This window comes from Pholcus phalangioides, unplaced genomic scaffold (assembly GCF_987345545.1).
Source record: "Pholcus phalangioides strain wild (caught in Gottingen) unplaced genomic scaffold, Ppha-v1.0 ptg000004l_1, whole genome shotgun sequence".
Lineage (NCBI taxonomy): Eukaryota > Metazoa > Arthropoda > Arachnida > Araneae > Pholcidae > Pholcus > Pholcus phalangioides.
The window spans coordinates 2,834,289-2,951,111 of NW_028301597.1; the positions used below are offsets into that span (position 1 = coordinate 2,834,289).

The following is a 116,823-nucleotide window of genomic DNA, read 5'->3' on the forward strand; positions in this document are numbered from 1 at the left end:
CTCATCATAAATGAAAATAAAATATTCTTTATGAGTTCAAAAGATTAAGTGAATAAACACTTAGTTTTTTTATTCTCACTGAAAAATCACTGGTGAGTTTTGTTTGCGTGGAATTGGTAGTTGAAGCGATCTTTTTTTTCCAAAGAAGAAGAAATTGGTAGACGTGTGCTTTCCAGTCCCGATACAAATTTTCTTAATAGGTCGATCTTTCATATTCCTCCTCTATAACGCCGCCTTGTCTTTAAAGGTGAACGCACTTTTTTTAAATTCGAAGGACATTCTGGCAGTAGGGTGAACACAGGGTTGCAGCTGTCCTGCTACGTTACAATCGTCCAGCTAAGATTTTTTAATCTTTTTACGGCTAATGTTCCCAATTGGAAACATCAGTTTTATTAATTAGAAAAATAATTTTCTTACATGAAAACACTTGATTCCTTTTTCTTGAACGCGTGATTCCAAACTTAATTTACAAAACAAAAATTTCATTCATTTCAACGCTTATGCCATAAATTTGATTTTTTTAAATAGCTTATTTTCAAGGAAAAATAAAATTTAATTTTTTTTGTTTTTAATTTTGATGCTGCTTTTATGGGCATGGACACACAAATCCAGACAACATACAGGAAAGTTTTTTTATGAGTTTTATAACTGATATCTCTCTAAACTAAAGTATCAGAAGGGGAAATAAGTGAAAAAAATTAATTCGAATCTTATTTCGGCCTTTAAAATTTTGAAACATCAAAAAGCCGATAAAAATACTGAGGGACAAAAACCAGGTTTTTTTTTGTCTAAAAAAAAAACAAAAAAAAAAACAACAACAACACGACGAATTTCTGCCATGGACTTCATCTCAGCTTAAAGCTGACCAAACTGATTGAACCGCAACTCGCTGAAAAAAAAAATCCAGCTTAATTATTTCCAAGTAAGAAATAGCTTAATGTTGACATTTCAACAAGCCTGCAGTGACAGAGGGTGGGGGAGGGGGAGGAATGGAGGCTTCAGTGGCGTCTGCTTGAAGTGCTAGGTAGATCTTTGATGTCATAAGAGTGAACGTTGGATTCATCGTGTATATTGTACGAAGAGTTTCCGATTTGTATGGTAATTTTCCCACGAGTACTTTCAAAAAGTTTAAGCGGAGTGGGGTGACACATTATTAGGAGTTTACTAACATGAGAATCCCATAAAGGATGATTGGGATGTCCAAAAAGTGACCCGGTAAGCGAAGTAACGCATAACCCGGGTGACGCACTAACAAGGTTTGACTGTATATCGTCCTCCTCATGCCAGAAGCACGAATGTGTAAATTTCCCCCCTTTTTTTTATCAGCTGGTTGGATACCTTATTTTAATATCTAAGTTTTTCCTGAAACGCGAATGTGTACCGCAATTGAAATACATGTTGCAAAACATTTTAGGAAAATAACTTCCATAAAGTAACACGGGTCTAGTAAACATTCAAACGTCATTTACTACGTTCTTTTTTTTTCTTTCCAAGGACATTGCTTATTCGTGATTCTGGCATGGAGGGGGCGATATGAGAGAGAGGAAAAAGCAAGAGTCAGATGGGGTGCATGCATGGAACAATCTTTCCCTCGAAAGAGTTGCAATATCGTGCCAGTGTGGCACCTAGAAGAAACACTTTTACTATTACAGCTGGAATTCGCCAACATAAGAAATGTTAATTTACGTAAAAAACCGAATCAAATTTTGAATAACAAATTAAATTAAATACTGATGTAATAAAAAAAAATCAGAATTGATAAAAATCTTCAATGGTTCTCGAGGGAACCTATTCGATTAGGTTCTCTTAACTCTGATTGGTTCTCTTTTGACAAGTCGTCTTTCGTCCTGCCCGTTATCCCATTTGTTGAGACGTTACTGCATTCAAGGCCAGGTTCATACTGGACCGATACAACCCGCAACTCAACACGGGTTAGTTAAAAACCTGGATTTCAAGTTTTTTTAATCAGTCCGTGTTGAGTTTCGGGTTGTACCGCTTATCGTATCGGTCCAGTGTGAACCTGGCCTATGAACAATGATCGGGAACAGATGTATACTTTTTCTCGATCCATATCATGTCTTTCGGATGCAACGATTGTAGTTTCGCACGCAACATTCACGTGTATTGTTTTATTGGAATTCATTTATTATTTTCTAAAGAATAATCTTTACACACAATGCAACTTGTAATACATAAAGATAAGGTACTATTCAAATTCGGAATGAAAATTAATAATCTGTTCCATAAAAAAAAGTTACAGGAAATTTCACTTCACTTTATAAAAATATAAAAATTTCCTTAATTCGGAAATAGAAATCCTGGACTTTTTTTCTCTTTTAAACCGGATTTCGGAATTTTACAAAACTTGCAATCATGACTATCGAATTGAGGATTAATGGTATAAAGGTTTTGTTCCTTATATATATTATCCATATTCTATTTCCTCCGGTCTTAAAATTGTTCTGATTCATCGAATTCTTCACATCAATTGATATCAAAATTCACCGTATCGGATCTCATTATGTAAGTACATGATGTATTCCAATGCATTCGTTAAGAAAGTGGAGAAGAAGATTCTCGAGACTCCGCATGCTAACAGGGCGTAACATGCCCTGGAAATGATATATAACCTGAAACAGAGTAAAGAAATTCAAGTTTAAATTGTATTTTCAAAATCTAATATGCATTAAAGTATCGATCAACTTTTTTTTTGGATAATTTATCTTTCATATTTACTTACTACTATCCACAACACCCGGCGCTGCCCGGGCTTTCTTCAATTACTCAGAAAATTGAAAAAGTGACAAACCATTATAAAGGCATATAAGCTATCATACATGTATACATAATACTGCCATCATTACCATTGTAAAGGCATGTAAAGGTATACATGTCTGAAACGCATTGCTATTGAACCACGGTAACCAAAGTAAACATTCCGAAAGTGATTGTTGAGGCCTAAAAATCATTGTGGCCCATTTCGGGCATTTGAGGTAGCACACTTTCAAAGTAGCCTATCGTTCAAGTCGGGCCTCGTTTGGTATATATGCAAAATTTGGTGACGATCGATTCAAAGTTGTAGATTTGTATGGAGAACACACGCACACAGCGCACCGAGCCGTTACTGTATGTATGGCTCCTGTAGGAGATGATATTTTGAAAACGAACCTTCTCAGTTTTTTCTTTCCATCCGGAATAGTTTCGGGGCCTTCGTTCATAAGGTATTTGCGGCAACCGTACACGTGGTCTTTCAAATAGTCATTCCAATTAAGGTCACGGATATCACAATAGAAAATCTGAAAGACATACATTACACACAAATTTCAGGCTCATATACATATTTGCATATTGTGTGAATAATTATGTTCGTTGAAACATTCACAGGAACAAAATGCGACAGAGCATTTTCTTTTGTTAGCAACAATTTTAGTTTTGCTCATGATATACCATGTATAGTATATACCAGGTATGTATCATATTTGTAACGCGTGGAACATTGAGTTCATCGTTATTTTCGCTGAATGTGTTTTGCCTTTGTTTTGCTGAAAGGTGCCTAAAGTGGAATCAGTGAAGTTCATTGTTAAAGTTTGTAATACTCACGGCAGAGAAAAAAAAAAAAAAAAAAAAAAACGCACGCACACACACCAAAAAAGAAACAGATGAATATACCAGTAAACGTGAGGGAAAAGAAGAATTTCTCGTCATCCGTAGTAGGTTTGTTATGATCATTCCGATTCGCAGTGTTGAGATTAATGCAAATAAATACTTTAAGCCTTTATTCTACTGACGGTAATTTATATTACCGGGTAAGATAATTTTTTATGCAGGCCCGTCATTTTCATTTGGAAGGGGGAGTCAGGGAGGCATTCCCCCCGGCTTTAAAAAATACACTAGAAATGGTGTATACAGAGGTGCCAAGAAAAAAATTTCATGTTTCTAAGTGATATTCAACACACGCGCGCGCACACACACACACACACACACACACACACACACACACACACACACACACACACACACACACACACACACACACACACACACACAGAGTTAACACCGTATTTCCACTCTCAAAACTGGTACAGGGTAATTTTTGAGCGCCTGTTGAGCATTTTTAAATTGGAATCATACCTCTACCACACGCGGTTGATGAGATAAAGGCTGTGCTAGTACTTACAGGTTACATTTGCATGCATGGTGTTCTCTTTCTCCCGAATAAATTTCAAAATTTCAACAAGAATGCCGTTTTAACGTTTTGTATGTATATATATATGCATATACATTGAGTAACATGTGCTTGCCCTCCTCCCGTCCAGGAAGAAGTCTAAATGACGGATTTGTTATGTAACAACTAACTGTTTGAAAACTCCGTATTTGTTTCATTTTAGTGTTTTTAATTAGAACTAAAATTGCCTTGCAATTACCATGATTGTTCTGGGTCATCATGTTTTTTTTCCAAATTTGTAAATACTATTCTTGAAAACCCGAGAAATCAGTCTAAATTGCGTCGCCTTTGAGGTGAGTGAACTGAATTGGTAAAAGTATTTTTACACAAACAAATTCCAAAAACAAAATTAAAAATGAACTATCTTCATAACCTTTTTATCCTCTTTTGATAATCGATTGCTCAGGTCTAGCACATTTCTCGTCTCGTAATTCCAATCATTGGTCGTGAAGAACTCGTAACCATGTGACATTTTGTGGATTTTGTGATATAGATTGACCATTCTGAAATAATAGGGGAAAGCAAGATGACAGTTTTGAAAAGCTCTAATCAGGGTTTTTCGAAATAAGTTTTTTAATGCTCGGAAAAACTTGTTCATCAAATAATTTCTATGCAAAAAAAAAAAGGGGATCGAGACAGCCTTACCCAGGTTTGCTGAAGGTTACGTAAGCCAATAAATCAATAAACAACGCCGGTAAATAATGGAAGAGAACCTCGTAGATTCTGCTCACGGTACGACTCCGCTGGAAGTTATTGACAGGATACCAGTATAATTCCGAACTTGGAATTTCCATATATGTAGGGTAAGTGATACTGATTATTTCACCCCAGGACAGTGCTTCTGCATTAGTGTTAGTGCTGTTGTACACCATAACCTCTTTCGATCTGAAAATTATTAGAATCTGAGTGAAATTTCAGAAGTACAGAGTAAGTATTGGCATTTTAAAGAGAGATAGAGATAGAGACTGAGAGAGAGAGAGATAAAAGAGTGGAATTATATCTCGTGAAATAATTTGAATTTTTATAGCGAATAAAAATCTACAATTGATTCTCACATTTCAGAGAAAGTGTGACGGTAATTTCTCCCCGTCCGATTCCATCTATTAAATATTTTACTTGAACTATTATTAGACGTTGAAAATTTCAAAATATTGATCAGTTGGTAATCAAACAGCAGGATGTCCCATAAATTCGCAAATAGCTTAAAAAATCATAAAAATTGAAGGAATCCGTATATCTGAATGTGGTTTGCGAAAATGTTATTTTCACGGGAGGAGCGGGATTTTTTTTTGATTTAGAAAACAAAAATTATTTAAAATTTTTGTAAATAGAAGATGGATGCTGTACGAAAGCAAATCACTGGAAACATGCAAATCAGAGTCTTATAAAATGCCGGGTGTACGATTAGCGGCTCGTTTCTGAATTTTGCTGTCATTGGTACTTACATAAGGTTTTCATTGTGCTGTTCACATTGATGGATAGAAGTACTATTAGTGAAGGTTATTTCATTTACCTCAGCCGGGTGAAGCTCACGAACGTTTCGGACATAAAAGAGATTCAAGAAAGGTTCAGGTTCAATCACTCCTACCGGACTGGTTATAGCGCTCTCTATCGACAAAGGTTGGAACTAACCACAAACCGCATTCAAATATAACAGTTCCTTCAATTTTTAGGAATTTTTTTTTAACTATTTAGGAATTTATGGGACACCCTGTACTTCAGAAGTTCTTCTTGCAATCAAACTTTTTTAGTTTATGTTTTAGCGCTTCGAAACTTTTTATCGGAGGAAAAAAAGAAAACATCTTTGAAGAAGTCAGTTTTTCCAAATTGTACTAAACTTAATAGATTGATGATTATAGCGTTCCAGATTGAGGAATGAAATCAAGTGAAGAAAGAAGCCAAATACTTGTTCTGAGCCGTGGACCAACCAGCGGCAATCATCGTATTCGTAACCACATCTACTGGCACGAGATCGGGATATTTGTCGTCGTGAACGACCATAGTACGCAGAACACCTTTACCACCCTGTAATAAACCAAAAAGTAGTGATTGATTTTTGTTGAATAACAAGAAATAATACGAACTAATAAATAATACTTTTTTCCAAGACCTTACCACAACACCGATGCCTGCAGGTCCATTCATGCTATCAACCCAACCCTGGAAAAGAATAAGTATGATGAAGAATTCACGTTGAAAAAACGATAAAAAATTTGTCGAGCTAATTTACGAGGGCCGTTTGGCTGAAAGAAACGGTAAATTTGAGTTACGCATGCACATTGAATTTAACAGGTTCTCTGGGAAAATGAATGTGAATTCGTCAGTTATATATCACCATCATTCACTCTCATGTGACAGAGAATAATGCCGAAATAAATATGCCCTCAGTTGAAAGAAGTCCTTTCACGCATAAATCAGGTCTTTAATGTACAAATAAAAAAATTATTATACGTGGGAATTCTCAGATATTTTTCATTAAGATTCCTCATTCTACTAGGTTTACTGCACATATTTCTCATTAATATTTTTTTCATCTCTAAGAGTGGTTTGACACCATGATTTTTTTCTTTCGTTTTCATTTCTTCCTCATATTAATTTCTTTCTGTTTACTTATCATTGTATATTGTATTTTTCTGCAATTCCTCTATTTTCCGGTTTTTATTTTTATTTTGGATAGGCATAGCTTTATTTTCCTTGTGTTGAATTATCAATTTGCATTTCTATTACGTATATATGTTTTTATATTATGTGTCTGAGGATTTAATCCTTAACGTGTAAATTCGATGAATTATTATCGTTATTTTATTTTACTTTTCTTTTATATTTTAATTACTTTATTGTATTTGTGGTAGTTTTTTATGTCCGAGGTGGTTTTCCATCTCTGTAATTGAGCTCAGCCTGTTGAGATGTGCAAATAAATAAATACATAAATAAACAAAATTCAAGAAAATCAGTCTTATCTCAAATATTATTAAAAAATATATTTTTTTCGGGCTGATAGTGCGTGTGCTTCAAAGAGCTTGCAACAAACCCCCCCCCCCCTACTAATAACAACTAAACGAACATGCACCTCAGACTCATTTCTCTGCGAGATTTAACATTGACTGACGTATTCCACTACAAAACACTTTCAAGCTACGGCCGTGCAATTCAGAATGTTGTTGAATTGGAAGTAAAACTTTATGTAGAGTGTTTGATAAAAGCTCGTTTTATTTTAAATACAAAAATATCTTTTATGAACAATCAGCCTCTATTTTTGAAACAGCTCTCATAGATGACGCAGAATTTAGTTACTCACGGCATAGGGTTCTTTCCACGCAACATTTACAGTTGATGGCCTTATTATAGATACGGGAATCGAACCGTGTTCATCAATTATAACGTTTTCTGCCAGAGCTTTTGTGAAGATGTAAGTGTTTGGCCGATCTTCTAGGAGCTTCGGGGTTATATCCTCTAGAAGATCGCTTGGCATCCACCTACAGATAGAAAAAAAGCCAAACGTGTGAATTCGAAGTTACATCGCTACTGTGAACAAATTATTTCCTCGAAATAGTGATTTATGGTGTTGAAAACAAAAGAAAAATAATATAATTTTAAGTAAGAAAAAAATCAATGATTCTGGATGGTTATCGTATTTTACTTACTCCATCATGTCAATGATGCTTTGAGGGGAAAACTTGGAAGGCAAAACTTTCTCTTCTATGTTTTTCAGATGACAATTGGCGAATGCAGTGGAAACATGCACCAAAGACTATTTCAATGCAAAAGACTTGGATTTATTTAATAAAAAATAAGTTACATCATATTATTTACCTTTAAACGTATTAGAGAAGAAAAACAAAACAACTTACATAATGAAATCAAAAATGAGGACACAGAACGGAGGCTAAAACTAGCCTTAAACCAATTCATATTTTTTGTAACACTCGTGTTCCATTAATTTCATGAATTTTGAAACTATTGTGTGTTAATTTGATGAACTATGACAGATGTGAAATCGGTAAAGCATCGAAGCCAGCAGTTGAATGAATAATTTAATTTAATTTCTAATGATGAAGAAAGAGTAACTAGAAACACCAGAAATATAAATTTAAAACATTAAATCACTTTAAATAAGGAATAGGTTCGGAATTTATTGCAACTGCTAAGTAACATAATAATTTCGAAACAGACACCAAATAGGAAAAATGACCACATCTTCACAAAATCGCAATTCTTCGATATCAGGGCCACCCTTACCAGTCTCAGGGCCTCAGTGTGAGAATAAATTGGGGGGGGGGGGACAGGGACGTCTTAACAGTTTCGTGGGGGGGGGGGGAATCGAGACACCTAAAAATTCACCCATTATTACAAAATATACAGGAATGCTGAAAAATATCCATTCAGAAATAAATATATACACATACAAAATAACTATCAGTAAACTAATATGAAAATTAATGAAAACCTTGAATTCATGAATATTCAGAACGGGAAAAAATTTTAAACTAATAAAACAAACAGGTTCACAACTAATGAAAATTATGACTTAATGAAAGAAATAAATTGAAACTAATGGAAGTTTAGGATTGATGAAAATAAGAAAAATAATTGAAAAATATTTATCAACCCTTATGAAAATTCAGAATTAGTGAAAGAATTCTAGAATTGATGAAAATTCTGAAGTAATGAAAGAAATAATTTCAGAATTGATGAAAACATTCAATAATTTGCTTCCCCCTCCCCGTTTGAATCGGAGTTCTGGGTTCCTTTGAATCGCAAAGAGAAACAAAATGCATTTATTGACCCCCTGTTCGAGACTAAAAAAATTAATTGATATATATATATATATACTGTATATATTTCGCTTCTATCACCGTGAGTGCGCCCCTTCCAAAGCGCGAGGTCTGGTGTGACCACACTTGTCGTACACCCTTAAGGGCGGCTCTGCTCGATGCATACTAGAACCACTCCCTCGGAAATGAAAAAGTACTTACTTGCAAATTTTTCATTTTGTTACAAATCTGTAAAACAGTCCTCACTGCTACGACATTCATTTCCATAGCTTTTCTGAAACGGAAGAGAGAGAATATGAAAAGACCTTAAAAAACTGTTTGAAATATGGTTAATTTCTTTTCGTACTTGTTCGTTGGTTAAACATTAATGACGTGTTTTTGTTGGGCAAATTTGTCCATCGTACTGTGTATCGTAATATTCTACTGAATTTCAGAAATGAAGCTTGACACTATTTTTCTAGAGTATAGAATCGAAATTTTTTTTTCACCTGAGAAAAAAGTTTAACCCTCTACCTATGTCGGAAACAATGTTTGTGATTAGCTGATTCTTTTCACTTCACCTTGAAGCCTAAATTGAGTTTTTTTAAATGTTTTTTGTTGATATAATGTACGAAACCAAACAGGGGAAAAAAATTCCATATTTTGATTCATTTTTCCTACATATATTCTACAGTTAACGGGGTTAATTCTAAAAATGTGAAGGTACATAGGAAAGAATGAAGATATCATATCACCTTCAAAATCGAAAGATGAATGTGCTCAAAGTTTCAAAGTTAATGTAAAAAAGGCCAATTACCAGATCGTAAAATGTCGGTCTCATTTAGAGTTTCTTTTGTTTTTTATATTATTCTTTAAAATTCATCAGTTCAATTAAATTTTATCTCTGCACATGAAAAAAAAAATTTACAGAATATTTCAAGAGCTGAATAATTATAGACAAAATAAGCATTAAACAATGGAATGCATGGATATACACGAACAGTCGAACCACGGAGAAAAGGACAGAGGAATGACCTGACGAGGTCCGTGGTAAATGAGAAGAGTTGGCAAAAAATAATAGGGAAAGTTACAAAGTCGAAAAGAAAACGACATAAATTTTTACTATATTGATGAGAAAAACATGATTTATATTACAAAGAAAACTACATACAACTATCTTTTACAATCAAAATAATGAAAAAAATGATTTTTTTCATTATTTGAAACAGGAAAAAATGATTGACAACATGAATCATAACAGAAAATTGTTCAACAAAATAATTTACTTAAAAGTGTTGCGATTCATTCTGAGATGAGTCTTAAACATTCTCGTACCCTATTAATTTCTCTTACAAAGCAGCACGTTCTAGCAGCGTGGACCTGTTGAATTAATACGGGGGGGGGGGGGGTTATGAACAAACTGACACTACTCAGACGTATGTAGCGCTCATTCTGACGGAGGTATTTTGGTGAAACTTAGTACAGTATATAGGATATATGGACTAATTCAAATTCAATAAAAAAACAGTTCAATTTTTGACCACCGAGTGAAAAAAATAGGTGAATATCAATTGCATAATGTCCGAGAACATGTGTTATTTTATTGCCTCATGTAAACGTAAAAATTAAATTCATTTTCCAAATCCAATGAACAAAAGATGAAAAGAATGTTTTTCCCTTCTTTCTGTTCAAAAAGAAAAAAAAACCACCAAAAACACGACCCGTTAGACAATGGCAATGGGGGTTGGGGAGGAAGAAGATCAATGTTCGAGGCAATAATCTGCTAAATTTTATGTTGTCTGTCATTTTTTCCTCGTTTGCACTGCCTCTGTGCAATATCACTTAGAAAAATGACTGACGAGATGATATCCTATTGCTGTTGATCACAGGTTAAGACACGACGATTGAAATCTTCGGACTTTTTTTCCCTTTCGCCCTCTTTTTCCCAACTGTAATTTATGACGTTTATTTCACTGACGGTTTCAAGTTTTAGCAACAATAGTGGTGTATTGTTCAATCAAGAAATTTTCAATCGAATATTTGATTTGTTTCGACGCACTTGATGAGATACGTATAAAAGACATAGTACACAGTTCTTCAACCACTGCGCTCGTTCGCAGATCGGTCCGTGAGATTTTGCTGCTGGTCACATTTCGATCAATTCATATAACCGCTACATAATTTCAGTCTTATTGAATACTATATGTCTCTATATGTGGTTTTATTTCTGTCGTAGCCATCAGCAAATCTGCCAATTATTTCTTCCACTTTTTGAACCCGCAAATTATTTATTCTATTCATTAATTTTTTCGCCGATCTTCAGATTATTTCTCCTACTTATTTTTCTTTTTACTGTTTGCTAATTATTTCCCTTTTTATTTATTTTTTTGCCGGTCCACAAACTATTTCTCCCATTTATAGTACTTTCAAGAAACTAAAGCAATCTTCAATAATCGTTGAGCCAGAGCCGCAACTAAGCAACTAAAAACAAAAATGCACTCTGTTGCCTGGAGCAAATATAAATTTTGATCTTCCCATGATTTTCAAATGGTGGTTTCGGCACTAGCAGCACCAGACCCACTTACTCTTTCTCCTCAGTTGTGGGTCCCCACGTTGAAAATTTACTTTCCCGAAAAATCGTAAACAGTTTGTTCATTTTAGAGATCGTGACTCAATATTTGCCACTGTAAATTCAGATACTCCTCAGGGAGCGGTCCTCCCCTATTTATTGTTTTTAATATATTTTATTGCCAAATACCGAAGTTGGCCACTTCGTGAACCAGATGGCCCAGTTGATCCCCGACAAACCAGTCACGATATCAATATTCAGATTCCTTTGATCGTTAGGGTTGCCATAGCTAAATATAATAATTATGGCTATTATAATTGTCACAAAAAAAAAAAAAAACGCTAGCGGGGCGATGACTCTCCTAATCGTAGGGATCGATATAGGGATATATAGGGATTGATATATATATAGGAACTGGCCAAAGCCCGAATTTCGGACATTGGCCGGGTCAACTGGGCTGGCTCGTTCACTAAGTGGCCAACTTCAGGCTTTGGAAGTAACATACATATAAACGATCTCCATGAAACTCCCAACTACACCATTAGATTTTTTGCTGATGACTGTAATTTACCGTGTAATTAATTACAAATCAAATCAAGAAATTCTACAACGTAATCTTGTTTCCAACTCAGGCTGGTGCTCATTTTGGCATATGCCTATCACAACCTCTTAAAACAGTTTTCACGAGAGCTTCTCTCTTCCTCGAATTCTCATACTTGATCAAGAACGTAGCTATATCCCAAGTTCCTCAATTTAAATATCTGAGTGTCACATAATCTCGGCTGACTTCTACGTTGGAATAATCATATCGATTATATCTACCAGAAATGCCTCAGCAAACTTTTCTTCCTACGCCGCAACCTCAAACATTCTACTCGTGACGTCCGACTTCTCTGCTACCCAGAACTTAAATTTCTCCCGTTCTCTCTTATGCAGCTGAGATCTGGGACCCCAACACCTCTACTGACATCGACAAACTTGAATCTATCCAAAATAAATCCACCCGCTTTATTCATGACTGCTTGTCCTCTTTCAGTTCCGTTTCCGATCTTAAACTCGAAATCAATCTCCACCCACTCGCTACTCACCGACTAATCTCTCGCTTAGCCATGCTTTATAATATTACTTATGCTCATCTATCCGTCCGGTATTCTGACTATGACTTTAATAGATTTGACCACCCCAAAAAATTAAAACCTATATTTTGGCCTCTAAGTATTAAGTATTTATTCTTTGTATAACATAGTCACTTTTAAACATTGCATGCAATCAATGTGAGTATTTTTTACAGAAATTTTTTATATTGAAAAGCGTATTTGAGGTTTGTGAAAGTTTTTGACAGAGGTTTTTGACGTGACCGTTTAAACCACGGTTTACACCATAGTTTCCCAAACTTTTTTCTCCCATCGCCCCCCCCCCCCCCAACACAATCTACCCCATAGAATCTTGGGTTATGCCCGTAGCTTTTATTACCCCCTGGAACATTCCATCGCCCTTCCAGGGGCGTTAACGCCGACGTTGGGAACCACTGGTTTAAACCGCTAAAAACTGTCATGCGTCATAAACCTGCGAACCCTGACTACACCCAGCAAAATACTCCCCAAATATATAAAACAAATTATGTTTGATTTGTGGAAAAATGGAATAAATACCCAAGCAAATGTATTCAGTACCTCATTCAATACATTTGAATTGGGTTCAGCGTATAGTTGTGACAGTATTTTAAAAAGTACCACATAAACTAATTCGTTATGTACTAATTAAAAAAAAAATTGTTTAGGTTATGATTAGAACTAAAATGATGTACACATAAAAATTCACTTGATAATTATTAATTTTTTTTCCTAATGCGGTAGATAAAGGGTTAAAGAAGGTTTTAAAAGTTCGCGAAACACATTCAACTATCTGCAATCATATCTTCCCGAGAATTAATATAATTTCGCGTATGGTAAATATAGCAGGAAACTGAGATTTATTCTCACTATGATCTACTGTTTGTTGATTGGTGAATTCTTATGAGATTATTGGAGCAAGTACGGATTTCAGCATCAGTTCGGCTGCTTACTTTATCGGCTCGTCATATTTTACACTTGCAGCCACGTGAAATACGACCGAAACATTGTCCATCAACTCCTTCATCTGATCATCTGAGATTCCGAAGCCTGGAAGACAAATGTCGCCGGTGACGCAGACAAGCTTCTTGAAAACACTTGGCCTCTCTTTTTTCAAGACATCGAAGACCTGGGGGTCGGGTGGGGGGAACGAAAAGAAGAAATTAAAACAAATATTCGATTATTTTAGATATTTTGTCTAATAGATATTTTGTGTCTTAGATATTTTGTGTTTAATTGGTTTTATGTTGAAGAATGTTTGGCATATCTGACACGACATGTGCATGGCCCCCACATCATGAAACAGGGCCCCTAGGCTGGGATCTTTTACGGGCCCCCCGACCAGACTTTAACGGGGCCCCCTTTATGATGAATTTATATAGTGTGAAAAAACAAAAAAATGATTAAAATCCCCCCCGGGGCCCAGGGCTGGAGCCATGTCAGAAACCCTTTGTGGGGGCCCATCGGCATATGTCTGTTGGTATGAATCCACCTTAAGAGTTAAAATCATGTAATGTTTTAAAATCAGCTTGAAAATCATCCACTTTCTGGCTTCAAATAACACTACTAGATGGCAGCATCAACGTGACATCACTGAGTAGCGGCTTGCTGGTAATCCAGGGTTACCATCCGTCCTCCTTTTTGGAATCAATTCAAGAATCCTCCTACAAAATGCATCCTTTTGTCCTCCTTTCCTGGTTTCCGGAATCATTAACTTTTTTTTCTACTCTGAAACATATATCTCTTCATTGCAAGGCCTTAGCGGGGGGGGGGGGGACGGCTCGAAATTCTCAGGCAAATCCAAGTTGTCTCCAAGCGAGGCAGATGCTATTCTGATCATGTCCCAGCTTGCCCCAGGATAATGACAATCGGAAAAACATCTCTGGAAGAAGAAAATCGCAATATAAATTTTGAGAATACTAATGTTTGTTCACCAACAGCACATGTCTTGTACTGAAGTGGGAAGGGAGGGGAATTACCTATTCCGTTAAGAAATAAAGAAATATAGAAAGCAAACCACCTTCTTGCTGTTAGGTTGTGTAAGGGTTAACCGTCAGCTGTTAGCTGTGTTAATTCAAAACAATGCAAAATTAGCATGTACAAGAATTAAGTGGAAATTAAACAAATAAAAATCGTATCTAACTATAATAACTGAACATGGAAAAGGAAAGAAAGAAATCTAACAAGTGGGAAAAATGCTATAAACTGCGGTAATTGAAAATGACAAGACAGGTAAATATTTTATGAAGAGTAACTCACAGAAGTTACGTTGATATGAGTTTCTCAATTGTAATGAAGCCAAGGACGAAAATGAAACGCGAGGAGAAGAAACTGGATTGCATTCTTTTGATGTTTTATGCTGGAGGAAAATTCTATTCATTCAATGATTAGACAACATCGTCAATAAATTTGAAGATTATGCAAGAGAACCTACTGTTTGTTTTTAAAGAGTTCATCAGAAAGAAAAGCAGGTTTGAAATGATCTTCAGGTGGCTTTCGAGAATCTTCAAGTAAGAGAGAATTCATCGCAAAGACTGTACAAGACCAAAGACCAACTCAAACTTTGGTGTAAGAACGTTGCAACAAATTTGGTAACGGTGGGTAACCTTTAGGGGAGTGCTACTCCACTGATTTGTAAACATGCCGAAGACCACTTAATTAAGTGATCAGACCAAGTTTCCAGACCACTTAATTAAGTGATTTGGAAAAACATCGCAGGTTACTTGAGGGGTTACAGGTTACTGATCTGTGAAGGTACGGGGGCCGCTTGGGTGGTCTGTGAATGTACTGCGGCCACTTGAGTTATCTGGAACTGTGCCGCGGGTTACTTAAGTGATCTGTAAATATGCCATCGGTCACTTGAGTGATCTGGTAAGTGCAGCGGGACACCTAACTGATCTGAAAATGTGCCGCGGGACACGTAACTAATCTGAATATATGCTGTGGACCACTGAAGTTCTCTGGAACTTTGCAGAATACTCAAGTGATTAGTAAATGTGTAAAATAACTTAAGTGATGTGAAGCTGTACCATGGGGTAAGTCTTAAGTAAACTGAAAATATTTATAGTGAATTTATAGTGTAAAAACAACAAAAGTAGACATTTGTCCCAGGCCCTTTGTCGTGTTAGCCGTGCCCTTGTGGGGGGAGGGGAGCGGGTCATGTGGAAATCCATTAAACATTACTCAAACGTATGCGATATAAAAGGGAAAAAAATATGCGGTGATACAAACCTGTGAGCTGAGAAGATCTCTGAGTCTCATCTCGGGACTTTTACTTCTTTTCACTCTCATGAGCAAATAGATTTTTTCCAACCCTGGACATGATCGCAGGAGTTTTTCGAGGAGCACCTAAATTACATATTATAGTTAAACAGGCACAATTATAAACACGGAAAAAAGGCAAACGAAGTTTTTTTGCATATAGTCGAAATTATGTGTCCGAACCTCCGCCAAAAAACACAATATAATAAGAAATAAACAAAAATGTAAACGATAAGTTTTTGGCCAGAAACTTCATTTGCTCCAATAAAAACGCACGAAAACCTCAAATAAACAATTAACTAGTCACAATTAATAAAATAATCAAATGCAGAAACGTACAAAGAAAAACATTTTTTTTTTTCATAGACTTCATCCCATGGAACACAGAGAAAATTCTAGTATCAACCTAGATGGAAATGCTTGTATGTTTTTAGTGGCATGTAAATTATTATTACCGCTATGATCCAGGCTTGGTTTGGTGATTTCATGTTGCATCCATTAAAGTCATTTTTACAAAAAATTTTTTATACCACTTAGAAATTGTTTAACCATTTTTGACTGACGTTGCGTTTGCGCAATGCTTTGTTTAAAAAATGTTTCAGGTACTTTTCCTGTACAAATTTTTGTAAGAAACGATAATTTTTTAAAATTAAAAGGGCTAACGATTGTTATAGTATTTTTTAAAATTTAATTTGTTTATAAAGAGATAAAGTTTTTTAATCATTTTTCAAAAACTAAATTTTCAGAAACTTTATCTTGATTTTCGATAAAAAAAATATTTTTTGGCCCTGACTATAGAGAAATAATTTTTTTTTTAATTGAAAATATTTTTTAATTTTTTTTGTCGCATGGGATAAATGAAGTTTTCCGTGTAAACGCAACTAATAATTATTCTAATTGAATAAAGCTAATTAATTTGTTTAAGTTAAGAAGTTATACCGGGTCGGGCATGGATGTCTACTAACACTAACAAATTCCCTGGACAGATCGTAACGATCTCTTGGGAATACGTTATTATTATTATTATTACTTAACTGAACGAAGGCGATTAAAGTCAGAGTGGTGTAAATCAATTAATCCTCATTTTGAGAAAAAAAGGTTTTACTATAAATAGATAGAAAGATTTATAGACTAAAATATATGATATTATGTAATATAATTATATATTTTATGGGCATCTTTTTCTCAGCCACTTCGTTGGGCATTTTGCCTGTTGTGGCGTTGTATTTGTATTGTTTTCATAGAGTCTCATGTTAAAAATTTTGTGATCTCACAATGCAGTGGCTAACTATTGAAGCTGAGAATTAGTTCATTTTTTTTCCAATAGCACAACTCTTCTAGATTGGACTTCTGGACTTGAGTCAGAATGGTTGAAAATGTGACTTGCATAAGTCTGACTTTAACCTCTCAAATACAGTGAAGTCTCGATAATTCGAGCTGGATGGGTCCGAGGTCACCTCGGATTATCGAAAAATTCGAATTATCCGAAAAACAATAAAAAAATGCTTTAAATGGTAGTTTTACTAAAAAAAAACAAACAAAAAAGCACAGTACTTGTGGTGATCGGGTCGTCATAGTAACTGACTCGCGTCGCGAGGTCCCAAGCTCGAACCCCACCGTCGCCACAGTGGTGGTCGGCTGAAGTTGGTTTTCTGTGATTCCCAACTTCAAGGAGTGAATGCGAGCTTATCTCCCCTTTAAAAAGTCTCGCCACAGAGAGCAACAGTCCTACAAACAGTACAAATGTAATTTAATCATGAAACATCACTCACTTCATTTCTGAAATATAGATGGTAGCACTGAAAAATCAAACACAACGCTACATACGCACTCAGACTGTTAGGTACACCCACAGTTACACTTCCGGCACAACTCACTTGGCAGTAAATCACCCATAGATGGTGATAGACCTGAGTTGTGCTCGGTTTGAAAAGAAAGTACTTGTATACTTACTATATTTTTAATTCTCGAATAAGATACAGATTCTCCATACAATGTGTTTCAAAAAATGAAGATTGTTAAAAGGGCACGAAGATGAGGGGTTGAGAAAAGTTGGGGATGGGATTGAGGGTGAGCGACACTGAGACACTGATATTTACAAAACTTCCTTGCCAATGATTCCACGTAAGCTATTAGGATATAGTGCCATTGCCCACCAATACGAAGAAAACGGTCAAACTTTCTCTTCTTTCTTAACGAGCCCCGAGAGTCAAAATCGTCTTCGCGCTACGTTAATTCAAGGGTGCTTAATATTTTGTTACATCAGCTATCCATTATAGGGCTGCCTAGTCCCATTCAAACTTTAATTACTGCACAATACGTATGTACTATGTACTACGTAGTGTTCCTGGGGGGAGAAATAAAGAAGTTGGATTCTTGGAGGAAGAAAAGGAAGAGAGAGAAAAAGAGGATCTTATGAAGGAACTTCAAAAACTTTCATTTTTCGGATTATAAAGAAACTCGAACTTTCGGGACTCTACTGTAATATCCAGTTTTTTGAAACCTAAGAAATATGTTATTTAAGTAAAGGGAAATCATATATAAAAATTGTTTGCATTTTTTGGTCATGAATCGGAAGAGTTGTCAAAAAAAATAGGTTAAAATTGTAATACAACTTGAAAAAGATGTTATACATCTTATACGGAATCAGTTCTCTTTAACGATCAAACAAAGATAGATCAAAAACAAGAAAAAATCTCACCTTTCCAATGAATCCTGTAACACCAGTTATAAACACAGAGCGACCCTCATAGAAATTCGATATTTCAGACTTTTTATTTTCCATAGCAACTTTTATTCCAGTGAGTTTGTTTGGAAAAGAAAATCGAAGGTTTACTTCTCTCGTATTTATATGCACATAAAGCTTATGGGAGCACTTTCAGAGAAACAGAACCGAGATTCCGAGTTTGTCTGGCAAGTGCTTGACTCACTTCAGCTTCGGACTAACGACATCTGAATATTGCGGACGAATTTCTCCGATTCTGAAACTTACTTTTTTTTTGTCTGTCTTCCTGAGGAAGAAGGTAAACAATATCATGATCATCCTAATTACGACAGAAGTCGGTCAAGCTGTGATGAACAAGGTGCACGGAGTGCATAGCGGGATATCTGATCTTCAAGAACAAAGGTTTTGAATCCGCTTGCTCTTTGCGTTTCATTGTTTCGCTTGGGGTTAAACATTATGTGTACATAATGTTTGTATGTGTCCGTCCAGATGTGAAATGGAGAAAACAATGATGAGCAGGATTATCAGTTTCGAATTTCGAAATGGAAGTAAGAAAGGAAATAATCGTGTTCTGATGAAGTTATAAGTTAACTTCTTTCAACTCACGTTCCGTGGAGGAACGAGCCCTCAAAGGAAGAATTTGGTTTTTCTCATGCCTTTCAATTTCCCTCTCTTCCCAGTGTGGAAAGAATGCACAGTGATAATGATTTCGTCCAACCACTCAGATCAAACTTGGGAATACAGAGTAGCTCCACTAGATTTCACAATGCTATTTCTTCCTTCGTATCTTTTGTTTACATCCACTTTTTCTGTGCAGTTTGTACAAGCTTTGAAATGGCTCATACCTTGGACTATTTAGATAACACCCATGTCCTTGCGCTGGGAACCCATCCGTTTTTAATGACAAATTCATCATGGAAAAGGTTTACATCTGAGAAATGGCGGAAGTTTCTTGTTTTGTGGGACGGTCGTTTAGCTTATCAAATTCATGAATATATTTGACGATAAGATCCCAAAAAAAAGTTCAAAGTAAAAGACATATCGGAAACAAGAGAACAATTTAAGAGAAAAATTTTAATATTTATAACTTTTAAGAAAGAATACATATCAGCGGTACTCTCGCAATTTCCGGTCAATAAGCTACGTCATTGAAATGTCTTTTTACACCAGCTTTGTATAAGTCACACATAATTTTCTTTGAAGGAGCTACTTGCGAATTTTTCGAATATACAGAGAAATTTTAATTAAAAAATTTAAAATTTTTGACTTTAGATTTTTGTTAGAAATTTGTTTTTGGAAATTCATTCGTTGAGTTAAAATGAGATTTCTAAATTAATTTTGCTTTTAAAATCCATGCTCAATTGTTTCAACTGTTTACAGATATCAGCAACGTATTACAACTGAATTAAGTTAATTGATTCTAATATTATGAATTTAATATCGATTTGAAGAGGGCCGTTTAGAATCAAAGTTTTGATGTTTGTGATGAATCGAAAGTTTTTTTATTGAATTTTTTTGATTAAAATATCATAGCACAGGGTGTCAAATAAATTTGTAGTTTAAAAATTCATACGAATGGAAATAATTGGTATATCTGAATGCGGTTTGCGGAAAAATTATTCGCAGGAAAGGAGATTTTTTTGTTACAGAAAAGAAATCGGTTCACATTTTGTCGTGAGAGGGGAAAGAAAATTCTACTCGGAAGCAAATCGCTGGAAATATGCAAATCTGAGTCCTATCAAATACAGGGTGAGTACGATTAACAGATCATTTCTGAATTTTCTTGTTACTGGCACTTAAATAAGGTTTTCATTGCGACGTTGGCATTGGCGGATAAAGTCATATTGGTGCAGTTGTTTTATTTCAGCAATGAATCGCTGGCTGAAGCTTTACGAACGTTTCGGAGAAAGAAGAAATTGAAGAAAGGTTCGGGCCGATCACTCCTGTTCTGCTTTCGTGCAGCGCCCTCTTATGGACAACAAGTTGAACTAAATTTATTTTTCTGAACTACAAAAAGAAAAAAAAAAATCCCTTTGTGAGAATAATTTTTTCTCTAAATTCATAATGAAATTGTAAATGGCTTGTGATAGTGAAAACTATGGTTTAAGGGATTTATAACTGTTTGCCACCAACATCGATGTTTTATACAGCTTGAATTGGACGTGTCGCGCTGATTCCTTAGGCACAACAGAAGTGAACTATGTATGTCGTACGTGTATGTTCGTATATACGTCGTGTTGTAATTACTTTCTGTCGCTTTATATATCGCATGTGTGTGTGTGCATGATAATAAAATTCAAATTTCAAAGTTTCAAACCGAATTTAAATATACCTGTTCCTTTGATTTTGTATGAATTTTAAACTATTTACCAATTTATGGGACACCCTGTATTTAGAGCACAAAACTCTCGTACAGGGTAGGGTATGTGATAATATAATTTTACATCGGATTTCACTTTGAATGGAATTATAAGTAATGATTTATACATATGTTTTAAAAGTAGCAACTTTAATAATAAATTTCATTAAAATTTTGCGAAATCACGATGGAAAGGTCTTTTCGTAAATCATTAAGCATATGTATATAAACATTAGTTTTCCTAGTCTCTCAACATTGTTATTAATCATTATAATAATGAGAATGTTTTTGACAATTAATTTGTTGGTGATAAAAATATTCCACGTTCTATTCTATTTTCTATGTTATATACATACTGCATACCTATTGCAGGGATCTCGAAATATTGCTTTGCGAGGTGTGTTGAATATTAAAGTCGGAAATGCAAAAGAGGTCAGAGAATAAATGACATTGTATATAAATCTTGACTTCAATAAAGCTATTAATGTATACAGGGTGACTAGTGAATCCCTTCCTGCATTTAACTGCCGAACAGCGTAGATCCTAGAGGCATACTTCCAAGTAGAAAAATTATGCAAATAACGTGTAGAACTTATATATACGCCATTTATATTACAAGGGGTTGTTTTTTAGCTATTAATATAAAAAAAATTAACTTTTTATACGGACTGTGGTGACACTCTGTCCTCAAAAACCCAATTAGAAAGTTGTTACCTTGTCACTCCTGAAGCCGAAAAAAAAATATCCATGTTTCTAAGTACAATATTTGCAGAAATCAGAGAAAAGATGGGAAAGAACAGCATAAGCTAATGGGAAATGTTTTTCGTCCTCAGTTGTTTTTTTCTCTCAACTTTTCTCAGATGTTTGAATTCAAATATATCAGCGAATATAGCACTTAGAAACGTGGAATTTTTGTGTTGTCCTCAGGGAAACTTTCTTATTGGGTTTTTGAGCGCAGGGTGTCCGTATAAAAATTTATTTTTTTTATTTTCATAACTATACAACTCCTTGCAATATGAATAGCGTATTATTTGGATACTTTTTCTAATTGGAAGTATGCCTCTAGAATCAACGGTTCACCAGTAAAATCCGGCGGGAGGATTAAGTAATCACCCTGTATATAGTATTGTATGATAAAAGATAATGTTTTTCTTCATTTTCAGGTGCATTCACACTTAAGAAGTGTTTTTTACTTGTGTGTGTGAAGAGAAAAGAATAATGGAGTGCCGAGTGTCATATTGTAACTAAGTGGGAAAGAAACATCGATCAGTTCAAGGTTTGTTTAGAAAGCTTCCAAACAGAAAACATCAGATTCAGACCTTGCTCAAACGAACCTTGAAAATTAATTAATTCGGCAAATTTCACTAAATTGCTCAACATTTTCCATGAGTCGGTGAAAAAGGCGATGGGGAGGGGGACTTACGGGAAATCAGAATAACCATATGCATTTGTGTGTATTACCGTATTTCTTGGAATAATTCGGTGATACCCCGATTTACGATAGTGGTTCATTACAGGACTGACGACGTAAGTCGAGATAAACTTTTCCAAGGGTAATTAATGCTTTACCTTTTTTTTTATCGAAGGGAGGTAAATCTGTAGATTTTTTCTATTCTTTTGTTTGTCTGAACGGGATCTATCAGCATATCCCTTTCAGACCCTGAATAAGGGTCTGGAAGGACAAAATAAGCGGGTTACTTTTCTCACTATAGATTTTTTTTTACCTCTCAGTTAGTTAAGCCCTGGCTTATAAAGCATTGTGTAAATTTTGAGTTAGAAATATGGTGAATCTGAAGCCCTTTGGAGGCATATTCATCAGAGGTCAGTACTTAAAGTTCAACTTTCAGGGTGTTTCTAAGATGGCTTCCAGGAGAAAGTACCTGACGGAAAAATGATCACATTTAGCAATTAAAATTTAGCAATAAAATTCTGGAAAAATTCTATTTGAAGATGAATGTACCCTGCATCATCTTGGCTGAAAAAAATTAACGAAGTGAATTATTTCTTTACAAATTTGAAAATTGGAGAAAATAAAGATTTGCGGACATTTATGTTTTTAATGCATTGTTTGTGTCAAAAATGCAAAAAAATCTTGAAAATTCAAAATTCAATTACCTTAGTTTTATCCAAGGATTTCGATTTTCTTATAAGCGTAACATAGACGGGTTTGTAAGTTGTTATTTAACACTTGTTTCACAACAATTGGCTTGATGGTTCTCTTGTGGGGGAAGGAGGGGGGGGGGGAAGCAAAAATTTCTTGTAAAATCTGCAAAAAATTTACATCTTTCATCATTATCCATTGACCCCATCATATCCTTTCGTCTCACAATCGACTGACGGTTTTCAAAATGAGCTAGCAAGAAAATGGTGAGAGATATTAAAGTCATTCTTGTGGTATATACATGTGTGAAGAGAGAGAGAGAAAGAGGGAGAAGAGAGAAGGGGGGGGGCAGGAATTTCAGATACGTCACCCGTGTTGCAAGGGGGGTTGTTTGGTTATTAAAATAAAAAATTAATTTTTTTATTTTAATAACCAAAACCCTGTGCTCCAAAAACCCAATTAGAAAGTTATTACCCTGTCTCTCCTGATGATAAAAAAAATAGAAATAAAAATTCCACGTTTTTTTAAGGACAACGTTTGCAGACATTTAAATTAAAACATTGGAGAAAAATTGGGAAATAATCGTTATCCGTTAGTTCCTGCTGCTGTTTTGTTGATTCTTGCTCCCAACTCTCCTCCGACTTTTTAGTTAAATTCTGCGAATAGAATTCAATACTTAGAAAAGTGGATTTTTTTTGTTTGCATCAGAAAAGACAGGGTAAAAACTTTCTAACTGGATTTTCGGGCCATGTTAGTATATAAAAAGTTATTTTTTTTTATTTTAATAACAATACATCGACCTTGCGACATGAATGACATATCTGAAATTCCTGACTTCGCACATTCATATTTCGCAAGAACGACTTTGATATCTTTCACCGTTTTCTTGCTATCCCATTTTGAAAACCGTCAGTTGATTGTGGGACACGGTATCTGCTTCATGTGCTTCGTGTAAATTTCCGTGAAACGAATCGGAGTTATTCCACGATGCTCAGTTTCCGACCATAGTTGGCGTATCGATTCAAAGACGTACACACACGTCACACAAAATGCGATTTAATTGTCATTCAATCTGAGTATTGCGGGTAGAGTGAATTCTTCTGAAAAACGTGAGCTACGAGAACATTTTGCGAACCGGTTTCGATGCGATGGTAATTTTCTAACAAAAATTGAGAATGGCCCCCACACGTAATGACCTCCATTTTCTTTTCATTTTTTTCGATCAAGGCTGTTCTTTTTAGAAAAAAACAAACAAAAAGTTATGTACCTTATAAAGATTGCGTTTATGACTTTAAAAGTGTAACAAAGTTTGTCAACAATTCTGAAGATAGGAAAAAAAAAGCCCCTCTCAATGACCTCCAAAAAATGTTCTGGAATCCTTAACTTTCACAAGGTGCGAGTATTATACAGGGAAGAAGAGTGAGGAGAAATTCTACAAGTATAACGCTGGCAAACGAAACATGAAACATGAACGCCTGGAGGCAATGAGTCACACAGGAAGACATCCAAAAAAAAAAAAAAAAATATATATATATATATAGTGTAAAAAAAAAAAAGATTCTTAAGAGAAAAAATTGCCCCAACGAAACTAGCTATACAGATAATGATGATATCAAAGCCATCCTTTGTTGACAAACCTGAGCCATGATTGCACCTACGTTCGGGAGAAAATAATCGGTTTCGGCATCCTGTGCAGAAAGACTATGCCCTTCAGGAATTTTCTATGAATTGAAAATATTTTTATGTTCCGTGAATTTCATGAAATAGATTTAGTCGTTTTATGATTTATATGAGAAGCTTGAAAAAGAAGATGATTTTTATGATTTATATAAGAAGCCATCTGAAAAAGCATTTTCCGAATTTTTAAAATCACAATTTCTACTAATTTCTCGTTTGTTTGCATTGAAAATTTACTAAAACTTCTTAACTCATTATCTAATATTAAAATCTATATAATTGAATGAATGATGGAACATCGCCAAATCATGAAACTTATTCGGCTTATTTTACATTTTTTTAAAAACTAAAATAAAACTAAACAACCTTCAACGATTCTTTGCATGATACTTGGTGTGTATTGTGAATAAGATTCGAATTTGCTTCCCAACTCTCTGAAATATGGCAATGACTCGTTAGTTGCAATGACGCAATAAACTTGTATTTGACATGGTGAATTCACGAGATGATATTTAAATATATTCATAGCAAGCATTTGTGTTTGCAAAAAAGCTGTCTCATTATAAGAAAGTTTGTAATGAGACTTCCTCAAAGCTGTTATCAGGGTTTATCTGAAGGTGCATCGGAATTATTAAGAGGATATGACACAATTGCACGCTACTGATTCAGGAAAATTGTCTGGCATTCAAAATAGGAGTTTGGTAACTATTTCTTCTTTTCAATTAAGGTTAAAGAAGAACTATTTGGCGACACACAAATCTCCGTACCTTCGAGACAAAGGAATGTAACTTGTATTCTTTTGTTTGAGTATTTAAAATTACAATTAAATTGTCAAGTTTTAAGTGTTTTATCAATGCCATGAAGGAGAAATCCAGATAAAGCGAGACATTAATATTTCTTGCAAAAGAAATGATTGGAATGTAAGGAGTCATAATAAATACTAATAATAAATACTAATAATAAATACTAATAATAAATACTAATAATAAATACTAATAATAAATACTAATAATAAATAATAATAATAAATAATAGTTTTATGCATTTCCGTCTCAACATCGAGGGTTCCCGGGAAAAGTGATGTTTTGGGGCCCAATAAGTATTTAACTGGAAGTAACAGCTCACATATCTACATATTTACATTTGAAAATCACCATACCAGATCTCAGCGTGTAGGCTCCCTCCTTCCCCATAGATATGAGCCGCTCCGGGTCATGTCCACATGGGCTCATAGGTTAAGATATCCCTGGATCTATGGCAGCTCTGCTGGATTTTGAAAATGGTCATATTTTTTTACCCACCACTTGAGAGTTTTATTTATTCACAGCTCCATGGGCCCTTCGATACTTTTCGTGCCCCCTCCCCCATCTGATTTTCACTCGTGGTCCCCCTAGAATATCCAATTACCGCGAGAGAGCCATATCGCCGCAGCTTGAAAACCATTTGTCTGGGATAATGAATTTAAACGGTTAAATGAAAGTGATATATTTTTAAATCATTTATCAAACTTACCAATTTCATTGCGAAATTATGAAAAATCGCCGTGATGAATGTAATGAAATACATCAGACTTACCGAGATGATTGGTGATTATGCATAATCACAAATATTGTTATGATGATAAATATAACTTTTTTCTTTTAAAATAGAAACTTTTTTGTCCTTTTGAATTCAAAAATATTTTTTCTAAATGTTTGGAATTAAATATTGAAAAAAAATGTTGTATGCGTGTGTCGATTTGCAGCAGTAAAATGAGTTTTTATACATTTCGAGTTTTTTAAAATAATTTTTTTCATCTGATTATCATAAAATAATACAGCAGAACCTCTCGATAACGCACACCCATGGGACTAAAACTTTTGTCCGCTATTGAGGAGGTATCATATACATTGAGCATTGAAAAGTGTCCGTTAAGGGAGGTTCCACTGTATAGTATATATATACTTGATAAAACACATACGACTTTTTTTTTTATTTCAAATACATTCTTCCGGTCACAAAACATCCAAAAATAAAACAAATTCATAAAAATATATTTGTGATTAAAATTTACCTTGAACTTAATCCAAGTTTCTCTCCAAATATGTTTCAATGAAAATTAAAAAAATCGTCTTATCAATAAAAATTTATTAAATTCAGCTATACAAATATCATGAATGTGTAGAGTTGTGAAAAATTTCTTGAATAAAGTAGTTATGTGCATACCTAGTGTTTGAAAATATTTCTGATAATTTCAAATATATATAAAGAAAAAATTTTGATATAAATTTTTTTTATAAATTTTTAAATACCGATTGAAAAGAAATGGATCAAACGAGGAAATTCTTATTTGAAAATCAATGTTTATCAATATCTTCATGCTGCGTGTACGTTTCACGTTACGATACAGGAGTAAAGGATTTGTGGAGATATCGATAATTGAAAATTTTGATTTTTGTACAACGTAGAGTTACAATAACCTAAAATTTAAGCATATATACCTCGACGAATTTTTGATCAAATGCCAAGGGTTATTTTTTTTTCGGAATATTAGACGAAGACGGATGTGTGAACATTGAGACTTTAATTGGACTGGATTTTCATTTTAGTGGCGCAAGGACCAGGTCATGCTGCGCAAAACCAATGGCCAGTCAAAAACAATAAAAAGACTTGCATGAATCGTACTATATAAAAATAAAAAATAGCTGCATAATGTAAAATTAACGATGTGTAAAACGTATGATGTAAAGTGTGAAAATTATAATGTATGATTCAAACCAATGGGTTTGATGAATTTAAAAATTCGAGATACATCACAATGACCAAATAAAGTGCCATGAAGTGAAGGATGTCTTGGACAAAAAGCGGTCGTAAAATGATGACGATGACGTAAACAAATAAAAACATGAGCAATGGTCAATGGCCTATGTGATTGAGATTTTTATTTATTTTTCTCGAATTATCATTTTGCAGGAATGACACTAAAGCAATTGAAGGGCTAGGGTAAAAGTTATGGTCATTGGCGTACGCAAGAGGGGGGGGGGGGTTGGGGTTCTGACCCTATATATATAGCCGAGATTATAGTGTTATTTTATAGGAAAGAATGTAACCCCCCTTCACAGAAGAAAAAAAAAAATGAACCCCCCCTGAGAAAATCCTGCGTACGCCTATGGTTATGGTAGTTATAGGACAGTGTGTGTGTGTGGGGGGGGGGGGGGAATGCTTTCAGTCCATAAAACAAGATTTTTCAGGAAACTAAAAAGAAGCTGTGACTATATAGGTACATTATTCCCCTTTTGTGGCCTATCTTTTATCCTTTTATTACAGCGGACTGAAAGCATTTTTGCCTCTGGTGTTTTCGTGGTTGAAAGAGGTGGTACTGAGCTACACAAAACTCCAAAAACATGAATTTCAATTTTTTTGGACTGAAAGTGTTTTTCTCCCCCTGTCCCTTCAATCCAAAACTCAATTTCCCCCTTAGTTCATATTTATATATCTATTTTACTTTAGTTTTAGAATCCATAGTTTTCCATTTTTTCCAAAAATTTTTCATTAATTACCCGACAGAAAAAAAAAAATCAAAATAACGTTATGAATATTCACATGACACGAGCTTGTAAAATTTATTGAATGCTTGATCGATCGATTTCTCGAGTAATAGCCCTTTGATGTACAGAGGTTTCTTCGGCACTTCGTTGTTACTTTATAGCGACCCCGCAATAACGATTGCAGGAATGCCCCTAGATATTAGCTTTTCTAGTTTAAAAGCTAGGGTTAGTTATAGGCCAGGGGTCTTCAACCTTTCAAATATTGCGGGCCAAATTAAGCTTCCCACGAAGCCCGCTGTCCTACACCAAACACGGTTCTTCATCGGCCCCTTTGAAGAACCGTGTTTTCATTCTGTCGATTCCATTGAATTGCAAAGGTGTTGATGTTTAAAATTGCCGGAATGATTAGACCAACATCTTATTAATGTTGACTTCACTTACCGACATCTAAATTCTGCTTGCGATTCTGACGGGATCCATCTTATCTATGAATTTTTTGAAGAATCAGCTGCAGGGGGAAACATTCATTTCTTTTTAATTGGAAGTTTCACCTTACCGAGCAAGTTATCGAAGGAAATTCCCAACGAAAAAAAAAAATTATTGGGGAAGAAGATCGTGGAAGTTTTAAATCGCCAGCTATATACGCTGACGAATAAGGAACAGTGGAAAGTAGAAGATGGAAGAATAGGCAAGAGGAAGAACGGAACAGGGTCAACGTGGTTGGTGCGTCGAAGGACCGCCCAGAGAAGACGATAACCTTTAAATGCCAACCCTGTGTTTTTTTATCCTTTTTTTTCAGTGTCTAGGTTTGATACTTTGATTATTATTTTTGCTGGACTTTCTCTCATTTTGGTTCACAACTCACTGACTGCTCACCGCCTCTCGGAAATGTCACTTTCCGCCGATAGCCGCCATATGCCTGATTCCATTGTTTCTACTGGCTCAGCGATCAGTGACGAAGACATTTCAGGAATCGAAAAGTTTCTCGACGGCCGATTCATCTTCATAACTGGCGCTTCCGGATACTTGGGATCGGTAATGTATATTTCTTTTCTTTTGCTCTGACGGTAGTATTGAGTAGAGTTGTAAAACAGTACAATTGATATGCTTCAGATCGATTAAAATGTTTAATATCGAGCGATTAATCCTTCAATCTGAAACTTCGGTTTATTTAATTTTAATCTAATTTGTGATAAACCAAGAATAATATGATGATGATCATCAATGATAATAATAATGCCATCCCAGAATGGCATGCGATGAGATCATATAGAGAACGAGAACTACATATATCATCTTCAGTATCCGATTAAGCTGGAGTGATAAATTATTACATTGATGTGCAAATATTTGTGTGCTACCTATAGGCATACTTCCAATGATGAAAAAGTATCCAAATAACGTGTAGTACTTAGATACATCATTCCTGTTGCAAGGAGTTGTATAGTTATTAAAATTAAAAAAAAAAATACTTTTTATATGGAGACATGCATGACCCCTACAAGGGGTGGGCTGACAAGGCTCCAGCCCTGGGGTCCGGGGTGATTTTAATAATTTTTTGTTTTGTTTTTCACGCTATAAATTCATCATAAAGGGGCCCCGTGAAAGTCTGGTCAGGGGGCCCGTAAAAGATCCCAGCCTAGGGGCCCTGCTTCAGGATGTGAGGGCCATGAACACGTGTGCTCAAAAACCGAATGAGAAAGTTGTTGCCCTGTCCCAGTTGTTGTCGCTGACACAGCTGTTGAACATGGGCTAGGAATTTTTTTTTCAAACTGTGCAATCACACACAAAAGGGCTCCACTGCAAGAAATTTAGCAGAACAAATTCTTATCATAAATAGAGTGGGGCAGAAACCCCCCACTGTGCAAAAAAAGAAGAAAAAATCGCATGTATTAATTCATATTTCTAAAAAAAAAGTCAATAATTATTTGCCCCATTTCTTTGGGAATTAATAAATTTATGAACACCCTCCAAGTTTACTTGTACCTGTGAAAAATGAGAAATAAAAATTGCTTCTGCTCTTACGCATATGTGAGCTTTTACAATGTTATATAAATAATAAGTGGTTTATACCATAAATGAAATTGAATTCCAGTACAATTTTGAGGCAAATTTTTATTTCCCTTAATGTAAATACAAATTTGAGTGTAAGTATTATGTCATGGTTAATGTGATTCCTCGATTATTATGCATAGTCACCAATTATCCATGAAAGTTTGATAAATTTTCTTACATTTATCACTTTTACCGGTGATGTTTTACATGATTCTTGAATGAAATTGGTAAGCAATATGGAAGAAATGCGTAAATACCACTTAATTTCAACTACTTAGTAGTTTCTCACGTACGTGATGGGTGCACTATACACACATTTCTATAAAAATTAAATTCAATGAAAATACGTAACTGTTATAAGGATAAAATCGTATGAATTAGAATGTCTCTTGTAATGATATACGGGGTGATTATAAAAAAACTATCCCGACATACGGGCCCCTAACTATCATACCATTCGCAGAAACTGAATGAAATTTTGGCATAAGGTATTTTGAGGTATGCGCTCAAGAATGATATGGAAAACAACAGTGTCACTCTAATAGTTACGGTTACAGTGAGAAAATTTCGAAAATATCAAATGGCAACACCAAGTTTTTTGTATTGGAATGCGATCTCCATACTGAAAAGCACTAAATAGCGTTGGAATGGCACCTGTAGCACGAAAATCCCCGGAGCTAGGCAAGGAAAAAGTAAAAAAGACTTTGCCGTGCACCAGAGCATTAATGTTCGCTTCATTCGTCACACCGTTTGTTCGGCTGAGATCCCAGCCTGATTAGTCCTCGCTCCACAAGGTCATGTGGAAAATTTGTGAAACACAATAAAATGCTTTATTTTATGCTGCTTCTCTGTCCTTATTGGTTGTCCTCACTTTTAGCCTATCTACCGCCGGTGATTTTCATGCTACAGTTGCCGTTCGAACACTATTTAGGGTTTTTCACAATGGAGATCACATTCCAATACAAAAAACTTGGTGTTGCCATTTGATATTTTCGAAATTTTCTCACTGTAACCGTAACTGTTAGAGTGACACTGTTGTTTTCCATATCATTCTTGAGCGCGTACATCAAAATACCTTATGCCAAAATTTCATTCAGTTTCTGCGAATGGTATGATAGTTAGGGGCCCGTATGTCGGGATAGTTTTTTTATAATCACCCTGTATATATATATACATCAAATTCATCATTCTATACTGAAGTTTGAGGAAAATGTACGGTAAATTAAAGTAATTAAATTAATTATTGGTGATTTTTATCATATTTACCAATGGGAGGTGGGGGCTATACATAATTTATCTGGTTTACCAAAATGATCAGTGATTATGTATAATAACAGGCGACTATGCACACTCACCGGATTTATCACATTTACCGACATTTACCGTAACGTATACAAAACGTGATGCAATTTCAGTTCTTGCGAAATACAAAAATTGTGCTTAGAAAAATCACCCACAGTGAATTGCTCTTCGCGTTGAATGTACTCTTTTATTGTTATCGAATAAGTGGATATCAAAAATAACCTATTCCATCCACTAAAACTCATCTCCTTAATACAGTCAAACCTCACTTCAACGATAACTCAAAGTCAGTAGTTTTTTTTTTCTTTTTCTCGCTTACTAAATGTTTATTAAAAGAAAATAAATTTCATCCATTCAAAACGAACTTGACAGTATGAAGCAGGTAAAGAAAATATTTTTTCCCTGATCCTGTCATTCTCAATTACAAGAGAGATATATTCAGCGCATTATTGACCTAATGATATTATTTATTTGATGGTCGAATTCAATGCTCCCGATTCTAGGTGAAGGTCATCATATCGTAGCATGTTTCTCAACAGCAGCAGAAGAAAAAGAAAAAAAACTATTTTCCCTTGAAGTTCGCATACTAATTATAGATGCCTCTAGGAAGAAGATTGATGATTAACGAAAGCGAAAATCGTAACTGATATGCAAACTAGATACCCGTTTGAATATCCCCGTAAATAAAATACAATCATAAGGATTTCATGAATTTTCGTGATCAACCTATACTTGTGAGCAACCTAGAAAGCATCAAATCGCCGGTTAATCTAAATAATTGCATGTGCGTAGGAAGTTTTTCATGGAAATGTGATTGCCATGAGACAGAGAAGTCATTTATTTCCTCATGAAGAAAATGGTTAATAAATCCATTAAAATTTTTTTTTTTTCTAACTTAAGGAAAGAATATATCGACGACGTGAAGGAGTTATTTCGCGTGAAGCGCCATCGGTGGTCACTATACCTGAAATTAAAGTGATTAACATAACCCTGAGCTATTTATGCGGTTTTGACCAAACCACAGAAAGAAGTGAACTGGTACAGTTGAACCCCGATTTAACGCCAACATTTATCTCGCAGAATTCCAGCGATATGACGAGTTTAGCGTAACATCGAATCTCAGTTTAACACGTGTCAGGTCTAGAAATGAGATATTTGTTCAACGAAAATTTTCTTTGGGACGACATAGTGGGAGGTCGCTATAACAGGATTCGACTGTAATCGGAAAAAAGAGTGAAACCTCTCGACAGCGATGCTCAATATATAACGCTAAATACACACACAACGACATTTTCTCTAATCTTGTTTCGAATTGCTTGTGTAGTCTAATGTTCTATCGATGTTTAAAAATATCCTTTACTACGATAAATCAATTTGTAACGGCATTTCCTTGAGAGATTTTGAAATTGCTACAAAAATTTTTATATCTCGCTGAAAATCATCTCCAATACATTTTGTATACTCGTCACCTGTTTTTGCTCTTTCGAGGGCATTTAATAACATCAGCATTTCGCCTCGCAACACCTGATCACCGAAAGTGTTAATGATATTGTTAGTACTGCCGCTTTCTGTGCAGTATACCAAAATGCAGTGAAGTAACCCCCCTCTCCTTTACACGGGCAAAACATTCAACTGAATTTTATTGAGATTTTTTTTTTATTACAATTATTTGTGATGAATAAATCATGCTAATAAGTGCATTTTCTGGTGGTGCTAACAACGCCGATTTAGAAAAAGGTGCCAAAAACAGCATAAATTTGGGGGAGCCAGTTGATGCTGCCTTTCGATACAATAATAATCCCTCTACAACGTTATTTTTTGTTGGTTCGCAGAGTATCGTGATATCGAGATTTCACTGCATTTGCATTGCTATAAAATTAAACGAAAGATTAATGTACTGTGGGTTTCGAAGATATATTGCATTGCACTTGTCGCAGGTCAGAGCGATTAAATGGTATTTCTCTGGCTACATACAGGATGCATAGCTAACACCGGACACCGTAAATTACAGGCGAACTGTTGATTACAGAGGCATACTTCCAATTATTAGTGAAAATATCCAAATAACGCGTGGACCTCAGGTATGTCATTTATATTGCAAAAGGGTTGTATAGTTATCAAAATAAAAAGATTAACTTTTTATACAGGCACCCTATCTTAAGAAAACTTAATTAGAAAGTTGTTGGCCTGTCTCTGCTGAGGCCAACAAAAACCAATTGCAATATTCGATGAGATATTTGAATTCAAAACTCTGAGAAAAGTAGCTTGGAAAAAAACGGCACAAAGTAACGGACAATGCTTCTTCACCTCATTCATGCTGTTGTTTTCCAATTTTTCTCCGATATTTTTTGAATTCAAATACCTCAGCGAATATTGCGCTTAGAAAGGTGTAAGTTTTTTCTGTTTGCGTCAGGAGACACAGGGAAAACAACTTTTTAATTGGGGTTTTCAGGGCAGGGCGCCTGTATAAAATTTCATTCATTTTTAAATAACCCTTGCAGTATGAATGACGTATCTGAGATCCACACGCTGCTAGGATACTTTTTCTAACTGGAAACATGCCGATAGTATCAACGGTTCGCCAGTAAAATGTTGTTGTTGTTGCGAACTGTTACCTATGCACCCTGTGTATATTTTATCACTATGGATGCTTGGGCTTTTTTTAAAAACCCGAGGGTATATCACTTGATGAGAAATAGAGGGAAGGTCAGAGAAAACACACAGTTCTATTTTTAGCAACCCACATAAAAAAAAAGCCTTCAAAAGCCGAAATGCGATATGAAGTTCAGTATATACTTGAGTATTTTATAAAACTTCCTTTCCCTCAAGGCAAAATATGGAAGAAAAAAAACTATATCTATCTATCTATATATTTTTTAAACCCGTGACCTTCAATTCCCCGATTCTGACGTAATTATTTGTTGATATGCTTGTCAGGAACATTCTAGAAGAAATTAAATTCGGTCATCCCTCATAAAAATTTTGTCATATCTACGAGTAGTAACGTATCGCCTTCGCATCACGATTATCGTGAGAAAAAGGTTTGGGAGGTTTTTTGAGACGTGACAGTGATTTTAATAGAAATTCATTCACGCCATGGGATTAGGGCATGAATGAAATACAAATCAAATAGGGATGGGATGAATATTTAGTTAGTATTCGGTCGAATATGTGTGGTTTAAAATTCACAGTTGGCAGGTCCCCATGGCAACTATAAAATTGTTATTGGCGCATACAATTTCCGATCCACGAATTGGAACCCGAGAACGCAAAAATATTCTGAATTTATGTCAGCGTGTGCACCACCATACCAAAGGTGTCAAGGAGTTTTGGAAAATGGGGAAAAATTATTTTGAACGTTTCCCTCTCCCCAGGGGTTGTACCTAAGAAATCAGGGGCGTCGGAAATGTTTCGAACCTGTGGGTGCTCGTCTTGAGCTTTATATTGGAAATTACGATTTCTCAATCAATTCTGGGGGTGCCCAGACCCGAGCCACAAATTACCGTGGGTGCTCGAGCACCCACAGCACGCCCGGCTCCGACGCCACTGTAAGAAATTTTGCTATTTTTTTCCCGATTTGTCAAGCTGCAGTATAACAGCTGAATTACTTCTTCGTAGACCAAATGTCTATGAAAAGTACTGATAATATTAGTTTAAAGTTTTATAAATTTATCTAATTGATGGATGAGGTATTTTCTGCTCAATTAGTTACCATTGCACTAAAATCCTTAACTCACTATACAATTTTAATTGCCCCAGAGTTTGTGTAACGTGGTTTAAAAGGATGAAAGAATATTGATATATTCAAATTAAGACCATGTCTTAGAAAAAGATAAAATGAATATATTTTATTTCTTAAATGCTTCTCACAGAAGTACCATTTAGAATTTGATTATTATCAGTATCATGGCATTGAAAAAACTAGTTTTTTCGAATTATTTATTAAAAAAAATAAATTGTTTAGTAAAAGATCAATTTCAATCGTTTAAAACTTATCTAAATTTTATTTTGCATTTAGAACTAAAAGTACCCATTTTAGGATGAATGAAGTGAATTCTACTTGATTGTGTTTTGGAGTTTTTTGTTTCAATTTTTAAACACGTTTTTAAATTTTTCCATGACAGGAAACTATATGCTTTGACACATTTCGATACACGTAGTATATAATAATATTCGTGTGTTGTCAACACATTTCAGCCTAGGGTATTAATTTAAGTATTCTACTTTTTTCGCACCAGTACACATTATAAGTTTGGACTCGACCACCGTCTATTCTAAAATTATCTTCTGTTTTTGAATCGATTTATGTATTTCCTATTGAATCTATTTTCCCAGGTTTTGTTGGAAACACTGCTCAGATGTTGTCCAAGTATCAAGAAAATTTACATTCTGCTTCGAGAGAAAAAAGGTGTAGGCCCGGTAGAAAGAAGAGATCATGTATACAAGAAAAAGGTATGCATTACACGTGTTTTATTAATTGATGCATTCACTAATTGATATTTCTCATGATATACGGATCATATTATCTACCTGATATCGCTTTAAAGTTAAAATGTAAAATAAAACTTAGTTTATACATTAAACGAAAATTTTCAACCTCAAAATTTTGAAGCAATTTTATCTTGGTATTAATTTTTGTTTCTTTAATGCCAGAAGTTGTCGAAAAAATAATGATTCATCATTTATCTTGGATTATCTGTACTATTTCTTAAAAATGCTATAATGAACTGATAAAAAGAAATTACCCTGGAATTTAATTTGTCTTCAAAAATAATACAATTTTACTATTATATCTCACAGATATTTAGCAAACTCCGAGAATCATGTCCAGAAATCCTCGAAAAGACGGAAGTCGTATCAGGCGATGTAACATTAGATGACATGGGGATCTCTTCCGAGATGATGGCGGAACTTCAGGAAAGGGTTTCCGTGATATTTCATTGTGCAGCTGTCGTGAATTTCAGTAAACCTCTTAAGTAAATATCTTTTGCACTTAATATATATCACACTTTCCATCTTTCACACTTAAAATCTCTCATACTTACTAATGTCATCATTGCTTAATTTTTTAAAAATATTTTATGGTACAGTGAAAAAAATACTCGATATGACGATAAATCCCTCTACAACGATTTTTTTTTTCAAATTTATTTGTCATTGCTTGTAATCTAATATGAAACTCCCTATTGACACCACGGTATTATTTACTACGATAAATCCCTCTGTAATGATATTCTCTTAAATGGTTTTGAAACAGTGTTGCAACGATAACTTTTTCATATTTCGCTCGAAATACCCTTCAATATGATTCTAAATTCCTCACCAGTTTTTGTGTCATTATCATTTTCGTAAATGATAATGAAGTGCCCACGCGAAGCTACTTCCTGCATAGTACGTACAAGTAATTGCGCAGTAAACCATTTTATAGAGTGAAACAACTCTCAATTTTATTCATTAAATAATCAGAATATTTTGGCACGAATAAGTACTTATAAATGCATTTTCTGGTGGTATTAAAAACGCCGACTCAGAAGAGATGCGCCAACAACAGCATAAATTTGGTGGCACCTGATGATATTGCTACCTTACGATACAATGATAACCCATCTACAATGATATTCTTTCTTGGTACACAGTGCGTCGTTATATCGAGGTTTCACTGTACTTCATTACTCGATTCAAGGCCGGTTGGATCTCTTGACCATGTAACACATTGTCACAAGCTGTTATATTAATTGATATGCATGATTATTCTGAAAATATGTAAAAACAATTTGTCGAGAAGTTAAAAATTAACTATTAAAAATATGAATTCATCGCTTGGAAACTTCTCCCAATTTTTAGTATTTAACGAGCGATAGGATAATCCAAACTTCATGATTTTTGACATGATGAATAATTGTATGTTCAGATTTGTTCGGTTTTGTGAATTACGAATATTTTCGTGTTCGAAAACACACAACTGTTTTTAGAACATTTTAAATTTCTTGTTCGATAGCAAAAACGTAGCTATTGATTTCAGCGAATAGCAGTGGAAAAGCGTTAGGCATCTATCGAGTTTCTTGTTGATTCTTTAACTTTTTTACTTCAAGGCTATTTTTCTCTCTCTCCAAAACATAAATAAAATAAGCCCCCCCCCCCCTTTTTTCCATCTGCTTTTTGGGCAGTTCCGCAACTAATATGTGCGTGTGGGATATTTTCCAATTTTTTCTCTCATTTTCCACGAAAAATAATTCGTTAACGGGCGTTGACTCTGTTCTGGAAGAGGTAGAGAGATGAGATAGATCATCCCCGCGGTTAAACCAGTTCCACTTGAAAAAAATTGGTGCGATCTCTAGAATTTTCTAAGACGACGGAAAAATGAAAGAGAAAATATCACGAACACGTGTGTTTGTAACGAAGTGATGCAACTGGTAAACTAGCCCGGCCTCCATAATCGGTCTCTGGTTTACGCCTACCAAGTTTGCAGAGACCGTCATGGCAAGGCCAGGCAAAGTAGTAAATTTCGTCACCTTGAAGAATATTGGAAAAAAAATAACAATAAAGGAACGTTACATATGTGGACTCCATATAAACCAAAATAATTTTTTTATTATTTTATAAATACAGAAAAATTGATATGCTATTCTTAAACCGCAAGAAAAACCGCTAGAAACCAAACTGAAATAAGTGAAAACTCGAGGTTTCTTCGATACCTCGATTTTCCATTAGAGAAATACTGCAGTACTTGTTGTTCACGGTCACTGTCGAGCATGTAGGACCACTAAACTATAAGAAAGGAAAAAAAGTCTTTTTAATTATACAGTTAAACTTGATTATAAAGGAAACTTGGAGGAAAAAAAATTCCGAGGTAAACTTTTAACCTCGGAAATAACGGCAACTCGGCTATAACGTCGATAATCGATAATTGGAGGTGGGAACTATATCACCATAAAGCAGCAGTTCTCAACCTTTTTTGATTCTCAGAGCCCTTTTTTAGTATATAATTTTTATGGTGAAGCCCGGTCGGCCATTTTATTTGTTTATCAAATTTACTGATTTGTTTTATTTTCGTCGAGCGGTTGCAAAGCCCCTCGGAAGTGGACACAGAACCGCTGCCATAGAGGATATTGTTAATGATCCTTGTTTATAAACGCAGTTGAAAACGCAACAACCTGTGACATAACGACACATTTCGTCGTTTTTGATTACATTTTTAAGACGTTTTCCCAAGAAATTCGCAGAATTAGCTCTTACCACATTAATTAAATATTTGTGCTTTTTTTACTGAAAAAAACAGAAACAAAGAAAAACCAATATTGTTAAATGCGTGACGTTCCGACTTGATCATTGACATTATCTATTTTCGGGACAATTTCCCCCGTGTAATTTTGCCTTCTCTAAGAATGTCGCGATTTTTTACAATGAAGCTTATTTTCATTTGATCATTTTTGTCGCACCACGGTCATTTTTTGCACTCGAGGACTGTAGACCTTGAAGTACAATTTATTGCCGATTCCGAACGGTAACCCCTTGATGTAGGACTCCCTGCGGTAGCAATGTTTTCTGCGGTAATGTCGCCGTTTCTATTGTATCCCAACTTCAGGAAAGTTTCTGACAAGTACAATCCGGGTATCGAAGGCGCAACACCTCTAAGCATCCTATGGTACTTTAGGCGAGCATCTTGTCGACCTGGAATAATAAACGAAACATCAAGAAAAAAAGTCTATATATATAAAATTGATTCTCTGTCTGTGTGTGTGTATGTTCTCTATACAAATCTACAATTTTAGATCGATCGTCGCCAAATTTTGCATATATACCAAATGGGACCCGACTTAAACGATAGGCTACTTTAAAATTTCGTCAGAGCAGGGCAAATGCCCCAAACGGGCAAAAAACCGTAGGGCAACAATGGTTTTTGGGCCTCAACAATCGCTTTCCGAATGTTTACTTTGGTTACCGTGGTTCCCTAGCAATGCGTTTAAGACGTGTATATGCCTTTACAATGGTTTGTCACTTCTTCAACGCTGTCAGTAAATGTACAATATTTATGCCTTTATAATGGTTTGCCACATTTTTAATTCTCCCAGTAATGAGGTTTTTTGATTGACGTCATAATCATCATCATCAGCATCGCTTTGAGGGTCAGGAAAAGAGTGATCCTCATAGAAATCAGTGTTAAAATTGCCGATTTTACTGTAGAAATGCGGAAATTTGGAGGGGTTTTCTGTCACACACACACACATTAATAATTTTAAAAATTGTATTAAATACTCGGTTTTTGAAATACTGAGTTCGCTTAGAGATATATATATATGAAGCACAGAAAATTAAATACGAAGTAATTAGCCGGACCTACTTTCAAGTTGGATATCCATGCCATAACATTGATTTCAACTTTTTATTTACATCTTCTCAAGCATGAAAATTAACGTCTTCGTATTGTCTTTTAATATTCATAATTGTTTTAATATTCATAATATTGTCTGCATAAATTCACATATGGTTTAGGATGTTTCAAAATTAATTATGGGCCCATAAAGTACATCGAAGAAATTCCACAGCTTTAACTAAGCATTTTTGGATGCAGGAATAGGCAGATGGATAACTTGAAGTTCAAAAGGGGAGGGGGAATCGAAATATTTAGCGCCCTTAAAAAAGGAAAAAAAATATATTAATTTCTACGTTTCTTTAAATCTAAATTTGTTTCTTTCATGAGTCGTGCAGGAATTCACCATATTGGTGAACTTAGACACGGTTTGCATGTCTCTCGAAGAAAGAGGGAGATATCATCGTGATCCAAAAAAGCCTCATTGAAGAAAACCCGGGCAACGCCAGGTATTATAGCTAGTATATCGATAAAAACAAAAAAGTGGGAAAAATAATAAATTTTTTTCTTTCTTTTTGCATTTATTCACAAATTTTGAATGCAACATGCTTTTCGGTGGGAAATGAATTTCATTGAATTTTAAAATTTTATCTAAAAATGATTTGAATGACTTTCCCTTCGATTTTCGTTTATTTCATTTTTTTTTTTTTTTGTGATTTTGCAGTTGTACAACGTTTTATATTGTTCCAATCCCTTAAAATTTATCATTTTGAAGCACCAATTTCCACATCCAGTTGGAATATGTATTTATTTTTTAAAGAGGTATATGAATAAAGCCGAGATTCATGGACAAGAACTCTCCTTTGAACGATTAGAGAGGAAAAAACAGTAAAAGTTAATTGAGAGATTTCTTTAATAATATCAGTGTCAATAAATAATACATATGGTCCAAGCTATTGCATTTGAATCAGTAAAACAAATAATTTTCTTTTCCTTTCAGATATATTATCACTCAGAATGTCATTGGGACTGAAAATGTCGTGAACTTCGCTCGGAAACTGCATAACCTTACGGTAATATTTATATTTAATTACCACGAATCATACCGAAGATTGCGATAAGTAAATGAATAAAATAATAATAGAAAAAAATATTTTTTTAAGTACAACATTCTAGACAAGGAGTTGGCATTAAAATTTAACTCGCTTGCGACTTGATTACTTTTTTTACTTACCAAAAATCGACTGCGATGTATGACCATTACTGCTGTACTATTTAACTGCCCAAATGCAACTCGCGTTTCTTAACATTCCTCAGCGGCATTTCTAACGAATCGGTACATGCAGGAACGTGTTTTTTATGTGGGTATGTGTGTGTGACCCTAACGTATCCATGTTGTCAGAGTTATGTTTGTTTCGTGTTCTTGCTGGTGCTGCCTTCTGTCTCCCATATTTCGAAGTGAAGATGAATAAATGCTTGAATTTTTTTTTTTAATGTTATGTAAGTATGATGTTTAGAAAGTCTGTCTGCTCTCTGCGGAGAGACTTTTCCAAATGGGAAACCGGCTAAAAGCAACTTCAGGGCGCGAATGCTAAAGCTGGAGCTCCTGCCTTTTTTGTTTTTCTTTTAATGGTGTTTCATTAAAAATGTCCGAAAGAAATAAAATCTCTACGGCTCATTTTAAAACTAGAGTATTTATACTAATAATCCATCACAGCAAAAAAAAAATATTTTTTTTTTTGCTGTGATGGATTAGATCTCTCAAATTATTATGAGGGGGAACATAAAAGGATTAAAATTTTCATATGGTTTCCAATCACCAAAAACTTGAATTAGAAAAATTTGAGCCTCTCTATTTATTAAACCGAGGGAAATTTAACCTTAATAATTGAATGCAAACTCACCAAGAGATATAGTTGATTGAAATTCTTGATTTTTGCCACTTTTTACATGCTAAAATAACTGTCTAGAAAAATTTCAAGGCTTCAAAAAAGACGCGAAAAATGCTGAAAATCAATTTCATTCATCGATTTCTCAGTGATTTCTCATCAAACTATTATCGAATAGAATTTTTTCCTTGTATGATAAAGGGATACAAATTTTACAAATTGACAGTTTGTTTTAGCTTGGTGGGCACATAAAAATTTTTCATTTTTGTATTTCCCATTAAAATTTTTTTTTTGCTGGGGGAAGGAGTCAGTAGTGGCGAAAAAAAAGGTTATAATTTAATTTAATTTATTTGATGAAAGGATTAGATGCCTTAAATTACATTCCTATACAAAACATTTCAGATATGCGACAATATAAAAAAATATTTGAATCAATATTTTGATCAAATTTTTTGACACGAGATAATACAAGTTCATTCAACGAAAGCTAGTGATGATTTCAGTTTCAAATCGAGTTTCACAAACGTTGTCGAAGACAAGACCAAAATTTATTGTCTCCCCTGGGAATAGAACTTTTCTTGTTCGTGAAGCATCATCTCACCATCATTTGAGAGCGATTTCAAGAGAAAAAAATAATCGAATGTAGCTTTGAAATCAGTGAATAACCTAAAAATGGCTATTTTTTCACTGATTTTCTAGAAATAAACGACTTGAAAAAATTCCAAGATAAGACAAAAATGTTCAGCATTACTTCAAGCATGTAGCCCTAATATAGCTTAATGTTTTGTAATATTTGTATCCATTTAGCGAATAGGGCAGTGGAATTAATAAAACATATTTTTGCGGCAATAAAATAATCAATAAAAAAAAAAGTTTGCCATAAAGTGTTAGCATTTGAGATTATTCGATTAAAATTCGATTAATCGATTAAATTTTCTTAAATTGCAAAACAACACACACAAACACATGAATAGAAATAATATACAAAATAAAGACAATAGAATAAAAAATCATACAGTCTGCATCTCAGTTCAAAAACTTGTCTTGGGCACCTATTTTATACTATCAATAAATGTTTCAAAATAATAGTTTGATTTACCAGTTAAAAGTTTTAATTGATGACCAGCCCTAATAAAATTATGTATAAATATTTACAATAACGTACAAATTATTTACAAATACCTTTGCGAATTATGCTTTCATGAAATTTTATTGAGAATCTCCAAAGAAAAATGGACCCGCTATTGATCAAAACAGTAATCGTGATCGAAGGGTTGACGCAGGTGCTGGTTAACGACCCAGCACAAGTTACCAGAGTGAAACCTGATTCAGTATAAGAGGTCTTATAAAATTTATCGGTTAATACAATAAAATCATTTCAATTTTATTAATATTGATTTCCGTTTGTTACTCTATTTTTTTTATTGGCAGGTATTCATTCACACATCTACTGCATATTCATTTTGCAATAAGTTCAAAGTTGAAGAAGCGGTAACGCAGTTGCAGGTCAACCCCAGAGAAATAATGGAAGCAGCGAGGTAATATTATTATATAGTTGATTTAATTAATTGTGATCTTTATTATGAGCGTCGGAATGTAATGCAGTAACTTTTACAGAGCTTCCTTAGATACTTTTCCTTCGGAATGTGCAGTATGGAAAATTAGTAAAAATATTTTGGTTAATAATCTGTTGAAATGTATGAGTAATGAGAGATATAGATGGCTTTTTTCTCAGCCAGAGATATCAAGGAAACAGTTATTTTCCGGATATTATGCTGAGGTGAGCTCGGAAAGAAAAGTCATCACGTCTCCGCCGGGACTCGAACCCAGGCCCTCTTGCATACCGGGCAAGCATGCTACCATCTATACCACTGGAGACACATGAATCTGCCTTCCTAAGGAAGAAATAATGGAAGCAGCCGGTATGCAAGAGGGCCTGGGTTCGAGTCCCGGCGGAGACGTGATGACTTTTCTTTCCGAGCTCACCTCAGCATAATATCCGGAAAATAACTGTTTCCTTGTATGAGTAATATTGGTAAAATTCACTATATAAGTTTTTTATGTGGCATTAGCTAATTTAAAACATATGAAAACAATAAATGTGTATTAACTATTTTATAAAGACGAGGAGATGACAAGGAATTGACTATGTTGGCTGAGCAATGTCGACCAAAGTGGCCAAATACTTACACATTCAGCAAAGCCGTTTGCGAGGATTATTTGTCCAGGGAAGTCAAAGATATTCCTTTAGCCATTGTTCGACCTTCGGTCATCATAACCACCTGGAAGGGCGTTTTGCCGGTGAGTGTATATAAAAAAAAAAACGAGGCTCCAAGAGTGAATGCTCATTTGTTGTGTTGAATTCTTCTAATATACATTCCTCTTAAAATCAGGCGAACGATTATAAAGGAATCAAATAACATTTGTATAGTATTTCGTAAACTTTATTATTGCTAAATATCAATGTGATGGAAGTAAACTACATGTAATAATATTTAAAAAATGATTTTTCTTAGGGTTACATCGAAGAGGGCGCAGGTATCACTGATGTCAGCTTAGGTGTAAGTATGGATTACTCTCTCTCTCTGTGTTATATCTATTTTATTTCGTGCATATAGTTATATGTCTATAATGCATCAGAGTCCTGGAGCATAAGCATACCAAATAGCGAATCTTCGGAAACTCTTAAATTTAAGATCAAAAATTATGGATAGCACCGTATTTTCCGCAGAAATCGGGAAATATATGTGATAAGATCATTAAAAAAGATTTTGAATATTCATAGACGAAATAAACAAAAGTAAATTGCATAGGAAGATATAAAGATTGAAAAACATGTTTACATTCGAAAATCAACTATCTATGTGGAACAAGACACGATCATAACCGAAAAAAATACATGAAAAAAAATGAAATAATAATAATAATAATAACTTATTCTTGCTTTAGGCTGAAGCCCGTGAGCAAACAGACACAAAAATTGCATTAAACGGCAGAAAAAAAGGGAAGGGGTGAGTAGAGATACATATATATATATACACGTTAAGGACATTGGTAAGAAGAAACATCAAATCATCAAATATATACAATTAGAAGAACAAAGCAAGCATAATTTACATATGAGAGTTGCCAATGTGTATTTTTACAGAAGTGATAAAATCGCAAACCCGACCTGGGGCTGGGTATTCAATAAACTGATTAAATCGGAAAGGGGGAAGGGGGTGAGAAGTATCAAAAAGGTGATCACGTAGGCAGATCAACATAGGGCAGCTGCAAAAGAAAAAATGAAATAAATGAATAAATATAAAGAGATGAAACCATAACTAGTTGCTTCTTCAGTTTTATATATATATAGGTCTTTTGAAATGAAAACAATATATGAACCTTAGAAAAGTGGTCTTGACTGGTAATCATATGTATTGCTAGATAAGGTACAACAATCCTCAGAAAATTTTCCATTCATGGCAGCGATTATATTTGGAAATGAATATATACGTTAAGCGAAAATTTTGATATTTTTTGTTCTTGCTTCCATTACAAAATAATGTAATGAAAGTTCAAAAAAAAAATTCTCCATCGGAAAAGTTCAATTATATCAGAGAAATATAATGCTGAGTTTTGGAACTTGAATACCATTTATATATTTTTATGAAAGTTTCGATATCCCAGCAATATCGTTATACACGTATTCAGTCATAACGATGGTCGTCGATATCCCTCAATTTATATCTCTTTTTTAAGCAGGAAAAAAAATTCATGCATATTTTTATGATTATCGGACACACATCACTTTTATAGCGTAAATTTATCGATAAGATAAAGTGCATTCGTATCGCAGAAACAAATATTGAATAAAAAAATGGGTTTTAACATATAATTTCAACTTCGCGTATAGTTTTTTCCTTACACGCGTATTCTTAAATTCAAAAAATATATTCTTATATGCATTAAGAATGTTATTGTTAGCACATGAAAACATGCCATTATATTACCTTTTTGATAATTTTCGATGAATATTTTTTTTGACGCCTTGAGCGGCATTGACGAGATATCTTGCCTCCTCAAAAGCCTCTTATTTTAGCATTGACTGGCCTAGATATTTTGTAAAATTTATTTCTCAGTAAAACATTTCCATCTATACCCCTTAGTTTGAACCTATTGAAAAATGGAAAAAAGTCTACTTTATTCAAAAAGTTATGGCATTTTAAAGATTTTTTTATGGTGTTTTGTGATTTCTGCTATGACGCTTAAAGGGTTATTATATTTACTTGATCATTCCCATTCCCAGATCGGTAAAGGATTTGTTCGTGTGCTGCTATGCGACCCAGATAAAGTAATAGATATTATTCCAGTCGACATCGTTGCAAATACACTCATAACGGCAGCTTGGCATGTTTTTACAAAGAAGTAAGTCCTCAAAATTCTTACATAAGTGTTGATTTAGTGATTGTTCTGGGTAACCTCCGTCATTCGATCGATTCAATTTTTTGAAATTAGACTGACAAGTCTGGCTAGTTCTGAGTAGCCAGCCTTAAGCCTTTTTAAGACGTTTATTTTAGGCAAACCTGTTTCCTGTAATGCTTTACCATACTAAAAATCTGAAGTGCCTCGGTCTTTTTAGAGACAGTAGACTCCTCTCAACTTGTCCTTATTTCGGTACGAAATTTATAAACTTCTTATCTGTGTAACCGAACCTAGTTCTAGCAACTACTACTACTACTGCTACTTAACTGCACATTCCACTGAGGAATTTCTGACGAATTGATAGAAGCTCAGAATACAAAATACTGTATTTTGTATGTATGTGTCCCTAACGTATTTCTGTTGTTAAAGCTATGCGTGTTTCGCATGTTATCGTCATCTATCTTCCGTATTTTGAGGTGAAAATGACGTATGTCTGAATTTTTATGTTAAATAAGCATCATGTTGAAGGCCTGCTCTTTGAGGAGGAGGAAGAAAGACTCTTTCTTTCAAATGAGATACTGACTCACATTCACGTCTCAAAGTGGGAAAACCTCAGAAAACCAGCTTCCGGGAAACTGGAAAGTGAAATACTTGTGATTAAACGATTTTTTTTATTAGAAAAAATAATTTTGTTTTTCCTGTGAGGGTCAAATTGATTTGTTTTATCTCTTTCTATCGAAATAATGTACAAAATTAAACATGGAAAAATATTTTCATTTTTTGATGCATCTTTCTGAAATATATGCCACAGTCAAGGATGTATAACGTTATAAACTAGGCTTAGCCAGGAAGACTTATGTACTTTGGGGGTTTCTTTCCTTCCTCCATCCTAATAATGTGGTGAGTCCATTTTAATAATCGAATTTTGAGGTACTTCATGATGTCAGGTTGTCACTTCCATGTATTCTGCGTTAGATCTTCTGCATCCTGTACCGGTAATCTAGATTATACCGAAACCGGTTCTGGATATTTTTCCATCATACACTACTACTGCTTAACAATACATGAACGTTATAAACATTCCTATAGGACTTTCTAACAAATTTTTGCATCTCTGAACGTGTTGCGTGTGTATATGCGTAACCCTAATGTATTCATGTTGTCAGAGTTACGAATGTTTCGAGTTATGCTAATGCTACCATCTGTCTTTTATATTTAAAAATCTGTCTTTTATATTGTAAAAACAACTCGTATATACGTTCTATTGCCTTTCACGAATTGATTAACATCAATATAATTTTTCATTTTCCATAGACCAGAAGACTTGCTTGTTGTGCATTGTGGATCGAGTGTCATCAGTCCAACGACGTGGGGTTACTTCATCAATACCTTATACCGGATGCAGAAAATCAATCCTCTTCCAAAAATGTACCAGAAACCATTCCTAGTTATGAGGAAACACTATCTCACATACTGGGCCAGTGCCTTGGTCAATCATTATGCACCAGCACTATGTATCGATTTCATCCTAATGCTAATGGGGAAAAAACCGAAGTCAGTTACTTTTGTAATACTACATGAAATACTACTAGACTATTTGAAATTCTCACCAGAGATAGTAAACATGCAGATGAGTGAATGATCACAGAATCAAAACGAAAAAATATGCTTTATTTATTTTTTTTTTTTACAGATACTCGTTCCATAACAAATAGACCGCAAAAACCAATATTATCTCTACTCACAGTGTTGCATGACAGGCATGGTTTTTTTTCGAATTCTGTACATGTGCTGTCAATGTATGATAATACCTAAATTTTTAACGACTTGCTCCGCGCATTTGTGGAGCTACATGAATTTTAATTTTGCGATAAAAACCAATTGAAAAAAACCAAAAAATAATTTTGGTTTTTGTCATAAAATTTTTCTTTCGTCGGTCACTTTCAATTTTTTTTAATCGATTTGTTATGGAATGAGCTTCTGTAAAACATGAAATAAATCTCTGGTGAAATTTTCAAACACATAGAAAAAAACGTTCAAAGTATTGAATTTTTAATTTTTGGTAGTGTATTTGTTTTTTTAATATTCAGTAGCTTTATTTATTTAAAATCAGTATTCAGATTAAAAATTGCTTTACAGGTAGTTCTTGAATGTTCAAGAAAATCGCTATGTAACACATAGATATTTCTTTTTTTTTGATAATGCGAATGATCCGAGCAAAAACAAATAAAAAAAATGGTTCGACTAGTGCACATGCGCAAAGAGACAGCGGCTCATTAGCTTAACATGCATTAATGACATGTAAATAATCTCACATAATGCACTACTCAGTTACTGCAGAATATATATCATCACTTTTAATTGTTTCTATTAATAAAACTTCAGAAAGTCACATATAACTAATGACAAATACGTAATCAAAAAATTATAGCATATTTATTAATACGAACTCACTGTTTAGGATGATAATATTAAGTATTATCAATACTCTGAGAAAGTTCTGTATTTCGTTGCAGGTTGACGAGACTCTACTTTTTCTACGACACCTGTATAAATTATCTTAGTCATTTCCTCACAAATGAATGGAGGTTCAAATGTGACAACTACAAAATGCTCATCGCATCTCAACTTCCAAAGGATCAAGAGGTAATTAAATTATTGCAATAAGATGCTCTTCTGCTACTACTTCATATTGTACACTTTGTAAATATTCCTCTGGGGAATTTATAACGAGATGATTTATGTCGAAAAGTTTTTTGCAATTTTTGCGCGAACCTATCGTATTTATGTTCTCACAGTCAGATGTGTTTTGTATTCCACTGGTGCTGCCATCAGACTTCCACATTTTGAAGGGGGAAAATGCTAGATGTCTGAGTTTTCGTGTTATGGTGTTCAATGTTTGCCTACTCCCTATTATATCAGATAGCAGGATATGTATTTATCCGCAACTGGAAAAATTATAATCGATAAAATTTAAGTATCTGGTTCACTAATTTAGAAGCTAGGTGGAAGCGTTTTTAACATATCACGTACTCACACATTAGACATTCATGATATATGTTGGTTGATTCAATTTACCAATTCATCAGAAAACAATCATTAAATTTATTAAAAAATTCATTAGTTTACGAATTCGTTAAAACTTCCTCAGAGGAATACTTGCGACATTCATGTACATGATTAAGTAGTTGTAGGTCTTAATCGAGTGTCTCTGAATCACGCGAGTATTTATTAATTACCGTATAAAATTATCACTGCCGAAATTGAACAAATATTTATCTACATATTTATCAATTAATTACCATACAATATACTCATTTTTGAAAGCACCGTATTCTAATTCTAAAACATATTATAAATACGGTGCGTGATAAATTTGTTTTCATCATCAATGCAGGTATTTCCGATCAACATAAAGGGTTTTACAGTAGACTCAATAGCGAAAAGTTTGAAAACGGGTGCACCATTCTACGAGTGGGAAAAAGATCGTAGGAAATATTCCGACAGGTTGCCGATAGCGCACAGGTATTTCACCAATTCTCATTCATACTCAACGAATAACGAACACTTCAATTTTACAGACTTTTAATGTAATGTCTGCAATAGGATTTCCCCCTTTTATATTTTTTAATGCAACTCCTTCTTCTATCACCAGGAGGTACATATTGACAACGTTCATCAAATGGATGGCTATAACATGGATTCTCGTTCTCATCGGCTTTGTCATCTCCAAGACAGTTCTCCCGAACGGCAGATTTTGAGAATCTACTTATTCTCATATTGAAAGGCTACCACTATATATTTCACATGTTTTAAACCGACATGAACTAATTTTTGTTCTAGACTAGATCATGTGTTTGCGTCATTTGTTTTGCTACAAAAATTGTATATATTTCTGGTGGTTTCAGAGTTTTCGAAATAAATCAAACCAACTTTTTATTACATATAACGATTGACATTATTTATTGTGGCGTCTTTTAATTCATTAAGAATTTAATCCTTCAATGCATGAATATTTTATCTTGAAATTTCAAATTTACTGCGTTTTTACTATGGTGATTTACCATCTTTATTATCATGTTTTCAGTTTGAAATTTAACATTTAAAACTTAACATTTAAAAGAATTTTCCCTTCGTCAGAACCTCAAAAATTCCACCCGTCACGTCCAACACGTCTGCTTCAAAAAACACATCCTCACAGTTCTCTCCTACGTCAACTCAATATATATAGCCGATCGTTTACCATTCATAGACTGATCTCTCTCTCCCTTTTCAAAATCCTCTATGGCTTTTTTAACATCGAGAATTCCCATATTATAATTAAACCTTCACATATATCCGTAGGACTTAACCATTCCCAAAAATTACAACCTACCTTTGCTTCATCAGACTGTCACAAATTTAGTTTCTTCCCTCGAACTCTAAGAACTATAGCCGATTGGGACAACCTCCCACACAATATTGTTGATTGTGCTACGATTTCCGATTTCATTTGTAACACCAACCGTCATTTTTGTCATATTTCACACCACCACATCCTCCTGTATAGGCCTCGGCCAAGCAATATCGATTAAATAAAAATGAATAATAAATAACATGAGCTTCTACGAACAATATAACAAAATTACTAATTTTTTTCTCAAGTGGAATACGTGATTTATTAATTGACTATGGCTCGTCAGCTCAAACAGTGATTCTTAACCCTTTTCTGCCCATAATCCCTGTTAAATTTTTTTTTTTTAAATTCTTGTGCCGACAGATTTTATCCAGGGTCCCCTCTTCATCCAGGAGTGAGGCCCGTTCTATTTACTTAATGTATTTTTTGACCATATTTAATAAGGAGCAAAAAATTTTATATATAAGAACCATAATCTAGTGCACAGGAATGATCTATGCCGAAATAGGGTTGTCACAAAATTCTCTCCCCCCCCCCCCACAGCAAATTTATATTTTGGGGTGCCATACTTAACTGGAAGTAAAAGCTAGCTCACATATTTACACATACCTACTCTCGAAAATCATAGAAACTGAACTCACATCATTATGTAGGCCCCCCTTATGGACATGAAGTCCCACCTCTTCCCCCGAGGGCCATGCCTAGATGGGCCCCATGTGTTTTGACTATCCCAAGGCAACCCTATTTTTACACGCAATTTTGTTGAATTCCGAAACAAATCACATTTTTTCCCACCATATAATCCACATATAATCCGCATTTTTAATGCACTTTAAAACTCTTCAATCCGGATTCTTCAAATCCGAATTTTTATTCATAGCTCTCTGTGCTCCTTTGTTATGGCTCCTCTTGTACTTGATACCCACCCGACACTCCTTTAGAATATACCAGTACTAAAAGGTGGACCATATGGTCATAAGCCGAGAACCACTGAGCTGCACGATACATTGATGATTTATTGCATTTTTGCTCTATTAAGCTAGCGAAGCGAAATTGAATACACCTAAAACATGTCTTCATGTTTCTAACTTTCCCGCAAATACTCTCAAACTATTAAATAAAGTAATTTATTTTAGTATGTTTTATATTTTGCAATCGGGATTTCTAGTTTGTTACCGGAAATATTATAAACATTCATCTCAGTCATGACCACTGATCACGGGAAAACCCCAGTGCAGGGGAAAATTAAGTTCATTAAAGCAATATTAAGATTTAATTATGATAAAATTAAAACTTTACCAATAGTATTTCTTTTCTCAAATAAAATCACAATAAGTCAGTGGTTCCCAAACTGTAGATTGCGTAATGAGCATGGGAGGGGGGGGGTCCGTGAAAGATTTTCCAAAATTTTTACGTCTTAAAATAAATTTATTTTATTCTTTTACAATGCAAATGAACGTGTCCAACCTAGAATCCACCTTAACTTTTAGCTGAGACACTTAGTACGCACTCACTGGGGAAAAATCACGTAACTAATAAATTAGAAACTACAGGATGTTTGGAAGAGGAAACTCCCCGATTAAAATTGAAAATCTTATAAGTAATAAATCAAAAAAGAAAAACATTCTTTTCTTCAGGCTTGCAGACATCCCTGTAAAATTTTAATAATCAGGTTTCATAAGAAATCACGTAGTTGCAGATTTTGACGATAGAAAGGCCTAAAATCATTCAACTTTCATCGGTTGTCAGACGCAGGTCGATGTATTCGCTGCATACACACACACAAGCACGAGAACTGATGTATCTTGATCAGAATGATGGTTTATTTTGAAAAATGCAGAGTTGAGATTAAGCCAGGTTTTCCTAGGAGGATGTTTCTACAGCGCGTGCAGCGTGAAAACGCTGATTGGCCGAAAAACCAGAATTTCAGGTTTTTAATCAATCGGCATTTTCACGCTGCACACAGCGCAGAAATTCTAGTCCTAGGAAAACCCGGCTTTAATTATATATGAATAGTATCGATGTCTAGTATATAGCAGCGCTATCTATCGATTATATTTCAACTGAAGTTGAAAGAGTGGGGGGGGGGGGGGAGGGGGTCAAAAATTAAAATTTTTTGTCAAAAGCGGGGGGGGGGGGTGGTCACACTTCAAAAATTTTGGGAACTACTCTGACGTAAGTAAATGAATTTATTATCCAGGAAAAGCTGCATTGATCTTTCCTTAGACGAGCTAATTGAAGCCGATCAACAAGAGTAAAAAATAACATGCGCAAAAAAGAAACAATAATTACAATTTATCAACACGCTAGTTTTTCTATCATAAGCTCTCACATACGCTTCTAATACTGCTTATAGAGGGATAATGTCTCCACATACACACAGCTACACACCCTATGCTTATTCCCAAATGAGTGGGGGTTTAATTGATTACTAATGATAAATATGAGGAAAGAAATCGTTCTTCGTAAATGTGTTTGCGAAAGAAATCACTAAATAAAAGATTATAATTGAAAAAGAGAGAAGAGCTTCACGAATAATTTTTTCATACAATAATCGCACCGGATTGCCAACACCCTTAGAAGTAACAGACACAAGTTAAGAATGAAAGAGGACTCTAAAACCGATGGAGATACATCGGGCAAATCTGGTATTGGCCTATCTTCGGTCGAAGGTGTTTCGGAAATCGCGAAGTTATTCGAGCAAAAGTCAGTCTTCATTACTGGAGCTACAGGATTCCTGGGAACGGTATTTCTTATTTCAGTATTTCTCAGTCGCATTTTTCTAATACGACCCATTTTCTTCTTTACAATATCGTGGCATGCGGACCTTGTTCTATTTCAGTACGAACCGACAAAGACGTCGCGGAGCATTACCTTGACTACGTGAAAATAGCACATAAAGCTCCGAGATTAGAGCAGGGCTTCCCAACTTTGTAAAAGTTTAAGGCAGTGTTTCTCAACCTTCATGAAGTCGCGGACCTCTTGTATTGAAGGTCAATGCTCTGAGGAGTCCTTGTAGAGAAGGAAAATTTCGAGTCACTGCCATGGAATCCAAATGTACTGGTTTTTTTATGATAAAAAAATTGAATTGAAGTACTAAATTACCATTTTTTTTTAATAACGTGATCTTCACGTATTCCCAAGTGATCAGCATGATCCGCCCAGGGTATTTGTTAGTATTAGGTTAGCCGACATCCATGCCCGAACCGGGATTCGAACCCAGACCTGCACAGTGAGAAGCTAGTTCCCTAACCACTCGACTGCCATGCGGCCATTTCAGAGCACTGAATGTGCTATTTATGCAATGGTAGTAAATGTGTGAAAATGATCCCACGAACTCCTTAAAATGCACTCTCGGACCACAGGAGGAAAAACACTTTAAGAGGTCTCATATTTTTGAGAAAATTAACACCTCGTACACGTGATGAAGTAGCATGACATCAATGCAATTGAATAAAAATGTATTTAAAATAAAGGAAACTAATATACGACAAAATATTGAAATTTAAAGAATTCGAAATTTTTTTTTTCATAAATCAAATATTTAAGAGTGTGGATCTCAAATATTTTACCTCATTTCATGAACTAAGCGGCTTACTTTGTTTTGAATCACTTTTTATTCAATAACATTGATGCCATGCGCTCGAGGTTTTAACAATACATTCTATTCCTAATGTTTGAAAATTTCCCAAAAAAATAAGTATCAGAGATATATAGATATTGTGTTTGATATAGCATAGTATAAATCGAAAATGTGTATACCAAATTTTAAATAGATCAGTGGTCAAATAATATTATCGAATGGTATTTCTATTTGAGCTATAGAAATCAGTGTTACAATTACCGATTTTACTATAGAAATGCGGGCATTTAGCGTGGGCTTCCTGCCACATCAATAATTTTAAAAATTGTATTGAATTCTCGATTTTTTTGAAGTTTCGAGTTCGCTTAGAGATACGAAGCCTAAAAAATTAAATATGAAGTAATTAGCCTAACCTACTTTCAAGTTGGATATCCATGCAATAACATTGATGTAAACTTTTTATTTACGTCTTCTCAAGCATGAAAATTAATGTCTCCATATTGTCTTTTGATGCTCAATTGCATAAATTCATATAATTTAGGTTGTTTTAAAATTAATTACGGGTCCGTAAAGTACATCGAAGAAATTCCGCAGCTTTAATTAAGCATTTTTTGAAGCAGAAATAGGCAGATGGATAACTTGAAGTTTAGGGGGGGAGGGGAATCTAAATACCTAGCGCGCGCGCGACTCTTTAAAACCACGTTTGTTTAAATCTAGATTTGTTTATTTCATGAGTTGCGGAGGACGTCGCCATATTGGTTAACTTGGACACGGGTTGTATGTCCCTCAAAGAAAGAGATTGATATCACATGATCCAAAATTCCTCATTCAAGAAAACCCGGGCAGCGCCCGGTATTATAGCTAGTTCCTTATATTGTATAAGGCAGCATGTTTTTGTCATTTTGTCATTCCGTACAGATATCAAAATTCTGTAGGCGGTGAAATAAAAGACAATGTGTTCCCTATCTGGGGAAAAAAGTTAGAGAGTACACACACATTTCATGTAAGAATAATATTTTTCTTTTTACCGTGAGCATCCCGGTTCTTATCATGCCCACTTCCCTATCCTTGAGCTAGGTCCCCCAAGACTGAGATCTTTGGTAGGGCCTCATCTATAGCGAATTTATAGTGTAAAAAAAATGAGGTTTGCATGGGCTTCCGTGCTAGAGACATGCTAGCCCTGCCCTTGGGGGGGGGGGCCATAATGCTCACTTAAACGATTGAGGATAGATGCGTGATTTCATGTTCGGGGAGAGATATTCACCGACAACTCTGATGAAAATTCTATGATCAATGATTAACATCATGATTATTTAAGTTAAAGCCATATCTCAGAGTTCTTGTACGGGTGCTTTTCGTCTGGTGGTGGTTATAATCAAAGTACTTGGTTCGTGAATGTCTCCCAATATTTTTACAGGGCTTCAAACTCGTGAGTACCAACCATGAGTTCAACCGGGCACGGCACTGAGACCCGTTACCCCCACACCCCGCAATAGAGCCCCTGAGTTGAGATCTTTGGTGGGTCCCCAGGTCAGACTCTTCACAGGCTTCTAATATGAACTTGAATACATATCTTGAATGCAAAATCTTTTCTCTGAATAACATTCTGCAGTAGGAAAATGATACAAAAATTAATGCCACCAATAAGCAATGTTTTCAATAATAATAGTGTGGGTGTTGTGGTTCACCGTATGATATCACTAACGAAGAGTAAACAACACACGCTCATAAAGTTGCTAATGATTACCGTGTTACGAAATGAGATTTCATAATCGTCATTTTATGATTTCTAAAGCGATCTTGAAATCCTTAGAGGGCTGATCGTCCTCCATTAATGTGCAACCAGGGTTGCCACTCCTGATAATGATAATAATAACGAATGAAATGAGAATTACTCTAGAAAAATATCAGAAAATAATAAATCATAAACTTTGAGAAATAATGGATCAGAATAGCTTGGAATGTATCACAACAGTGAATGCGGCGTAAATCGGTAATACTGACGTCACACTTTGCACATTAATGGCGGATATAAGTCGGTCCCAGGTTTCCAGTGTGTTTAGTGATTTTTGATATATTTCACGCAAATAGATAGTTTACGTCTTTTTTTTTATGTAATTTTTTTTCATTTTATTTAATATTTCCCTTTTAAGCTGGTATTCCCTGGTTTATTACGGCATGGCGGATTATGCAGGGGGAATACAGTCAGGAACGGGCTTCAGTATTTTGTGATCCGGTTGGAAAACAGCTTTGCGGCCCACTAAAACGGAGTTTCCCTAATGCCTAGACTGACCATAATTCCTCGAGAAAAATACGGGATATTCAGATTCCAAATACGGGACATCGCCAATTATCGCCAAAACCGAGCGAAGTTGCCCAATATTGTTAAAATTACGGAAAAATCACAATGGCGGGAAATGAAGCGTTACTGCAAATTGCAGTGGATTAAAATGAATTTTACGAAAAAAGCGTTCACCAAGGCAAATGTGGGAGATTAATATTCTCATTTATAGTTGTAATTATCATAATATAGTTTATTAGTTGAAAAATAATTTCAATCTTCGACTTCAATAAAGAATAAAAATTCAAGTAGGCTTCGTGTAAAATACGGGAAAAACCGGGACACTTTTGCCAAAAAGTCGGGACGGCCAAAAATACAAAAAATACCGGGACTGTCCCGGGAAATACGGGACGTATGGTCACCCTACTAATGCCCAGGTGCACTCCAGGTTTACATGGGCACCAGAGAATGAACATCAAAATGATATTTCATGGTCATAAAGAAAAGAAAAAGAAAAAATTATTTGACAAGAAATTTGGACGTTGCCCACTGAAAAAATGCAAGTGTGCCCCCAGGTACTTGAAGGTTGAGGTGTTTCGGGCTATGAACTGGGCCACCAACTAGATATTCTTTCAATCGGGCAAGCACGCTTATGGCTACCTCGTGTAATTTCGAATAATTTTAAAAGAATTTAGCGCCCCCTGGTCCAGCTCTGCATTGTAGCCCAGGTCAATAAGATATTCGCCTAAAGTACCAAAGGATATTTAAAGGTATCACGAGTTCGATATCCTACTCATCCTTGTCAGAAACTTGTGGAGGTTCAACAGATACGGCGAAACATGACCACAGAAATAGATTTCTACCACAGGAAGTCCCGCACCGAGGATGTTAGTAAATTAAATAATTTAAATGTGAAGGAAAAAGAAAGTGTAAACATGCTGAAATGTTATTTGAATGTATTTAAATTTTTTTTTTTCATCTGTCTTTCATTCCTAAATTATAATTTATGTCATATTAGGGATGAAAATTATCATCCCTGACATGACCGATCTGATTGATTCATGGGCGGAGATACGGGGTGGCATAGGGTGCGGGCATTGCCTCCTCCCCCTCAGTGTCAATGACGGAGTCGATTGATCTAATTGTTCATCATCTTCAACAACAACCATTTTCAATCCATTGCTGGATGAAGGTCTCCTCTAAATTTTTCCATTCTGCTCTGTCTGATGCTTTAGCCATCTAGTTGATCCAGCCATTTTCCTGATCTCGTCAATCCATCTTGCGTGGGGACGCCTTCTCGGACGTTTAACACCACGGGGGTACCACTCTAGAATACTTGTGCTCCATCTGTTGTCCTGTCTTCTTGCAATATGTCCAACCCATTTCCATTTTAGACGTTTAATTCTTTCCATGATATCATATACCTTTGTGTAGTTCCTTATCCAAGTGATTCGTTTTCTGTCTGTCCTTGTGATGCCTAGCATACATCTTTCCACGCTCCTTTGTGTTGTCTGTAGGCTTTGTATTGTCTTGCTTGTGAGTGTCGATGTTTCAGGTCAATAAGTCAGTGCTGGTAGCACACACACTGTTTAAACAATTTTCTTTACAGGCATAATGGCACGTGACTCTTCAGAATTACACAGTTTTTGACCAAAGTGCTCCATCCAATCCTTCTGTTTAATTCATTAATGATTCCGTTTCCATGGTGATTTCTTGTCCCAGGTATACATAGCTTTCTACTTATTGTATCTCTGTGTTGTTGAGCATAATTGTCTTCAACGCAAAGGTGTTCAACATAACTTTGTTCTTTTGCAGATTCATTTTCAAGCCCACCTGTATACTTGCCTGCCTTCGCCAATTCTTGTATAATTTCTTCTAGTTTGTCTGGACTACTGCTGATAACAACAATGTCGTCAGCAAAACGCAAATGTTTGAGAAATTCTCCATGTATTTTAATTTCTTTTTTTATCCCAATCCAGTTTTCTGAATACTTCTTCTAAAACAGCGATAAAGAGTTTTGGTGAGATAGTATCACCCTGTCTGACTCTTTTTCCGAGTTTAATCTTTGCTTTTCCTTTATCCAAACGAATCGCTGCAGTTGCTTTGTCATATATTTTCTTGATGATATTAATGCAAGTTTTCTCTACCCCAATTCGTATTCCTTGTGTCTCTCTATAAGTTCCTTGGATGTGATTCATTGTACTGAATCCACTTCGAAATCCTGCCTGTTCTTTTGGTTGAGCTTCGTCCAATTTGGATTCAAGCCTACATGTCAATACTTTGGTGAAGATTTTATAAATTACTGATAGGAGATTGATTGATTGGTCGATAGTCCTTGATATCCTCTTTTTCGCCCTTTTGTAAAGAAGAACCATCATGGCGTTATTCAAATCTTCTGGCACATTCGATTTTGTGAGACAATTTGTGAACAAAGCAGCTAGCATACTGGCAAATTCTTCTCCTGCTTCTTTAATAATGTCTATTGAAATCCCATCTTCACCTGGGCATTTACCTTTTTTCATACATCTTATAGTCTTGTAGACTTCCTCTTTCAGCACAGGTGCTACTTGTAGAAATTCGGCTCCATTTTTTTGTCTTCCTGCTCCCTTTCCTCTGTCCCCCAGCTTCTGTTTAATTTATAATTTTTACAATTACCATGCCATACGCATGGTTATAATATCAACAAGTTCATTTTTTGTTTTTTTCAAGCAGCTGCAATTAAATTATTATTATGATGAGAGAAGTTTTAATTTTTTTAGCCCAAAAAGGTTGCCAGAAAATTTAAACCCTTTTCCTACCTTTTTAAAATTACAGTGGAACTTCGGTTAACGAGCGGATCGGTTAATGAGCAGTTCGCATAACGAGCAAAAATTTCGCACTTTGTTCATTTATTTTCACGTTATCACAACGGAGCTGATTGTTTTTCACTTTCACCCACACACGTGTTATGGAATTGAGAATAATATTCTCCCTCAAAATCTTCGGTAAGCCTCATTCGGAAAATTAACACACGTGCGAGTGTAAATATTTACGATGAGAAACTAGATGTAGCATTGTAGCCATGCGTACGTACGCTTGAAGATTTTTTTTCAAATTCTGCTTGGAGAAAACTGTGGGCTGATTTGAATTATTGAACGGTGACTTTGAAGGGCTAGCTCATAAACAGGAGCCACTACTTGTCGAAGAGACTGCGTGATTGGGGAAGAACATGGGCAGGGGGTGCGTGTATGAGGATGACATTCAAGAATTAGTGGTGAAAAATGTCTAGGAGTTGACGATAGATAAAGTGATGGATCTCTTCATGGACGGTCTCTCATTTGAAGAAGAGAGAAGTGAGATGTCCCTCTCACATAAAATTAGATTAGAGAGATGTGTAGAATGTGGGAATGTGTGCAAAACTCTGTAGAAAAGAACCACCCAAATGAAGCTGTAGCAGTGTGCGAGCATTGAATCTGTCCAACGAACATTGCATCCTAGAAATCCTAAAAAGGAGCCAAAGGCAAGTGTCTGGATAAAACCTCTTTGAAAGTCATGCAAAAAAATAAGTTTGCAAACAACGAGACTATATCTGTCTGTCTGTCTCTAAAGTCTGTCATAAACCTTCTTTCTGTCTTCCTCTCTCGTCGTTTAGAGTAAGTTAACAGCCAATAATGTTTGTAAACATTATCGAATTGAATGTTTATTTATGAAAATTTATATCATGTATATTTCATTGTATTATATATTATTATTGTGTTTAATTATTGATTGAATGCCGTTTTTATTAGTCATTTTTATGTTAATGAATAATTGTGGAACGAATTATCCAAGTTTCTATTGTTTCCTAAGGGGAAATTTGATTCGAATAACGAGTTATTCGGATAACGACCACGTTGGCGGAAAGAATTAAGCTCGTTAAACGAAGTTCCACTGTATTTGCTTATTTTCCCCAATGTTTCCGAATCGACATAGATATAGTGAAGAGGTGATCAGCTACTAAGCGAAGCACTCGCATCACCATTCAAGAATGCAGAAGTTAAATGAAATCAGATCATGCTTGTTATTGATCGTGAGCATGAAGTTGGAACTGTGTACGATTTCCAACGGCAAAAATAACCGATTTTTCTACTCTAGGTTCTCTTGGCGACGCTTTTGCAATGTTGTCCGGGAATAGAAAAAGTGTATGTTCTTCTGAGACCGAAGAAAGGTATTTCGCCTGCAGATAGGTTAGATAAGATCTTCAAGAAAAAGGTGCGTAAAAAAAATTCGTTATAAAGTGAAAAAATATAATTTTTTTCAATGATACAAACATACAAAGGAAAATAACCGAAACTCATAAATTTTATACTGACGGTCCTGCAAGTCCGAATTCTCGGATCTTTATTTCCCCAACCGTTCGTCCAAATTTAAAAGAAATGCTCAAATCGTATTTAATCACTCAATCGAGCTCAATCACTCTGTACCAGTTTCGAGAGTGAAAATATAGTGTGTCATAAAATAAAAAAACCTACATTTTTATACTGTCCACCTGTTCTATAACTTCCAATTGAAAAGCTGTCCTGTCTCTCCTGAGGCCGACAAAAAAGAAATCCCATATTTTCAAGTGCAATATTCTCGAACATATTAAAATTCAAATATCGGCAAAAAGTTGGGAAAGAACAGCATGAACTAAAGAACAAAATGCTCTTTTCCCTCACATTTATATTGTTCTTTCCAACCTACTCTCCGATTATTGAATTGTAATATCTTTGCAAATATTGCACTTAGAAACGTGGAATTTTCTTTGTTTGCCTCAGCAGAGACAGGGCAACAACTTTCTGATTTGGTTTTTAGGACAGGGTGAAAAATCCAAGGTCAAATCAGGTCAGATATCTCAGCGAATATTGCAGACACAAAAACATAAGATTTCTTTTATTGTGCTCAGAAGACAGAGGACAACTTTTCAACTGAAAGCTAAAGGACAGGAAGACTGTATAAAAATTGACCTTTTACATTTTGTGACACACCGAGAAAAGTTTGGAAAGAACAGCATAAATCAGGAAAAGAAGCATCGTCCATTAGTTTATGCTGTTGTTTCCTAATTGTTCCTAATTCATTTTGAATTCACATATCTCAGTGAATATTGCACTTAGAAACATGGAACGTTTTTTTTTGGGCTCGGAAGAGACAGATTAACAACTTTTCAATTAGAAGTTAGAAGACAGGGTTTCCGTATTAAAATTAAGATTTTCTTATTTTATGACACGCTGTATTTCCACTCTCCAAACTGGTACAGGGTGATTTCTGAACACATTTTGAGCATTTTTTTTAGATCGGAGCCATACCTCTACGACAAACGGTTGATGAGATAAAGGCCGTATCAGAACTTATAGGACACCCTGTATATTTCTACACAATGTCTCAGCAAAGTGTTCGAAAAGAATATTAATTTTACGGCACATTTTAAAATTCAAGTAAAATATGAAATTATCAGCAGAGTAGAACCTTTTTTTTTGTAACCCCCCCCCAAAACTCGAAGAATTGTTTGAGAAAATATAAAAAGTGAAATTTTTATACCGTTCTTAATGAAAAAATGGTCCATTAGCAAATCGCCACCTTCTTCTATTTTATACCAAAACATTTACTTAGTTATGTTTCGTAATGCAATTTTCACACGGTAGGAAATTCAGTGCGGCGAAATTGGGGACTGAAATTTAGTGTTTGTCCACTTTCCAAGTGGTGCCACAACTCTGTGTAAAAAAGGTTTCAGAACTTCGAAACGCCAGAACTAAAAAATAATCAAGAATTTCAACAATTTGTGATAGATGCAGTAGACACCGCTTATTAGAATGATGGACGATGTTATCATTCGGGAGTTGTTATCAGTTTCGCTAAGCGTGGTACGGACAAACATCATAATATGGGGAAAAATTAGCTTATATTTATCAGTAGTACATCGGCTTATGTTATCAATTTCTTTTCATAGAAAGTTTTTCTTCTTGCATATTTTGAAGCTAAGATTGAAAAAATCAGAATCATTTTTTCCCCTTTAAGTTATTTTTATCAATCTGCACGTAGGAGTTAACAGACGACCTTTTTTTGTTGTCATTTCAATTGTTCTCTCTATCTCTCTCTTCTACATTTTAGGAAAATTCACCCTTTTGTACTCCTTTTCCGGTTTCCAGAATCATTTTCCTTTTTTTTTTCTTAAATTTTTTTTCCATTTTGAAATATATATCTCTTCATTGACATGAGTGGTTTTTCTCCCATTGACCAATAGCCGTCGAAATTCGAATTTTTTCTGTTTTATTTGGGAAAAATTATTGTTATGGCCGGTTTTATTGGTCAGAATAGTAGTGTCATCTGTTGTGAAAATTAGAAATAGTGACGTCACTAAGGGTGCGCATAGACATCCTCCATTCTCAGTTTTCCACAATCTGATTACCCTATTTGCAAGACTATGGGCCCGTTTACACGCGGTAAGTGATTAAGTTGGTAACTAAATTTTAAGTTTGATATAAATATTTTGTATATAAATATTTAATTGAAAACTAGAGTGTATTTAGACGTTGAACTTTATAGTGGTTTTTGGAATTTACAGATATTTTCGCATCCGACGAAATTCAGTCCCGAGATACTCTCAAAAACCAAAGTTGTACCAGGAGATATCGGCGAAGAAAATCTCGGGATTTCTGATCCAATGCTAATTGAGCTGGAAGATGAAGTGTCATTCGTTTTTCATTGCGCAGCTGTCGTAAGCTTTCTGAAACCGTTAGGGTATAACCATTTATAATTCATTCAGTTTTGAATAAAAATCCTGATGGTTATTGATAGATGTTAATGATGAATTAGGGATTATTTGCGATTTCTGCATTTAAGTTATAACTTGCTTATTGTTATGAAAAAAAAAATATTTATTTTCATTCTCCTTAGATATATGATTAAGCACAATGTAATTGGAACTGAGAACGTTGTGAAATTTTGTCGAAGACTGAAAAATTTTAAAGTAAGTACTGCAGCATATACTTTTATATATATACAATCGATCACAAAAAGAATCAACGGAAAAGGCAATGAAATGGGAAAAACCCTCGAATATCTATCTTGACACACACACTATGGGTGACGTCTTGTGGTTTAGGTTCATTACCACAGTAGGAATTTTAAAGAAATTCGAATGGTCTAATCAAATAGCTCCATTTTTCGCAAGTAATCAACCAGGACATTACTTTTGATTTACAGGTAGGCATTCAGCTTCATTCTGACTTCACAACGTTTGACTTTGAAGGACATACTCTTCCCCGCTGAGCAACAGAAAGTTCAGATTTTATAACGAACCTACGTGGGATCCCCGATCGGTTGATAGTATCGGATATGCATAGGATTTGCTCTAAAACTGCACCCATTGTTTTTTTGTTTTTTTTGCGTCGAAACTCGTGGCTTTTCCTTTTAGTTTGCCTTTTTCGTTGATTGCCTGTGCTGTTATATCAGTCAAAAGACCATATTGATCCTCCATACGTAACCGACTAAGGAAAACTTTGAACATATAATTCGACTATCTCCAGGATTACTTTTTTTATTATTATCTTTATACACTGTGAACGTTTATATCTTTAACAAAGTTTGAAAAATAAAATTAATAAGCGTATCGGTTACATTCGAGCGAAAAAAAACCAATATATTTATTGGTTGTTTTTCAAGTTTTATAAAATATCTTTTATGAAATTTTTATGGTGTAATCCCGGCGTAAGACCGGGATTATATATACGCTACAAAAATTTGATAAAAGATTTTTTTTAAAACGACCAATAAGTCTATTGGTTACATTTGCTCGAATCACCCGAAACGCTTATTGGTGGCATTTTTACAATTTTACAAAAAACTTTTTTAAAACTTTTATAGTGTAATCTCGGCCTAATACTGGTGCTTTGAAAGCTTTATGGGTTAATATGGTTAATAATGCTTTATGGGTTAATATGGTTAATAATGCTTTATGGGTTAATATGGTTAATAATGCTTTATGGGTTAATATGGTTAATAATGCTTTATGGGTTAATATGGTTAATAATGCTTTATGGTTTAAACAAAGAGTGCGTGAATTTTATTTATTCGATTCACCTCCATTTCTCATATGCATTAAGCCTTTTTCAAATTTTACCTAGCTGTTGATTCATACGTCTACATCAATGTCGTTTTGCAACAGATTTGAGATCGATGAAGACGTACCGATAATCCAAGTGCCACCAACAGCCTTAATGGAGGCAGCAAGGCAAGTGTTTCTTTTTAAATAGGAAAGCCGACTGTAATTGTCTCTAGAGAACAGTTTTTCTCAACCTTTCTGAACCCAAGGACGAGTAAAGTGTCTGAAACAATTCGATGGATCACTTGTACCCCTTATTACGGCACATTTTTGTACATTTAGTTTTTCTAAATTGTTTTATATTTTTTGACCCGTTTTTCTCAACGACGCTTAACTGAATGTTTATACGCTGTAATGTTTATACCAAAATATCAAGAATATAAACGGTGTTTTCATAACTTATTATCATAATTATAGCTGTAAATACAAATATTCATCTTACGTATTTTTCAGGTTCAACGTTTTTCCCCCCCTCAATTTTTTTAGCGATTTTAACTACAATAGGGTATTTTGTGGACTTGGCGGCGTTTTTGATGGCAATTTGGCGACGTCTTGCATTTTAACGAGTTTAAGATTCCAGTTCCCCTTATTTTTCTCAGTGAAATATGGTCATGTCGTCATTTGAATTTATTTTTTTTCGTGAATTATAATTTTTTCTTTACTACAATTTTTGTAGCAGCCCTTTATTTTTCTACAATTCACTCATTTTTGCGAATTGCCATAAATTGCATCTTTTGACTAGTGATATCCCGTATTTAGGATGGAAATTTCCAGCATTTTCTTTGATGATGTATGGTGAACCTAAATATGAACGTACAATTTTTATTCGAACCCATATGTGAGTATTATAAATGTCAATTACAACAAATGAATAATTTTTCATTCAGTTAGAATCGAATTACGTACATCGTATCAAGTCTGCCTGCGGACCACCAATGACATCGTCACGTACCATAGGTTGAGAAGAGAGAAACGCTATTCCGGAACAGATCATATTTTCTTCTCGTGGCTACCCTGTCTCATCATTGGGTCCTCCAACCTAATCCAGTAATGAAATTCTTTATAACTTAAATTGTTGGGCTAGATTTTAATGAGCTTCCCTTTTGCGAGGGGTTTTATGCATTGCCGTCACAACATCAACGAGGCCCACAGGGCGAAGTGAGGTTCTGAGGCCCCACATATTTACATACTCTTCTTGTGCCAGATATCATAATGTAGGCGCAAAATAAACATGACGCCTGGGCCATACCTTGATGAGCTCAGGCGTAAAAATGACCTTATGACCTTGGCTTCTGTTGGATCAGGAAAGTTGACACATTTTTTTCCATCACATTTCATTTAAAACAAGGGCCCTTAATCAGGGTTTCATTGACCCCCCTTGGAGACATGCAGAGATTTCAGGGGTTTATGAGCTTAGATAAGAAAACAATTTACTCAATGCTTTTGGCTTTTATATCCTGTGTGCGAACAGCATTTTGTAAAGGGGTCCTTCGTGGTGTTCGTTTTACTGACACTGGGGCTCCGTGAGACTTCACCTTAGGGCCCTTTCACACGGAGCGGATGCGGACGCGGATGCGGGTCCGGAAGAAGTTTTAACAATTGGGATATACTGCGCCTTTCAGACGAGCCGAAAAATCTCCGCACCTAGGAAATGTTCATGCGGGTCCGGACGTCGTCCGCATGTGTCAAAACCTAAGTGCGGGCTCCGCATCCGCACATAGAAGTTTTGACAATAGGTTTATTCGGGGCTATTCAGACGATGCGGATGCGGAGCGAATTCGTCCGTATCTTTGGGTACTTTTTGAAGGTGATTTTTCACGGAATTTTTTTTAATTATTTGCCATAATGATAAAATGACCATCATAAAACACCATATGATGGTCCCTGCTCATTAATATAATGTACCTACATACGTCTATCCCTTTGTTTCGTTCTGAGATTGAGATATAGCAACTTTAACTGCCTTTTGTCCATACTTTACAATTTTATACAATAAAACCTGCCAACAACGGCCACTGACGGAACAAAAATGATAAGCCGTTCTGTGCATTATTACGAATATTTAACTGACTACATACTTTAATAACTTTTAAATTAAATTTAAAAATTTTAATTTTTTTCTTTTTAAATTTTTTAAATTATTTAAAAATATAAATATCTGAAATATTATTTTAAATATTTGTTATTTTTTTAAATTTTTAATCTGTTAATTTTTTTAAACTTTAAAAAAAATACTTTTATAAACAACGTTATCCCCGTACGACGTTCACTCAGGGCCGGATTAAGTCGTTTGAAGACCCTAGCACTTGAATATTTTTGGTGGTTCCCCCGATACCTACAAGTTTATTTTACACGATATTCAGTCTATAAACTTGAAAAAATGAAATTTTATATTTCAGAAATGACTAATCTAAGGATGGGATTTCACTATAAAAGGTTTATGAAAGTTATTTTATAAAACTTGAAAAAAGCAACTAATAAATTTATCGGTTGCATTTGCTCTACTGCAACCGATAAATTTATTAGTTGCTTTTTTTTAAATAATTGTTATAAAATTTTTATAGTGTAATCCGGCCGGGATTATACTATAAAGTTTTATAAAAGAACTTTTATGAAAGTTGAAAAATTCAACCAATAGGCGCATCGGTTGCATTCCAGAAAATGCAACCGGTGCACACACACAAACACACATTTTGCATTCAAAAAATTCAACCAATAAGATAATATTGGTTGAATTTTTCACGTTTTATCAAAGAGCTTTTACAAAACTTTTATAGTGTAATCCCGGCCTAAGGCTGGTATTACACTATAAAACTTGAAAAATGTAATCAATAAACACATCTGTTACATTCGAGCGAACTTAACTGATCGGCCTATCGGTTGCATTTTTCAAGTTTTATAAACTAACTTTTATAAAACTTTTATACTGTAATCCGGCCTAAGACAGAATTGTGATGTGAATATTTCTAAGCACAGACATTTTGAACGTCCCCACCCCTCCCCTTTTTTTCTACTTGCAAATTCTTTGATATCTCCCGAATTTTTTTTTTAGGAACATATTAGTTTCGGATGTTTTTGGATTGGATTTTTCGAACATTGGATGTTTTTGGAATTTTTCTTTCATATTTTTCCGGAAAGACAGATTTGTTTTCAAAATCTTTTGAAAATATTTTAAGATATTTTCTCCCATCGACTACTTGTGAGGATCGGAATGAAGATATCTTTATTCCCATATTCTATGTGGCTCTAGACTAAACCACCAAAGAATACCTCTAGGCTGCATATGGGCACTGAATCAGGGGTGAAGGAGAAAAACAGTTATAAAAATTGCGAAAAAATAGTTTTTATGCACGAATTTCAACCTAAAGATGCGGGCGAAACACCCGCATCTTCAGTGCTCGTGTGAAAGGGTATGCGGACCCGCTTCCGCATCCGCTCCGTGTGAAAGGGGCCTTAAGAGCCCTTTCACACGGAGCGGATGCTGACGCGGGTCCGGAAGAAGTTTTAACAATTTTAACAAACCGCGGATGCGGGTCGAATTCGTCCGCATCTTTGGCTACTTTTTAAAGATGATTTTGCACGGAACGTTTTTAATTATTTGCCATAAATACCCTTAAAAACAACATATGAAGGTCCCTGTTCATCAAAAGGATGTACCCACATACGTCTATCCCTCAGTTTCCTTCTGAGATAAAGGAGAAACTTCTGAGAAAATAGCAACTTTAACTGCGCCTTTTGTCCATACTTTACTATTTTATACAATAAAACATGTCAACAACAGCGGCTACTGACGGGACCAAAATTATAAGCCGTTCTGTAATTCATTACGAATATTTTATTGACAAAATACTTTTACATTTTTATTGACAAATACTTACAAAAAATTTTAATTTTTTTCTTTTAAATATTTAGAATTATTTTGAATATTTATTTTTTTATTTTTTAAATTTTTAATTTTTTTAATATAAAAAAAATACTTTAATATAAAAAAATAATACTTTAATATAAAAATAATACTTATTAGTATAATACTTACTATAATACTTAGTATAATTTAAAAATAATACTTAAAAAAAATACTTTTATTAAACAACGTTATCCACGTACGGAGTTCACTCAGGGCCGGATTAAGATGTTTGAAGGCCCTAAGCACTTGAATAGTTTTGTTGCCCCCGATACCTACAAGTATATTTTACTCGATATTGAGTCTGTAAACTAAAAAAAAATGAAATTTTATATTTCAGAAGTGCCTAATCTAAGGATGAGATTTCACTATAAAAGGTTTATGAAAGTTATTTTATAAAACGTGAAAAACGATAAATGCAACTGCAACTGATAAATTTATCGGTTGCTTTCGAGCAAATGCAACCGATCAGCTTATTGGTTGCATTTGTGAAAGAATTATCATAAAATTTTTATAGTGTAATCCGGGCTTAAGACAGAATTGTGATGTGAATATTTCTAAGTACAGACATTTTGAAAGTCTCCAGCCCTTCCCGTTTTTCTACTTCCAAAGTCTTTGATATCTTCTGATTTTTTTTTGGAACATCATTGGATGTTTTGGAATTTTTCTTTCATATTTTCCAAAAAGACAGATCTTAGATTTTTTTTCTAAATCTTTTGTGTGTGCGTGTGAAAATATTTTAAGATATTTTCTCCCATCGACTACTTGTGAGGACCGAACTGAAGCCATCTTTATACCCATATTCTATATGAGGCTCTAGATTAAACCACCAAAGAATGGCTCTAGGCTGCCTATGGGCACTGAATCAGGGGTGAATTATTTTTCTCCTTCCAAAGGGATAAACATGGTGTAAAATTTAGGCATCTTTTTAGGCCTGATAAGGAATGAAGATTGATTATAGACGTAAAAAAAAACTTTCGTGGTAAATCTCTTTATTGCTCGTTGACAGACATAATACATTTTTTTGCTCTTTTCAATTCTTAGGTCTGGCGACGAAGAGAAATTATTAAAGCTGTCACAGAAATGTCTTCCTCCTTGGCCTAATACGTACACTTTCAGCAAGGCCGTGTGTGAAAATTTCCTGTACCAAGAAGTGAAGGATATCCCCTTAGCGATTGTGAGGCCATCAATCATATCAAGTACATGGAAAGGTTGGCTACCGGTTAGTTAATTAATTATTAGGGTTAAAGATATATATATAAGTATATTAACCGTTTAAAAGTCGAACTATGAAGAAAGTCACTTATTGCTTTGAAATTTGGAATTCGAGGTCCTTTTGCATGCCTATACATACATCAACTTTGAAATTTGAAGAAAAATTTTTTTCTTCGTTTTTCACTGATGTTTCATAAATGTTCCGGGGTAGTGACACTATTCAACTCGTAAGAGAAACGTGGTAACTCGTATTTTCAAACTGAAAAGTTCTAGTTGCTGCCATACAAACAGTGGTCATCGGATGAAGTTGGTTGTCTGTGATTTTCCAACTTCGCGATACAAATGTGCGTCAAGTTGACGAGGGGGGGGGGGGGGTGACGATTTGAACAAGATGCAGTCCTTCTTTCAAAAAGTCTCCTCACAGCACACCTGCAACATTAAATTACTGGAAAAAGAACAATCACACAATTTACTAGTTTCTCAACTTGAATTTTGAAAACAGATGACTATCTGGTGAGTAGGGCTAACATGATTTATCTCGGGTTTGTGGATGGTAGTTGTGCCAAACCTGACCACCAAATAACGTTCTATCGTTCCCAGGCCCTATTCAATCATGGTTGATTGGTGAACGAGTTTGATGTGGGCCTAACAAGATGGTAATAGTTGCGTCAGTAGCTCCCTACACGACAACGTCAGACAGTAGCACTTGTGAGGGCTACTTTACTGCATTGAATATTGAAGAAATATTAATGTGTGTCCACGATTACCAAGGTCTCACCCTATTTTTAATTTAGAGCTGATCCTCTTTGAATCAGAGCCTTCTTGACGGATGAAAAAACGATGATCCATCCACAGCATGAAATTATTTTCCGTATTATTATTCGTATTCTTATTTGAAAGCGAGAAAGTTGTAAACTCTATAAAACAGGAATGAATCTTCACGTTACGAGTGGTAAACACATTACTTGTTATTTCAGCAATTTCGAAATCAAGCAACGCAGTAATTTTAATTTTCAAATTTTTTTCCAGGGCTACGTTGAAGAAGGATTCGGGATAACAGATGTCAGTATTGCTGTATGTATCATTAATCTCATTGCTTTGATATGTTTGATGTACATCTTGGTTTAATATCTATCATCTGTAGTGCATGCCAAGTGGAAAATGGCGTATTTCGTTTCAAAACCGGAAAACCTTCGGAATCTTCTTGTACTTCAACATTAGTTAATGCGTTGCGGTATGCAGTGATACCTTGGATAACGGATTCACGTTCGTAAGCCCAAACGAGATTTCTCATGGGTTTCTATGGAAAGTCATTTAATTCGTTCCAGGTACCTCCCAAAATTTAGAGATAACTTTTTTAAAGCACCAAAGAGTGTTATAAAAAAAGAGAAAAACTGGTTGAAGGCTAAAATGAACAGCTTCAAAATTAAATAAATTAGAAGATGAGAAATACTAGATCTTTTTATTTTACACTATATATACACAACCATCACCAGCTTCAGTATGCTAAAGCTGGTGTTGACGCAACTCAGTCGAATTTATAGGTATCATCATCCATTTGTGATTTCGTCAGCTCATTTCTGTGTCATATGCATACGAAAAGATAAAAGATAAGCACCTAGAATATCCAGACTGTTCAGTTTGACTCTAAGGCCGGTCGTTCACTGGCAGCGACTTGAAGCGTAAGCAAGTCGCACGTAGTTGTCTGTATTCGCAAGACAGCTCCTATTGCATAGAAAGTACGAAAAGTTCAATCATTAGAAACAACTTTAAGCTAGTGACTTCCGGCTACAACAACAAACGAGAAAAATTTCTGATTCAAATGGTATCTTGAGCCTCTTGCCGTATCTGCACAATCGCACTACGGTTGTTTATTGTTTTTCGTCATTCGCTCCGTGTGTGTGCTTTTTTCCTCTCTCTCCGCCTTCCTTACTTTCTAGCGTATATATAAGCCATGGATGCTAAAAATTTCAAAATTGCCAGTTTATGGGTTGTGATGGTAAGTAGTAATTTTAGTTACTTGATTATTAAGTCTTTGATTATTCCGTGACATAAAATAATACGCGCAAGTTAACAAATAATTAACATTTATTCAATTAACTTGAGAGCGAAATCGCACTCGACCGACGGTTACAACAACAAGAAGACTCTGGAATATTATGCAGGTACATGAGAATATCGTACAGAAACGTGAGCCCGTAAGACGACTGTAGAGACGGAGAGAGCGTGCGCGTCACAACAGCAATATTCACGAATATTGCGTCACCACAATACTCCCCCCTGCAGATTAAACGAACGCCTGGAAACGGACCACGGGCTTAATTTTGCGGCCAGATTTTGCATTACATGAGTTAGGTATGGGCACATTAACAACACTGGGAAAGGAAGACGTGTTGGATTCTTGCTGGATGTATAGGGTTTTATCCGATCTATAGAAACAAAAAAAATTTTATTGTTAGTTAGTAAGCAAACATTTTTAGCGTCTCCAGATACGACAAGATATGGTCCTTGATATGGCAGAACCAATGGACGTCTCACAGCATCAGTCCATAGAAAAACGTGAGAACAGTCCTTCAGTACTTTGACATTAACACTGCTTGTTCGGCGTGGTTAGAAGCTGGTGTTGGTCTCAGTTTGAACATGTGTTGACGAAACCTCTGGACGAATATAGGTGCTGGAACGGGCTACTGGTAAGAACTTTGGATGAGTTCCCCGGGAAGTCTGAGGACAGTTCCGAAAACCAATTCAGATGGTGATGATTGCAGATCTTCACGAACTGTTTATCGAAGAGATAGCAACACCATGGGTAGAGATTCGCTCCAATGAACTGGGTCTACTACCATCAAAGCGCTTTTCATTGTTCAATGAAATCTCTCTCTACCATCCTTTTTACTTGAATAGGGTAAGAGGTAGTCCGAAATCGCTGAACACCGAGTAGTCTGGAAAAGTGCTGGAAAAGATGAGTTTAGAAATTCCTGGCCCGGTCAGCTGTGATGACATCGGGAACGCCATAATGGAACACCCAGCAACTGATGAACGCTGAATGTGCAGTCTCGGCTGTTTGATCCGGAAAAGGAATGGATTCAGGCCAGCGTGTGTATCTATCGATGCAGGTTAGCAAGTAGGAATTCCCATTGGATGGCAGAAGTGGGCCGACAATGTCAAGATGGTCATGTCTAAATCTATCAGATGGAAGCGCATACTCTGCAAGATACCTTGCGTGCTTGTGGGACTTCACCTTTTGGCATGAAATGCACTGTCGACACCACGTAGAGCAGTCTTTTCTCATAGGTTGCCAAACGAAACACTGCTGCAGGAGCTTGAAAGTGCCCTTGGCACCAGGATGTGATACATTATGGATCTTATCGAAGACAATCTTGCACCAGTTACTTGGAACGTAAGGTCTAACACGTGTATTAGAAACATCACAATAGATGGGTGGGCCAGTAGGAAAAGTCCCACGACGCAACTGAAGATTCGTGTTTGATGTTAGCAGATTTTGTAAGTCCTGATCATTTTGTTGATCAGCAGCCATGGGATCTGAGTCTAAAGAATCAGATAACTTTATTTCGTTGATTTTTGATAATGTATCAGCAATTACGTTTTATTCACCTGATATGTGCCGAATATCAGTGATGCACTGACCAATGAGCTCTAGATACCATATTTGACGAGCAGATGATTTCTCTAGCTTTTGATTGAACACAAATGTGAGAGGCTTGTGATCGCTGAAAATAACGACCTGTCTGCCTTCTAACGTATGTTGGAAGTGTCACTGCCAAATAAATTGCCAAAAGTTCACGATCAAATGTGCTTGTTTGAGTGGGAGAAAGTTTTTGGAGAAGAAACCAAGAAGTTCAAGTCCTTTCTCAACCTTCTGTTGCAGTACAGCGCCTGTTGCAAAGTCAGATGCATCAACCATCAGAACCAATTGAGCATGGAGCTCTGGGAATGCTAAAGCAGTGGTATCAACAATTAATTGTTTGCATGATTCAAAAGCTTCTTTAATAGCGTCAGTCCAATCGATAGGGGTTTTGTCATTCTTACGTTTATTGCTTACAAAAGCATATAACAAGATTGTTTTTTGCTGCAGCACCCTTTAAAAATCGATGGTAGAAATTTGGAACGACAAGAAAATCTAAGTTCTTTAACTGTCTTAGGCAAGTGGTACTCGACTAAGGTACGAACTTTGTCAGACAAGGGAGAAACTCCTTTTTCTGATACCAAGAATATTAAAAAAGAAATTTCGGTGACTCCAAAAACGCATTAGTGCAGGTTGCTTACCAGTTCAAGGTCCTGGAGTCTCTGGAAGAGCGTCTCTAAATACTGCTTATGGGATGTGTCACCCTCAGAAAAGATGAATATATTGCCCAAGTAAGCGAAGCAAAAATCGAGATCAAGAAGAATGTTATCCACAAAACGTTGAAATGTGCTGCCAGCGTTTCGGAGACCATCCGGAATCTTCAGAAATTCGACCAAGCCGATGGGGGGGGGGGGGTACTTCAGCGGTTTTTTGAATGTCCTTGGGCTCGATGGATCGCTAAGGCTGCTGATAAGATCTTACGAGGTTAACTTTTGAAAAGATCTTCTTTCCTCGCGATCCTAGAATGAAGTCATGGATATGGGGGAGCGGGTACTTATAAGCTACAGTAACTTTATTAAGCGCTCTGAAATACCCACATACGCACCAACTACTGTCTTTATTTTGCACAAAATGAATGGGACTAGCCCATGGGCTTTTTGATGACTTCAAAATATCTCGATTCATGAGCATTTGAAATTCGGCTTTCAAAGCAGCGAGTTTTTCGGGATCGAGTCTCCGCGGTTTCGCAAATACGGGAAGTCCTATTGTTTCTATGCAGTAACTCAACATTGTCATCGGCGCCCAAAATTCGGGTAGAAATATCGGCAATAATGAAATTCCATGCAAATATACGACTCAACCCAAAATCCGAATTTCAGACCCGTTCACTGCATACAGCGAATTCCGTTGGAAGACGTTTCGAGAATGTTAGCCGTTTGGAAATTGTGCCCGAGTTGCCGAGTTTTACGTTGGAAGACGAAAAGTCGGCTTGTTGCATCGCAGCCCAAGTTGTCACCTGACGTCAATAAAACGTTTTTTTAAGTCATAAAATGTATCAAACATGATGTGATAAAATGGTCATTATGTCCATTTTGGAAACTGTTTGCCAATAAAACGACCACTTGCAAATAGTTGGACTTTCGAAAGATAGATGGCGCCATTCGAAGAGATGGAAGGGGAAAAAATGCGTGAAGCTGCGGCATAGTTCGGATTCGAACCCAGACCGCGTTCGAAGATTGTCCCAAACTATTTTAAGCCGTGCTTTTCTACCGATCGCGCAATCGCAGCAGCACACATTGCGCGTTATTTTATAAAGACTCCACAAGTATTGATTAGTTGTATTACAATTTTCGTTAAGTAATCTCTTGAGTTTAGCCGATGACAGTTATTTTTTCGTTTTACTCTTTTTATTATTCGTCAAAAATATAATGATAATAATAAATATAATTATTTGCGTTAATTATAATTATCGAAAAGAAAAAGATTTTAAAAAATGCATTTTTTTAGTTCAATGTACACGTCAAAGAATCCATTGCATCTTTTTCAATTGTTGACAGATTTCACGGATCCGCTGATCTTCCGTAAAAAACGTGATATGGATGCAATTATAATTTATATAACGTGTTGATAAATTTATATGAACATCTCATTGAAAAGTTTTACATTTCCATTCAAACAAAATTGCAATTAAAAGTACTTTATTTACCTTATGACAACCAGTAACGAATAGGCCTAGGGTAATTTTGAAACACCCTCTGAAGGTTTATTAACAAACATTTTGGATAATTTTATATTTTCATCCGGAACAGAATTTTTCAGTTCGAAAGAAATTCGGGATTTTTATGACGCAAAATCATTTACGCCATTTAATATCACGTCATTTCATGACCTTCATGGTTAATGAATGTCATGAAATAACCTGATATTTCATTAAGGTCATCAAGTATCACGTTATTTCCTGATTTTTATTGTTCGTGGCCAATAAATGACTTTGAAATGAGGTGATTTTTTTTGACTGACGTCATTCAGAGAAAGTGACTAAATTTTCACGTCATATTTGACGTTAGGCGACTACTTGGGATGCAAGCATACGTTTTTTGAGCGCATCATTGGCATCAGTAGTGGGTGGCTGAACGATAATGTCACGGACACATTTCAAAACATTTGAATCTAATGACGCGACAACAGAATGGAATTTTGTTAAGCCATTAGAGATGCCAGATATTAAAAAAGTTGTGACTCCACTTGAGTAAACCACACGGTAGGATACGTTTCCCAGAATGAAGGTGCCTGGAATGCGACACTGCATAAATCGAAACCACGTGCGTTGACATCAGCTTAAGATGATTGATCCTGTTATGGATTCGGGGGAATTTCCCATGATGAACTAAGATAAGTCCGTTAGCGATTTCGAAATCAAATGTCGAAACGTGAAATAAAAAGTTTGGCCTACGTTAAAAATATCAACGGCAAAAATCCGTACTATTTGGGAAGACCACGTGATGCTGATAAACGAAAGGAAAGCATGTACGATAATATCGATATTGAAACGCCGGTTGTTATCAGTTTAGTTACTTGTGGTCTTAGATTATTCCGTGACAAAATAGTACTCGGAAGTAAAACAAATAATTAGCATTTATTCAATTAACTTGAGAGTAAAATTGTACAGGACCGCAGGTTACAACAACAACAAGAAGACTTTGGAATATTATACAGGTACATGAGAATATCGGACAGAAACGTGAACGCGTAAGACGACTGTAGAGCCGGAGAAGGTGATCATCACAACAGCGATCTCGAGGAATATTGCGTCGCCGCATAATCGATTAAATAGTCATGAATTAAAAACAAGAATACTTCCTTCGAGTTTGTATCATTTGTCTCAATAAGTATGGACGTAATACATTTTCTCAAGAATTTTAGTTTTTCAATACTTCCTCACGATTATTTAACGAAAACATTCGTCTGCATGGAGCGCAGTCGCGAGCTGAGTAGCGTGTTAAGGGTCGCTTTCAGTGGACAACGTCAGACGTCCTTTGTCGTCGGACTCAATGCCGGCAGTTGCCGCTCACCTAACTTGCGATATGTTGTCGCTTCCAGTGGTCGGCCGGCCTAAGAGTCTAATCAAACTGAAAGAACGTGTGCTCTGAAAACATAGGCTTCATTTCAACTGGATCTTTCATTTTACATGAAATGGTTGAAAACTTTACATTTTACTTTAAATAGTTCAAAACTACATCTGAAAAAAAGATTCGTAGGTAGACATTAGTTAATCAGGCTCGAGTGACAGTAATCCCCCCTGATGGTGATTGGCGCTAAAATTCAGCTCACGACGCATCCATTTATCAATGAAAATTTTCTTTAGCCGAGGTATCACTGTATATATCGTGTGTCTTAAAAAGTACTCACAGGCCAAGATGTGACGTGTAAAACCAACTTTTGTGGTACCAGAGCTACTATCACTTCTGTATAAGGCAGCAACTAAAGAAAAAAAGTCCATATTTTGGGTTTCCGTTCATTGAAACACAGAATTAGTATGTTAAAAGCGGATACCTTGTGAATTTTGACAGGCTTCAATAGATGTCACTCATTTAAGTACATCGATAAATATGAATGCCACATTCTAGCGAGTGACGCAGAGAGTGATTCAAATACATCAGATTTTTTTAAATGAGATTCATACAAGCAAAATAATGTGCATCTTAAATGACTATTTATCATGAAAATGAGATGTTTTTGGATATGATTTTTCGTCATGCGCTTGAAACTGATTAAAGTGGATGTTCATTCTTAAACATTTTTACAATATTTTGTGTTAGATATGTAAAGGAGGAAAAAAAAAAAAGAGTTCAAAGAAAATTTCATATTCAAATATATCAAACATAGAATATGTTTCCGATTGAAATCGATTCTATATCGTATAGATTGGAAAAGGTTTCATTCGATTACTGAATTGTAATCCAGAAAAGATTGTCGATATCATCCCTGTGGACGTGGTGGCCAATACACTACTCACAGCTGCGTGGTACGTCCATGAAAAGAAGTAAGTTTGTTATCAAGTTTCCTTACGTTCTTTATTTATTGAATTTAGGTATACGACTAGCTTCTTTTGCACTTCTCTACGAAACTGTACTGGAGTGAACTTTGATGACATTTTTTGATAGAGAGTGTTTCAAAATGGTGAAAAAATAATAAATTTTAGACTACATGTTGCTACGATCATTTTCTAAGAAAGTCATTTTTATGTCAAATTTTAAACAAAATCCATGTAATATTCGGGACAAGAATGCTTTCACAGTATATTCAGCTAGTGCTGTTGCAGGTTATGAGCCAATAATTGAAGGATTGTATGGTATGCTCATAACTAACCCCGAAGTCTATTGATATGCGGGCGAATATTTCGAAATTTAATTTAACTTATCGTGTATAAAACACTGTAATTAGAAAAATATATGTATAATAGACCTTAGATTTTGGTGCAAAACCTTAACAATATACCACAAAATATTATACTAAGATTATGTAATGATAAAATGAACAGATTTTCAGAAATTATGCTTCAAACCCAAGTAAAATGTCGAAAATAGCATTGTCCCTAAAACACGTTTGAAGTTTTTATTCACAGATTATTTGTATATAAAAACGTAACCCTAAAGTAGACGTATATTCGTTTCTATACGTCATGTAAACAACACAAGGCCTGTTTAGAAATCACAAGTAACGAGGCCTTCATAAAAAACCAAATAAATAAATAAATAAAATTGATATTTTCTTCTCCAAAATGACGTTTTAAACGTATTCAAATATCTTAAAAAGAGAAACACTCCATTATTTCAGTTTTTAAACTCAATTTCCATTCTAAATGCAGACCTGAAAAAACTCTGGTCGTGAATTGCGTGTCGAGCAGTTCAAGTCCAACCACTTGGGGAGAATTCGTGAATTCGCTGTACAGTATGCAAGATAAGTATCCACTTCCGAATATGTATCAGAAGCCAAGCTTGACGATAATCAAAAGTGAGATCTGGTACCGGATCAACTCGGTCGTCAATCACTACGCTCCAGCTGTTGTGATAGATTTTGCGCTGATTCTCATGGGAAAGAAACCGAAGTAAGTGTTTTTTTGACTCAGTGACGTATCAAACATCGTTCTAAATCGAAAGGATATGATAATTTATAATTTACTGGCATTTTGGTTGATAGAGGGAATTAGAGGGTTCGTCAACATAGTTAATCAACCAATACAGACACTAATGAACGTAATGGACATTTTATAATCTTTTTAATTTATATACGGGGTAAATTTCCCCTAAAGCCGGGTTTTCCCAGGAGCAGGTTTCTACAGTGCGCGCAGCGTAAAAATGCTGTGATTGGTAAGAGAGAGAAAAACCTGAATTTCAGGTTTTTAACCAATGAGCGTTTTTACGCTGCACACAGCGCAAAAGTTTTAATCCTAGGAAAACCCGACTTAATCTGCTAAATGAAAGGGAGTGATAGCAAGTAATAGAAGAGCCCACGTGGATAAAACACCATAGCAACTCAGCTATAACGCGGATTTCAGTGTGATGTACTTCAAATAAAAGTCTAAATTTTTCCTGAATACCGATATGATTTATTGTAGGCTCTTACGAAAGCTGGTACAATGGACAAGTTTTTGTTAAATTTCACCGATTGTAGATACAAGGGGGTTCGCAGAACTGGTGGTTACACTTTATGGGGATCATTCGATTTCGTAATTCGTCAATTTTCATCGGTTCGCCATTAAATCCAGATATTCTGATGGTAATGGGGTCACCTAATAGGAGTTCTTTTTCCTTCTGATTTTTCCAAATATCTGCACTTTGTTTACGTGAAGGTTTTCAGGAAGTTCACAAATTTTGGTTTTTCAAATTTGAGGCATTTTCTTTCATTCACCATGACTCGAAAACGGTAAGAGATAGGACAGAAATGCTATGATGTGTTTTATGTTCCACTCCAGGTCGTCTATCACCTCCTCGCGTTTGGCAGATTAGGCGAAATTCACCCTGTATACTGCTCATTCCAGATTGACGAAGCTTTACATATTCTTCGACACTTGTATGAATACACTCCGACACTTCTTGATGAACGAGTGGCATTTTAAATGTGGCAACTACGAAATGCTGATAGCGGCACAAACGGAAAAAGACAAAGAGGTGATGCCATCTCATGTGTGAAAAATCAATTAACACGTTAATGACTTTTTCTTAACGGAAAAAATTTTCATCGAAATGCTATCATAATTCTGATTATTACATGTTTTTCCCTTATAAGAAATGGTTATACAACACCATTTGAATACGCATTTCATTCAATGCAACTCTAATACCATATAAGCAAATAAAATAAATTAATTTACATATTCTAGTCATAAAAAAGAAACCGAATCATAATTTTCATAAGTTCTCTGACTAGAACGAACTGTAAATAGTTTTATTTTAAATGCATATTTACATATTCATTTTTCGATGTCTTTTGTTTGAACGTTGTAGGTTTTTCCAATTGACTTGCGGGGTTTTTCTATCGACGAATGTGCCTATGATTTGAGACATGGTTCACCATTTTACGATTGGAGTATTGATAAGAGAGGATACAAACAGAGGATGGATATTGTTCAAAAGTAATATAAAAAAAAAAGCTCTTGAAATCCATGATGTTTTTTTGTTATTGAACACATGATAATTCACATGCAAAACACAGAAGTATTGAACTATAAACAGCTATTCCCTACTTACGACTTCGGTGGTTCTGGTGTATTGTTAGATTGAATGATATCCTAATTTGATTGATTCGGTAATAGCATTCAGCTCGAACTGTTCATATTTGATAATTTGATGAAACGTGATAAAACGCTTAAAGATACGATAAAACTGTCTGAAAAGTACAACTTGTTAGTTATTGAAAATAACACATCAGGCGCAAAAACATATGAAAAAACCATTATAAACTGTGTTGTGTTTAATTTTAAAAGCGTTAATAAATTTAGCAACGCTAAGACGAAACTTGGATCTGCGAAAAATAACGGACTAAAAATTGATTCAGATTTCCTCTTGCTAGAGTAGTTAGCGTGCCAGTCTTCCGCTATACACGTCGGGGTTCGAATCTCGATTTCGGGCATGAATATCTACTGACATTAGCAAATCTCCCAGATAGATTACACAGACCTCTAGGGAGAACGTGACAGATTACGTTATTTATTTATGATCATGAATTGAGCGAAGTACAACTCAAGAAGTTCTACGTTACGATGCCATACTAACGGCGATTGCAAAAATATGTAGAAGCCAATGAATAAAATGTAAAATTTATTCGTGTATCGTGTATTCAATGAACTTTCTGTCGTATAATACGGCTTTTTGTTTTTGTTGTCTATTGACAAATTTGTCCGGTATCGAGGCACCAGCGGCATCCTAACGTAAACACATACACAGACTAGCAGAGGCGTAGGGGATTCTGGTTTCGGTACCACAGGACCGAGAGCCTTGTTGCTGCTGTGCAGGGGAGGCCTTTTTATCAGTTATCATGGCGAAGGCCCATTTTACCTCTCTATTAACTTCACCTTGTCTAAATATCGTAGGGAAACGGAATTTAATTCCCCATTAGCAATAGTAGTTTTTAGAAATTGAAGCAGAGGCGTACGCAGGACCGACCTGTCCAGAGAGGGGCTCAAGTGAAATTCTTTCAAAGAAATTTAGTTATCAATTCTAAAAAAAGCATTTAAATTTTCAGAAATTGATTAAAATAGCACATAAAAAATTTTCTTTTGATATTTTAATTTTTTCAACGAAAGTATGTTTAAAAAATTTTGGACACGAGCCTTATGTCCTCTTCTGCATGCCATGAATCATTGTTAAAAACACTACTTCCTATATAACTGTATCCCTCAAAATACCTCACAAGCTAACCTGACCGATCTCATTTCATCCAAACGTGCGAAGACACACTATTCTTTCATTGCTGTACTGCTACTTAACCGTACATGCACATTCCTCTACGGCATGCCGGAGTGTGCGTGTACGTGTTGTGGACCTAACGTGAAATTTGGTACTGATTGTTATATGTGGTATTGTTACATTTGCTATAAATTTTTCTAGCTATGAGCGAAGTATAATGATTGGATAATTGTACCGTTGTAGGCCTATTGCTCTCTGTGGCGAGACTTTTTAACGGGGGGATACTGTATTGTGATTATGACGCATTGTGGATTTTTAGGAGATTCAGGCACCTAGCCTGTTCATTAAGTCGAGAAACGGGTGTATAACTTTCCCAATAAGGAAATGCCTGAATCAATCGCTTTGCATTTTTCACTTCACAATGGTTCATACCTTTCTTGTATCATTGAAAACGTTTCGTACTTAACAAACAAGAAACCGAAAGAAATCTTTTTTTTTCCTTTACAGGAGATACGCTGTTACAGTTACGATCAAATGGATGACTATCGCGTTATTTTTGTACCTATTTGCTTATGTGATTAACAAGATGTACATTTTGATGCTTTGAATAATCTGATGTCAATGGAATAAAACATTTTTTCTTAAACAAAAAAAAACAACAGCATCGTTTGACTGAAAGATCGGTGATTTTTAGAAATGAAATAAAATTTGGTTTCAATATTTAGAAATGTGCATTTTATTTATATAGCTACTGTACCATTAAAATGTATTTGCTTCTTATCCTTTCTCATTGCCCCTACCTCTGCCCCTCCCCCCGTGCCACCAAAATAAAGGCCACGGACCCCTTTATAAAACAATATTCAATACATTTGTTACGGTAATGCAATAAATCCGGTTGTTATACATAATCGTCGACCATTTTGGTTGAGTTTGATGAATTTCCCAGAATTTATCACTTTTAGCGGCGATTATACATAATACCAAAGCATCGTTGGTAAACATGATAAATCTTACAAAATTCACTACATTTGCCGCTTATTATGGACAATCGTCATTTCTTATTGGTAAATATAAATTGGACCCATTGCCGTCACAAGATTTATTATTTTGATGATCGTACTTATGAGCCAGAATCTGAACCTCTAGTTGATCAGCAAATTGGAAATTTTCAAGCATTTTTTATTATAGTTCAATAAGAAAGAAAGAAAAAAAAACCCAAAAATATATTTAAATACAGTATTCTTAGTATTTTTTGTGATTTTCGTAAAAATTCGGAAGATTTAAGAACTTATCGGGAGGTCGAAAGATGAAGCTAAAATTCGGGAGACTTAGCAGCTATGATGTCATTATCATAAAGGGTTCCACTGCACAGCCTTATAACCAACAAAGGTTCCGTGAGTAACTCCAGGTTGGAAACCCCCTGTTGTATAAACCCTAAAGCAGCGGTTCTCAACCGGTGCTCCACGGAGCCCTAAGAACTCAGTGTGAATTCCCATGGGCTCTTTGTCAAAAGGGGCCGTTCAAGTATTACGTCAGCAAATTTTTAGCCATTTTTGACCCCCCTCCCCCACTTGTCAGAAAAATTTCGTCAGCACTGCCCCCCCCACCTCCTAACTCATATTGGTGGGATTAGAAACGTACGCGGCAGGGGGGCATAGGGGCTAGTGCGTCTCCCCACCCACAGACGAAAAAAAAAATTTTTTAATGCAAAACCATCTAAAAAATAAATAAAAATTTCGAAAGGAAATACCTTTATATGTTATTATAATCGATTTCTGTTAATTTCAATGCTATTTGAAGGGTAAGAACTCAACATTTATTTTTGAGAAATTCATTGCTACCCGACGTTTAAGCCATATATGGCAAGCCCTTGCCCCGCGGAACAAATGTGGCCCTCAAGGTTATCTGATGTGGCTTGCCCCCTCAAACCTAATTTTGTAAATATGAACTTAGCGGCACATTTACAAATCGTTTAAATGACCCGTGGCACAATTCCAGAGCATTCAAGTGGCCCGTGGCACATTTTCAGATCACTGAAGTAGGCTTCAAAGATCACTTTCATATTCAAAGATCACCTAAGTAACCCGCGACACAGTTCCAGAACACTTAAACGTTCCGTGACAAATTTAGACATGCCTTGAGTGACATGTGGCACAATTTTAGAGCACTTAAGCGCCCCCCCCCCAGTGCATTTGTAGATCACTCAAGTTACCCGCGGAACATTCCCAGATTACTTTAGTGATCCGTGGAATAATTACGGATCACTTGAGTGATGCGTTGCACAGTTCCAGAGCACTTGAGCAGCCAGGACACATTTCCTGAGCACTTGAAGGATCCGTGAAACATTTAGAGATCGCTGAAGTGGCTCTGTAAGGGATTTATCATTAGGGAGAATGTTTGTTCAGGTACCGACAAACTAGCGAAAGATTTTTCTCGTTTTTGGCGCACCGAGTAAGATGCCATTAAGAATATTTCATATTTTCATAAAAGGTGGTTGATAACGTAAGCATCCTCCAACCACCCTCCCCCTTGTGATCATAAGTCAGCAAATCGGAAACCCCTCTTCCCCCCCCCCATCGATGCTGACGTAATACTTGAATGACCCCAAAGGGGGTCGCACTCAAAAAGTTTGCGAACTAATCTGACGTAAGTATATAAATTGATTATCCAGGAAAAGCTGCATTTGTCGATATTGATCTTTCCTTAGACTAGTAGGCAATTGAGTAAACAAGATGCAATAATTATAATTTAACAAACAACACGTGGCACTCTTCTACCATAGGATCTCATATACGTTTCTAATACTGATTCATCGGATAGAGGGATAATGTCTCCACACGCATACGCAGCTGTGGGGAGGGGTGGGTGGGAGTTTAATTGATTACTAACGCTAAATATGAGGAAAGGAAGCGTTCTTCGTAAATGTGTTTGGCAAACGAAATCACTGAATTAGATTACTATCGAGAAAATCTCCGTTAATAATTTTCCATACATTAATCGCTCCGGATTACCGACACCTTTAGAAGCATCAGACACAAGTTGAGGATGAAAGGGGACTCAAAAACCGAGGGAGATACATCGAGTAAATCTGGTATTGACTTATCTTCGGTCGAAGATGTTTCCGAAATCGCGAAGTTATTCGAGCAAAAGTCAGTCTTCCTTACTGGAGCTACAGGATTCCTGGGAACGGTATCGACTATTTTTGTATTTTTCAGTTGCATTCTCATTTTCTTGTTTAAAATATCGTGACATGTAGACCTTGGGATATTTCAGTACGAACCGACAAAGACGTCGCGGAGCATGGCCTCGACTACGTGAAAGCTACAAGATTAGACTACCATGTCCTTTCACTTTCCGAAAGGACGTGGGTTCGATTCCCCGCAGGGGAAGTTGAATTTTCTCTCTTTCCAAAATATATCTTCCCAACATCCAGTTGTTAAAACCTTCGTATATGTTAGCGAGAGTGACGTCATCCTTGTACATAGAGCAGATCTTCCCAAACTTTGTAAAAGTCTAAGGCAGTGTTTACCCACCTTTTTGAAGTCGCGGGCCCCTTGTAGTGAAGGTCAATGCCCTGAGGACTCCTTTTTTATGGTAAAAATTGAAGTAATAAATTACCATTTCACAGCACTGAATGTGTTATTTATGCAATGGTAGTAAATGAAAATGACACCACGAACTCCTTAGAATGCTCTCTCGGACCACAGGAGTAATAACACTTTAAAGGGTCTCACACCTTTCAGAAAATTAACACCTCATACACGTGATGAAGTAGCATGACATCAATGCAATTGAATAAAAATTTATTTAAAATAAAAAAAAACTGTCATCAGTACATTCAATGAGACAAAATTGAAATTTTTCTGACTTAATCTTATTTAAAATCCAAATTTTGAGAAGTCTAAAGAATTTGAATTTTTTTTCATAAATCAAATATTTCAGTGTGGATCTCAAATATTTTAACTCATTTGATGAACTAAGCGGCTTACTTTGTTTTGAATCACTTTTTATTCAATAACATTGATGCCATGCGCTCGAGGTTTTAACAATACATTCTATTCCTAATGTTTGAAAATTTCCCAAAAAAATAAGTATCAGAGATATATAGATATTGTGTTTGATATAGCATAGTATAAATGGAATGGAAAATATGTATACCAAATTTTAAATAGATCAGTGGTCAAATAATATTATTGAATGATATTTCTACTTGAGCTTAGTTTAAGCTTTTTGCTCATGTTAAAAGATATGAGAGCCCCCACCCCTTAAAATATACTGTGGCACCCTGTTCGATCTCGAGACTTTTTTTGGCACACTGTGACACACAGTTCGGAAATCATAGTCCTATATAACTATTTTCTATATATAATTTTATTCCCAAGATATCTGGCTGGATCCTAGTGTTCCGAGGGTTAATGAATTTCGTCGGTTTTAACATGTACGCCTGGAAGTGGATTGAATTAAAGATTGATAACTTTCAAACTCTCAGTGAGTTAATGTGTCAATGAGATTTAAATTTTTGAAACGTTTTGGGACTGTCATTCATTGTGGTGAGATTTTTTAAAACATTAGGCCGACCCACATTTTAATGTCAAGTTTGGAAAACTGCAGAAAGTTAACAATTGAAACAAAAATAAAATAAGTCTGTGATAAATTTCTCTTCAGGTTTCTCGGATGCATTTTTCAACGATAGCGTTATACCTATGGATTTTCCTTTTCGAAACAATGAAAATAAATTTTGAAATGTTTCACATTATATTTAGTACTGCATTGTAAAATATATTTAAATACTTTTTTCTATATTGTACTAAAGTTTCGTATCACACATCCTTTTGAAGCAAAAACGAGCTTATATCAATATTTCATTTAAATTTCGTGAACGTAATATTTTATTCTGGCGCTTTTTTTAATACTTATAAAGCCAAAACTTTTAGTTTCGTTGATCACGAAGTGCGAAATATATTCAAAGTTCTACATGTACCTCTTTTTTTTTCTAAAGAAAAATGACCAAACATTTATGTCGCGTAAGCGTATAAAAATTAGTTAATTTGAATACATCTGTATTTATTGTATTTTAGTACACAAAAACAAAAAAGAGCGTCGTATTGGTTTTTTTTGAGTGAAGAGAGTACAGAAGAGTGATCTCTGACTAGAAAATAATGTAGAACTAAAAGTAAAGATGTATTCGGAAGGATGTGAATATTGCGAGAAATATACACGTCTATTTTTCCCTTGTTTCCTAAAGGTAAACAAATATTCTCATTTTAGAGTATCTGCTCGTAACCAGTGGTCCACGGAATCCCTGGGAGCCCTAGGAGAGGTTTAAGAGTGTTGGTGAGCTTAGAGGGGGCAAACAATTAACTTATTGCTTTTCTTTACTATATGCTGAACATTTTTCTATAAATGAGTCCGTGGGTTCCATTTTATTGGCACATAGGTTCCTTGGAAATATAAATTAATAAAACCTGTTTCAGATCTCTTTGCCGGAACCAAACCATCTCGATCTATTTCCTCTTATTGCAGACTAGTCAGTGAAGTGAATAGAGAGCAGGCAGACCTTCAACACAATTCTTACTTAACATGGAAATTCCACATCTGCCGTTTTTACTTCAAAATATATGGAAGATAGATTGCATCATCACTAGAACACGGAACATGATTTTCCTTGGCGATACAGTATAAATACGCTTGGGCAGGGCCGGTCCTACCTTTACCTTGATATAGGGCGGTATTCACCAACACAGTTTAAACTGCAATCGCGCAGGTGAAAGGTTTGAAGAACGAAACGGATTGGTTAAATTGAGGATTTTAACCAATCCGTGTCGATCGCTCATCTGAGTCTGGTCTTATTTTTTTCCCTCCACATACACGCTCTCACTTCTACACATACAATTACGAACTCGCCTTTCCCTTCATACGTGGCCCCCGGAGCTACAGTTTGTAAGCCCGCAGATGACCCGCAAGGGCCAGGCACGGGAAGAAAAATTTCATTCTGGTCTGGTCTGGTTTAGCGGCCCGGCATGAAAGCACCCTTCGCACCTACGAAAGTCCGGCCCTGAATATGGTACTAAAAAAAATCTTACTATTCAGAACCCTTGATACTATACTTCAGACAAGAGATGGCACTGACTCGAATGTAATACATTTTGACATTTATCCTACTTATAAATAATTTTTCCCTTGAAATTCTAACTCCTTTCACGGGAATGTAACAGTTTGAGCTTTATCTTTGACCGAACTTTCATTTTCAAATAATTTAAATGTGAAGGAAAAAGAACGTGTAAATATGCCGAAATGTTATTTAAATGTATTTAAAAAAAAAGAAAATTTTGATCTGTCTTCATTCCGAAATTATAATTTGTCATGTTATGGATGATAATTATCATCCCTGACATGACCGATCTGATTGATTCATGGGCGGAGATACGGGGTGGCATAGGATGCGGGCATTGCCCCCCCCCCCAGCGTCAATGGCGTAGCCGATTGATCTAATGTATATGCATATATATGAATTGGCATCATCATCATCAAGCCGCTCAGCCTTTAATCTCTATCTCCGCCTATGGATTGATTATTCTGTCTAATTTATAATTTTTACAATTAACATTCCAAACTCAGGATTATAATATTAACAAGTTGATTTTTCGTTTTTTGTCAAGCAGCTGGAATAATAAAATATTTAAATTATTATTATGATGAGAGAAGTTTTCACATTTTCCAACCCAAAAAGGGTGCCAGAAAATTGAAAGCCTTTTTCCTACCCTTTTAAAATTACTTTCCTATTTTGCGCTAATGTTTCCGAATCGACATAGATATGGTGAAGAGGTGATCAGCCACTCAGCCAACACCCTCGTATCATCCTTCAAGAATTCAGAAGTTGAAGGAAATAAAATCATGCTTGTTATTGATCGTGAGCATGACGTTGGAACTATGTACGATTTCCAACGGCAAAAATAACCGATTTTTCTACTCTAGGTTCTCTTGGGGACGCTTTTGCAATGTTGTCCGGGAATAGAAAAAGTATATGTTCTTCTGAGACCGAAGAAAGGTATTTCGCCTGCAGATAGGTTAGATAAGATCTTCAAGAAAAAGGTGCGTAAAAAAAATTCGTTATAAAGTGAAAAAAATATAATTTTTTTCAATGATACACATACAAAGATTATACTGGCTATCCTGTAAGTCCGAATTCGGATCTTTATCCCACCAACTCTTCGTCCAAATTAAAAAAAAATGCTCAAATTGTATTAAAACTCGCTCTTTGCCAGTTTCGAGAGTGAAAACATAGTGTGTCATAAAATAAAAAAAATAAAAAATTTAAATTCTTATACGTTCCACTTGTCCTATAACTTCCAATTAAAAAGTCGTTGCCCTGTCCTGATACCAACAGAAAAAATTCCATGTTTTTGAATGCAATATTTGCAGAGACATCAAAATTCAAATATCCGCAAAAAAGTTTGAAAGAACAGCATAAACTAGAGAACTAAAAATACTCCTTACCCCCTCCCCCACATTTATATTCCAACCTACTCTGTGATTATTGAATTCTAATATCTTTGCAAATATTGCACTTAGAAACGTGGAATTTTATTTGTTCGCCTCAGGAGAGACAGCGCAACAAGTTTCTGACAGGATTATTCAGGATAAATATTTAATTGTAAACTAGAGTGTATATTTAGACGTTGAACTTCATAGTGGTTTTTGGAATTTACAGATATTTTCGCATCCGACGAAATTCAGTCCCGAGATACTCTCAAAAACCAAAGTTGTACCAGGGGATATCGGCGAAGAAAATCTCGGGATTTCTGATCCAATGCTAATTGAGCTGGAAGATGAAGTGTCATTCGTTTTTCATTGCGCAGCTGTCGTAAGCTTTCTGAAACCGTTAGGGTATAACCATTTATAATTCATTCAGTTTTGAATAAAAATCCTGATGGTTATTGATAGATGTTAATGATGAATTAGGGATTATTTGCGATTTCTGCATTTAAGTTATAACTTGCTTATTGTTATGAAAAAAAATATATTTATTTTCATTCTCCTTAGATATATGATTAAGCAGAATGTAATTGGAACTGAGAACGTTGTGAAATTTTGTCGAAGACTGAAAAATTTTAAAGTAAGTACTGCAGCATATACTTTTATATATATACAATCGATCACAAAAAGAATCAATGGAAAAGGCAAATGAAATGTAAAAAACCCCTCGAATATCTATCGCGTCTTGACACACACACTATGGGTGACGTCTTGTGGTTTAGGTTCATTACCAGTAGAAATTTTATGGAAATTCGAATGGTCTAATCAAATAGCTCCATTTTTCGCAAGTAATCAACCAGGACATTACTTTTGATTTACAGGTAGGCATTCAGCTTCATTCTGACCTCACAACGTTTGACTTTGAAGGACATACTCTTCCCCGCTGAGCAACAGAAAGTTCAGATTTTATAACGAACCTACGTGAACAGGGCCGGATTGACCGTTAAGTAAAATAAGCACGTGCTTAGGGCACCAGGAGAAAAGGGGCACCACGAAAAGTTATCAAATTATATTTTTTATTAACCACCTTTACGACCAAGAGTGTAATATTGCGTCCAAACGCCAGTGGAACAAATTCAAATAAGTTCTCTCTTTTTTTTTCTCTCTCCTCATTACTGCGAAGCTTTGTTGCAACCCTATAGTGTTTTCTTCTTCTTGGTTTTTGTATGATCCCTGATAGTGATTTTTCCCCATATATGATACATCTTTCATGTAAGAGTGAGAGAGAGTAATCTGCTTTGCACCTTATCAACTTATCTATTATACTGTTTTACTTTTTCCATTTTTTTTCTTCCTTTTCTCTTCTACTTTTTTTCCCATTTTCTAACGCGCAGTTAGGTTAAGATAAGGTTACCATATTTATTTCCGATTCGTCAAATGGAGAGCATCCGAATTTCCTGCCAATCGCTTGTAAGAAAAAGGGATAATGTACAATTTTTTTCACATGTGCATCATTACATAGAAAGTCCTCAAAGATCACATTGGAAATGAAAGTATCTTGAAATTCTACATTGACACAAGATGGGATGCATGTGCTGTTTCCGCAGCAAACATTTATATATAAAATGTGGAGAAACTGATAATATTGCAAACTAGAGTTCACGTTAATGCTGAGTTTTTGGAATGAGATTTCTTCAGGGCATTCTTAACAGTATCACAGGCTCCAGAGGCTTATGCAGGTAGGAGGCTTAGTAGCCTTCAATTAAGATTGAAAAATTAAAAATATTTGTGTAAAAAGAATTAAAATGTATCGAAAGAAAATACTTTTATACGTTACCAAATCAATATCTGTTAATTTAATATGCTGTTTTGAAGGTTAGTAACTGCAAATTTCTAAGATTCATTGAGCCCCCTCGAAAGGTTGATTCTGTGTACACTCTTGATGGGTCCATAGGCAAAGCGATTATTCCGAGGCCCTCATTCAGCTAAAAATACCTGCCTTGCAACTTGCATATTTAAGCTCAAAAATTGTATCAAGATTTAATTGACCCGGGTCCCTCTCATCACTTCCCCGAAGCGTGCCCGGGTGGTCCCATCCATTGAGAAGGCACAGAGTAAGCCAAATTCTACAGAATAAGGATATGAACTTGAAACGTGCAGATTCTACGGGTATACCCGTATATGGATCATAAGTGGATCAAGCCTGTGTAGTTTGATCCCCCATAGTAGCAAAAGAAATGGTACCAGGATACCAAGATTGTACACACTCGAAAATGTATCAGAAAGATAAAGTACCTGATGATGGTGATTAACAGAAAATAAGGTACAGTAGAGTCTTAATAATTCGAGTCCCGAAAAATCGAGGTTCCGGACAATCCAAAATGTACCAGAATTTTTCTAAATTTTTTCCCGAAAAAACTCACTCTTTCTGTTTTTTTGCCAAGAACATGTTTGTTTCATTTTATCTAGGAATGCCAGTAGTTTTAGTTTGAAGAGGACTCGCCCCGTATCTCCGTCCATGACTGGGGGGGGGGGGGGTATTAATCCTTATGCTAGGCTCTCCGGTGGAACATCAGGCGAGAATTTTTCAGAGATTCCTATATCGAGAAATTTTTGTGTAAAAAATATTTTCACATCGGGTTCCCAGCTCTGGAGCCCCTGTGAGAGGACGTGAATCTTGGCAGCCCTAATCTGGTGAATTAAGTCAGTGAATTAAGAGTTAAAATGGTAGGAGTAAGAAAGTAAGTACACGAATACGTATGTCGAAAGGCAAACGTACTAGCAGAATTTAATCAGGTGACCCTGGGATGGACCTTGGGTTTTCTTAATTTTTTACTACGCAATTATGTATGGTATATTTACCATAAAATAAAAAATATCTTGAAATATTTGGCAAATTCAAGAACAGTGATAATAACATTGACTTTCGTTTCTTTGGCTTGCTCAATTCTAGGATGTGAAATTTAGTAGAATTCTTCATTAAGAAAATTATTGAACCAAGCAAAATTTTTTTAATGGAAAAGCTACAGAAATGTAACTGTAATTTTGGAAACCAGAATTATGTCAATCACTGAAACAAAAAGTTTGTTGAACAATAGAGAGATTTGATGCTTCTCCTCTACTAAAAATAGAAGCAGGTGTATTTGGTTTTGCAAATGTCATCAAAGACGTTGAATAACCAGAAAAAGCGGGCTGTGGGAGAACCTTTCAAATAAATGAAGCCTGTGCTTTTGTTTAGAAATATTCATATCATATTGTTTAGATATTATTTACTCTTCTGAATTATAAAATTTCATTGAAATTTTTTTTATTCTTTTTTTTAATTGAAAATTCGATTTGGTAAAATATACTTACAAGTGTGAAAAGGGGCACCAAAATTGCTTAAGTTCTTAGGGCCTTCAAATGTTTTAATCCGGCCCTGCACGTGGGATCCCCGGTCGGTCGATAGTAGTCATATTTATGCTCTAAAAATGCACCCATTGCTTTTTTGTTTTTGCGTCGAAACTCGTTAGGAACTCGTGGGTGGTTTTTCCTTTTAATTTGCCTTCATATCAGTCAGAAGACCATATTGATCTTCCATATCTAACCGAAAAACTTTGAACATATAATTTGACTAAGGCCGGGATTATACTATTAAAGTTTTCTAAAAAGTTCTTTAAAATTTGAAAAATCCAACCAGTAAAATGTATTTGCTCGGAAGTAACGTATAAGCTTTATTGGCTCGATTTTTCAAGTTTTATAAAAGGGATTTTATCAAATTTTTATAGTGTAATTCCGGCCTTGGACCAGGATTACTTTTTATTATTATCTTTATATTACACTGTGAAAGTTTATATCTTTCACAAAACTTGAGAAATAAAATTATTAAGGGTATCGGTTACACGCGAGCGAAAAAAAACCAATAGACTTTTTTTTTTATAAGAAGTTTTATAAGATACCTTTTATCGGTATTATATATATATATATATAATACCGGGATTACACTATAAAAGTTTGATAAAAGGTAAAACTTGAAAAACAAATAAGTCTACTGGTTTTTTTTTTCCGCTGGAATGTAACCGATATCCAATCAAGTTTTGTAAAATATTTTTTACAAAACTTGAAAAAAAAGTAAGTCTATTTATTGGTTACAATTGCTCGAATGCACCCGAAACGCTTATTGGTTACATTTTTAAAATTTTACAAAAAAAAACCTTTTATAGTGTAATCCCGGCCTAATACTGTAATTTTGGTTGTGCTTTGAACATTCAATCAAAATTACATTCAGGAGATATAGTATCAAGATATGCACCAAATTCGAATGAATGGGCATTTTTTTCTCAGCCACCTCGTTGCGCATTTTCATTGTTGTGTCCCTGTATTTGTATTTCTGTATTTGAATAATTTGTGTCCTTTTTAAGGTTTAAACAAAAATATTTGAATTTCATTTATTCAATTTATCCCACCCCCCAATATATGCATTAAGCCTTTTTCAAATTAACCTTTTCTCAAATTTTACCTAGCTGTTGATTCATACGTCTACAGCAATGTCGTTTTGCAACATATTTGAGATCGATGAAGACGTACCGATAATCCAAGTGCCACCAACAGCCTTAATGGAGGCAGCAAGGCAAGTGCTTCTTTTTAAATAGGAAAGCCGACTGTAATTGTCTCTAGAGAACGGTTTTTCTCAACCTTTTTGAACCCAAGGACGAGTAAAGTGTCTGAAGCAATTCGACGGATCACTTGTACCCCTTATTACGGCACATTTTTGTACTTTTAGTTTTTCTGAATTGTTTTATATTTTTTGACCCGTTTTTCTCAACGTCGCTTACCTGAATTTGTCTTGTTTATACCAAAATCAAGAGTAAATGGTGTTTTCATAACTTATTATGATAATTTATTATAACTGTAAATACAAATATTCATTTTACGTATTTGATTCAACGTTTTTTTCCCCTCAATGTTTTAGCGGTTTTAACTACAATAGGCGTTTTTGATGGCAATTTGGTGACATCTTGTATTTTACCGTATTTAAGACTCCAGTTCCTTTTATTTTTCTCAATGGAATATGGTCACATGTCGTCATTTGAATTTATTTTTTTTCGTGAAGTATAATTTTTTCTTTACCGCGATTTTTTTTTGTAGCAGCCCTTTATTTCTCTACGATTCACTCATTTTTGTAAATTGCCATAAATTGAATCTTTTGACTACAATTAGTGATATCCCCTATTTAGGATCGCAATTTCCAGCATTATCTTTGATGATATATGTTGAACCTAAATATGAACGTACAATTTTTATTCGAACTCATATGAGAATTATAAATATCAATTACAACAAGTGAATAATTTTTCATTCAGTTAGAATCGAATTATCGTCTGCCTGCGGACCACCTATGCCATCGTCGCTACCATAGGTTAAGAAATGCTGGTTCAGAACAATGTTTCTTTTTCCTTTGTCATCCATGGACCTTTCGATCATATTTTCTTCTCGTGGCTACCCTGTCTCACCAACATAATCCAATTTATTGGTTTCCCCAACATAATCCAATATAACGAAATTCTTTCTAACTTAAACTGCTGGGCTAGATTTAAATGAGCTTCCCTTTTGCAGGGGTTTTATGCATTGCCGTCACAACATTAACGGAACTCACAGGGAGAAGTGATGATCTGAAGCCCAGTACTTAGGTGGAAAAACAACTCACATTTTTACATACTCTTCAAAATCTTGTGTCAGATATCATAATGTAGGCGCAAAATAAACATGACGTCTGGGCCATACCTTGATGAGCTCAGGCGTAAAAATTACCTTGGCTTCTTTTGGATAGAGAAAGTTGTCACACTTTTCCCACCATATTTCATTTAAAACATGGGTGGACATGGTCATTTAAAACATAACCGGGACTTCACAATGTCATAAAAAAGACTTTCGTGGTGAATCTCTTTATTACTCGTTGACACACATAATACATTTTTTTGTCTCTTTTCAATTCTTAGGTCGGGTGACGAAGAGAAATTAATAAAGCTATCACAGAAATGCCTTCCTCCTTGGCCTAATACGTACACCTTCAGCAAGGCCGTGAGTGAAAATTTCCTATGCCAAGAAGTGAAGGATATCCCCTTAGTGATTGTGAGGCCTTCAATCATATTTAGTACATGGAAAGGTTGGCTACCGGTTAGTTAATTAATTATTAGGGTTAAGAATTCAAGTATATTAATGAACTGTGCATTATTATTATTCCTATTTACACCAGGGTGTCTCGCAAAGAACTCCCTGATTTTGAAACGACATAACTCTATATACAGAAGTTTCAAAATTACTTATGAATGTTGCCGTAGCACTGTACGCTGTAGTCGAAGTACGGAGTCCGAGAAAATAGGTTATAAACAGTCCTTTGCCAGCAGTCGTTGCAATCACGTCATAATCGGTTCAAAATGTACACCTTCCGCAGCACGGAGATGGCGCAAACGATCACTACTGAGCGCTATGTAGCAGGTTTGGAACAATTCGTCGCCTCTGAGTTGGATGATCATTGAACATTGAAGGACCGGACACACCCCGCTTCCCATCTCAAGGAGATATCGAAGCGTTCCCGAAAGATGGGTGCATCCGGAATTTTATTAAATATGTATATGTGTACATATATCAATATAAATTTGTATAACAGAACTTCAAGTCCAATTACAGGAGTATAAATCAACGGAATAATTATGATAAATCATGATCTAAGAATCGAAATCTAAATTGATATTATAGCGTCCCTGGCACGTCCGGACTCGATAATCAAAGTTCCGTTGGTGGCGGTCCGTCGCGTTCATTGGATGTCACAAGTTATAGTCGCGTATGCCGTACAACGACGAATCGATGACACATGGAGTCCTGGTCCAAGTCAGCCAATGTTCGGACACCCTGGTGTTTTAGCTCATTCTAGGCTCACATTCCTGTTCCATAAGTATCCTACATCTTAATTCTCCTGGGCAATTAGGAGATTTTCATCATTCCCGAAGCTACATCGGCTGGCTAGCTGGATTATGGGTGGCATTGATTTACCACGTTTACAGATAAGTGTTTATAGTTTCTCCAATAAAGTTCACCGTTCAACGACATATTAGTTTCGCGAATTTCCAGTACCCCTACGTGGCCGCAAGTTGTAGACTCTCCCTGGTATCAGCTTTACTGGTCTGGAAGGCTGAAATTCATCCTGCTTCTTCCGTAGTTCACCCTTCTTGTCGTGCAGCAAATATAGATTACGGTCCAAAAATTGAATCAAATTTTGAATGCGCGAGAACTTCATTGGACTTTTTAGTATTCTTCTCTTGAATGCCGTCATCTGAGTTTGTGACATCTGACCAAAATGAAACGCTGATGTGTGTGGACATTGGCAGACGTAATGCCATAGCGAGCCCGTAGCACCACACTTACAAGCATTGTGAGATGATCGTCCAAAGCGCTGCAAGTATGTCGGAAATGGACCATGCTCAGTTAAAAGGATCGTTTTTGTTCGCGGCCATACACACTTGCGCAAAGCCATTCGACGTTGCATCTTGCAGGCGCCTTTCGTTGAGTTCTTGTTACATTCAATTTGCCAAAGATGAAGCATTCTGTCTTTCAAGATATTGCGGGCATGACTCCTCGGCCAACGTAGAACAACCAAGTCTTTTAATGTTGTCGCCTTGGCAAGTTGATCCACTTTTTCATTCCCAGCAATACTTGCGTGCGCTTTGACCCAGACTAATCTTATGTTGTCGTGAGCACGTAGGATAAGATGTCGTACGTCAGGGTGAGGTGAACGAGGATCTTGTATGGCTAGGAGGCCAGATGCGCTACCTGTCAAGTTGTCACTGGACAAAGCATATCTCTTCCACACGTTTAACAGCATTAAGTATCGTAAAAATCTCGGCTTGGAATACGCTATTCTCTTTAGCTAACCTTCGACTCCATTGCTCCTCTATTGAACCATCTTCCGCTAGTACCACATACGCGCAGCCAGTAGCCGTTTCTGTTTTAGAGCCATCAGTGTATATTTTCTTAGAGCCTAAGGAATCTATATTATCAATACCAAATGGCATTATTTGAGACTTGGTGAGATTTCTGCTTGGGTGAAACAGCAATTGTTTATGTCGCTGCTCAAATTGGTTTGACAAAATTCGCTGCTCGTCCAATATTATATACTCAAAGCTGGGTTGCTGTAGCTACATACAGAATTTCGTTCGCGGTTGTAACGCATGCTCCTGTAACATATAGAAGAAAGGGACGCTGTGCGATATCCAGAGCTCTCTTTTGCTTTTGAGTTGGGTGCTGATACCAAGTGGCGCATCCGTATGAAAGTTGCCTTCGTACAATAGTCTTATACAAGATGTTGCGAAAGGTTCGCTGCATTCCCCATTTCGATCCGGCCAATCTGCGCAGTAATTGTAGTGTGCCATTTACTTTGTCGACCTGTTTTTGGATGTGAGCCATAAAGTTGGATATTCGACGAGCCACTTCGTGGTTCATACAAGATGGGGCCCAACCACACCGTATTGCGATCATTTTTTCCTTTCTTGAGGAACTTTTCGGGAACAGTGTCATTGTAATGAAATAATCACATTTTTGGAATAGGCATGGATTGACCTCTATACTCAATCGATTTTAATCACCTGCGACTACTTTCTGAGGGGAACATTGAAAGACACTGTTTTCCGGAACAATCCTGTGACACTGGTCGAGCTTCAAGACTTTTTATCCGTGAGGCATGTGCGTCCATTCCTGTTGAGACACTACAGAGGGCAACTGAAATTTTCATTCTTCGTTTGGACCCCTCTCTGTGCTGCGAAAGGTGCACATTTTTAATAGATTATTATGTACTTGCAAAGAACATTTTATAGCCTATTTCTTGGACACCATACTTCGACTACAGTTACAGCTCCACCTGCTGGCAAAATTTACAAATAGTTTTGAAACGTTTCCATCGTATTTTTCTACAACTTTCGAAATAAATATACCGCTTACTTCATTGTTCTATCGATCACTGTTTCCGAGTTAGTTCATTCTAAAATCAGGGAGAACTTTGTGGGGCACCCTGTATTTGTAAATACCTTTGATGGAAAATACCTTTGCCTGAAACAGCCTAGTATCGGTAAAGAATACAATATATATTACAATTTTTCAATATCAGAAAATTTTGTAACTACCGAAATGCTACGATTTAGTTATAAATAAAAAGTTGTGTGAATCATTTTTTATGATAAAAAAGTTATAATTAAGACGAAACCTTCGTATCTTTTTTTACCTTCTAAATATAGAGGCTTTCTATATGATAGACATGTTTTTTTTTTCACCGTTTCAAAAAATGCATCTGTTTTTTTTTAGTAAAAATTTCTAAAAATTTCGAGAATTCAATTTAATTGCTATCACCCAAGAAACTCTGAAATACGAGTATGTATGAACTATTCTTCATCGTATGCTTCCAGTATGAGCTGAGAGAGGAATCATGAACACCGATCTCAGATGCGTGAAAGATTCTTTTACAGCTTCTAACTTGCTCTATCTTTTCTACGGGCGCGGTAGCCCAGGTTGATAAGATACTCGTCTAAAGTACCAAAAGATGTTTAGAGGTTTCGCGAGTTCGATACCCGGTTCATTCTCGTCAGAAACTTTCCTGACACAGGGATACAACAGGTACGGTGATATGACCACAAAAAAAGATTACTACCGTAGGGAGGAGGGGTCCCACACCGAGGGGTTAGAACTCCAATCTCTCGGTGAGTTTAAAAAGAGGCTGCCGTTCTGAATAGGCAATAAACTGTTGATCACTGTCTAATTTGCTCTCGTGTGCAGAAAGAGACCGTGGTGCGATAAAAATGTGATCAAATGATCTGTTTTCTACCGTAATCGTAACAAACCATGCTTGAAACAATGGAATCAATTCTATGTGCAGGCTTTTTTGGGCATTCAATACCTTCAGCAATCATACATATGTGTTTCTGCTGCTTAAAGGTGCTGGCATTATCCCAAGAAACATGATTTCAATAATTTCAAGTGGTGCATGCAGATTAACTAAGTTTCATCCTTGTTTTACGAGCTTCGCCAAAGCCGTAACTTTGAATGGTGCAAAATGGGTATCTGAGCACACCATGACCCAATATCTGTTCGTTTTTAACATTAGTTTTCGCATAAGACTCCCCATTTTATGCTCTGTACGTCGTTCTAGGTAGAAGTTCATTTTACCACTAAATTAAGAATTCTAGAGCACTGATATTTTCGAAGACTTCAAAGCCTTAACGCGCACGCGCGAGAGATGAAAAAAGTCACTAAATTTCAATAACCTGAGAATACACGTTTGGGTCTAATCACATGTCAAGGGGACACCAGTATAGATTGGTAACGGACAATGCGAGGTTATGGTGTCGCATTGAATTTTTCTCTAATAGGGTTATTAATAAATGGAATATCTTACAAATACAACGCCACAACAGGCAAAATGCCCAACGAGGTGGCTGAGAAAAAGATGCCCATAACAAATATGGATATCATAGATTTCAAAAATACAGCTACCCAATTAAAAACTAAAATTATAAACAATATATACACATCATAAAATATTATACAATGCCCATAAAGAATACTTATGGTTGTCTTATTCTAAGAATGGATAGCTTCTCGATTTACCCCAACATGTTTATCGTATTTCTTTTTAAACGTGTCAATTGTGTTACAATTTACTACCTCCGGGGGTAAGCTATTCTATTTATTAAAACCCTATTAGAGAAAAATTCCCTGCGACACCATAACCTTGCATTGTCCCTCCCCAATTGATACTGGTGTCCCCATGTAAAAGCATTCGATTGGCGGTGTACTAAAAGTTCATGGTCCATCCTATCCATCCCATTGAAAATTTTGAACACTTCGATCATATCTCCTCGACACTTGCGTTCATCCAATGTAAAAATATTCAAAAAATGAAATCTTTCTTCATAACTCAAGCCCCGTGTGCCAATCAGGACACGCGTAGCTCTTCTCTGCACCCCTTCAACCAAGTCTATGTGCCTCTGTAGGTATGGTCTCCAAAACCTTACTGCATACTCCAGTCCCGGACGAACTAAACCTCGAAAAAGCGGAAGAATTACTTTAGGAGAACGCGAAGAGACCTTTTTGAAAATGAGACCCCCCACAAGCATTCTATTCGATTTTTTGACCACCGATGAACAATGTTTAGAAAACCTAAGCCGCTCGTCAATGAGAATTCCCAAATCGGTGATCCTAGTTGCATCCGGGATATCAACAAAAACTTTGCTACAAATGCCACAAAAGGAAAATTTCCCAACAATGTGACCCTTGAAAAATATAGCAAATATAGGCACCCAATATAATGTGCATATCATGAGAAAAAAAATACTAATAATTAACACTATGTAATATACTGCCCATAAAAATGTTATGTTTGTCTTCATCTAAGTATAGATATCTCCTCTCTCGATTCATCCCTTTATATTTGTAGTACTTTCTTTTCTATAGTAGTTTCTTTTTAAACGTGCCAATTGTATTAGAATTCATGAACCCCCGGAGGAAGCTATTCCGTTTATTAACTCCTTATCTAATACAGAAAAATTCCCTGCGACAGTACAATTGTGTGTCTCCTTGTCGAAGCATTTGATTGACGGCGTATTAATAACTCATGGTCAGTGCTCTCCAACCCGTTGAAAATTTAAAACGACTTCAATCATACCTTCCGACACCTGTGTTCATCTACTAATTAAAAAAATGAAGTTTCTCTTCACAGCTCAAGCCGTGTATGCCAAGAGCACGGTAGCTCTTCTCTGTACCACGACGTTTGAAGTGAACAGACGTACTTCTTCCGCTGAGCAACCGAGCATTAAGATTTGGTATTCAACCCAAGTGGGAAACTCGGTCAGCGTGACTAGTGGTTAAATTTTCCTTTGAAGACGGCATCCATTGGTGTTGAAATGCATTAGGACTTTTTATTTTCGTGTATTTGTCTTATTCGTTGGTGTCTTCTTAACAAACTTGAAATTTGCAAACAACTCAATTGCATTTATCCAACGTTGCATATTTTTTTGACAAAAACAATTTAATAAAAACTCAGAGTTGACCGGTATTACTCCTTAACTGGGGTAATGGCAGTCAGTCTTTTCTCTCATTTAAATTCACAGGGAATTTAGGAAAATAACACAAAACACCAGTTTTGTTGAATGCAACATTTAATCTAATATAAAAAAAAATTAAATGCATACAGTGAACAAACAAATCTGCAGTCTCCCATCCTGCACACTGTTGGTGAGTCCATCTTCCACTGCTGGTACAGCGGAGAACCACATGTCAATCTATTCCGAATTCTCCACAGTAAATGATGATTTCTTCATCTTTATTTCCCACGTTCCCATTATACAAATACAACGCCACAACAGGCAAATTACCCAACGAGATGGCTGACTTAAGAACATCATGGATCCCCGAGCCATCCTTTGGAGGCCCTAACTACTACTACACCACAACACCCCCCCCCCCGCCCGCGGAACCCTCCAACGAATCGGTACATGCGGGAACGTGCGTGTATGTGTAGTGAAACCTGACGAAGTTTTTGTTGTTTTTCTGTAATGCTTGTTATGTGTAGTGCTGCCATCTGCCACCAGTTTTTCTAACTATGAGTGAAGTGTTATGATTGAATGATTCATCGTTTAAGGACTGTTGCGCTCTGTGGCGAGACTTTTTAACGGGGAGATCGGCTCGCATTTGCGCCTTGAAGTTGGGAACCACAGAAAACCAACTTCAGTCGACCACCACTGTGGGGTTCGAACCCGGATCCTCGCATCGCGAGTCCGTCACTATAACCAGTCGACCACCACAGTGGCTTAAATCGATTATCACACGAATCATTTCTTCATTTGAAACCTCCGTATCGGACTCAAAAAGTTGACAGAGTAGTATTAATTTCCTCGCTTTTGTAATTTAGGGATTTTGCTTAGAAAAATTTGTCTTTCTCTCTCTCGTCAGTCCTTTATTTTTTTTTTTTTCACTTGAGTGTTTTCTTGGTGATTCCTTACATCTTTTTTTCTTCAAATTTCTCTTTCAATGGTGATGTGAAAATTTCCGAGTGATCTTAAGGCCTATATTTTCTTGCAAGCCTACAACCTGGCCATTCACTGAAACTTGGCACTGTACCAAGTGACCGTCTTTCCCCCAATGGACTGACTGCCAAGAGCACGCGGTGCCACAAGAAAGAAAAATACAATAACAACTTAATCACCTGCTGAATGAATGACACCATCGAATAGGGCAGATATTGTAGTATCACGTAAGGTATAAGATATACGGCGAATAAACTTAAATGAGTTCATTTACCACCATCAAAAACAGTGATTGTTTACAACGCATGATGCCAAGTAGCGAATTCTAGCTCAGCAGCCAAACAAATACTAACAAGATGGTAATAGTTGCGCAGTAGTTCCATACACGACAACGCGAGACAGTAGCACTTGTCAGGGCTACTCTACTGCATTGAATATTGAAGAAATACTGGTGTGTGTCCGCGATTACCAAGTTCTCACCTAATTTTTAATTTAGAGCTGATTCTCTTAGAATCATAGCCTTCTTGACTTCGTTCACGGATGAAAAAATGATGATCAATCACGGATGATCCATCCACAGCATGAAATTATTTTCTGTATTATTATCCGTATTCATATTTGAAAGCGAGAAAGTTGTAAACTCTATGAAACAAGAATGAATCTTGACGTTACGAGTGGTAAACACATTACTTGCTATTTCAGCAATTTCGAAATCAAGCAACGCTGTAATTTATTTTTCACATTTTTTTCTAGGGGTACGTTGAAGAAGGATTCGGGATGACAGATATCATTATTGCTGTATGTATCATTAATCTCATTGCGTTGAAATGTTTTATGCACATCTTTTGGTTTAATATCTATCATATGTAGTGCATGTCAGGTAGAAAATGGCGTATTTCTCTTCACAATCGGAAAACCTTCAGAATCTGCTTGTACTTCAACATTAGTAAATGCGTTGCGGTATGCAGAGACACCTTGGCTAATGAATTCACGTTCGTAAGCCCAAAAAAGAGATCGCCCATAGGTTCCTGTAGAAAGTCATTTAATTCCAGGTGCCATCCAAAAATTCAAAGTTCTTTAAAACACCAAAGAGTGCAATAAAAAAAGAGAAAAACTGACTGAAGGATGAAATGAACAGCTTCAAAATTAAATAAATGATAAGATGATAGAAATACTAGATCATTTTATTTACACTATATATACGCAACCCAGTCGAATTCGTAGTTGCCACCATCCGTTTGTAATTTGGTCAGCTCATTTCCGTGTCATATGCACGCAGATGGAAAAGATAAGCTCCTAGAATATCGAGACTGTTCAGTTTGATACTAAGGCCGGTCGGTATCTTGAGGCTCTTGCCATATCTGCGCAATAAGACATAGATGCTAAAAATCTGAAAATTCTCGTTCATGGGTTGTGATGGTAAGTAGTGTGTGTGTGTGTAATCGATTAAATCTTATTTATTTATTTATAACAAGAACGTCTCCTCCAGGTTTGTATCAGATGCCTCATTAAGTATGGATGCAACAATTTTTCTCAAGAGAATTTTAGTGATTTTTAATATTTCCTCAAAATTATATATTTAACTAACACATTCGTCAGCATGGTATGCAGTCGCGAGCTGAGTAGCGTGTAAAGGCACGACCTCCTATATAACCTAAAAGGTTATATAGGAGGTCGTGGTACGGGTCGCTTTCAGGAGGGGGGGGGGGATAACGTCAGACGCCCTTTGTCGTCGGACTCAATGCCGGATGTTGCCGCTTTCAGTGGTCAGCCAGCCTGAGTCTAATCAAAATGAAAGAACGCGTTCTCTGAAAACATAGGTTTCTTTTTAACTGAATCTTTCATTTTACATGAAATGGTTAAAAATTTTACATTTTATTTTAAATGGTTCAATCTGGAAAAAGATTCGTAGGTAGACATTAGTTAATCAGGGTCGAGTAACAGTAATCCCCCTGATGGTGATTGGCGCTAAAATTCAGCTCACGACGCATCCATTTATCAATGAAAATCTTCTTTAGACGAGGTATCACTGTATATATCGTGTCCTTTTAAGGGGGGGGGGTCACAAGACATTTATGAATATCATGTGTCTTAAGAAGTACTCGCAGGTCAAGATGTGACGTGTAAAACCAGCTTTGTGGTACCAAAGCTACTATCACTTCTGTATAAGGCAGCAACTAACGAAAAAATGCGTACATATTTTGGGTTTCCGTTCATTAAAACTCAGAATTGGTGTGTTAAAAGCGGTTGTCTTGTGAATTTTGACAGGCTTTAATAGATGTCACTCTTGTAAAGTATATCGATGAATGTAAATGCCACATTCTTGCTAGTGAATCAGAGAGTGATTCAAATACAAGATATTTTTTTCATGAGATTCATCCAAGCAAAATAATGTGCACCTAAATCAATGTTTCTTAACCTTTTTTCCCTCGTGGCCCCCTTTAGACCATTTTTTTTCTTGTGGCTCGCCAGTTTTATCCAGGGTCTTCGACCTTCAGGAAAAAGCGAGATGCTTCCTACGTATTGAAATGATTTTTTTCAGTAAATTTATACTGAAAAAAATTTTGTAAATAAGATTGGTCTCTAGACCACTGGCCTAGAATTTATTGAACTCTCCTCTAGTACGAGTACGAGTTCTATTTAGTGCTGTTTCAACATCGTGGGCCCTAGGCAAAATGATGTGCTGGTAGTCCCATAATTAGCTGGAAGTAACACAGCCCACATATACAAATACAAGCCACAACAGGCAAATTGCCCAACGAGATGGCTAACAAAAGATGCCTATAACAAATATGGATGTCATAGATTTCAAAAATACAGCTACCCAAATACTACTACCCTACTAAAATTATAAACAAAATATACACATGATAAAATACTATACGATTCCCATAATGTATTTATGGTTGTCTTATTCTAAGTATGGATAGCTTCTCGATTTACCCCAACATGTTTATCGTATTTCTTTTTAAACGTGCCAATTGTGTTACAATTTACTACCTCCGGGGGTAAGCTATTCCATTTATTAACAACCCTATTGGAGAAAAATTCCCTGCGACACCATAACCTCGCATTGTCCCTTACCAATCGACTTTGCCAATCGAAAGAATTTACCACTTATCTTCAAAACTCACACATTGTAATCTACAAAACCTCATGAGGTCACTTAATGGACATGAGATCCCTCACAAGAGTGAGACTGACAGAGCAGCAGTCTGGGGCCCAATATGATTCTTATTATTTTTTGTTTTTTACTCTATAAACTTAATATGGAGGGACCCATGGAAAACCTAGCCAGGAGATCTGCAGAAGACCCCATCCTGGGGGCCCTGTTGTAAAATATGGGGAGGGGTCAGACCTGGGGGACTTAAGATGGTCCGGTTTTTATGTGTGCTGGATTCTGTAAATAGTCACACTTCCCCCACCATAGTTTATTTGAGACATATATGCTCAACTCATGGCCGGCGAGCCAAATGTGGCCCTTGGAGTCATCTGATGTGGCCCGCGACCTCAAACTTAATTTTGTAAAAATGAATGAAGCAGCACATAACCAGGTTCCTTACGTGACCCAGGCTCATTCTGAGACCACTTAAGTGATCCATGACATATTTACAGATCATTTAAGTGGCCTGCGGCATATTTTCAGATCACTTGATTGTCCCATGGCACATTTTCAAACCAGTGAAGTGGTCCGTGGACGTTAAAAGGTTGAGCACCCTTGACTGAAAAGCTTCACTTCACACCTAAATTTTTTTCTCAGCTCTCTGTGCCCCCTCTCCAAATCACCTCTGATGGCCCCTTTTCCTCTTCATTTTCTCCCGTGCCCCCCCCCCTGAAATATCCTAGTACCACAAGGGAGGCCATATGGCCCCCCGGTTGAGAATCACTGATATAAATGACTATTTACCATGTACATATGATGTTTTGGATACGATTTTTTGGCATGCGTTTGAAACTGATTAATGTGGATGCTCATGCTTAAACATTTTTACAATATTTTGTGTTAGATATGTAAAGGAGGAAAAAAAAAAAAAGAGTTCAAAGAAAATTTCATATTCAAATATATCAAACATGGAATATGTTTCCGATTGAAATCGATTCTATATTGTATAGATTGCAAAAGGTTTCATTCGGTTACTGAATTGTAATCCAGAAAATATCGTCGATATCATCCCTGTGGACGTGGTGGCCAATACACTACTCACAGCTGCGTGGTACGTCCATGAAAAGAAGTAAGTTTGTTATCAAGTTTCCTTACGTTCTTTATTTATTGAATTTAGGTATACGACTAGCTTTTTTTGCACTTCTCTATGAAACTGTACTGGAGTGAACTTTGATGACATTTTTTGATAGAGAGTGTTTCAAAATGGTGAAAAAAATAATAAATTTTAGACTATACGTTGCTACGATCGTTTTCTAAGAAAGTCATTTTTATGTCAAATTTTAAACAAAATCCATGTAATATTCGGGACAAGAATGCTTTCACAGTATATTCAGCTAGTGCTGTTGCAGGTTATGAGCCAATAATTGAAGGATTGTATGGTATGCTCATAACTAACCCCGAAGTCTATTGATATGCGGGCGAATATTTCGAAATTTAGTTTAACTTATCGTGTATAAAACACTGTAATTAGAAAAATATATGTATAATAGACCTTAGATTTTGGTGCAAAACCTTAACAATATACCACAAAATATTATACTAAGATTATGTAATGATACAATGAACCGATTTTCAGAAATTATGCTTCAAACCCAAGTAAAATGTCGAAAATAGCATTGTCCCTAAAACACGTTTGAAGTTTTTATTCACAGATTATTTGTATATAAAAACGTAACCCTAAAGTAGACGTATATTCGTTTCTATACGTCATGTAAACAACACAAGGCCTGTTTAGAAATCACAAGTAACGAGGCCTTCATAAAAAACCAAATAAATAAATAAATAAAATTGATATTTTCTTCTCCAAAATGACGTTTTAAACGTATTCAAATATCTTAAAAAGAGAAACACTCCATTATTTCAGTTTTTAAACTCAATTTCCATTCTAAATGCAGACCTGAAAAAACTCTGGTCGTGAATTGCGTGTCGGGCAGTTCAAGTCCAACCACTTGGGGAGAATTCGTGAATTCGCTGTACAGTATGCAAGATAAGTATCCATTTCCGAATATGTATCAGAAGCCAAGCTTGACGTTAACCAAAAGTGAGATCTGGTACCGGATCAACTCGGTTGTCAACCACTACGCTCCAGCCGTTGTGATAGATTTTGCGCTGATTCTCATGGGAAAGAAACCGAAGTAAGTGTTCTTTTGACTCACAGACGTATCAAACATTGTTCTAAATCGAAAGGACATGATAATTTATAATTTACTAGCATTTTGGTTGATAGAGGGAATTAGAGGGTTCGTCAACATAGTTAATCAACCAATGCAGACACAAACGAACGTAATGGACATTTTATAATCTTTTTAATTTATATACGCGGTAAATTTCCCCTAATCTGCCAAATGAAAGGGAGTGATAGCAAGTGATCGACGATCCCACCTGGATCATAAAACACCATAGCAACTCAGCGGCAACGCGGATTTCAGTGTGATGTACTTCAAATAAAAGTCTAAATTTTTCCTGAATACCGATATGATTTGTTGTAGGCTCTTACGAAAGCTGGTACAATGGACAAGTTTTTCGTAAATTTGGCCGATTGTAGATACAAGGGTGTTTACAGAATTGGTGGTTACACTTTTTGGGGACCATTCGATTTCGTAATTCGTCAATTTTCATCGGTTCGCCATTAAATTCAGATATTCTGATGGTAATGGGGTCACCTAATAGGAGCTTTTTTTCTTCTGATTTTTCCAAATATCTGTACTTAGTTTACGTGAAGATCTTTCAGGAACTTCACAAATTTAGTTTTTTTTCAAATTTGACGTATTTTCCATCCGTCCATCAAGACTCGAAAACGGTAAGAGATAGGACAGAAATGCTATGATGTGTTTTATGTTCCACTCCAGGTCGTCTATCACCTCCTTGCGTTTGGCAGATTAGGCGAAATTCACCCTGTATACTGCTCATTCCAGATTGACGAAGCTTTACATATTCTTCGACACTTGCTTGAATCCACTCCGACACTTCTTGAAGAACGAGTTTCATTTTAAATGTGGCAACTACGAAATGCTGATAGCGGCACAAACGGAAAAAGACAAAGAGGTGATGCCATCTCATGTGTGAAAAATCAATTAACATGTTAATAAATGTTTCTTAACGGAAAAATTTTTCATCGAAATGCTATCATAATTCTGATTATTACATGTTTATCCCTTATTAGAAATGGTTATACAACACCATTTGAATACGCATTTCATTCAATGCAACTCTAATACCATATAAGCAAATAAAATAAATTAATTTACATATTCTAGTCATAAAAAAGAAACCGAATCATAATTTTCATAAGTTCTCTGACTAGAACGAACTGTAAATAGTTTTATTTTAAATGCATATTTACATATTGATTTTTTGATGTCTTTTGTTTGAACGTTGTAGGTTTTTCCAATTGACTTGCGGGATTTTTCTATCGACGATTGTGCCCGTGATATGAGACATGGTTCACCATTTTACGATTGGAGTACTGATAAGAGAGGATACAAACAGAGGATGGATATTGTTCAAAAGTAATATAAAAAAAAAGCTCTTGAAATCCATGATGTTCTTTGTTATTGAACACATGATAATTCACATGCAAAACACAGAAGTATTGAACTATAAACAGCTATTCCCTACTTACGACTTCGGTGGTTCTGGTGTACTGTTAGATTGAATGATATCCCGATGATATTAGGGATCATTCAAGTATTACATTAGCATCGATTGGGGGTGGGGGGTTCCGATTTGCTACTAGTACTAAACCAGACATGCACCTCGTCCATATTCTTCTGCAGAATTTCTAATGAATAGGTACAGGCTGAATGTGTGTATGTATAGTGAACCTTCCGTGAAATTTGTTTCTGTGTAATGCTTGTTATGTGCAGTGCTGCCATCTGCAATCAATTTCTTTTAACTATGAGTTTTTTCTCAACTCACAGTGAGTGAAGTGAAACGAATGAATAATTATATTGTTGTAGGCCTGTTGCTGTCTGCGGCGAGACTTTTGAACGGGGAGATCGGTTCGCATTCGAGCCTCGAATTGGACACCGCAGAGGTTCCGATTTGCTGACTTCTGATGACCGGGGGGGGGGGGGTGTTTGGATGATGCTTACGTCATCAACCACCCTTTATGAAAATATGAAATATTCTTAATGGCATCTTACTCGGGATGCCAAAAAGCGGAAAAAACCGAACTTTCGCGAATTTGTGGGCAGCTGGACTAACGTTTCCGTTATTGATAAATCTTCTATACAGCCACTTCAGTGATCGCTAAATGTTTTGCGGATCTAAGTGATCTGAAAATGTGTACGGGACGCTTAAGTGCTCTGAAACTGTGTCAGGCATCCCTCAAGTGATCCGTAATTATGCCGCGGATCACTTAAGGGGTGTCACGACCCCTGAAGTCGAATTTTCAAACATGACTTAAAAAAAATACTTCATTCAATCGCAAATAAAATATTAAAAATTTCGTATCAATCGGTTGATTTGTCATTTCATAATAAAAGAAAGAAATATTGAAGTATAGTGTGTGTAAACGCGTATACAAGAAAATACACTTTGAATTTCTCAGAATGCAGTTTCTGAGCTCATCCGTAAGACTAAAAAAAACTACTGCCCTAAAAACTCTGAAATTTTGCAGAAATGTTTATTCAATGTGTTAGTGAAATGAACACTTGAATATCAGACGTTTCGTTAGAATTTCATAAATTTTTAAAGTTTGAGAAAATATATAAATTTCAAAAATGTAAATTCAACATTTTTAAAAAAATACTTTCCACCAGTCAGTTGCTAAATCCGAGGTTCATTTTACTAACACATGTCGAATAGTATAATGAAGACCATACCTACAGAGGGACATAGACTTGGTTGAAGGGGTGCAGAGAAGAGCTACGCGTGTCCTTATCGGCACACGGGGCTTGAGTTATGAAGAGAGACTTCATTTTTTGAATATGTTTACATTGGATGAACGCAGGTGTCGAGGAGATATGATCGAAGTGTTCAAGATTTTCAATGGGATGGATAGGATGGACCATGAACTTTTAGTACACCACCAATCGAATGCTTTTACAAGGGGACACCAGCATCGATTGGTGAGGGATAATGCAAGGTTATGGTGTCGCAGGGAATTTTTCTCTAATAGGGTTGTTAATAAATGGAATAGCTTACCCCCGGAGGTAGTAAACTGTAACACAATTGACACGTTTAAAAAGAAATACGATAAACATGTTCGCGTAAATCGAGAAGCCATCCGTACTTAGAATAAGACAACCATAAGTAATCTTTATGGGCATTGTATAATTTTTATCAAGTGTATATATTGTTTATAATTTTTGTTAATTGCATTTTTAATTGGGTTGCTGTATTTTTGAAATATATGACATCCATATTTTTCTCAGCCACCTCGTTGGGCATTTTGCCTGTTGTGGCGTTGTATTTGTAAACATTTCTACAAAATTTCAGATTTTTCGGGGCAGTAGTTTTTTTTTTAGCAGAACTCGTTGCCATCTTGCATGCTCTCGACAGATTCAAAAACACACAATCTCACATTACAATATTCTCAGACAACCAGGCAAGCATCAGAGCGCTTCATAACAGTAAATCCCGGCATCAATTAGTACACCAAATCCGAAACCTGTTGATTAACAACTCCCACCTTCATGTTGTCTTGATAAAATCTCATCAGAACAACTTTGGAAATGATGCTGCCGACGCTGCAGCTAAGGATGCGACTATGCACCCATTTCTAACAGGCTTTCCATTACCGAAATCCTTTGCCAATAAAATATTAAAGGATTGGCTTAGGAACAGATGGCAAAGGGAATGAAATGATTCGGACACTCGAGCAGAGGTTCAAAAAAAAGGTAGTTCCACAAGTTCAGACTATGAATAAAGTCTGGTCACGTCAGAAGACAATTTTTCTTTCAGAACACGGCCCATTGCCAACTTATTTGAAACGCTTCGGTCTCTCCAACAACAAATTCTGTGACTGTGGCGGTAAAGGGGACCTATTGCACTATTTCACGCAGTGCCCGTATACCAGCGATGCTCATTTTCCACAAGTAAATCCATCTTACATATCTTACATAAACATATGGAAGAAACAGATCATTACGTCGCAAATCCTCACTAAAAAGATGGAAAACCTTATAAATTCCATGGAGATCCATATGCATATATGGCACACCAAGACTAGACCTTCTGCTAGCCTACCTCCAGACTCGGACACATCCACGACTTCAATCCTATCAGATTACTCGCCGCCTATTACTCGAAGCAAATCCCTGCTACGGAATAGACTAACTATGTAATCAGAATTCGATAATCTCTATGTTATAGTATACGCTCTTGTAGCGTATTGCATCTCTGATGACTAGCCATATGTTATTTGATGTTACGCATTTTTGTTTGTATTTCTGTCTCTGAAATGTTTGGAAATTGTGGAATGTAAATGGGATGCACATATGTACAATTTTATTTGCTTGCTAAGTATTTCACTGTGCTTGTATGTATAACTGTTTCTGGAATGTTTGGAAATTGTGGAATGTCTATAGGACGAGCATATGTATTTTTCATTTTGCATATTAACCATATTGAAAATATGTTTCCCGGTGATGGCTTTTCGGTTAAAAGTCCCGTAGGATATGGACCGAGCCATCACACGGTTAGTTAGATCGTAGTTTTTTTTTTTTTTAATCTGGTGGATGAGCTCAGAAACTGCATTCTGAGAAAATTGCGTTCAAAGTGTTTTTTCTTGTATAGGTTTTTTTACACACTATACTTCGTTATTTATTTCTTTTATTATGAAAGAACAAATCAACCGATTGATACGAAATTTCCAGGATTTTATTTGCGATTGAATGAAGTATTTTTCGAAGTCATGTTTGAAAATTCGACTTCAGGGGTCGTGACACCCCTTAAGTAATCTGGGAATAGGCTGCAGGTAACTTGCGTGATGTAGAACCACACTGGGTGCCGCTCAAGTGCTCTAAAACTGTGCCGCATGTCACTCAAGGGATCTCTAAATGTGGCAAGGACCGCTTAAGTGTTTTGGAACGGTGTCGCGGGTTACTTAAGTGATCCATGAATGTGCCAAGGGGCTACTTGAGTGGTTTGAAAATCTGCCACAGGCCGCTTAAATGCTCTGGAATTACACTACGGGTCATTTAAGCGATCTGTAAATGCGCCGCTTGGTTTATTTTTACAAAATTAGGTTTGTGGGGGGCGGGTACGCCACATCAAATAACCCCCCCCAGGGCTACATTTGGTCCGCGGGATAAGGGTCTATCTTAGAGGGTGGGTGGGTCGCAATGAATTTCTTAAAAAGAGATTTTGAGTTCTTCAGATAGAATTGAAATTAATAAGAATTCATTGTAATAACCATATAAAGGTACCTATTGTATTTTTATGTAATTTATATATGTATTCATTTATTGTGTATTTATTTTTATCTACATTATAATTAAAAAAAACAAACTATGTTTTTTGCATTAAAAAAATAAATTTTTGATCTTCGGTGGGGGGGGGGGGAAGGCAGGAGTCCCTTCTATGCTAACCCTGCGTACGTCTCTGATCCATAAATATGCGTTAGAAGGCAGGAGCCGAGCTGATGAAATTTTGCTGATGGGGGGAGGGGGGTTAGAGTTTTCCTGACTTCTACTGACAAAGAGGAGGGGTCGAAAACTTTGCTGAAAGGCCCCTTAGATGTAAATACAGTCGAGTTCGGTAATAACATATCCCGTAGGTGATTCGAGAAGTGTATGTAATAACCGACATGTATGTTTTGAGTGAGGGGTTGAAATTAGCTTACGTAGCAATAATATATACAGGATTGTTAGTAGGCATCAAGAGGAACAGACTGTGTAATGATGTCAGCGGCCAGCACTTCCAACGACTCTTGTAATAATTAATCAAATAAATCTTTTTGTAGTAATTATTGTACTGTTTGTCATTCCAGTGTGACATCGAAACCTGCATGCGTTTTTCGCGATTTTCAACCTCTCAACATAGTTTGCGACACCATGTTCCATTGCAATTTTTGTTCCTCTTGATGCCTACTAACAACCCTCTGAGTTTGTCAGTCCATTAACAGAACACCCTGTAGATGTTAAGCATTAACAGCTCCATACATTAAAAAAAAACAAATTAATTTATTTATGTGTAAAAGCATCTGCCATACCTCTCTACTCTTCCCTATGTGCATAACAGATCGTTCCATTAACAGAACACCCTGTATGCATTATTGAGACAGTCGTGGTCAAAATAAGCTTATGCAGCACATAATTGAAATATAGTAGTATAGCATGAATATAGTTTTTGATTGGCATCTAAAAAGTTTTGGAAATTTATTAGAAAACGAGATGTACAACAAACATACAGACATTTTGGGAAATGTTAATGTTTTTTTGAGACAAAGCTAACGGTTTTTCTTTTGAAGTTGACAGTATTGTACAATTAAAAAATTCAGAAAAAAACCCACTGATGTTTATGAATTTTATACACCAATTTTTTTTATATCATCAATCAATAATACACTCGAATTAGCATAGCTTTTCAACAGTGACTAACAACTGATTTACAACAATTTTTCTTTCATCATCGCCACCAATAAAAAGATCACAAACTAATAAAAACAAGTAAAAATTCAATAAGCATAAAAGCAATACAGTTTGGCACAGAAAAAGACAGGATTTTATTGAATGTTAATTTTTTTTATTTATTTATACAATATTGTGTGTTTGGCCAAGGCCTATACAAGAGTGTGCGGTGATGGAATTTGACATAAGCAATCGATGCTTCAATATCAGATTGGAGGATTACAGTCTACAGAATTTGATGGAAGGTTGTTCAATATCAATAATTGTACGGGGGAGAAAAACTAAATTTGAAGCAATCAGTGGATGCAGAAAACGGTTTCAGTTTTTGGGAGTGATTGAGCCTATTGGAAAAATGTGAAGATTTTTGATTAGAATGTGGTTATATAGTGTCAATGGTAAAATAGCCGTGGATAATTTTGAAAAGTAATGATAGGCGAGAGATATATCTACGGGGGAGGAGAGGTATAAGTGGGAGGATATTAAGTTGGCGTTTGAGCTGTGCGATGGAAACATTGGAAGACCAGCAGATTAAAATAAAGCGGGAACATTTATTTTGGATAGATTCCAGCTTATCTATATTGCTTTGTGTGTAGGGATCCCAAAATTCGCAGGCATAGGAGAGGACAGGAAGGATATAAGTTTGGAAGCATAGATGTCGGAGGTACCGGATGGAATAATTGAGGTTACGGAGGGGAAAAAAGTTTTTGAAGGCATTTTTGAAATATATAATCCGTGTGGAGGTTCCAACGGTCAGCAGAAATTCTCTCACACTCAAATATTTGTTATGGGTAACTTCTGTGATTAAAGAATTATTAATTCAGTAAGAAAATTCGAGGTGTGATCTTTTACGGGAAAGTTTCGTGAAGACTGTTTTGGAGATGTTTAGGGGTAGTTGCTGTGCAGTGGAAGCCTTTTTTTTCAGTTATGATGGCGAAGACCCACCTACCTCTCTATTAACTTCACCTTATCTAAATATCGTAGGAAAAGGGCCTTTAGTAGCAAAGGGCCTATTAGCAATAGCAATTTTTGGAGATTGAAGCAGAGGCGTTTCCGCAGGACCGGATTTTCCAGAGAGGGACTGAAGGAAATTCTTCCAAATAAATTTTAATTTTCAATTTTTAAAGAAAAGCATTTAAATTTTCGAAATTGATTAAAATAGCACAAAATATATTTTCTTTTGATATTTTAATTATGTTTTATATTTTATTTAATATGTTTAAAAATTTTTGGACACCAGCCCCCCTTATGTCCTCTTCTGCGTGCCAGGAGAATCACTGTTAAAATTACTACTTCCTATATATATCCTATCCCCACAATATATCAGTTTACCTGACCGATCTCATTTCATCCAAAAGTGCGACGACACACCATTCGTGCGTTACTGTACTACTATTACTACTACTTACATGCACCTGGTACACAACTGCGTTCCCCTACAGCATGCCGGAGTGTGCGTATACATGTTGTGAACCTAAAGTAAAGTTTGTTTCTCATTTTGTAGTGCTGTCATTTGCCATTAATTTTTATAACTTTGAGCGAAGTGTAAAGATTGAATAGCTGTACCGTTGTAGCCTGTTATTCTGTGGCGAAACTTTTTAACGGGGGGGGGGGTAGGATATTACTCTGTACTGTGATTATGAAGCAATTCTGGATTTTTAGGCACCTAGCCTGTTCATAAAAGTCGATAAACGGGTGTATAACTTTCCCAATAAGGAAATGACTGAATCAATCGCTTTGCGTTTTTCACTTCACAATGGTTCATACCCTTCTTGTATCACTGAAATCTATCCATGCTTATCAAACAAGAATCCGAAAGAAAATCTTTTTTTTTCTTTACAGGAGATACGCTGTTACAGTTACTATCAAATGGATGACTATCGCGTTGTTTTTGTACCTATTTGCTTATGTGATTAACAAGATGTACATTTTGATGCTTTGAATCATGTGATGTCAATGGAATAAAACGTTTTTTCTTAAACAAAAACACAACAACATCGTTTGACTGAAAGATCGGTGATTTTTAGAAATGAAATAAATTTGGTTTCAATATCATTCAATATTTAGAAATGTGCATTTTATTTATATAGCTACTGTACCATTAAAATGTATTGGATGCAGTATGGTCCGCCACGACTTTGGCGACTTTTTCCTCGCGATAAGTTGCCAAGACCGTCATAATGGATCTCTGGGTTGCTGTATTTTTTAACATCTTTCCAGTTTTCGCTGGGTTATACCAGATGGCGCTGGCTTCGCCAAACAGCGTTTTCTTCACCGCGTTTTTTCAAAAATTCTAAACAGCCGTTGTTCCATTTCCAGCGTGTCGAAACAGCTGTCGTATGGTCCGACACTTTGCAATTTTTGGCGCTAAACATGTCTGATGGCCCGACGAAGAGTCGCCAAGGCCGTCAGACACTACGGACGCCGAAAAAAAAATCATCAGCGTGCAAAACATAATAGAAACCACCAAGCATAAAAATAGAAAAAAAATATCAGTTAAAAAAAATTACACCTGGACCATTTTTTTAATAATAGACAGATCGGGGCCTAAGGAATTCTGGGCATAAATATTCTATGTATTAAAACTAAAACCCGGACCCTTTTTTTAATAAACGGATCCCGGCATGAAAAATTCTGTAGGTTCATTTTAAATAATAAACCGATAAGACAGAAGGCATGGCAATGGATGAATAAGTAATAAATACAACAAAATAATAAAACGGTATGATACAACCTGAGCAGTAGATAATAATCCAAATGACGCGAGCTACAGAAAGGAGGAATAATAGTCCAAGAGACGCGCTGGAAATGGAACAACGGCTG

General features: G+C 35.8%; 3 protein-coding genes across 3 annotated transcripts; 2 read left to right on the forward strand and 1 right to left on the reverse strand.

Annotated features, from left to right (window-relative positions):
- Window positions 1-2,242: 2,242 nt before the first annotated feature.
- Window positions 2,243-18,855, reverse strand: LOC149086425 (fatty acyl-CoA reductase 1-like). Its single transcript, XM_089231809.1, has 12 exons — window positions 18,623-18,855; window positions 15,892-16,008; window positions 13,614-13,789; window positions 9,202-9,274; window positions 7,870-7,976; window positions 7,524-7,701; window positions 6,341-6,385; window positions 6,132-6,250; window positions 4,871-5,110; window positions 4,599-4,728; window positions 3,169-3,296; window positions 2,243-2,630 (listed from the first exon to the last, which is right to left on the reverse strand). Exons 1-12 carry the CDS (start codon window positions 18,704-18,706, stop codon window positions 2,495-2,497), a joined length of 1,533 nt encoding a protein of 510 aa, XP_089087935.1. The 5' UTR covers window positions 18,707-18,855; the 3' UTR covers window positions 2,243-2,494.
- Window positions 18,856-28,986: 10,131 nt separating this feature from the next.
- LOC149086426 (fatty acyl-CoA reductase 1-like) lies at window positions 28,987-50,220 on the forward strand. The gene is made up of 12 exons (XM_089255534.1): window positions 28,987-29,345; window positions 36,003-36,119; window positions 36,468-36,643; window positions 40,979-41,051; window positions 43,299-43,405; window positions 43,991-44,168; window positions 44,384-44,428; window positions 46,156-46,274; window positions 47,586-47,825; window positions 48,788-48,917; window positions 49,669-49,796; window positions 49,927-50,220. The coding sequence occupies exons 1-12, from the start codon at window positions 29,199-29,201 to the stop codon at window positions 50,030-50,032; spliced, it is 1,566 nt and encodes a 521-aa protein (XP_089111660.1). The 5' UTR covers window positions 28,987-29,198; the 3' UTR covers window positions 50,033-50,220.
- Window positions 50,221-53,174: 2,954 nt separating this feature from the next.
- On the forward strand, window positions 53,175-116,050 carry LOC149086427 (uncharacterized). Its single transcript, XM_089231762.1, has 24 exons — window positions 53,175-53,413; window positions 60,645-60,761; window positions 63,091-63,266; window positions 63,423-63,495; window positions 64,652-64,758; window positions 69,578-69,755; window positions 70,778-70,822; window positions 77,756-77,874; window positions 78,700-78,939; window positions 79,873-80,002; window positions 80,339-80,466; window positions 82,247-82,339; window positions 84,742-84,928; window positions 88,715-88,831; window positions 89,451-89,626; window positions 89,783-89,855; window positions 93,718-93,824; window positions 95,194-95,371; window positions 103,018-103,062; window positions 106,378-106,496; window positions 107,323-107,562; window positions 108,343-108,472; window positions 108,809-108,936; window positions 115,843-116,050. The coding sequence occupies exons 1-24, from the start codon at window positions 53,270-53,272 to the stop codon at window positions 115,940-115,942; spliced, it is 3,150 nt and encodes a 1,049-aa protein (XP_089087888.1). The 5' UTR covers window positions 53,175-53,269; the 3' UTR covers window positions 115,943-116,050.
- The last annotated feature ends 773 nt before the right edge of the window (window positions 116,051-116,823 follow it).

Bases quoted from the DNA above. Each gene is read 5' to 3' on its own strand.
- LOC149086425 (XM_089231809.1), bottom strand. From the start codon at position 18,706: ATGGAAAATAAAAAGTCTGAAATATCGAATTTCTATGAGGGTCGCTCT. The intron at 13,790-15,891 runs GTTTGTATCACC...CCCGACCCCCAG, and splicing joins GAGATCTTCTCAGCTCACAG to GTCTTCGATGTCTTGAAAAA. The intron at 3,297-4,598 runs GTTATGAAGATA...TATGTCTTTCAG, and splicing joins TATCAAAAGAGGATAAAAAG to ATTTTCTATTGTGATATCCG.
- LOC149086426 (XM_089255534.1), top strand. From the start codon at position 29,199: ATGTCACTTTCCGCCGATAGCCGCCATATGCCTGATTCCATTGTTTCT. The intron at 36,644-40,978 runs GTAAATATCTTT...TTTTCCTTTCAG, and splicing joins AATTTCAGTAAACCTCTTAA to ATATATTATCACTCAGAATG. The intron at 48,918-49,668 runs GTAATTAAATTA...TCATCAATGCAG, and splicing joins AACTTCCAAAGGATCAAGAG to GTATTTCCGATCAACATAAA.
- LOC149086427 (XM_089231762.1), top strand. From the start codon at position 53,270: ATGAAAGAGGACTCTAAAACCGATGGAGATACATCGGGCAAATCTGGT. The intron at 60,762-63,090 runs GTGCGTAAAAAA...TGGAATTTACAG, and splicing joins ATAAGATCTTCAAGAAAAAG to ATATTTTCGCATCCGACGAA. The intron at 89,856-93,717 runs GTAAGTACTGCA...AATTTTACCTAG, and splicing joins GAAGACTGAAAAATTTTAAA to CTGTTGATTCATACGTCTAC.